General features: G+C 46.0%; 1 protein-coding gene and 1 pseudogene across 2 annotated transcripts; both read right to left on the minus strand.

Annotated features, from left to right (window-relative positions):
* Nucleotides 1-63,135: 63,135 nt before the first annotated feature.
* On the minus strand, nucleotides 63,136-115,266 carry LOC129386794 (sodium-coupled monocarboxylate transporter 1-like). 2 transcript variants are annotated; one of them, XM_055075002.2, is made up of 10 exons: nucleotides 115,152-115,262; nucleotides 109,746-109,875; nucleotides 107,968-108,056; nucleotides 98,270-98,379; nucleotides 87,917-87,984; nucleotides 77,329-77,415; nucleotides 76,295-76,476; nucleotides 71,276-71,379; nucleotides 63,417-63,517; nucleotides 63,136-63,319 (listed from the first exon to the last, which is right to left on the minus strand). In XM_055075002.2, the coding sequence occupies exons 1-10, from the start codon at nucleotides 115,259-115,261 to the stop codon at nucleotides 63,233-63,235; spliced, it is 1,068 nt and encodes a 355-aa protein (XP_054930977.1). In that variant the 5' UTR covers nucleotide 115,262; the 3' UTR covers nucleotides 63,136-63,232. The 2 variants fall into 2 exon arrangements, with proteins under 2 accessions (XP_054930977.1, XP_072140123.1); XM_072284022.1 differs by lacking the exons at nucleotides 63,136-63,319; nucleotides 63,417-63,517 and having other exon boundaries at nucleotides 71,042-71,379; nucleotides 115,152-115,266.
* A 27,590-nt stretch (nucleotides 115,267-142,856) lies between these two features.
* LOC126538802 (uncharacterized) lies at nucleotides 142,857-143,802 on the minus strand (annotated as a pseudogene).
* Nucleotides 143,803-144,179: the final 377 nt, after the last annotated feature.

A 144,179-nucleotide genomic window follows, 5' to 3' on the forward strand; every position in this document is an offset into this window, starting at 1 on the left:
GATCTTGACGCTGTTGACGCAAGGCTAAGATGGCTCCAATACCGGGACCACTGGCATCGCTATGCACCTTTGTAGGAGAGGACGGGTCAAACTGGGCCAGTATAGTTAGCGTGGTAAGAATGTTGGTGAGCTGGGCAAACGCGACAGTTTGAGTGGGGCCCCACGTAAACGACACGTCCTTCTTCAGAAGATCAGTAAGCGGTCGGACAATCGCTGCAAAGTTTAACGAAGCGTCGGAAGTAGGAGCAGATTCGTACATAGCTTCGGACGTCTTTGACACACTAAGGTACAGGAAAAGACGTGACAGCACGAATTTTCTCTGGGTATGGTTGAATACCGGAAGCATCGACGAGGAGGCCCAAAACTGTAACCCGCCGGCGACCGAAGCAGCACTTCGATGAATTTAGTTGGAGCCCAGTCTCGAAGAACAGCTGATAAGCGCTCAAGGTGTGTCTCAATGTAGGCGAAAATACGAGAACGTCGTGTAGGTAGCAGAGGCATGTTGACGATTTGAACCCTTGAAGCAAAGAGTCCGTCATACGTTCGAACGTTGTTGGGGCGTTGCATAGAGCAAATGGCATAACCTTGAATTGATATAGACCATCAGGGGTGACGAACGCGGTCTTCTCTTGGTCGGTTTCATCCACAGAAATTTGCCAATAACCAGACCGAAGGTTCATTGATGAAAAATATTTGGCACCGTGGAGAGAATTGAAGGCGTCGTCAGTGCGAGGCAAGGGGCAGACGTCTTTCTTCGTAATGCGGTTTAGATGACAATAATCTGCCCAGAAACGCCATGTGCCATCTTTCTCTTTAACAAGTACCGCGGGCGACGACCAAGGGCTCGACGAAGGTTCAACAATACCTTTGGCAAGCATCTTGCTCACTTTATCTTGAATAACCTTACGCTCTGAAGCAGAAACTAGATATGGCCGTCGATGACTAAGACTGGCATCACCAGTATTTATGCGAAGCTTAACAATTGAAATCTGACCCAGGTGGCGATTGAAGTCTGGCCTAGGTGTCAGGGCAAATGGCATCCTGTTGACATGGTGAAGAATCGGAGCAGACGTCAACTGAAAACGTCATGACGTGGCCATTTCCTAAAGCACGCAGCGCTGCAACCGATATACCTTGGGTTGGAGCTTCCTTTGTCAGACCAAAATTTACGACGTGGAGGCAGGTCCAGTTGTCGGCGCCGGTGATGACGGAGTGGGGCACAGTGATATTGCACCTCAAAACGACATTAGGAACAGGTGTGGCAGCGTAATTCCCATCGGGCACAAGCAAAGATAATAGCAAATTGACGAAAGTGATGGTGGGAGGCGGCGGGCGGACGAAGGCGGTCGCACTAAAGTTGTTCGGTAGTTCAGCACCAATATGCGCGAGTAGTGGAAGTTCGAGGCAAAAAAAGGATACCGGCAGAACATTCGATCAAAGCATAATGCGCCGTAAGAAAGTCAAGTCCGAGGTTTAGGTCATCGGACAATTCGTCAGCACTAAAAAGAACAGGAACGTGGCGGTCGGCGATACTAACACGGGAAGTACACATTCCAGTGACGTCAACAGTGCTACCATCGGACACGCGTACGGCTCGAGCCGTAGGAGGCGTAAGAACCTTCCTCAGTCGACGACGGAGGTTACAACTAATTATGGACACCTGGGGCACGATAACTCTATTCCAAACGAAATGTATTCCGAACTCCAGACGTCAAAATAACGCGACTCTTTATGCGTATGGGGGCGGGAACCTGCGACCTTTCTCAATCTGCCCAATCAGCAGCCTCCATCATTGCCGGAAGCATGTTTTCTTTGTCTTTTGCTTCCAAAGGGACCGTATAGCAACTAACATCTAGATATAAACGCCTAATAAAAGAACAATTGTATGTCGCTGGGAGTAAAATTGTTTATAACCTTTTCACACAAGAGAAGTTGAAGCGCGCTTGAAAGTAAACAAATATTTTCATTTTTCGAGTCATAGCCACACATGCGCCTATTTCGCATCCAATCCATTTCGCTGCTTGAAAACAGCTGATCGGTTCTGTGAGCATCACTTCATGTATTTTTGCCCATAGTGCTGCCCGATTAGATGAAATCTCGGCGTCCAAGATGTACTTTCGCCCGAGAAGAATTTTGAAAGCTGTGAACATCATAGAGACTGTGAAAGGCTACCGCTCGGTGAGTAAACAAATCGTTTTTTCTTGAGCTTAATGACTAAGCAGTAGCATCTGAACAACTGCAGTGATCGCATGGCGTTCACTTTTGCTTTTATTCACATACGATACGGAAGAATCGATGAAGGTTGGAAGGCAGTACATCTCAACAGATAGCTGGTAAGTAAACGTTTTGTATCAACAATCGGAACTATCTCCGAATGCAGGTCCTGATTTAAATCGAAGGTGGTCTGTAACAGAGGCTCATTTTTTTCTTTCCACACACTGCTGTGCAGTGATATATTCCCCCTTCGGCAGGTACAGGTACTTCGGCTGGATATAACTTTCACGAGAAAAGCTTTTTTATGGTTACTCAATTGTGTTAAAGTTAACGTAGCACTTATGTCATGATAAAATCTCAACACATTCAATAAATGTAACCATAATGTTTGAACGGCATAATGATATCTGAAACGGTACGATTTGCTGGTATTAATTCGCTGCGGTGTGGCGAAAATTGAGAGCAAGAAGAAAAAATGGCGGCTCCACCGAACAGCGCGCGAGTTTCGGCGGCGCAGGCCACTATGCTAATCGAATTCACTGAGCAGCATCCATACTTGGCGAGAGGCGCCACAAGCCTCTCGCCAAGTATGAGTGCTGCTCTGAAAAAAGCACTCTCGGAGTAAGTCGCTACGGCGCTCAACGCGATCGGTCGGGCGGTCAAAACAGCCCGGCGCTGGCGCCTGTATTGGGCGCGCCTCTGTTATGTATGACTGCCGGAGGATAGCGGCGCAGGTGGGCGCCCGAGAACCGGTGAGCCCGCGGCTAGCAATATCTTCGGAACGTATAAGCTCAAGGTGTTCATGCATTTCCAGGAAAACGGGAGGCGGAAAGCTGGGTGGCCTGGAGGGCCGCGTGCTTGAAGTGCTTGCGAGAACCGGCCTAGCTTCTGCTCCAATGCACTTTTTCGGCGACGACGCCGAGGTGCGTAGCAGACTATGTTGCTATGTGTGCCGATTTGGGGCAGCTACACCGTTCGGTGGTGGTGAATAATTTGCTGTTGTGTGCTTCTGTGTGTTTCCTTACAATTCAGCACACATGCCTGTACATGATATCCGTGCTTTGCAGAAATGGAAATGCTGCCCCACTGCTGTTAAAACAATGCTTTTAAGAAACACCTTGTGATGGATTGCTTGGCTCGTTAATCCGTGAAGCATTAGCAACGAGTTGTCAACGCTCTAAGTCACATGCTGCATTAAATGTCACATGCTGCATTAAGAATTTTCTGTAGAAATTGAGAAACTGTAAGGCAAATAGACATTGCAAACAGTTGATGGAACTCAATCACATTATGTCTACTGTGCATTACTGTTCCAGCAGGACAGCTCCAGTGACGAAAAGCGTCCTGCCGCTGTTACCGAGCCCCCTCCATCCCAGCAGTTGCCCACGTGTCGATTGGCACCCAGCCGGGCACAAGTGACCTTACACGTAATCCACTTCAGCAGCTATTTGAATACGAACACATCACTTAAAGAAACAAAGCAGTGTATGTTAAGACCTTTTAAATAGAAATTACATATTTCTATTATTTACGTGGCAAAGAAAATGTGCCTGCGTAAATTTCACTGCAAAATGGAACAATATTCTGTTCGACTGTTAATACCATTTGTAACGCAGCTTCTGCAGCGTACAAGCTGAAATTACTATCAGTGTAGCATTTTATAGTGTTGTAGTGCCTTTTTCTTCATGCAACTTTACTGTTGATATTGCGAAGGGTTTGTGGCTGGAATTACTTTTCTGGGTTTCCACCTGATAATGATCCAGTAAAATCTACGCAGGACGGAACAAAATTTTTTTATCCTGTTTACTGATTTTATTTTTAAGGACCATCAACTCGGCTGCAGCCCCGCAGGCCACCTCGGCAACAGCCACTGGAAGATGCGGCCTGCCGGTCAGCCGATGAGTATGCGCGGCAGGGGCAGCTGGCCGAGGCTCCTAACGTAGAGGCCGCCAACTTCCACCAGCTGCTGCTGCAGCAAAATAGGCCGGTACAGTCGCGGACAGATTAAAATGGATCACGGCGAATGCGGCCGGAGTGGCTGCCGAGCTGGCGCTGCTATCGCGCTTCGCCAGAACCACCCAGACTAGGAGAAGGCCTCGGCACTCCTCCCGTGACGTCACTACACTCCGCCCGTCCGTCTCCGCTTGAGGTGCCATTGAAAGATATAAAAAAGCACAATACTGCAGCATGTTCGAGGCTATACCTCCGGAATTTATTTACATCCAGTATAAATTTATCACTGGCGTGATTTACGGAACTAAGACAAGTTCTTTCCCCGTCAACTTCGGCATTTGGAGCAAAGCTAGCAATGCTCCCCGTAAAACAAAATGCACTAGAGAATGTGTGTCTAGAAAGACGATGCACCGGAAAAACGTCTTTCTTTTTTCAGTCTGTCACCGACAGCTGTACAATTCACATCACACATTTTATTTGGCTTGTTTTCCACTATCACAGTATGACATCGAACACGCAACACTCACATCAATAAACTATGACATACATCAACCTCACTAGCTTAATAAGAAAAAGTTGCTGAACTTCACAATGCTTAATGATTAAAAAAATTTCCAGAGAAGTGAAAACAACGTAACGTACAATTCATACATTGTATGTATTGTAGCATACACATTCGCGAAAACAGCACACATTCTTTTCACTTGAGGGTAATCAAATTTGTTTTTCCCATTATTCCTTTCTTTGATTATGTTGTCGTTTTTAAAGGCTGCGTGGTTCCTCAGCAGAGCGTTCACTGCTGGATTAAGGATGTTCTTTAACATTGACTCTTGACTTTGACCAGTTGCGCAAGGGTCAAAGTCTTCACTGTCACAGAGCAAGCACTTCATCACACTCAGAAGTGCAGCTCCCTGATTACTCTCTGCATGAAACATATTATCATATTCTTTGCCTGTAATATGTTCTAGAACAATCTTGGTGCACAACACCACATCAACGACACATTGCTGTGAAAATTTCAAGCCGCCTCTGCTCATATTCTCAATCAGCACATGCTCACTACGTTCACGCTCTCTCTCAGTAATTGTGAATAAATCGCAGCAGTCATTGCAAGGCTGGTGCTTCAATGCAGCATAGGCACAGTAGCCAGCGATGTACACCAATGCCGGCAAGTCTTCCCGGGGCTTCTTTGAGTCATAGCTTCTTTGCTTTATGTTATATTTGTCAATCAGCATTTCAGCACACGTCTCTTTGCAAGTGTCAGTTGAAGCTGGCATATCTGGCAAGATCAGTGTGTTCTGGAGGCGGATCTTTGCCTTGGCTTCAAATACCTGTGTTAACGACACATTGTAATGGGACCCACACAGCTTCCGGTACTTTCCAAACCGAGCTTCGAGGGGATTGGTTTAAAGTTTTCCAAGGAGAACGTACGTAAAACCAAACTCCTCCAAACAATATCTTGACACCTCGATCAAGGCGTATGCAGAAAGCCGGAGAGCCGAGTGGGTCTCCTTTGTCAACGCACCTGTATGCACACACCTACTTTACCAGTCGTCGAGCCAGGTAACAAATGTGTCGAGGAACTGCAGCTGCTCACCATTGATTTCACGTACTGGCTCTTGCCACAGGTCTCTCACCCTGTGTCCCTGTGATGTTGACGATGCTCAATCATCGCAAAATTAGGTCAATGAAATCTGCAGTACCATCTGCAAGCGTCAGATGCAGGGTTTCGCCTCTTATCCTCAAAGCAGAAGAAACAAAAGAGTTAAAAATTTGCAAAGCAAGTTTCACGTTCTGCCTCTCAATAACTGTGGGATTTAATGCTTCATACGTTAGCCCAAAAGCTACTTTCACAGTATTGGCTTGTTCAGCCTCATGAAGCTTTCTGAGTGATGTGAATGAAGCACCCTCTATTACTTTCTGTGGTTCCACAGGGAAAAGGTGGGTAATATACATTTGTCAGGATGGTTTTGGTTTAGCCAATTGTTTCTGACACATTTCAGCAAATGCACAGAGTCGACAATATGAAAGAGTGGCTGCTGCGGATTAGCTGGATGGCGGTAAACAATTTCGAGCTTCTGGGCCTCACGGAACATAGCCATTACTTCCTGGTAAATGACATTATTGTCTGTGATGAGGGTTCGTTTCTTCAAGTTTCATGATTACTTCTTTTACAGTTTCATGCAGTTCCTCCGCAGTAATTTTTGACACTGGAAAGATGTGTGCAACATCTTTGAACGGTGACAGGAGAGACTGCACCATGAATACATGCGCTGTCTTAGCAGGTTCAGAACAATTCGCAGCAGCCCCTGTTATGCTGCCACCCTTGAATTCAAAGAACTGTTGTAAGTCTATTTCATCTACCTTTAATCTACCTTTCATGAGCTTTCGGCAGACTTGCCCTCCTTTTGATATATCTTAGGAAGCCCTCTTCATTTCGCTCCTTTAAAGGACTAACATCATGTGCACCACAGATACGCTTGATTGTTTCACTATGAGGCAACACTAACTTTCCACTGCTCCTCAACAACTTGTAGCCATGCGGTGAAATAGTGTACAAAATGCTACGCAACACCAAAAGTTCCGCAGAGTACCGAACAGCATTATTCCTCTTCATGAGGAGATGACACTGCTCTTTGAGGAACATCACAGCGCCCAACTATTCGTCCTCCAGAAAGTCAACCCTTGAAATGTCATCAAGAAATGCGATCACCAATTTCAGTGCAGCCATTCCTTTGTCCACTTGTTGTGGTTCTCCTTTAGTGCAGCGGTCCTCGACATTAGCCAAGAGCTGAACAAACACACGGAAATCGTGGATATGATGCGGGATCTCAAAACACTTGTTATGTGTAAGACGAGCACCTCTCCAAAACACGCAACGACATATCCGACGACACAGTCACTGACACCAAAATCTCGCGAGCATCTGTTGTCACTTTGAAGTGAGCAACGATCATACAGCTGTCGCAAGGTACCTCTGTCCAAAACTATTCTCTCCTATTGCAGGCGTGAACTGATGTCTTGGAGGCTATTATCTTTGTTTTATTGTTCCTCGTTCTCGTGCGCTACAGCTGACTGCTTTAAGGCCCTTTGGAGCTGTTCGTTCTCCACACGTGTTCGCTTTGCATAAGGGTCTTCTCTCGACTGGCGAGAATCCGAAATATATTGCGGGCAGTCGGAAAAGATCGTTGGAATGGCATCAGGCGTAAGCCGGGTGAGTTTCATTTGAACCTCGATGGTCCGTCCGTCGCAGTCCGTGTATTCTGATGTTGTAAGTAGGTGCTCGGGCTTGAAATGCCGTTCACAAACCTGCGAAACAACCAGCGCCGTCATAATATGAACACACCTTGACGCCTACAAAACTGTGACACACGCTTAAAAATCTAAGCGCGAGATCTGTGAAAAGCGCATCTTACTGACCCATGAGCCATTCAACGAATGTATATACACACACCATCGCAAGCGCACGCGAGCCCACGTGGTTTACACGTGGAAATAAATGGTCACTTGAAAACGTATTTATACAACAATAAACTATCGTAGTATGCATTAATAAACTTTCATTTTACATTGTCTATATAAATCCTCACTGCACGAATTCAAAAGCGAGGCAACACTTACCAGCGGATCTTTCAGTTTTCCATCGTCGACATCGTCCAGTCGCACTGCTCGCTGCCATTTTTTCTTTCGTTCGGGATCACTTGGGAACCCAAACAGCCTGACCTATGGCCCATTGTCGTAGTTTCCTCTGCAGTTTAGCACACAACATCGGCCTATGACATCGAACAGACCGCACGTCTACACAGATGAATAAATGCATAAAAGCAAACCACGGGCTGCGACGTTCTCCTGGGGTGTCTCGATGGCGCAGGATATGGGCGCCACGTGCGTCGCGGAGCACCAAGCGTCATCTGGTGCTCAAGGCCGACACCACGCGCAGTGGGATGGCTAGGGTAGAATGGGATGACATCAGAGGATAGGTGCGGGCGAGTGCGGAGTAAAACCCCTTGATAATTTGAAAGTAGCGACACTCCTCCTCACGGCGTTTTCCTCCTCAATTCTCCTCGCCCGCCGGCTGCGCACGGCGCGCTTTTCCTCCTGGGCTACCGTGGACGGGCCACAGGATTCTATGGAGGCGTCTTATTTTGGGTCAGTTGCGCGCACGAGTGGGGTTGAAAATTTTGAGAAATGCTAATAACATCAATAATGCTGGAGGCAAAGTTTATGACGAGGTTGGTTTTTTTCTTAAAGCCGTATGAACGGGCTATACCGATGTAAAGGGAGCTTTAAGGCGAGTTCTGTACTCCAGAGAATTTTTCTGCCACATGATCAGGTGCTTTACTTCGTGCGTCTGATCTAGTATTGCTGGTGACACATCCCTTTGTGTGTGGCTTATTAAGCGAAAGCCTTAGACCTCTGCTTCAAGGTCCCGTTGTGAGCTGCAGAAAATATCACGTGACCGAAGGAAGGCGAGAAGCGAACCAAAGCGTGTGCAGCCGCGTATAAGAGATGATTATTGATTAGCAAAGTAATGATGGATTAGTGGTTGGATTAAGATGAAGTCGGGTGTATTAAGGAGCTTTAAGGTGGATTAAAGTCGATGAAGGTGCATTAGGGTGAATGAAGGTGAAATAAGGTGCATAAAGGAAGACTAGGTTGGATTAAGGTTGATGAAGGTGGATTAAGGTGGATGAAGGTGCATTAAGGACGATTGAAGTGGATTAGGGTGGATTAAAGTGCATGAAGAATAAGGGTGGATTAAGAAGGATTAAGGTGCATAAGGAGGAATATGGCGGCCTAGGGTGAATTAAAGTGAATGAAGGAGCATTAGGGTGAATTAAGGAGGATTAGGGTAGACTAAAATAGATGAATGTGGATTCGGGAGGATTAAGATGAATTAAGGGCGATTATAGTGAGTTAGGGTGGATTAAAGTGAATAAGGAAGCATTAGGGTTGATTAAGGAGGATTAAAGTGCATTAAGATGTTTAATGGCACAAGGGCCAGGTGTGGCCAAAGAGCGCCATGCTAATGTTAATGAGTTCGCAGTGGACAGATGGGTTGTGTGATCTTAATGTGTCGTGGCTGTAAAGGGGCCTAAAAGAGTTGATGCAAATTCTATAAAATGTACGAGTAATAAAATTATGGGAATGACTATGGACGTGTACTGTGAACATTAGAAGGCATTGAGAAAAAATGATGCAATATATAAAATACGTGAGATGCTAAAATGTCTGCAGCACTTCTGCCTCACCAGAGCCCTTGAAAGCCAAGGACCTAGAGGCATGTGCTATACAAAGAACACTATGGTAGAGGTATCCTCTGGAAAGAGGATGCGCTACGAAATTAATGGGCTTGTCAAGTGTAGCACAACATCTTTCAAGTAAGCGAGAACTGCTTTGGTCCTAAAAAGCGGTTCTACACCAAGAAACATGGCCGGATGCAGAGGGACGTGGTGCCTGTATGCAAAAGGAAAATGTTTCCTCCAGTCTCCTTCGGCTTCCCGGCACTCCAGGAAGACGTGGAGAACAGAAAGCCTGTCGCCGCATCTACCACAGGTTGGAGGCTCGTTACCAGTCAGGAGAAAGTTATGAGTGCCGAACGTGTGTCCTATTCTTAGTCTAGTGAACAGGACGTCTGTTCGTGTTTTCGTTGTTGGGTGCCAGAAACCTAACTTAGGCTTAATTACGTGAAGCTTATTACTCGTTTCTGCGTCCCACAAGCGTTTCCAGTGGCTTCGCAGTTTGTTTCTGAGGAAAGGCTTCATGTCTGTGACAGGGACTGCAGCAGAACGAGCGCCCTGCGATGCCATTGATTTGGCCATCTCGTCAGCAAGCACATTTCCCTCGATTCCTCTAGGGCCAGGAACCCAGCATAGTACTACATGTCTATGTGATGAGTAGATGTTACATAAGTGCGTGTAGAGTTTATTGAAGACAGGATTTGTATGCTTTTGTAACGAAATGAGTGCTTTTACAAGACTTAACGAGTCTGTGAATATTATTGCTCTGTCAAAGTTTCAGTGTCTTTATATGTTTTACTGCAGACAGTACTGCATAGCCTTCTGCAGTGAAGATACTTGCTTGGGGGTTCAACACGTGAGATTCAGAAAGAGAGGGACCAACAGCAGCGTAGGATACGCCAGCATGGGATTTGGACGCGTCTGTGTAAAATTCGCAGCAGGAGTACTTCGATTGAAGCTCTCGAAAATGCATAGTAATTTCAAGCGCAGGAGCGTGCTTTGATACTTCTACAAGGGATATGTCACATTCTATCACCTGCCACTCCCAGGGCGGTAATAGATTAGCAGAAGCCATTATGTTCGAGTATTGGGACATCCATTTCTTCACTTAGTTCTCTTACACGCAGCGATAAAGGAAGTCTCATAGAGGGTCTGTTACGGAAAAGTGTTTCACACGTTAAGTCGTTTACTGTCGTGAAACACGGATGTTCCTTATTAGAGCGCACTTTAAGAAAGTAGGTGAAGCTGATGTATGTTCTCTGAAAATGTAGTGACCACTCGTTTGACTCTGCATATAGACTTTCGACGGGGCTTCTTCTAAATGCGCCAGTGGCGAGGCGGATACCCAGATGATGAACGGGGTCTAACATCTTTAGCGCGCTCGGTGCAGCGGAGTGATAAACCACGGCACCATAGTCCAGTAGTGATCGAACTAGGCTCCTATAAAGATTCAATAAACACTTTCTATCGCTACCTCATGTTGTGTGGGATAGGATTTTAAGTAAGTTCATTGTTTTAAGACATTTTGCTTTAATATATTTAATGTGTGGGATGAATGTAAGCCTGGAGTCAAGTATAACACTTAGGAATTTGTGTTCCTTGTTTACGGGTATTCGTTGACCATATATTTCAACAGTGGGATCTGCAACAAGCCCTTTTTTCCTGGTAAAAAGAACGCAATAACTTTTGTTGGGGTTCACTTTAAACCCGTTTTCGTCTGCCCACTTGGAAACTTTGTTTAAGCACTGTTGTACCTGCCTCTCACAGATTGTTAGGTTGCAGGATTTGAAACCTACTTGTATGTCGTCTAAGTAGACGGAATAAAAAATTGATTGGGGTAATGTTTTACGAAACGTGTTTATTTTAACTACAAAGATCATGCAGCTCAGTACGCCTCCCTGGGGTACCCCAGTTTCCTGTATGAATACACGCGACAGCGCATTACCTATTTTCACTCAGAATGTACGGTTGTGGAGGTAGCTTTCTATAATGTTTAACATAGTGCCGCGGATCCCCAGCGTCGATAGGTCACGCAGGGTGCCGTGGCGCCAAGTTGTATCGTACGCCTTTTCCATGTCGAGAAACACGGAAAAGAAGGACTGTTTATGCACGGAGGCGTCGCGAATGTTTGCTTCCATGCGCACTAGATGGTCGGTTGTAGATGGTCCTACTTTAAAACCACACTGATACGGATCAAGAAATATATTTAATTCAAGGAAGTGTAAAAGTCGACGGTTTATCATTTTTTCAAAAAGTTTGCATCTACAACTTGTGAGGGCAATTGGGCGATAACTTTTTACTAATGTGGGGTCTTTGCCCTGTTTAAGAATTGGAACGACCAACGGTTCTTTCCATGCGGTAGGGAGGTATCCCGCAGCCCATACTGCGTTAAAAAGTGCTAGCAGAGTAATTTGAGTATCACAGGGAAGGTGTTTAATCATGTCGTACATGATCCTGTCTGGTCCAGGTGCGGAGCTCTGACATGCAGTCAAGGAGGCTCTTAACTCGACGATGTTAAAAGGCGCATTGAAGGGTTCGTTCTGTCTGCATTTGCGGTCGATAGCCTTGTGTTCTGCTAGTTGTTTGTGTTTTAGAAACGCCTTGGAGTAATGTTTAGAACTGGAAACATATAGGAAGTGTTCGCCAAGGGCGTCAGCTTGGTCAGCTGGAAATGGTTTGCTTCGCCGTTTACTAGGGGCAACGGATGAATTTCTTGCCCCTTAAGCCTTTTCAGCCCATCCCATACTTTAGATTCTTGAGTATATGAATTTATACCGGAGATAAACCTCTGCCAGCTTGTCCTCTTTGCCAGCCGTCGTGTCCTTCTTCCCTGTGATTTAACCTGTTTCATTTCTATAAGATTTTCCGCTGTAGGACATTCACGTAGTTTGCTCTAAGCTTTGTTTTGTCTCTTTCTCGCCTCTCTACAATCGTCATTCCACCAGGGGACCCGCCTTTTGGATGAAGTGCCTCTTGTTTGAGGAATGAACTTTTCAGCGGCGTCAATGATAAAAGCGGTGAAGTATGAAACAGCATGATCTATAGTAAAATTATCTACAAAATCCCGTGATATGTAGGTGGATTCTCTAAAACGTTCCTAGTCAGCTGAGGCCAGTTTCCAGCGAGGGAAGTGTGGATGCAAGTCATGTTTGTTTACGAAGTTCAGCGTTACTGGGAAGTGATCCCTTCCGAATGGGTTTTTAATTACATGCCATTCTAAATCAGGAAAGATGGAAGCGGATCCGATCGCCAGGTCTATTGATGAGTATGAGTTATGATGTGGATTATAATACGTTGCTTCTTTCTTATTAAAGAGACACGCACTGGTGGTTAAAAAAATTTTTTAATGAGTCGACCTCTCGCGTCGCATCGCGAGTCTCCCCACATTGTGTTATGAGCGTTAAAATCTCCCACTATTATTTAAGGCTCGGGAAACTGGTCAATGAGGTTATAAAAGTCTGTTTTTTCGAGGCGATGGTTCGGCGGTATATAAATGGAACACACAGTTACTATTTTATTAAAAAGAATGGCCTGAACAGACACTGCCTCAAGGGGCGTGTTAAGGGCGACGGGTCGGCAAGCTACCGCCCTGTCGGCTATTATTGCTACACCGCCGGAGGCATTAGCCTCCTCACGGTCTTTGCTGAAGATGGTGTAGTTTCGAAGAAAATTTGTATTGGTAGGTTTGAGGTGTGTCTCTTGAACACACAGCAGCTTCGGATTATGTTCGTGTACTATTTCTCTAATGTCGTCGAGGTTATGTAGAAGTCCTCGTGCATTCCAATGTAGTATTTGTGTTTCCATTTTGATAAATGTGTTTGGTGCTGTGTGTTCAAGAAACGGATTAGTTCACAGGCACTTTGAAGGCGCCGTGACGGGAGTTTTATCTCTTTTGGAGCGATCTAGAGGGCATCGCCGCTCCTTAGGCGCTGGTGGCGCCGTCTGGCTGGTGGTTGTGTCCATCGCCTCTTGCGAGGCGCTGGACACGCGCTCTTCCGAGCATTTTGTTTGGCGTGAAGGCCTCGGCACGTTACCTGAACATCGCCCCCGAGGGCTCCGCGGTCGCTACGCATGCGTGAGCTGAGAGAAGGCGAGAAAGGAGAACAGCTCTTTCTCACAGGATGTGACGTCACATTGTTGCTTGTTTTTACTTTTTCGAAAAAAGCTACTCTCGAACGTAGATTAGCCATTGCCGTCGTGTGTCGGCTGCATGACGTTCTGCGCGCGCTTTTGTGCGTGTCGAAAGCGTATAACGTGCGCGATATTCGTGCGAGTGCAGTTTCACTTGAGCAATCGTGGGCTTGGACTCCGTGAGATTTGCTTTCGTCATATGCGAGTTAGGGGTTGGCCGACAGGTAAATCGCCGCTGTACTTAAGTGAATACCTTGTTTTTCGTGGTCCTGAAATAAATGGCGCGTCGCTGCGATGGCGACTTCAATCGAGTGCGGTAATTGCTGCACATTACGGGCGATTTAATTGCACAATACGTTCTGTATTATCGGTGTAGGTAGAGAAAACTTATCCTGTGAGCCTTACTTCCGTCAGTCAGTCGGTTACATGTTTCGCTCTTTTCCAGTGCACATTCCTTGATATCCACTAACGAGCTGCTTCAAATATCGAAGTGTCTATTCATCGTGCAGATGTTTTTTTTTTAATTTATTATTATTAACACAACTGGCGACGAGCAACAGAGTTACGGCCGTGAGTTTTCCTTTCGAGCAAACCTTTTCAAATAGAAGTTTTCGCTCATGTTCGCAAGATAGCAAATTTAAGTGTTACACTCGCCACTGTATTTTTCGATTCCATGTGACCTAGATTTAAGCTGCCTCAGGTTGTATTTACGCGCACAGAGGCTTTCAGAAAAATAGTTGTCACCTGAGAAATCAATGCAGTGTGCCAGTTCTTTTGGAATGGTGCTATTTGTGAAATTGATTATATTTCCCCTGGTCATGCTAAACTACTTACTGGTCAGATGCTTGAGCTTCTGAAGAAGTACTTGCAAAGCTTCCCTTCCAACTCAGCATTGTAACCAACGCTTCTCGGAAGTATGAGTGTGGTATTTGCCCCTGCAGCACTGCCATGAGTTCAAATTCAAATTGTGCAAATTGTGCAAGTACGAATTAAGAATTCATTTCTCAATTGTCGCAACATCTCTTTTTCATTCCATCTTCAAGGAATTTGTTTACTTCTTTTCCTAGTCATTGTGGACTTGCACGCATTGAAGTTTTGGATAGTTTGGCACAAGCATTGCATAGTGGGCTTGTAGGTTTTTTTTTGCATTTAGCGCATTGCCCTTCCGACTGGCCAAATTGTTTAGACACCAACAGTAATTGCATTACAAATATTTCACTTCCTTGGAATGTCTGTTCCATGTGCCTCATAACAGTACACGGTTGAATTTGTCACATGCACCTTCATATGACCAAGTGTAGGTTTGTATTGCAATGTGAATCAGAACATGAGTACTTCTTCAATTGTCTTCATCACATTGCTGATGCCTTCTTCAATGTGTGAAAATGGCTTGTAACAATATTGCTGTGTTTCATGTGAGGGTATGGAATAGAATAACTTTCTTTATGCTGAAGGTATTCAGCCGAAAAAAAAATTGACAGCTACCCCTTCTGTCTGTTGGGCTTCAAATCTTGTAGAAAATGGTGTGAGCAACCTGGAGTGTGCCTGAAGAGTAATGCTAGTTTGTGCATGATCATGTTGTTGATGCTGGGAAGATGACATCTTAGGCACATATTTTTGATACTATTAACACAAATGTTTCCATCTTTCCCTTTGTGGCTCAATCGTAGTAGACCTGTTCGTTTTTCAGTTACTTTGTTGTTTATTTTTGTTACATATCAGTATTATGTACTATCAAGTTAGTGGGAATATAAAGCTATTTGATGTTGTATTCATGGGGAATCCTAGCTGATCCCTCGTCATGGGTATATGCCATATGTCACAGGCAACAGTCATTCTAGTCTCTCTGCTTGTGGTAAAAGTATCCCAAAGCCTATTTTGCACGCTTGCAGATGAGTTGACATTTAGGCATCAATGCCAGCTCACAAAGCATCTTATACGGCAATCAGCCAGCGACCTCCGCAGATGGAGAATTCTGCATTTTCCAATCGTACTGTTTCTGTTGTCCTTGGCAGAGATGTTGATTGTACACAGAGGGAATATATTGCAGGACAATAAAAATAACTTGTGATGACAAGGGCAATATATGGTGGAAATTATAGTAGACTATGACCAGCATCAGTGCAAGCCCTGCAGTATCTAAAAAATTAGTAATGTGCTGGTTTTCATATGCTATAGCTGCTATGTGCTCCCTTCTCTGCCTTCTTGGCAACTCCCTTCTTGGCAACATCACCCAGGAATGCCCACTCCAAACACTGTCACATGCACTTTGACAGCATCTGCTTTGATCTACTTAATTGCATATCAGTAAAGATGGGTCTAGTTCACTAAAGACTGACAATGCTGCATTCGAATGGAACCAAACCGTTCTCAAAAAGTTCTTGAAACCAGCCAAGCAGGTTTTCGAGAACTTTTAATCAGGCAAAATGGCAAAATGAAAGTTATTTGAAATAAGTGATGCAATGCTGATGAGGTTTCGGCAAGCATTTCAAGGTGATTGGCCTTCATTATCTCTAGTAATAGTGAACCTGCCAAATTGGCAAGGATCTTGAATGAATTCTTCACAAGGCCCAACTATATTGTTGCTACCCTATATTGTCTCTATAGGAAGACTGCATACCAAGAATCTTGTGGCTTCCTGTTATAACACCCTATAGCTTCCTTAGATGTAGGGCCATTTGATATTCACCAATAAATACTTACACAGGCTCTAGATGATGCCTTTAAAGATGTGTCCCTCATGCTTACATGTAAAGGAGCAATGACATTAAACTTTAGGACTGAATTTTTTAATATTAATCTGGTTCCACATGGCAGCTTTTATGACCACACCATGCCACTGAAAGCTGCGTGAGCTTTGAGCGATTCTTAATGTGTGCTAAGACTTGCTTCGCTAAATAAATTTTCTGATGACTCTTCTCAAACATCTAAATTAAAATTAATTTAATTCTAGTGTTCTATAAGTCACAACCATGATACGATTACGAGGCATGCCATAGTTGCGGACTCCGGCTTAACTTTAATTGCCTGAGGTTTTTAACATGCACCCACTCCACAGTGTGCACCAAGACAGAAAGGAAAGACCAATGTTGTGCTGCATAGTGGTCCTAAGATGCTCAGTTTTCAATGACCTAATAATGGCATGGCTTACTCATGAACAACTGCAGCATGCATCAATTGTTTGTGACCTACCATGCAATGTTGTCACCAGATTATGGGGCCACACTGCCTTTGGCACATTTTTAAATGTTTGCATTAGGAATATATTTGTTGCGTATGGAAGGAATTTGAAGTTTCGTAGTGTAATTAACTGAATGACAGCTACACACGCATAAGAAAAAAATTATGCCAGGACTACTTAAACTCTGCAGTGTTTGAGCTTGACCAATTCTTGCGATTTTACACATTTTGGATGACTGCAGATCATTCATTACAGTTATACCAGCTTTTGTACTTTTTAGACATGCTCTTTGCCCCGGTTTTATTCAGTGATCATAGATAGCCACACCCCACCATGTTGGTAGAATTCAAAATTTTAGTAAAATGGGGTTGCTGCATGTTGAGGTGTACCAGCATGTCATAGTAAATGGAAGCCAGAAGCAGTAGCATTTTAAGGTATTGCGCTGCACCATGTAAAGTCAGATTATTGTGCCCCACTCCACTCGCTGGCAAAACCAGCTGGTGAAGCATTGTGAGGAAGCTTTGGAGGTACGCTGCACTTTTTCCAAAACAGCGTCCGAGGCAGCCATCTATTTTGCCTACAGGAAAAAAAGTCCCTGGCCAGGAGTGCATCAAACATTGGAAATAGCTGTCAATTGCGCTGCTGAACTTCTAGATATTTATAGTTTGACCCTCAGGTTGCAGAACACAGCAATGCTATAGCAAGCAGCGTGGTGAAAGCTGTTTCAGGGCTCAACCACAGCATAGCCAGCACTGCATGTGCGTACTATACACAAACATGAGGTTTTACCAGCAATACTTAAGAGGAAACTTTAGCTCGGGTGCTCCTATCTAAATACATGTAAAAGGAGAATTTATTTTTCTCGGCAACCACTGCACCGAATTTGATGAGGTTTGCCGCATTTAAAAGAAAAGCTTAAAATCTAGTGACTGTTCGTTTCAAATTTTCGATTTAGGTCGTCAATGTTTTATTAAACATTGGCAAAAATAGAAGATTTTCAGAAAATGAAGCTATCAAGTTTACAACTCTAACAATGATGAAGGATAATACAATTCTGTGAATTGCATCTAATAGTACATCTAAAGCGGACAAAATTGATGTGCACATGAATATAAAAAATTTTAGTAATATGGAAATACAACTTTTGCAGAACCCTTGTAACCAACGTAACAAATTCACGTAAGATGTAAAATGACATATCGAATTTGTCCGCTTTGAATGATCTAATGTATGCCGTTTACAGAACCGCGATGTCTGTTCTTGATGCAGACCTATGAATTTGTAAACTTCGTGCTTCTATTTTTTTTTTCAAACGGTCGAATATTTGAAAATCTTTTTAACAACATTCAGGCCCTACACCGAAATTCCACTTGCAACAGTCACTAGAATTTAACTTTCTCTCTCAAATGCAACAAATTTCATTAAAATCAGTCCGGGGGTTGTCTCAGAAAAACGTTTTTGTGTTTTACATGTATTTGAATAGGCCGCGTCGGAGTTGGGCCTGAGCTAAAGCTTCCTCTTAACAGCAAATGGTATTTGTACTTCACTCTGTCTAACATTGCCAGGCTTTAAAATACATGAGGTCACTCTCTTTCATTTGATGTGTTTATACAAAAACGTGTGTATGCATGGGATGGGTCAAGGCTCCTTTGTCAAGCCAAAAAATCCTTCCTGTCATGATAAAGTGAAGCCTTGTGCATTTCAGTCTGCAGTCGCTCACTGCACTTTCAAAAGCGCAATCAGCACAGAGAGCACAGGAAAACACACAAGCAATAGTTCAGCAATTTATTTGAAAAAAATAAAGCTTTCTTTTACAGAATGACCACATTCCAAAAAAGCAACCACATACTATGCAGATAATACAGCCAACTTATGTTAAATGGACAGCTGTTAACGTGTCCTGCCTTTATATGTGCAATTGTTTCAAGTCTAAAAGTGGACCCCTACTATGCAACTTGTCCTTGGAACGATGGATAATTTCAACTGCTAAATTTAGCACCATTGCCGCACTGATAGAAGAAAACTACATATTAAAATGACAAGTCCTTGTAGAACAGAAAAGGGTGTACAGTAAACTTCCAATAATCCGATCTCGTTAATTTCATTTTTCAGTTAATTCGATCCTGGCTGAAGGTCCTGGCCGGTGCCCATGCATTTCTATGGGCATAAACATTCAGTATTTTGATCCTAAAACTGGCACTCGCCGTATAATGGGAACTTGACCAGACCCCAATAACGACCCCTTTTAGTGGCAACGTCTGCCTCAGCAGAGCTTAGGGGACAGTGAATGTGTTAAACAAACGCTATCTCCTGCCTTAAAGCTGAGATTTTTAAGCTGTAACGGTAGCTGACAATGTTTCATTTTAGTATGTATCTGATTCTAACGAACACTTTTTGTTTTCCAAGGAGATCGAGCCGAAAATTGCCTAGCTGTGCAATCAATTGTGAAACTAAAACCATGTTTGTAGCATTCATATGCTTTACCTTAGAAGAGTTAACTGCTGGGCTAGTTGGTGATCTTGCATACTGAAAAGATTTTACGCCAAAAAACAACACACACAAGAAAGACGACGACACCACGGGCGCCCGTGGTGTCGTCTTTCTTGTGCGTGTTGTTTTTTGGTGCAAGATCTTTTCAGTATATGCTCTACCGCATATCTTGGCTGTAATACAGCGAAGCTGACTTTAGAAAGTTGGCTGGCATACTAAAAAATCAGGTACGCGTAGTTTTCTACTTTGGTTTGGAGTTGTGATTTCTACTTTAGTTTTATACTTTGGACAAATAGAAAGTTGATGCATGTTCGTTTTAGAGGCAAATTACACAAGCACATACTGCCAAGTAAATGAACGGTGTTTCAGCAGGTTTTTGCATCTTAATTCGACCCGTCAGTCTCGCGAGGGTAGAATTAATGGAAGTTGACTGTAGAAATCGCGTGATGAAGCACAAAGAAAGTTATCTTGCTCAGGTATGAAAAAGCATGGAAAAAGTGCTTCACACAACATACACCGATGTTCTGTTGCAGATGCAAAAGCTGCCTCCCTTATCTGGAACAGAATAAATTCCTTTCGAAGACAAAATAAAAAAACAGAAAGAGAAGTCATCAAGGCATTCCACATCCATCTTATTCAGTCTTTACAGTGTTGCTGCATCACCATTTGCTGAGCCTCCTATGCCAAAAAAGGTTGTTGTCAAAAATAAAATTACCTGATTCCCATGTTTTTCACCATCCAAGCAGTGTTTACTGTCAATTATTACTGCTTTCTGTAACCTCACCTGTAATTACTGTGTGTTAGCACTGAGCTATATGATAAGCTTCGTAAAAGTTGAAAAGTATACAAGGATGTTTATTTGTTTTTTTAGACGTAAGAAGAGGTGCTTAAAAGGGAGCCGCATTTGCAAAATGCTTGCGTAAATCACAACTACCCCGGTCATGTCCTAATTGTGGCCATGTTGTCCCTGCAAACTTATTAATCTCATCCGCCCACCTAACGTGCTGCCGCCCCCTGCTACGCTACCCCTCTCTTGGAATCTAGTCCATAAACTTTAATGACCATTGGTTATCTTCCCTGCTCATTACATGCCCTGCCCATCTTTTTTTTTATTTCAACTAAGATATCATTAAATTGCGTTTGTTCCCTCACCCAATCTGCTCTCATTTTATCCCCTTAACGTTAAAACCATCATTCTTCTTTCCATAGCTCGCTGCGCTGTCTTCAATTTAAGTAGAACCCGTTTCGTAAGCCTCCAGGTTTCTGCCCCGTACGTGAGTACTGATAAGACACAGCTGTTACACACTTTCCTCTTGAGGGATAATGGCAACCTGTTGTTCATGATCTGAGAATGCCTGCCAAACACACCCCAGCCCATTTTTATTCTTCAAATTATTTCAGTCTCATGATCCGGATACGCGGCCACTACCTGCCCTAAGTAGATGTATTCCCCTTACCGCTTCCAGTGCCTCGCTACCTATCGTAAACAGCTGTTCTCTTCCGAGACTGTTAAAAATTATTTTAGTTTTCTGCAGACTAATTTTCAGACCCACCATTCTGCTTTGCCTCTCCAGGTCAGTGAGCATGCATTGCAGTTGGTCCTCTGAGTTACTAAGCAAGGCAATATCATCAGCGAATCGCAAGTTACTAAGGTATTCTCCATTAACTCTTATCCCCAATTCTTCCCAATCCAGGTCTCTGAATACTTCTTGTAGACACGCTGTCAATAGCATAGGAGAGTTCGTATCTTACTTTCTGACGCCCTTTTTTATTGGGATTTTGTTGCTTTCTTTATGGAGGACTACGGTGGCTGTGGAGCCGCTGTAGATATCTTGCAGTATTTTTACATATGGCTCGTCTACACCCCGATTCCATAATGACTGCTGAGGTTTTGACTAAATCAAACGCTTTCTCGTAATCAATGAAAGCTATGTATAAGGGTTGGTTTCTTAATTAGGTCTTTCGCCTCCTGCGATAACTTACCGGTATCCTGTCTAACGAAGTTACCATCGACTTCTATTGCACATTCCTTAATGATGTCCATAAGATTTTCGTCCATTGCTTCAACACTAAGGGTCTCTTCCTGAGCCTAGATCCTGATGCTACCACTGGTGCCACACTGCTATTTTCAAAGGCCACCACTAGGTGAAGTCCCAGGGCCCGCCCAGGCCAGTAAACTTCGAATTGACAGGACTACGAATTGGATTAGTAAATTTTTAACTAACCCGTACCAATTTGTAACTACTAATTAACTTTCTTCTCCGTGATCGCTAGAAAGATCCGGTGTACCACAAAGCTCTGTATTGGGACCAATTTTATTCCACCAAAAACATGGCTCCACACATTGTTTGAAAACATATGTGAGTGCATATGCTTGTATCGGACAGCGAGAATAAGTAGGAGTCAGTAAGGAATGTCAAATACATGCAATCTGGCTTACATAACAAAAGAAACTGGTCACTATTTAGTAATAGTTTTCTTTTGTGTGAAACAACTTCACCCTTGAAAAGTTCCTCATTCTACAAAGGTTTATATAGTGAAATATAGAAATATTTGGATGCATTTGAGTTATCACCTGGCCCAGGGAACTTCTAGTGGCAGCCTGTCTCGATCTCGCAATTCCTGGCACTCCGCAATATTGTCACGTGGGCAGCAAAACTGTGATTAACGAAACGAGCGTTTTATTGGGCGAACTTGTGCCCTCAAAAACAGGCTACACTCAAAGAAGGATGGTAGCGGCGAACACGACCGGCGGTCGTCGAAAATCTGATGAGTGGGTCAAGCGCATCGGCTTTTATACATCTGTCGTCGAATGTTCCAGAGCAATCGCTGGGACCCGCGTGCATTCCACAAAGTTCCACATTATTCGCGTCGCACACACATGCAATCAGATAACACAAGTTGCGGTGAAAGACAGTGGACGGAACCATCGATAACTTTCCAGAAACTTTTTACATGCAGGCGCGTCCTGCGCTGTGCGATAAGATATGTTAGGCGGCGAGAAGTGGTCGTCCGATAAAGAAGTACACGTGTCAATATACAGCATGCCTGACTGCTACAGTGGTCAAGTGCTCTGCTGCTGTAGGAAACCGAGGGATAAGGGTTGACTTCACAATTTATAGCATTTCCAGATTTTTATCTTAGTCCCATCTCCACACTATGTCGACACTATGCCACTAGACCATTGCTGTGCTGCAGTCATCATAATATTAATTACTCATTGTATACACAGCTGGTTAGGCAAAATTTTAAACTCCGCGAGGAAGACGGGACGTGAACTGAAACATAGGCGCACACAAAGCGCAGGCTTCCAACTGGTTTTATTTCGTGAAAGCAGAGAATATATAAGGTACTTCCAATTAGCAAAGCAAGGAGCAATTGCAAATAATTCGTGCATGAGGCAGTGATGGAAAATATCATGGCCATGTATGCATTAAGAGTGCAGGAGAGTCTTAATGTGCCCATCTAAGAGTAATTCTTTCCTTGAGAATCTCCTCTTGCAGTGCAGGAGCTGCGACAGCAACAGCTGCCTGCCTCATCTGGAACAGAATAAATTCCTTTCAAAGGCAAACTCAAAAACAGAAAGAGATGTCATCAAAGCATTCCACATCGCTAAAAGGTGTGACAACTAAGTTAGCTCACCTTCTTGATACCTATCAAGGAAAGAAATAGAATTCTTAGATGGGCACCTTGGGACTCTACTGCACTCTTAAGGCACAGGTGGCCTTGCTATTTTTCATCGCTGCCTCGTGCACAATTTCTTTGCGAATGTTCTTTGTTTTGCCATTTTGAAGAACCTTATAAACTCTCTGCCTTCACCAAACAAAGCCAGTCGGAAGTCTACACTTTGCGCATGTATCTATGCTTTTGTTCATGTCCTGTCTTCCTCGCACAGTTTAAAATTTTGCTGACGCTACGAGCTGACTAGCCTAATAACATGCCTTACTTCATTGTACAGCTGGGCTTGTTGGTAAAGCTACACAATGCTAGCTCAAGTGACCACCATGTGTGTCTGCTCTTTCGTGTTCGCATGTGGGTCAGCCTTGAGTGCATATGTAGTTTCAATACTGGCTACTATATTTTAACTACTAATATAACTTCTATCTTCAACTTCCAGCCAGACAGAGTACCTCATACTACATTCTGAACATTGCTGCAGTCTAGCAGGATTTCTGTCTAATGCACTGGCCTCTACCACCAAATGCCTGAGAAATTAAGAAAATTTATGTAGATTCCAAACACAGTCGGGATTTATGTTGCAGGTAAATGGCTACGTAGCGTTGGTTCGGGTTCTTCCGAACATTGCAGTGTTGACCAATGTGTTTGTGTATTGCGAATGATTGCATATATGACACAAGCTTTGTGAGGAGAGTATGAATGCAAAGGCATGGTTTCTTTGCCTCTTTCCTAACACTTTGTGCTGGCAGCTGTTTTGACGAGTGGAAAACTTGGCTTATGCAGTATGCGAAAATGGGCACGTGCCTATTCTAGGCCCATCTCGTAGAACGCGCATGTGTTGCTGCGACACAAGTATACAAGCCTTACATGTAGTATTAAGATAAGTGTCATATCTCTCTGCGCATACACCTCTTGTCAACATTCTCCACTAAACAAGCACATGTCACCTTCATCCTCACTGCACAGAGAACAGCTACAGGTGATAAAGTGGCTTCCCTGCATAACATGCCTGTGACATCTGCTACTGCTAGCTTGCCAAGGCAAATACACCTTCCTTCATTTGGATTGCAACAATGCATTAAATATGAATGTTTCATAGATTCTGATTAACCACTTTTAACATGTATGTTCGATCTACATGATTCTTTTTGTACTCCAGTGAAGAAACATTACAGCATAAAGGTACAGTGTCCATGTTGTGCTAGCTGCTACAGTGAGGGGGACTTAGAAATGTGAGCGAATCCCAAAGGTGGTGCATTCAAACAAAGCACCTCGAAGTCCAGCCACAAAAGAAGAATGGGAGAGACTGACATGCTCACAGTTTGATAAGCAACTTTTATATGCACACATGCTCTGAGACGTATTATGCACTGTCATACACGTGCCACTATCCCATACACACAGCAATGCATTGGCGAGCAAGAAGTATGTGCACGACAGTGGTCAAATGGTTAGAGCGTCAGGTTTTTATGCTGGGAGACAGGTTCGGGCTCACTGTAACATATTTTTGTTTCCAATGCAGAAGACCGAAACAAGTCGGGATGTAAAATTGCCTACTGCAAAGTGATTGGTGTGAATCTAGCACATGCAAGTGTGCATTCCGACATACCTGAAATGTTTTGAGGTGCAGCACATTGCAAGTGCAGTGGCTTTGCCACAAAGTTGACGTGTATAACAGTAAAGAGCGTAGCAACAATGATAGCTTGTCCACATAACCAAGGTGCATTGCGGTGCAGCACATTGCAACAGCTGTGGCTTCTACACAAAGCTAATGTTCATAATGCTGCAGCATGATGGAGCTGTTTTTAACAGACACAACATAGAGGCTGTTTACATGCACTTCAATGATTTTATGAGCAGCTAAAGTGGTTATGAATGTCGCAACGATAATGTTTTTCTTTTCACTTTTCAGACTGCAGAATGCCCATTTCTACCTTATACTAGGGCAAATAAGTAGCTTTTTTATTCTCAATGCCTTTTAAACAGTGTGGTGTTATCGTGACCACAGTATATTAGAGAAAATATGAAAATTTAGTATAATACAACTCAATAACTCAACTAAATAAGTGTTGCTTCTAGTATCACTGAAAATCATGTCAAGAAGCTTGGAGAACTGTCTCCTTCTGAGTGCACATAAAAAGCATTTCGAGATGGTGGGCTCAACACACTGAAACTTCAGTCACAGGCTGCATTCTTAGTCTTCCCCAAAATATAGGTCATGACCCTGAGACAGCATACATCAGATTCAGCTTGCAGTTGTGAAGTGGCTTGGGAGTTCACAAATAGATATGAAATTATTTTAAAGTTCAGGCTATAGCTTGTATGTGCAGTTGTGCCTGCTCATAGCACAACTGGTGCTGTATAGCAAACTTGTGATAAAAACAGTTCCCCAACAGAAAGTCACTCCTTCTTGTGCAACTTCCGTGACTGTCTATTAGGCAGTCACGAGAGCATGAAAAGGGTTTGAGACTAAGACCAATTTCCTTGAGGCAAAGTTTAGCATGGAGCCAGTTTGGTCACAAGTTATTCCTACTCACACATGTCTGTTTTCTTTTTTATTCATTTAGATTCAGGTCCACCTAAATTATTGCCGTCATGACAGCCGTCACATAATATGGTGGCATCAAACGTTGTATTGATCATTCGAGCATTGAAATCTAAAAGTTTGCAGCAGTGTAAAAGGACATTAGTGGGTTGCAGTGCAACAGAAATAGGCAAGCACTAATTGAGCAACAATGCCACTGGACACAGGAAAAGCAGATTTAGTTGAAACACAGCAGCCTGTGAGGAAGAGATGGAACATTAATTCTTTGTGAAGCTTAGTCTGCATCACTGTTTTATATACCATCGGTGATCATGAACATGCCAGAGGCGAAGCATACTGTTATGGAGATGTTGGGAGTATAGAACGACTGTATTTACAATATATATACAAGATGACTCACAGTAGTTAAGATGGCTGACCACCAACAACACGCAGCAGCCAGCGTCCTGCGGTCTTCTTTCTCTCTTTTTTCATCCTTCCGTAGCAGGACCCCCGTGTGGTTAAGCGCCGTCTCGGCTCGTGGTAGGCAAAGAATCGCGAGCGAAGTATGGCTTCAGCCGCGAAACGTGCACGACATCAACAGGCGTCGGACTTGATGATGCATCAAACTGAAGCGGCGAAATCTCGTAATTTACGTCGTTAACTTGACTTCGGACTTCATAAGGCCCTGTGTAGCGAGAGAGAAGCTTCTGGGAGAGGCCAACCCGACAACATGGTGACCAAAGGAGCATCCAAGCACCTGGCGCGAACTCAACATCACGATGGCACCGGTCATAACTCTTTTTGTATATGTTGCGGGGCTAATAAACAAGATTGGGCGACTTGACTTGCCATGTGAGCGCAATCGATGACTTCACGAGCATACTCAGTTGCAACACGTGGCACGGAAGGGAGGATGGTGTCAAAGGGCAAAGTGGGGTCGCAACCATACAAAGGATAAAAGGATGAATATCCTGTGGTGTCACGTCGGGACAAGTTATACACGAACGGCACGTAGGCCAGTGTGGCGTCCCAGTCGCCGTGATCGCTGTAGACCTACATCGACAGCATCTGTCTGATTGTTCGGCTGAGACATTCCATAAGACCGTTTGTTTGTGGGTGGTAGGCGGTGGACAGCTTATGCTCAGTGGCACAAGAGCGGACGAGGTCGTCGACAACTCGAGACAAGAATGAGCAGCTGCGGTCTGTAATAACTGTCGAGGTGCACCGTGGTGGAGAATGACGTCGTGGAGGAGAAAATCGACAACGTCTGTTGCACAACTATAGTCGGCAACACCTTTATTATCGCGTTGTGTGTCGTGTAATCAGTAGCGACGGCAATCGACTTGTTAACTCTAGTCGTCGGAAAAGTGCCAGGCAAGTCAAGGCCTAAGCGAGAGAATGACTCAGAGGGAACTTCAACTGGATGGAGTCATCCGACAGGTGGTCGGGGAGATTTCTTCCGGCGCTGACACAATTCGCAAGTTGCGACATAACAGTGCACAAAGCAGTAAAGACCGAGCCAGAAGAACCAGTGTCGTACGTGATCGTATGTACGCAAAACTCCAAGGTGTCCCGCCGTCGGTGCATCGTGAAGTTCAAGAGCAACAGATCGCAGATGACAAGGAGGGACAAGGAACAACTCAGGGCCATCAGCATTGATAGTGCTGTGGTAGAGGATGCCGTTGTGCGGCACGAACATGCGGCACGTGCCGTCAGTGCTGCTGGAGTGATTGCATTCCGGCGATGATGGACTGTAAGGACTCGTCGCGTTGTTGTTCGGCGCGCATGTCAGTCATGTCAGTGAACGCCATCCCGCAGGTCATCGGATCACGCGTAGAAGAATCAAGTGGATCCACGGGGTGACGAGAGGCAGTCAGTGTCCTTGTGGAGGCATCCAGTCTTGTAATTGACAATAAATGAAAATTCCTGGAGCCACAAAGCCCAGCGACCAAGCCGTCCTGTCGGGTCCCGGAGGGAAGACAACTGACAGAGTGCATGGTGGTCTGTAACGATAGAAAATGTACGGCCGCACAAATATGGCCGGAACTTGACGATAGCCCAAACTAAAGCGAAGCACTCCCACTTGGTGATGGGGTAATTTCTCTTGGCAGGTGACAGCAGGCAGCTGGCGTAAGCTATCACGCACTCGGTACCCTTGTGTTATTGATCAAGAACAGCGCCGATGCCATGACCGCTTGCACCAGTGTGGACTTCGGTCGGTGCAGATGGATCAAAGAAGGCAAGTATGGGAGGGGTGGTCAGAAACCCGATGAGAGCGGCAAAAGCGTGAGCCTGCTCCGGGCACCATGAGAATGGCGTGTTCTTTAGAAGATCTGTCAAAGGCCGAGCAATGTTGGCAAAGTTTTTGACGAAACGGCGAAAGTAAGAACACAGGCTGGGGGGGGGGGGGGACGAAGCAGCGCACGTCAGAAGCAGAATGTGGCACAGGGAAACTGCGTATGGCAGGAACTTTTTCCGAATCTGGTTGAACACCGGATGCGTCAATGAGGTGTGCCAACACTATAATCTGACGGCGCCCAGATTGACACTTTGTGGAATTCAGTTGGAAGTCTGCTTTTAAGAAGACCGGAATAATGGCAGCGAGTCGGGTAAGTCGGCTGCCGAACATGGGAGAAAAAAACAACAGCTTTGTCAAGGTAACAAAGACAGGTTGTCCATATGTAGCCTCGCAGAAGAGAGTCCATCACACGTTCAAATGTCGCAGGAGCATTGCATAGGCCAAAGGGCACGACTTTGAACTGATATAAGCCATTCGGCGTGATGAAGGCTGTCTTCTTCAACCATTTCATCAATTGAAATCTGCCAGTAGCTGGATCGAAGATCGATGGACGATAAGTATTTAGCGCTGTGCAAGCAGTCCAAAGCGTCATCGATGCATGGTAGTGGGTAGACGTGTTTTCGCGTGATCTCATTTTAGTGGCAATAATTGACGCAAAAATGCCAGGCACCATCTTTCTTTTTTCACACGGACGACAGGCGAAGCTCAAGGGCTGGCTGATGGCTCGATGACCCCTTTGGAGCGTTTTGACCACCTCTGGTTGGATGACTCGACGTTCAGCATGCGATGCACGATAGGGACGCCGACAAATAGGATTTGTCTCCAGTGTTTATACGGTAGTGAACAACATATGTTCGGCCTAAAGGCCTGTAGCCGAAATCAAAGATGCCACTGTACAATTCAAGCAGGAGACGTATGTCCCTGGCCTGTGTAGAGGTGAGGTTAAGTGCAGTCATTTTTGCAAAGTCATCCGTTAAGGAACCAGAGCTGGGAGCTGCAATTGGCACTAATAAACCCTTCTCAGAATTCAGACTCAGAAACGCTGTCCAAGAAACTGCTGGCTGGAATCACTTGAGGGCACAGGCTGAAATTCAGAAGCGGTAAAACGACGTCGTTATTAGTAACCGTGACTGGTTCAAAGTACATCGATGATGGGGCGAAGAACATATTCACCATCAGGAACTTGTGGCTGGGCGGTCAAAGTGACGTAAGTAACTGCCTCGGGTGACAGACGCACATCGTGAAGTGAGCACAAGTGCGGGGGGGGCGGTGCTCGGAGCATCGGCTAGTTGAGTCAGTTCTAACTGAAGAACGCCGGTCGTGCAGTCGATGAGAGAAGAAATCCAAGGGTAACGTCTTGAGGGCAGTTGTCGATCACAGCAAGGAGAAGAGAACTAGGGCGGCCAGCTATACTTGCAGTACACATTCCAAGAACAACCAACATGCCACCGTCAGCCATATGAAGCACTCGGGCAGCTGCTGGGGTGAGGAACTTCTTTAAACGTCTACGCAGGCTAGCACTCATCACAGATATGTGGGCTCCACTGTCGATGAGTGCCTGGACAGCTATGCTGTCTATTTTAACGCCAATTACACTTCTTCTTGTGGGCATAGACAGATAATTTGCTGCAGCATTGGGCAATGCAGCACCACCTCCGAGGGCTGCATTTCTTAGTTTTACGAACGGGTGTGGCCAAACGCCACAGGGGACGAAAGGCAACGTGGCTGCAGCGAACGGGAAGATGGGCGACATGTTTTCGGTGAACGAGATTGGTGTCTGTGCGGCGATGGTGAGCAACTGTACCACATGTTCCTAGCAGAGTTGGCGCTGTTAGATTCGGCGGTGGGCGAAACATTGCGGGCACTTTCATCAAAACGGCTCAGGTTGGTCGGCGTGCGAAGTGTTAGGGGCCACGAGTTGTGAGAGTATCAGGCGACATGACCAATGCGGCGGCAGATGAAACATATCGGCTGGTCGTCCGCAGTTCTCCACTAAGTCGGGTTGCGATAACGCGGAGAGAAGCGTCGGGGTGGAGCAAAAATAGTAGAAGGGTGTTTGTTAGCTCTGGTATTGGCAACAGCACAGACAGAATGTAAACCAATGTTTTCAAGTTCCTGGTGAATGATAGCTTGTAAGAAGGGGACTGAAAATGTCGTAGCATCAGGGATACGCGAACAGAAATGCAGGTGCCATCACATCCAGTTCACGTCAACGATTCACACCACGTCCTCCGATGGCGACGCATGCTGCTGTGTGGGTTGATCTTCACACGTCCGCATTGCAGCAGTATTGGGAAGTCTGGCAAATGGTTGCAAGACGCATCGGCTTTTGGCCTGCAGGAATTGTCAGCACTCTTTAAAGATAACATCAACTGTAGGGCAGCTTTTGCACATGAGCAGATTAAAGGCGTCGTCAGCAATGCCCATAAGCACATGCCCGATCTTCTCAGCTTCTGTCATGTCGTGATCGGATTTGCTTTACGACAAAGTGCCAGCGTGTCCTGGATGTACAAGAGATAGGACTCCATGGGGGATTGGGCACAGGAGGCCAGTTCCTGTTTTGCATCAATTTCACGGCCGGCTGGTTTGCCAAACAACTCTGTCAACTTCTCTTTGCATTGGTCCCAGCTGGTTAGCTCCTCTTTGTGGTTTTCATACCGCACCTTTGCCGTGCCTCTTAGGTAGAACAACAGGTTAACTAGCACACGCGTGGGGTCCCATCTGTTGATTCCACTCACACGTTCGTGCATAGCCACCCACTTTTCAACATCGGTGCCATTGGTCCCACAGAAAGTTCCAGGATCTTTATTTATCACCGCCGCTACTGCGTTGGGGTTGTAAATAAGGATCCTGGAAGTTTCTGCGGTACCGATGGCGCCGATGTTGAAGAGTGGGTGGCTATGTACGAATGCATAAACTCGGGCATGCGAGAAATCGTCAGCGTATCTCTACGGGACTGCACGGTAGCCGAGGCTGAAGAAGCGGCCGTCGCTCTAGCGGCAGCGGAGGGCTATCGGACTAGGTGGTCCTTAACAATACTAACCAACTCCCAAACAGCATGCCGAAACTACATGTTAGGCAGAATCGGTCACAGAGCGCTCCACGTACTCCGCTCTGAATATCACCAGACACACGATAGCGTGGACGCCGGGTCACACGGACGTGGAAGGCAATCGTGAGGTCGACAGGGTAGATCGAGGATACACTGCATACCGAGCACCCTCCACCAATGACCTCGAGGAAACTGAGCCAGTCCCCAGAGAATACTCGGCTATCCTAAACCACTATAAAGGCAGCAGGAAGCGGTACCCCCCACCGCATAGCTCTCTCACTAGACAGGACTCTGTAGCTTGGAGGCTGCTACAGACGGGTGCATATCCGAACTTAAACACACTCAGTAAAATACAACCCACACAGTACACTGCAAATGCCCATGGTGCCAGGAAACACCCACGCTCTACCATATAACGTGGGCCTGCCAGAAAACAAATGCGGCACCAATAATACCAAACCCGAGTGCGGAGCAATGGAAAGGAATGCTCTCTAGCGACCGTCAGGACATCCAACTAGGGCTGATCCGACGGGCCCAGCTGGCAGCGGCATCCAGCGGAGCCATGGACAAGGGGCAGACGGTCATTGCTAAAAAGATGGAAGACACCATCTGACTCAGCGAAATTCATTAAGTTTTTCTAGAGCTCAATAAACGTTTTTGCTCCTCCAGGATCCTTGGGTTGCACAACCACAACCACAACCGCCGACGCGTTCATTGGCCCAACCGTACCACGTGACTTTGGGGTGCCATATACCTTCCAAGCGCCGGGCGGGCCGGCTTAGTTAGAGCGCAGGCAGCGCAGGTTCCCTACGTTTTTTTTTTTTTTTTGTATTCTGATTGTCGCGCTCGTGTTCGACTGCAAGGAAATCATGCCTGGCTGCTGAGCCTTCGTATGCAGCCACCGAACCGAGTCTGGAAAGACTTTTTACTGCATTCCGACCGGGAAGAATGACCGAGAGCGTCGTTCTGCGTGGTTACACAGAATCGGCCGGGAGAACTTCAAGCCCACAAAAAACACCCGCGTGTGCGAGGTATAAGTACACCTTGCTTATGCTTTTCGGCACTATTTTAGAAGATATTTAAGCGAAGTGCACGCGGTGTTAGCGATGCTACGAAAATAGAAGTTCATTGCAGGGATCGTTCGCGTCTTGCACGCTTGACGCGGGTACATGTGTACGCGTTTGTTGCTCAACACACGCGGTTATTCCGTGCTCGTGGCACGCGAAGGCACACTTATCGCGCGAGAATTCCGCGTCCTCACGTGCACCAGGTACTCGCATGATTTCTCCGAGCACGTGAGCGTGCTCTCGCCTCAAGTCACTCGACCGATATGGCACTTGTTTTTCGCAGATCGTGACGATCGCAGTCAATAAAAACATGGTAAATACGAGGCCTATGATACTGCCTTTTTTCCACCTATCCTTTGCTCATTTATACATACGCATTTCGAGCTTGAAACTAATGGCCAGGCGATATTCACAACACAGGCTTCAAATTTTGAGCTTGTAAGCCGAGCACATGCAATGAACTGACGTCAGCATACATATTATGTTTTATGTTGAAATGCTACGATGCATACCCAAATAATGTTGTGCTTGATGCTTAACAAGAAATACAAAACAACAGAACACCAAGTAGCTTTAGTTTCACTCTGTCACTATGCATATTACATAAACCGCTCTAAACGCACAATAATTTTATACATCGCCTATGTAACTTAGAAAAAGAAGTGCTGCGTCGCCAGCGGGCGTTCCTTCTTTTTTTCTAAGTCTAAGTAAACAGTCTAAGTAAACAGTCATAAATAGGTTGAGAAGGGTAGCCGCTCATGAACGCACTAGACAGCCGTGTTCATAATTCGCAATGTAGAAAACGCGCTCATTGTCAGTGTACAGAAGTACATATCATCATCATCATCATCAGCCTAGTTACGCCCACTGCAGGGCAAAGGCCTCTCCCATACTTCTCCAACTACCCCGGTCATGTACTAATTGTGGCCATGTTGTCCCTGCAAATGTCTTAATGTCATCCGCCCACCTAACTTTCTGCCGCCCCCTACTACGCTTCCCTTCCCTTGGAATCCAGTCCGTAACCCTTAATGACTATCGGTTATCTTCCCTCCTCATTACATGTCCGGCCCATGCCCATTTCTTTTTCTTGATTTCAACTAAGATGTCATTTACCCGCGTTTGTTCCCTCACTCAATCTGCTCTTTTCTTATCCCTTAACGTTACACCTATCATTCTTCTTTCCATAGCTCGTTGCGTCGTCCTCAATTTCAGCAGAACCCTTTTCGTAAGCCTCCAGGTTTCTGCCCCATACGTGAGTACTGGTGACACACAGCTCTTATACACTTTCCTCTTGAGGGATAGTGGTAACCTGCAGTTCATGATTTGAGAATGCCTGCCAAACGCACCCCAGCCCATTCTTATTCTTCTGGTTATTTCAGTCTCATGATCCGGATCCGTGGTCACTACCTTCCCTAAGTAGATGTATTCCCTTACCACTTCCAGTGCCTCGCTACCTATCGTAAACTGCTGTTCTGAGACTGTTAAACATTACTTTAGTTTTCTGTAGATTAATTTTCAGACCTACCCTTCTGCTTTGCCTCTCCAGGTCAGTGAGCATGCATTGCAATTGGTCTCCTGAGTTACTAAGCAAGGCAATATCATCAGCGAATCGCAAGTTGCTAAGGTATTCTCCATCAACTTTTATCCCCAATTCTTCCCACTCCAGGTCTCTGAATACCTCCTGTAAACATGCTGTGAATATCATTGGAGAGATCGTATCACCCTGTCTGATGGCTTTCTTTATTGGGATTTTGTTGCTTTCTTTGTGGAGGACTACGGTGGCTGTGGAGCCGCTATAGATATCTTCCAGTACCTTTACATATGGCTCATCTACACCCTGATTCCATAATGCCTTCATGACTGCTGAGGTTTCGACTGAATCAAACGCTTTTTCGTAATCAATGAAGGCTATACATAAGGGTTGGTTATATTCCGTACATTTCTCTATCACCTGATTGATAGTTTGAATATGGTCTATTGTTGAGTAGCCTTTACGGAATCCTGCCTGGTCCTTTGGTTGACAGAAGTCTAAGGTATTCCTGATTCTATTTGCGATTACCTTAGTAAATACTTTGTAGGCAACGGACAGTAAGCTGATCGGTCTATAATTTTTCAAGTCTTTGGCGTCCCCTTTCTTATGGATTAGGATTATGTTAGCGTTCTGTTAGCGTTCTGCTGGCGTTAGCGTTCTGTAATCACGCAAATGTCTCATATTGGCCTTCCACAAGATTTAGTGCGCAAAATGGTCATCGAAGTTGGTTTCTACGCCTGCTGTGCACAGATCGTCTTACGATCACGGCCAAACACCGGTGCGCACACGGCAGTCGCAGTGTGTCGTGCGTATACGGCGGACGAAGTCGCCGGGCAGAGTCGAGAACGCGCGGTATCCGATTACAAACTAAATAAATGTATCCGATTTAGCTTGTTAAATTATACAATGAACGTACGTGCCGATGACACTGTCAGGTGTTAGTTTCGTCCTGCTTGGAAACATTCAATAGAAGCCGACGGCGGTCCACGATGTTCATGCCCAAAAGCACAAGCTTGCCTCATTCCGGCTCGAAGTGACGAAATGTTTCCTACGTAGCTCGCTCCGCGGAAGGGAAAAAAAAACGCGTGCATAAGCTCCCGATAGCAGCGCTAAGCTGCTGCCCACAATCGCAGCATAGTTCCAGCAGTAAACACGATCGGCGTGCAAAACAACCACCGGCTGCATTACTTCGCACAAAATAACATTTTATTTTCGCTCTTAGCAACCATTATCTCCAGGCACAAAGTATTTGTACTTCAGTAAACACTCAACCCGATGTGTCACCGAATATCAAGCTCTTCCAACACGGCGGCCTTCCCGCGACGCAGTTGGCTTGGAAGGTATATGGCGGTGGCCGCTCAGGGTTGCCAGTCAAATCCCAACGTTTGCGGTACTCTCAAATCTTTTCCAGTGACTCTAGGTGGTTCTGGCTTCGTGCGCTCACGACGAGTGTACCCCGAGTGACGTCAAACTTCTACTCCGCACCATCGCTCTCGCGTTGGTGCTTGTCATGCTTGATAAATGTCTAGTGCAGCGTTCAGCTGCTCTGCTGCTGGTGGTTGGGACGAAGGCGCGCGTGAATCGCCAGTAGTTCATCGCTTTTCAGCGCTTTTGGCTGTCGCGCAGTAGTGAACGGCCGCAGGTCATCAAACCGTCGCGCTTTCAAGGAACCAAAACTCGATGTATTTTTTGTCGGCGATTTGCAGTCGCGGACACAATAAAATGAAGCATGGCTTCGGTTAAATAACGCGTACCTGTGCCAACCAGTGAAAAAGGCGCCTGGTGTCGAGACGTCTGTTCTTGCACGCGTCCCTTTTAGCTCGCAGCCTCTGCAAACTTTTACCATTGGCTTGGCGCTATTTAATCGTAGGGAGCAGCGCGAATTTACGCCGCTATAGCAGCAACGTTTGATGCGCTGCCGGAATGGGTTGTCGCGGGTGCGATTGTTCTCTGGCGCAGTTCACGCTGCAGCTGACGGCTGCCACCTTAAAGCCGCAGGCCCTATACATTTTCATTATTATTTTTTTGTCGCGTGTGCCCGATACCGTGTACGCGAAGGGTCGTTGGGGCGTCTCGTCTCCTACACTCGGAATAATCCGTGTGAGATAGGTTCTTGGAATGACGGTGTGCGACCCACTCTTTATATTTGCCCAGGCATCCCGCAATGCTAGGTTTATTTGCAGTAGATGAAGCAGCTTCAGTAGGCTTTCTCCTATAATAACTGCCATCATCGAATCTTGGATTTTATTTCCTTGTGCTGGAACGTGGAGCACTTGACTCCGTGCAAACCGTGCGGCTTGATGCTCTACCACCCGCGGCTCGCTATTAGCAGACTGCTTGGCCGGTGTCGTGAGCTTGCTGGCGGGCAGTTTTTACTCCAGCATGTTCCTCGCGACAGTTGCACTGAAGGGGCCTTGTTAGGGTGGCGACCATGTTCAATGGAATTGCCTCAGTTTCTGGCGCATGGTATTAAAATCTATTCGTCCAAGATTCGACGGTAGCAGTTCTTATCAGAGAAAGCCTACCGAAGTCACTTCATCTCCTGCGAATAAATTCAGCAGTGCGAGATAGCATGGGCAAATATGAAAGAGTGGGTCGCGCAGCTCCATTCCAACAACCTATCGCGTACGAATAATTCCGAGGCTAGCAGACGAGACGCCGCAGAGATCCTTTGCGTATGCGGTATCGGGGTCACGCGACAAAAAACAATAAATAAAGTTGTATAGGGCCGGCGGCTTTAAGGTGGCAGCCGTCAGCTGCAGCGTGAACTGGGCGGAGAGAACAATCGCCCCCCCCCCCGACAACCCATTCCGGCAGCGCGTCAAACATTGCGGCTATAGCGGCGCCATCTCGCGCTGCTCCTAACGATTAAATAGCGCTAAGCTGATGCTAAAGGTTTGGAGAGGCTGCGAGCTAAGAGGGACTCGCGCAAGAACAGACATCTCGACACCAGGCGCCTTTTTCACTGGTTGGCCCTGGTCCGCGTTTTTTCCCGAAGCTATGCTTCACTTTATTGTGTCGGCGACTGCAAATCGCCAACAACAAAAAAAAAAGACCTCGAGTTCTGGTTGTTTCGCAGCGCGGCGGTTTGATGGTCTGCGGCAGTGCGCTACTGCGTGACAGCGCAAAGTGGTGAACTACTGGCGATTCACGCGGCCTTTCGTCACGACCATAGAGTTTCTCACTATAACACCTAGAGGGAAATCTGGCGCAACCGTCTATGGGAGTTCCTTAAGGAGCGCTGTGCTGTCATAGCAATGAGGGTATATGTGTCCGCAAGGCTTGTGTTGGGTGGTGTTGTAAGAGGCTTCGTCTAAAACTAGAATATGCCTACACAAATAACGAGTTCTTAAAATGAAATATTCATAAAATGTTTGTATTCACACAAATTGCATCTTTACACACCTACATTGCAAGACGAAGAGAACAAAAGCAAGATTAGACTACAAACTGTTTCAAAGCGAGCGCGAACCTTGCCGTCTGTCCTCCAACTTTAGGGGCCCGCTGATACTTCTTACGTATCATATAATTGTACATACAATGACAAGTTCTTATAATTAAACAAAACATGTTTTGGTGTAATAATAAAGGTGAAACAGCTTTTTACGTGCTTTTATAGTAGAAAACTAATAATTGTGACAGACGGAACGGTGCTTGCCTGGCTCTCCGAGAACGACGCCTATCCGAGGTCACAATATACCGGCATTTCCATGCATACCACAGCGCAGCAACGCCACATTTCCCTCCAGGTAATATCGTGAGAAACGCTATGGTCCCGACCGTGAGCATCAGAGCAGCCGAACGCCGCACTGACATTTATCAAGCATAACAAGCACCAGCGCGAGAGGAGGTACTGGAGGATAAGTTTGACGTCACTAGCGGTACTCTCGACGTGAGCGCGAGAAGCTCGATAGCAGCGCCGGCCCCGCTGCCGTTCCGGCCGCCTTCGCCGTGGTCCATTTTAATCTGTCCACGACTTTACGTACAACATTACTAGGTCATTTTTTAAGAGGGGTTAAGTGCGCATGATGATGTACGTTACAACCAGATTACACATGAGAGGCATCTGTAGTCGTTGGGCTCATTGGCTCATGAGCGTTTATACATCTCCTTTGAGGTGTTCTTTAACACATAGCAACTTACAAAACATTTCCATGGTTGCTTGTATCACCACAGAGTGATCATATTTTGTATGTCAAATCAACTACTCACCAATACTGGCAGATGCGGCTTGGTAGGATTTGCTACTTTTAACATGTTTTAACATAACAGACCATATCAGTTTGCACAGCCATTTTTCATGTCATATGTATATGATCCCACTGCCCTCAAGAGTAACCTTGCTTAAACCGTAAGACTTGAAAATAGCGCGAAAAAAGAACATTTACGTTATATTACCTGTAGCTGAAGTAAGTGAGTTTGTTTCGCAGCATCATCAGCAGCTAGTGAAAGAGCTGAGAGCGTCCCGGCTGGCCCAGCAGCAGCTGGCAGCAGAGATGCGTGATTTACGGGAGGCCACTGGCCTCATCGCGACCACGCTGCGCCAGCTCCTGGCTGCCTTGGCGAATGGCCTCCGCAGGTTGCCTCAGCCATGAGGGAGAGGGTTTTTTTTTTCTCCACCCCCCATATCATCTTTTAGTGCTTGCAGGTAGAAGTGTTGCCTTTCTTTCCGTTCACAGCACCGCGGAAGCATTTGGTGGTGGTGTCCACAATTTCTCACAAGCTGTTGTGACGAGTTGTAGCCAGCCTTTTGAAATGATGTGCAGATCACGCGTGACCATGGCAGCGAGAACTTATAGTGCTGTGATGTAACTTGAAACACGAATGCGCGTTTACTTTCTGGTATGTAGCACTAAAGGATGATATGAATTTTCCCGTACAAATCTGTCCCTGCGTCATATTTTTTTCGGAAGTTCATTTATTTTTTCATGTATATTTACTTGCAGTGGAAATTTGTCCAAGTGAAGCATTATTAATTATATGTCAAATTTTTGCAATATTTTTGTTAGGTGTTGTTTACTTTTGTTTTGCTGTTTCTGATATGTTCCAAGGAAGATACACGATTCAATCACTTTTATGTCAACTTCAACATTGTCTCGCGCACATATAGGAGCACCTAACTAGAATGTTGTGATAACTGGAATTGAATTTTCATGCCATATGTATGTCATGTTTGCAATGTCAAACCTTTCGTGCCTACGGAAGGCAGAGTGACCGAACTGGAATTTTTTAACACCAAGTGCCTGTTACATGCAACAATTATTGTCATATTTCAGATGTCCTTACCTATGATAGCGATACAATCTAGCCCCCATTGTAGTTGAGCACAGTTTGTGACATACGTAACGTAGCCATCAATGTGGCCACTATTTTGACATTCACTGCCAGGCTGCTCTTGCAGCCGTTGTTATATGAAAGACCGTTGAAGTACCAAGCATTTTCTCCCTTGTCGGTCTTTAAAAGCACGTGACAGCTGTTTTATACTGTGATCTTATTACGACACTAGTCATTGAAAACAAACTCTATTCCCTTCTACAAACATGTTGACTGCATAACAGACAAGACACATCTTTCTTGCTCTGAAGTTGCTGGATGAAGGTAAATGGCTGTGCACGAGCTTAAAAAACATCATTATGCTCTTGTCATATTTATGCGATTTAACATCTGCCAACGGCCAATTGGTTGTGTACTGGGTCCAATGTAGTGAATATCACACTGCTATTTTGTCGCTGTGAAGTCATGCTCTGTGTACTTACCTGTCATTTGCTTTTATGATAGATGGCATTGAACATGGATCACATTCTTTTATTTACACTGCAGATATAAATAAATGATTTTCAACAATGCAACTGGCCCTTGAAATGAATACTTACAATTCGTGTTCCTTCAATTTTCGAACTATTTACATATGTACACTCTCCTAAGGGAGAATAATGCGCTTGACATGCCAGGCGATCGTTTTCAGCACAACTTGGCCTTTTGCAAAGAACTGTGCGGTAGCTGTGTGACAAAACAGCGCAAGTGCAAGGTGCGTGAGAAGAGTACACATTGTGGAGCGAAAAGTGGTGCGCTTTGCTGCAGCCCAAATAGGAAGTGTGGAGACGAAGACCGATATCCTCTCACGCACAGCGCAGATGGTGGCGACAGTATCGGTGGTGCCAGCAGCGCCATTTACGTATCCGACGACGCCAGGAATGAAGCCGCGTCGAAGGAACCCTTCCTTCACCGCCGCCTTCTCCTCCAACGTCCTCGGGAAATGAACCCACTTGTTGCGGGCCCCGGCGTGGACGATTGCCTCCACCACGCGTCGTACACAGTTGCTGACCGCAGGCTGGGTCACGCCGATCTTTTCCTCGCTCCCTACCGAAGCTTGAAAGCTGCCCGTTGCGAAGAATCGCAATGCGCACAACAGTTGTCGCTCCACCGACAGCGCTGTTGTTCTCACGCCTCCCATTTCCTCCGCCACTTCGTCGCACCGCTGCAGCACAGTTTCTTTCTTCGGGCGAAAGTGCCGCTGAAACAGGTCGTCTGGCATGTAAAACGCATCCTCGCGCTCCCTCTTCCCGCGTCTGGGCTGATGAGCAGCCGCCGCCAACGAAATCAGGAAGGCCGCCATTTTCTATTCCAAATGGAACGGGGCAGCTGCCAGTTATGCCACGATTTTGCCGGGTTTGTTCGGCATAATTAAGCATAATGAGTGCGTAAACGTCACTTTGACGTGTCGGTTTCTGAGTTTTCTTGACGTCGCTTGACAGGCAGGGAAAATAGGCTCGGCCTGAAAAATTTGGGCCATTGAGCGAGTGGAGATGGCGGATTTGGAATAAAAACAGAACGGAATAGTTTTACGTTATACAGCCTTGGACTCCAGTGTCTAATAACGCCGTCAGAGGGACAGCGTCGACGTGAACATCAAGTAAATTCTGGTTCGTTGGGAGAGTCAATGGAGGATTTCGACACGACGAAGATAATCCAGCACTACCCTCAGGAGCTGCATGGTGAAGTTTTCCATCGGGAAGGGTCCATAATTGCTCGGCATTGAATAGCGGCGTGGCTGGGGTGACGGGAACCGACGGTGCTGAGGTGACGGTGAGCGAGCAGGACGACTGTCATCGGCGGATACGCCCGAGGTAGGAGGCATACGGCGAGGCGAGTAACGTCGTGGGTCGGCATATGGGCGAGGAGACGGGGAAAAAGAGCTCGAATGCGGCGATGTCCAGGAGGTGCGGCAGTGGCGAGTGACGTGGCAAATGTGGAGGCAACGGAAGCAAAGGGGCTTATCGTACGGAGTTCTCCACTCGGTAGGGTTGCGGTATCTGGGAAGGGAATACAGAGCGCTGTGAGGCGTAGCTGTCGGCAGCGGTCGAGCCTCAGGTCGGCAGACGGAGCAGGCAGCAGGAAAACTGAGGTTGGCAAATTCTTGTCGCACAACTGTCTGAATGAGAGCGATCGCTGGGGCTGGTTGGTCAATGGTGGGGTTAAATGGGCATGGATGAAACGGCGCCATACTTGTAGCCTCGAGCTCGCGGCGAACAATACGTGTGACGTGCTCACTTAAGAGTGGTGAAGCGGTAAGGTCGACGAAAGACGACGTCGCAGCCGTGTTAGGGAGCCGGGAGAACTCTGGAATGAGGCGGCGGCTTTTGGCGAGCTCAAAGCGGCGGCATTCCTTGACAATGACGTCGATGGCGGCAACGTCGTTGAAGATCAGCAAGTTGAACGCGTCGTGCGCTATCCCTTTGAGTACGTGGCAGGCTTTGTCAACCTCGGCCATATTGCCGTCGACTTTCCGGCAAAGAGCGAGCACGTCTTGTATGTACGAGACATGCGATTCAGTCGAAGACTGAACTCGGGTAGCAAGCTCTTTTCTAGCAGCCAGCTGCTGACCAGTGGGATTTCCAAAGAGGTCGGTGAGCTTCTCTTTGAAAGCATCCCAGCAAGTGATCTCGTAGTCGGGTGTCCGGAATCAGAGACGAAGAGTTCCACCCAAGTAGAATGGGACATTCCTTAGCATAATGGTAGGGTCCCAGCGGTTGTTTTGGCTAACACGCCCATACAGGTTGAGCCAGTCCTCAACATTGACATTATCTTGGCCGGAGAATATGCCAGGATTGCGGGGGTTGGTAATCGTTAACGTACGTTGTTCGCAGGGTCTCAGGAGTAGGAGCAGACGAGGTGACGTCCCCGGGAGCAATGGCGGAAAGCAGGACGATGCGGGGACGGGGAACGGCACCCTCCACCAATGTCTTACGCGAAGAAAAGATTAAGGACTCGATACTATTCACGATGTATATTTACAAAGGATAATGCAGAGCTGGGCAGTTCGGTCGACAGCTCCAGAGCCAGAGAGCGTTCCTCGTCTTCGTCGGGGCGCCCGCGTGCATCGTCCACAAGAAACACGCAATATGCAGGTATCAACTTCATTTAATATCATATGTCTTTTTTCGGTTGTTGTGTAAATACTACTAGATTTTTTTTCAATATATTCTATTGTTCCTGCGCAGTGAATCCCTAGAAATAATCCTGTGTTTTTCGCTATTACAATGTATTCTAGTGCCTCCCCGCTGCAATGCACAACTATGGGCCTTGAGTGCCTCACAAATAAAAACAAATCGGCATGTCATTCCGCGTTTTCCGGAGTGAGACACTCTGTAAATTTGGACCACCTGAGGTTATTTCACGTGCACGTAAATTTAGGTACACGGGACTTTTCGGATTTCACCCCCATCGAAATGCGGCCGCCGTGGCCGGGATTCAATCCCGCGACCTCATGCTTACCAGCCCAACACCATAGCCACTAACAACCATGGTGGGTAGACCGAAGAAAGTATGGACGCCCGAGGAAGAAGCGGCTTACCAGGAAGAGCGCCGTACTGGCAAGCGAGAAGCGATGCGTCGCCACCGAGCTGATCCGGAACACCGCGCCAAAACTGCGGCAGATAAGAGGCGACGCCGAGTCGAGGATCCCGAGTTTCAGTCCAGGGAACGCGAGAGTCGGCGCCTGGACGCTCGACGTCGCCGAAAAAGCGATTCCGGCCTGCGACTGCTCGAAAACTTCCAGCGTCGAGCCCGCCGAGACAATAACTTAGCAACACCTAGTAAAACCTCGGAAAACCCACAAACAACTCAGGCAAGCCACGTAAAAGCTGGTGATCACAAGCTCCGCTATTGACTCCAACCTTGCACGACGAGTGCAAGCTGCGCACGCTTTTTTGTTTTCATTTTCTTAAATTATGGTTGTGCTTAAGCTGCCTAGGCTGTTTCTACATAAAAACACGCACCTCATGACAAACTGACACGAATAACCTGATTAAAGTTTACAGCTGTTCGCCGACCATCTGCATCATGTGAGAGCCTATCTTTCATATAGGAAAGAATAACCAAAATAGAAAACACGCTCGTACGATACTCACAGCATCCTGTCATGGCTGAGAGAGGGAGCACGCCATGATGGCCCTGCCTAACTTTTGCGCACTTTGGTAATGTGTCGTACATAGTTTGAATGTTGAATTAGGTATGCCTAAGTAGCAAAGAGGCAACATATTGGCCACTCAGGCTGGCAAGAAAGAATGTAATTACTAGATATCACTCGAAATCACTGTCTTAGCAGTGTCAGTCAGTGTCTTGGCAGCAATATAAATTATTATTCGTTTTCATAAAACATTCTTCTTGAAACCGTCTGATTAGTACATATATGCATCAGATAAAATAACCATTATAGATAGATGTTGCTTTTATGTCAGTCATAACTAACTGTACACCCCCACTCCTTAACTTTAACTTCCTTGCTTCATCAAGTTAACTGCTTATTATGGATGCTATTTCCACATACGGTAAGAACTTCATCCATGGCTTAGCCCACTTCTATTTTTTTGGCTTCAATTAAGGATTTATTTTGTTTCGAAAGTTCGCAAGCAGCACGTATATACTTTTTAAAAGGCATATTTTATCCCACACTTCGTTTTTGGTGGTAATATATATGTACAAAAATGAGAAAAGGCATTTCGTGCATTAAAGTGTTTTAAACATGTTTTGGAAATTGGCAGAGTAAAAAAACGTCATCAACAAGCTAACAAATGCACCAAATCAGCAAGCTGCACTTGAAGCCTCACACGCGTACTCAGTCGTAAAAAGTGGTGACCTCTCCACATACGCAGCTGCATCCCGCGACAGTTGTGCGTGTGTTGCATGTTGTTTCAGGCTATCACTAACAAAACTGCAGAGACTGCGCCATTGCGCTGAACACAAAAAAGCGAGTATGGATAGCAAAAATTGCAGGGTCTCTTAAGATCTCCCTTAAAAGGTGAACGGTGAAAGTCTGTTCTTCCTTCTATTATCACTCGCCTCTTTCCATTTGCCTCTTCTCTTTCTCTTCTTTCTTTTAATGAATACGGCTCCCTACTAAGCAGTTTTAGTGATTTGTAATGAATTCAGGTCATTACAAGTCGTCGTTAAACATGTTGGTCATATCATAGTCATTATTAGTCACTACAAGACATTTCAGTCATTATTATTCAATACTGGTCATTAAAGTATTTTTAGTCATTTCTAATGAACTGTAGTGGCTACAAATTGTCGCTAGGCATATTGGTCATTTCGTAGTCATTACTAGTCGTTACAAGTAATTTCTCTCATTATTAGTCATTACTGCTCACTACTAAGCATTTTTAGTCATTTCTAATGAATTCTAGTGTGTACAAGTTGTCGCTAGGCATATTTGTCTTTTCATAGTCATTACTAGTCATTACAAGTCATTTCAGTCATTATTAGTCATTACTGCTCACTAGTGAGCATTTTTATCATCTGTAATCAATTGCGGTCATTACAAGTCGTCGTTAGACCTATTGGCATTTTGTAGTCGTTAGTAGTCATTACAAGTCATTAGTAGTCATTTTGGTCATTACTACTCATTACTAGACATTTCTAGTCTAGTCGAAGCGGGTTCTTTTTTTTCAGCGTGTTCAGTTGCAAGCTTGTGCTGGTATTCATTGCAACTTTGGCATTATGTTGTTTATTGTAATTTTACCCTTCCCGTTTTTTATCAATTCTGGTTTGCCACATACTTCGCGCTTGCAGATAAGGTCGAGCTAATACATTTTTTGTATATGCACCAACAAACCGAGCTAGAGATCATTCTTCAGCTGGTACAGTCAAAAACCTTTATAAGGCAGTGCTTGGGCCCTTGAAATCATTCATTATACAGGTCACTTTGCTGTGAAAGTCACGCACTGCTTACAATAGAAGTGGGGCAGAATAATTTCTTCGTTACACAGGTGGTTTTATTGGAGAGGCGCGAGAGTGTATATAATTCGCTGTGTGGGGTTCTTCCTGCTAGTTGAGTAAGCTTGACCAGCATGTGAAACAGAAGAGTATAAATGGTTTTATTGGCAGTTTGTCTTTGATTCAAATTATTTTCCTATCATACGCATCATGCTGGCATTCATCTCACTGCGTTCCGCTTGTAGGTGCACAAGCATTCGAATTATCTTGTGCCTTTACCCGTCCGACTTCCTGGCATGTAACATTTCTTCTTTGTGGCTGGCCAGGAGCGTCTGCACAATAGTGGATGGCCGCTAGCGGCCTGTTGCAAGATTGCTTGTGCCGGTACTAGCTTCCCCATTATTACCGTCAATGATTTTCCTAGTGTCCAGGTCCCCGCTGGGCCATCTATGCTGCAGAAAGGCGAGGATGCTTCGTCAGGGATGGCATCTCTGCTTGCAGTAGGAGTAGCTTCTGGCTCAGGGGCTGCCACGTCGACTTCGGCTTCGAAAGTTGAACTGTCCTCACACGATCCTATCACTTGTCCACCTTCAGGCAGCTGTCTAGCTTTTGCCACCTGTGCAAGGCAAAGCATTAAAAGGAAGGAAGGAAATCAACATTATTCACGGTGCTGCAGGCCACGAGAGCTTTGAGGCTCTCATGCAGTTGGCGTCTCCCACGACGGAACCGGGAGGTTGAGTTTCCTGGCGGTATCGTGGGCCTGCTGGACGGCCCAGAGTTGGCGAGCGACTTTTCCGCTCCGGATTGCTTCTTCAAACTTTCGCTTCTCGGTTCGGAGTTTATGTGAGCTTAGGTTCGGAGTTTACGTGAGCCACAGTAAATGATAGACGTTAAGAGATGTATTGCAATTGGTGCAATAAGACTTGTCGTAAAGCTCAGGGATGTAATGGTGTAGTCTGTTTTGCGTGGGGTATGTGTCTGTTTGCAGCATTCTGAATGTAAGCGCTTGAGCTCGAGTGAGCGTGCGGTGTGACGTGTTATACTCTCTACGTTGCAGGTAGAAGCGTTTACTGATTTCATTGTATGTAGTGGGGCGTCCTTGTTCCGCATGCTTGAAACGACCGTACTCCACGTCACATAGGCTTCATAATCATTTCAGCTATGCCCGCCTTTACGGTTCTACAAAAGCACTCCATTACTCTGCCCTTCCTCGTGCTATCAGAATATGGAATTCGCTCCCTGACAGCACTGCATGCCAGTCCAACTACGATTCATTCCGTGATGCCTTGACAGAACGCATGACTAAAGAAATGTGAAGTTTTACGTTTGTCGCACATTGCTTTCTATACTTGCACTATCTTTCACAGCTTATTGTCGCATTATTACCGTTACGCCGCTATGTTTACCGTTCCGTTGGAATGTCGCGTCCGTAACATTCCTGTCATTTTTTTTCCATTATTACTGTTTAACTCTCACGGTAATTACACGACTTCACTGAAAACAATCCGTTTGATTTATTCCTTGTTATTATATGATGTTTCCTTCTTTTCCCTAGTGAATCGTCCACTACATAATTCGTTTTCCATCTCGGTTGCACTTGCGGTTATAGGTTGTAAACACATACGGTTAATAGATGTCTTGTATTCTATGTATCTTCTATGTACTGCCCCCCCTTACTCAATACCTCACTTTGAGGCCTGTAAGGTATACTTAAATAGAAAATAAAATAAATAAATAATGAATGAATATTTGATGTTTAATGGCGCAAGGCACAGGTGTGGCCAAAGAGCGTCATGCTAGGGTTAATGAGTTCGCAGTGGAATGATGGGTTCTGTCATCTTAATGTGCCGTGGCTGTAAAGGGGCCTAAAAGAGTTTATGTAAATTCCATAAAATCTACGTGTAATAAAATTATAGGAATTACTATTGACGTGCACTATGAACATTAGAATGCATTGAGAAAGAATGATGCATTATATAAAATACACGAGATGCTAAAATTGTCTAGAGCGCTACTGCCTCACTAGAGCCCTTGAAACCCAAGGGCGAAGAGGCTTGTGCTACACAAGGGAAACTATCCTAGCGATATCCTCTGGAAAGAGGATGCGCTAGGATATGAATGGGCTTGCAACATGTAGCACAACATCTTTCAAGAAAGCGAGGAGTGCTTTGGTCTTCAAAAGCGGTTCTTCACCAAAGAGACAAGAGGAAAATATTTCCTCCTGTCTCTTTCGGCGTCCCGGAACTCCAGCAAGACATGAAGGACAGTCAGCATGTCACCACATCTACCACAGGTTGAGGGCTCGTTACCGGTCAAGAGAAAATTATGAGCGCCAAATGTGTGTCCTATTCTTAGCCTAGTGAATAGGACATCTGTTTCTCATGTTTTCGTTGTTGGATACCAAAAATCTAACTTCGGCTTAATTAAGTGATGCTTATTAGTTGGTTCTGCGTCCCACAAGCGTTGCCAGTGGCTTCGCGGTTTGTTTCTTAGGAAAGGCTTCACGTCTGTGGCAGGGACAGCAGAAGAACGAATACGGTGCGATGCCATTGATTTGGTGATTACGTCGGCAAGCAAATTACCCTCGATTCCTTTATCGCCAGGAACCCAGCATATTGCTACATGTCTATGCGATAAATAGATATTGAATAAGAGTGAGTAAAGTTCATTGAAGACAGCATTTGTGTACTTTTGTAGAGAAATGTGTGCTTTTACAAGGCTTAACGAGTCTGTGAATATGATTGTTCTGTCAAGTTCTTGTTTCTTATGTGTTTTACGGCAGACAGCACCGCATAGGCTTCTACAGTGAAGATATTTGTTAGGGGGTTTACCGTGTCAGATTCAGAAAAAGAGGGACCAAGAGCAGCGTAAGAAACGCCAACATGTGATTTTGACGCGTCTCTATAGAATTCGCAGCAGGAGTACTTCAATTGAAGTTCACGGAAGTGCATAGCGATTTCGAGGTCAGGAGCGTGCTTTGTGACCTCTACAAAGGATATGTCACAGTTTATCACCTGCCACTCCCAGGGCGGTAATAGATTAGCTTGAGCCATTAGGAGATGTTCGAGAAATGGGACATCCATTTCTTTACTAAGTTCTCTTACACGCAGCGAGAAAAGCAATCTCATAGAGGGTTTATTACGAAAAAGTGTATCGCACATCAAGTCATTAACTGTTGTGAAACACGGATGTTCCTTATTAAAGCGCACTTTCAGAAAATAGGTGCAGCTGAGGTATGTTCTCTGAAAATGGAGTGACCACCCATCTGACTCTACGTATAGACTTTTGACAGGGCATGTTCTAAAGGCGCCAGTGACCAGGCGGATACCCAGGTGGTGGACGGGGTCTAACATCTCTAGCGCGCTCTGGGCGGCCGAGTGATAAACCATGGCACCATAGTGAAGTCGTGATCGAACTAGGCTCCTGTAAAGATTCAATAAACACTGTCTGTCGCTACCCTATGTTGTGTGGGATAGGATTTTAAGTAAGTTCATTGTTTGAAGACATTTTGCTTTAAGATATTTTTAGTGAGAAATGAAAGTAAGCCTGGAGTGATGTATAACACCTAGAAATTTGTGCTCTTTGTTGACGGGAATTTGTTGCCCGCACAGTTCTACACAAGGATCTGGGACCAGGTCTCCCTTCCTTGTGAAGAGAACACAAGAACTTTTGTGGGGGTTGACTTTAAATCCATTTTGGTCTGCCCATTTGAACATTTGAAAGACAGCTCTGTTCGAGCTGTCTTTCGCACATGGTGAGGTTGCAGGATTTGAAACCTATTTGTATATCGTGTACGTAGACGGAATAAAGAATGGCTGGTGGCAGTGAAGCACGGAGTGTGTTCATCTTAACAATAAAGAGAGTTCAACTGAGTACGCCTCCCTGGGATGCCCCTGTTTCCTGTATGAATGCAGGTGACAGCGCATTACCTATTTTCACCCCAAATGTACGGTTGTGCAGGTAGCTTTCTATAATACTTAACATAGTGCCGCGGATGCCCAGCGTCGATAGGCCACGCAGGATTCCGTAGCGCCAAGTTGTATCGTAAGACTTTTCCATGTGGAGGAATACGGATAAGAATGCTTGTTTGTGTACGAAGGCATTGCGAATGCTTGCTTCGATGCGCACTAGATGGTCGGCTGTAGATCGTCTTGCTCTACAACCACACTGATATCGATGCAGAACTTTATTTAGTTCAAGGAAGTGTAGAAGTCGACGGTTTATCTCTTTTTTAAACGTTTGCATATACAACTCGTGAGGGCAATTCGGCAGTAACTTGTTACTAATGGGGGGGGGGGGGGGGGGGTCTTTGCCCTGCTTCAGAATCAGAACAAGGGCTTCTTTTCATGCGCTATCGAGGTACCCCGCAGCCCACACAGCGTTAAAAAGTGCTAGCAGGGTAATTTGACTATCACTGGGGAGTTGTTTAATCATGTCGTACATGATCTTCTCTGGTCCGGGTGCAGAGCTCTGACATGCAGTCAGGGAGGCTCTCAACTCGGCGATGTTAAAAGGCGCGTTAAAAGGTTCGTTCTGTTTGCATTTGCGGTCGATAATCTTGCGTTCTGCTACTTGTTTGTGTTTCAGGAAAGTCTTGGAATAGTGGTCATAACTGGGAACGCGCAGGAAGTGTTCGCCAAGGGCATCAGCTTGGTCTTCCAAGTGGTTTGCTTCCCCGGTTACTAGGGGCAACGGATGAATTTCTTCTCCATTTAGCCTTTTGAGCCCATCCCAAACTTTAGCTTCTTGAGTATAAGCCGGTAGCTAGGTCTGGTGTAGTGGTAAGTATTAAGTCTAGAATATTAGCGGAAGTGGAAGTTATGCGAGTGGGAAAGTGAACGAGCTGAGTTAAGTTGAAGTCGTGACAAAAAGTTAAAAATTCTTTGCTTTCAGCTGAGTTGTGTTTTAAGGAAACCAAGTCTCGTTCCCATCTGATGTCAGGAAAATTGAAGTCGCCAAGTAAGAAGAGGGGCGATTTTGGGTATCTGACGAACAGCTGATTGACAACATCGTGCAGTTCATTACAGAACAATAATGATGCAGTTGGCGGCCGATAACAGACAAAAAATTATTTCGCGAGAATCAATGAGCACGCGCGCACACACAAGCTCAAGCGAGGATACAATTGGAATAACATGGGAAGCAAGACTATCGGCAACCGCCAGCAGAACACCACCACTAGACCGGTAATCACGATCACACCGGTAAAATTTGTAGCACTTTTCACACTCCAAAATTTCTTCATTTTTAACTTTTGCACAAAGCCAAGTCTCCGTCAGACCAGCAATATCAGGAGAGCAGGAATCAATAGCGGAAGACAATTCCACGCGTTTATTCAGAATACTCCGTATATTGGAAAGAAAAATAGAGGCGTCTTTTGCGCAGGATCTGGGCGGGCATAGCTATGATGCACTTGAAGTGCCAGCACGTGCAGTTACAGTGCCGGCGCTATCATGCGTATCCACTGATCGTGCTGAAGCGATTTCGCGTACGCTGTCACTTACTGAGCAGTACACGTACGTTTTTTGTCCATGATCAGTTTATTCATGCGAAGAGAGTACGTCTTCCCGGCTACCTTTGCAAATTCTGTTAGTTTCCTCCTTGAGTTTCGCGTAGCTCTGCAATAATATTCGCTAGCTGATACACCAGTCCCCTTGAGCTTATATTTCTGCGCACAGACTGCATCCCTGACTTTAGACGACGAAAACTTTATGATAATTGGCCGAGTCCTTTTATCTGTGTAGGATCCTAATCTGTGTGCTCGGGAAACTTCCGAGTCGGAAATTTGTATTTTAAGGTGACGAGACAAAACGTCTTGAACAAGGCCTTCTGACTGAGCCCATGTCTCAGTCGGGCAGTCCGCTATTCCAAAGAACAATAAGTTATCTTGTCTCGACCTGTCTCGAAGATCGTCCAGTCGAGAATTGAGTGCCTGGCCTTCCATTCTGACAGCTTCGGTGATTAGACGTGGCGCATCATTAAGAGCTGCAGAACCGTCGAATGATTCGACAAAGGATTCAACCGCGCATAATCTTACTGATAGGTTAGCGACGGTCTGTACTAAGACCTTCTGCTTTGTCTTTTAAGTCGTCAAGAGCTGCCTTGAGCTCAACGTGACGGTGGTCAACGTTTTCAGAAAGTTCAGTGATAGCATCAAGTATTTCTTTGTTAGTAGGACCAGGGTTGAGTTCAACGTCACCGCAACACATTAAGAGCTTCGTAACAAATACGCATTCGCACAAGCACTGAAAGAGCACACCTGGGCACGGTAGGAGCAGCAGGCAGACGTTGCTAGTCCGCTTACAATAGAGAGAAGCGGGTTTACTAACTTGCACAAAAAGCAAGATCGGGATTTTGAGCGACAGCATGGCTGCCGCTCCACCGTGCCCACTGAAGGGGCGTAGGATTTCCAGTGCTGTTATATCCTCCTGCGTCGCTGCAGTTGCCAGCAGTATTGTCGACCCGCTGACCATGGAAGGGATGTGCCCGGTAAAGCAGAACTGATGACGTGAGGACGCATTATTGAAGATCGGGACCGTCAGCAACGCTGGTGATGGACAGCCGGCGATCGCTGGATCCGAAGGTTGTAGCCACGTGCCAGACCGAGCGATAAACTGCACAAAAAGCAAGATCGGTATTTTGAGCGACTGCATGGCTGCCGCTCCACCGTGCCCACTCTGCACTGTTCACTACACTTTGCTGAGTGCTGGTGGCCTCTGCTTTAAGGAAGTATGAGTGCTTTTAGGTATTCGGCGGCAGAACCACCGCCGGTAGTCGAGGAATGGACGGCCTGCACTGAGGTCAGGAAGACTAATTCCGTTTATGTGTTAAACACGCTTTTTTGTGCATTTCCCGACCAATCATATTGGCGCAAACAAACAAAATATTTTCGGCCGAGCCATTCACGAGGTGGCAGATTAACAGCGAAGCTGTCGATCATAGACCGAGCAACTATGGCTAAACTCCGCGTCCAGACACTTTCTCTTAAATTAGGAATTCGCCCCCATGAAACTCGAAAAGAGCTCACGCTTCTGCCGCTTGGCCGCAAACTCGAACGACCTAGCTTGAGGCTTCAGATCGGCCTCCAGTGCGCGAACTTAATCGGTATCTTGCGCTCGACGCCGATGATTAGATTCTCGCAGCTGGCCTCCCTGACGTTCTTCAGAGGCAAAGTCACTGGCCGCATTCACCGCTTTCGTACGGCACGTTGTCGTTGGTTATAGCCGTGTCTCTGCTGCCGACGACTCACCTCGTACTCGGCTTGTTCTTCGGCCGTGCGCACTATGAGTGATCTTCCCATTTTTCGACATTTCAGTTCTACTTGCAATTATTGCAATGGGCTGCCTCTGCAATGCGCAATGGAGTCATTACACACTGCGGCGGCTACCGCGACACACATCCGCGTGTTCCCCAGCGCGGGTGCACGCCCACATTACGCAAGTGCGGTGCGGTAAAATCACGTGCCCTTCTCTCTCTTCTGCGTCGTACTAGCATTCGTCATCTTTTTGTTCACTTGGCCGACGTTAGCCAGCCCAGATAACCCCCTCTCCTACGAGATCACGCATACGGCTCTTTCATACAAGTCCGTCAGGTAAACAGCTTCGTTGTAAAAAGAAAAGAGAGTGTCGGCGACCGTGGCAATCTTCTGCAGATGGAAGCATGAACAAAACGGAAGCACCGCAGACATAACAATTCGGCCACAGCTGCCCTATCGAAAGGCGTTCATGAGGTTGACGCTTCTTGATCAACTGGAAAGATCAAGCAGCCGTGAGAAAGTTCCGTAGCGCTGTGCCATTGCAGCACTTTTTCTTGTGTTGGAAGGACTGTCGTTAGTTTCGTGCGAGTGCAGTCCATGAGCGTTTCGAAGTGGCGGGGCAAAGTCGCAAGCTACAAGAGTGTCGCAGGAGAAACGCTTGTCGCAAACAGCGTTGACGAAGCCCTGTCGTTGAGGTACAGGCGCTCTCAGAATAATTCGGAACGCAACACACGCGGCCGCTCGCCGACGGAGCTCGCCCGTGGAAAAAGTAGTGCCAAGGTCGGCGCGTGCGCGGTCTCCCTAGCGAAAAGGGTTGGCTCCCTAGTGCATTTAGTTTGGGTTGCGTTGCTCCAAACGGTAGCCCTAGGTGCCCCTTAACGTTTTGCCAAGAGGGCTGGGCCGGTGGTGTCTGTGACAAGCTGTGTCTGCGCATGCACTCGGGTTGGAGCATAAGCGCTCGTGTCTGCGCGGTCGGGTGCTTGGGCGCCTTTGTTTTTCATTTTTCATGTGGGCCGTATTTATCATTTGCTCAAAATATTTATGGTAGGTGACCGTGACTAGCGCTGGCAAAGGGCGGCGTTTGCGTCTGATGCAACCGTGATGATATCGGCGGCTCAATTGATAAAGAGATACGAACATATCTAAACAATGACAGATGCGCGAATTCCGCCCTATTACAATCGAGGCAACATGCCGAAAAAAGTGCCGATGAATGTGCGGAGAAATATAATTAACCTCAGTTCACAAGGTATACCTCAACGTGAGATATGCCGCCTCACAGGAAAGTCTATAAGTGCGGTCAACCGAATAATCCAAGCATACGGGGATGAAGATGGCCAACTCAAAGATGCAGCACGATCGGGACGACACCGATGCACGTTGCAAGAGTCCGACCACCTGATTGTTGCTGCAGCCGTTGCTGATCCTTTTTAGAGCGCCCGCCAGATCAAGACAGCCCTCAACCTGCAAGCCAGTGAGGAAACAATTAGAAGGCACATGCGAGAGGCTGGTCTTCGTGGATTTGTCGCGGCACAAAAGCTACACATTACGGAGTGCCAAAAACGCCGGCGCCTTGAGTTTGGCAGGGCATATGAGCGCTGGACGACTGTGAAGAATGGAAGGAAATCATATTCTCAGATGAATCGACATTTTCATCTAGATGGGATTAAGAGCGCCGGGTATGGAGACCATACAACTGCAGCTATTTTCCTTTTCATTGTGATCTGTTAAGCACAAATTCTTCGGACGCGCAAAAGGTCTTTCATCTGAAAAGACCATTATCTATTGCCTCCTTTTCGTGTAGATATGAGCCTGGGTATGTTTCCGAGATCTACAACAGCGGCCACTATGCTCTCAACGTGTCGGGAGCAATTAGAAAAGAGGGCCTCGGTCCGATAATCCGACTGTCCCCATTGTTCACAGCTGAAGTTTACAGCGAAATTCACGACTTCCACCTATTGCCATACGCTCTTGACGGGCCATTTAAAAATGGCTGCTACTTGTTCCAACAAGACCTGAGCCGGTGCACATGGCCAGAGCTGTGGAAAAACTTCCTAAAAATGTGGTGTTCGCATTCTTGACTTGCCTCCGAAAGGTGCAGACTTCAATGTTATGGAGAACGTGTGGGGCACGATGAAGGAAAGTTTATCCAAGCTGAATCTTGGAGGGGCAAGTGCCGACGAGCTCTGGCTCGCCATAACGCGCGAGTGCAAGGGCCTTGGTGAGAGGAGGGACTTCGTAGATGCGCTCTGCGAGTCAATTCCACGCTGCCTACAAGCTGCGCTTCGCGTGGACATCGCGAGATGTTGATAGCGAAACATGCCAACCGCTTAGGACGAAACAAAGTTACGTTTCAATTCTTTTTGTTTTCTGTGGAAAAAATGAACCCAGTGTTCTTCCTCTTATTTATATTTACTATGTTCTCCTTACTATGTTTTTTTTTTCATTCAGCTCACACAGCCTACCCTTGGTTATCATTGTGTATTCCCTCTGAGCAAATGAAAATGAGTATGAAAATGAATATCTACACCAATAAACGCCGACACGCCATCAATACGTAAGAATAATCGCTTCCGATGATCCAGATTCCGTGATTGATTGGCGCACAATATATGCGAACCACGTAATGTGGTGCGCCAATAAATGACTGGAGTCGTGAAGAGTTCATTCAAGCGCCCTTTGAATGGATGGATGGATGGATGGATGGATGGATGGATAGATAAAACTTTATTGGATCTATTTAAATGTGATTGGGCCCCTAGACGTCCGGGAGCCCCCTGGCGGACATCTCTAGGCAAGCACAGTCCATCAGTCAGAGCTGGTCATGTGAGCAAGTGGCCCGAAGAGCGGCCTCCCACGAGGAAAAGGAATGAGGTGACCTCCTGTGCATGAAACTGGCCTTGAGGAACGTGCCACGTTATTTCATTTTGTAAACTCTTTTATTGCCACTATATCAGACACACCCGTCAAGAGGGGTCATATATAAGTGGAAATAGTCCTCGTTTTACGAAGCTATTACTACCACGGATTGGGAGATAATTTAATAAGAACTAATACTTCGCAGGACAGGCTAACACGGTTGAAAAAATAGGGCAGCGAGGTCGTTGTAGTCAAACCACCTCACTAGCACGTAATCACGCAAAGCATTGCTATTATCTCCCACACGGGATGCAGACCATGGCGACAATACGCTGCACGGCATCCACAAGCCTTTATTTATCGATTATGGTGCATGCTGCGCTACAGACATTCATTCGCCCAGCCCCCCCTGAACAATGCTAAAGGGCACCTAGCGCTACCTTTTTGGAGCAAGACAACGCCAATCTAGATGCACTAGGGAGCGAAACTTGCTCGCTAGGGAGACCGCGCATGCGCAGATCTTGCCTGTATTTATCCGCCGGCACGCTCCGCCGACCAGCAGCTGCGTGTCCGGCGTTCCGAATTATTCTGGGGGCACCTGTACATGCTCCATAGAGGTGGCGCGGCACTAGCGACAAGGCACATGAGATGCTCCATAGGGACCACGGGGGGCTTGAGAAGGGCGACCAAGGAGCGCACATAGAGTTTTTATGAGCCAAGTAGCTGCAGCCTTTCACACGAAGAGTGGGCCCTGTGTGACGGGGCATATGCGCCAAGGCAACGTCTGTGCTCCGCTGGAACAACGAGGGGCCAGCATTTCGGCTGCACGTATACGAAGTTGGCCAGGTGAGCACGGGGAACTGGGCCAGGGAAACCTGGCTGAACGAGCCGGAGCAACAATGCCGCAGCTTAGGACAGCCAAGCCGTTGACCCGACTGAGAGCAATTACATGCCAAAACTGCAATTAACAGTTTTTGAACTGCAGGTTGTCACGATTCTCTACAGACGCACAGTAAAGAGAATCAGAATTCGCAGAGAAAAAAAAAAGGTCCTGCTACGGCGACTTTTATGCTATAAGCAGAGAAACTCTTTGGAATGCGGCTCAAACAGTCAGCATTTTTGTGATTTTTTCCTTTCTTGTGCCGTACTGTGAAAGTGAATTGCTGGAGTGCTAAACTCCACCTCACCAAGCCGCCATTTTTGTTCGACATTTGACTCAACGAAACTAGAGGTGAATGATCTGTTTCCAAAATGAATGCCACCCTTTGAGATAACAGGGAAGCTTTTCGACGGCCATACCATGCAAGCATATTCTTTTTCTGTTGTGATGTATGCCTTCCTGCGTGACTTCCGTTTTCCACTGGCGTACATAACAGGATGCTCCTCGATATTTCGGTTCACCTGACTTAGTACTACACCCAAGCCGCAGTCGCCTGAATCACGTTAAGCTATGAAAGGAAGGGTGTAGCTTGCCGTTGCAAGAACCGGTTCGCCTGCCACAAGGCATTTTAGTTTGTGAAAACTATTTTCCCGCTCGGCGTTCCTTGTACCATGTTTGGCTCGGTTTTGTGAAGGGCTTCGGTTAGAGGGCGGGCGACATTTGCGAACTTGCGAATATACTTTCTGTAGTAATCGACTAGACCTAAAAGGAAGCGAAAGTCTATCTGTGTTTTCGCTAAAGGCAAGTTCGGGATAGTTTCAATTTCATTTCTGATGGGCGCCACTTCCCTAGGCCAACAACAAGACCTAAGTATTGAACCTCTGTGCTAGCGAGACATTTGCTTATATTCAGGGCGAGGCCTGCGACGCGCAATCTTAGAAACACCTACTTCAAGTGCGTCATGTGCTGCTCCCAGTTGCTAGAAAAGACGGCAGTGTAATCGAGATAAGGGGCAGAAAAAGATTTGGCGCCTGATATTGTAATTCCGATAGTTCTTAGGGCTGCCTCCTGATTAGCCTATCGTTAGAAAATATTCCGGCATATTCAAAGTTGTGCAAGTACTGATGTCGCTCGACACCCTTGACTTCAGTGTTTTGATTAATATGACAAAGGTGGGACGGGAGTAGGGGAAGGTTCCTTTCAGCAAATCCACGAATAATCTTAATAAGCAAAGAAAGCATGCTGTGCCAGAAACGACTCTTCTAGAAAAGTGCAAATGCTTTCGGCTCCTTCTCGTGTCGACACCGAAATTCCCATGTCGAAGACCTCTAGCCGATGATAAAGCTCGTAACACAGGTCTGATACATTTGTTATGCTTCCAAGAAGTCGCACGACACAGACATATGGGCTTTGTGAAAGAAAGTGCATAATGTACATTGGACGTATTAGAAGGACGTATAGAAATACATTAAAAAAAGAGAATTGTTCTGAGCAGGTTGCCCTGGTCCATTGAATGCAGCCGACTTCCCTTACACTTAGCAATAATTCCCCGTGTCCCAAAGCTAATCATTCAATAGTATATTTGTGCATCACTTTGCCCTCGCCTAACCACCAATCGGCACATGCTTCTCCAGCATTTGCTGTTTCTCAACAACAACAACAACAAAAAACTTGGCATTATTTTCTGTTATTGTCTTGGAACTGTGCCATTTATGCCTAGAGGACGATAGAACAAACGAAGTGCACTTCAAATTTTAAGAAATATCTGCAAAATGCTTGCGAGGATTTCGTATTGATACCTTGTTCGCAGTGTTACAAATCTGAAGGAAGCTCTAGTGCTCTCACACGTTGTATAGAACGAACTACAAGGGCGCTGCGAGCGCCGCTTGCGTGACGTCAGGGCACGGACTCGCGCCTGTCGTCTGCTACAGTCCGGGCGCTTTCTGCGGTGTTTTCGTTTGTTCGCCCTCGTTCTCTCTGCTTGTATACTTATGGCGGTAATATCAAATATATTTTTACGACGTCTTCATTCGCGAAAACTTATTCAAAGGGCTTATTTCTTAGATGACAATGCAGCTCTCAAAAGCAATGCTCCAGTGCCAGCGGAAGGAGCGCAGACCAGCCCATTGTGGATTTTTCATGAGTGGATCGACAACCGCAAAGACATAGCATTCAATAATAACCCAGTTATGATACCATATATGCCGCGATGCAACTAGTGTGTCACAAATGCTGGCTATATATGACCTTTACCACAGTTACCTTGATTTTAATCTGCTAAAAGATGTTTGCTCATGACGAGTCGTTCGGGGTATAATATCGAATTTGTGCATTTTTTCACAGAAACGCTCGGCAGTAACACGAGGACTTCATTAACACTGCAGTTTAGATTCTACAAGCACCACTTGCTTCTTTACCTGCTTCTCAAAATTAGGCGGTTCTTCACCCGTTTAAGTGGCGGTAATTTGAAGTAAAGCTAATGAAGGCTTACGGCTATTTGCAGAATACGAAAAGGAATGTACCATACATATTCCCTTTTCCGTGCTACACGTTCAACTCACTTGAGAAATTTACTGGTGCTTGTTGCTTGAGAAATATACATGACGGCGAATATACGGGTTTGGCGAACTGACACAGGCTGCTCGGCCCAAATGTTTAGTGAAGTATGCCTTTTCGACCGTATGGCTACAGCCAGAAAGAAGTCGAAGCGCAGTCATTAGTTGTATGGGACATATTGAAATATCATAATTTCCCGGTGGAGGGTAAAAATAAAGTGAAGTATGTAAGGCTTGTGGTGTTTTCTTTATGAAGGTTTGCGAGGTTCTCTTTTATGTATGACGAATCGAAGTTCTCCATTTGTATAACTAAACAACGCTGCATCGAGACATGGCGAGGCAGAAGGTGCTTGAATTTTACTTTTCTAGGCACCCTAAGCCACCGTGTATATTACATCGTGAATACTTCAGGTATTCCAATTGGCGCTGTAAAAAAATGTTTTATAGCTTCCATTCGAAGTTATAGTGAACAGATGGGTTTCGTGAAGAACGCGTGTCTCACCGTACCGACAGTCGGTTCCTACCGTTGCGTGAGGGGTGTGCCATATTGTCGATAAAGGCTACTAAGGGCCACCATAAAACATTTCATCGCTTGCAATTGATTGGATCTCGATCTTAACCACGAAACTTTTCTCTCAGGTGATTGCTACTATGGTATTTGTGAATCAACTATGTAAATATTCTACATGACGCGCCGTAGTGTTAGCAGCCATGAGCAATTCGTTTTTTGGAGGCCTGTTTCAGAGAGGGGTGAAAATAGCAGCAAACTTTTTCATAAGAAATGCGCGCCTAACTCTTTCTTTTACGCATTAATAAATGGCCATGTTTGACTAGAACTCACCAGAGTAATAAGAATCATAATGACAGTTTCGCTGGGCAGTGTCTTTCTAACACATAACATACTGACGCCAATTACCAAGATTTTTCTTCCATGTAAAATGCAATGCCTCTCACAGCTAAATGCTAACGGCATGTTAAATGTTTAGCGAAGCATCACACACAACTTCGTGTGTTGAATTTGCAGAAATTCTTTTTACGCAAAATCTATGGACAGACACAGCGCACATATGCATTGTAAAACCGGTAGACCCCTTTACCGCTACATAGCTTGCAATATCCAAGCCGCAAATTTTATCAGCTCTCGCGCTTTAGGAGACAGAACTGTGGTTCAGGCATGGCAGCAGAAAGAAGCCGACATACCCTTCAATAAGTACGGCTACAGCCACCCATACCCCAAGCATACACGAAGGGAACGAGCACACGTGGCAGCCGAGCGAGCAGCAGCGAGCGGCGTCCTGGCCGTGACGTCACTCGCAAGAGGGCGCCACTCCCAAGTCTCGCCGCTAATAGCGAAACAAAACTACCTATGAAAAAAAAACTATACACATATTCAATATAATTTGCTGCATCTATATCGGCACATTAGCAAAAGGAGGGCTATGCAAAAAGAAATCGGCTAGGTGTAACATGTTTTCTGGGCTAGCAAGTATAATCTTTCTATAGCATAAAAAGGGAAGGTGTTTTAACTGGTATGCGAAAAATCGGGATCTGCTGCTCTTGATAACCTTTTCATTATTCACAAATAACGGTTGCGACAAAAATTACTTTGGTAGGTTTGAGTTGTGCACAGCAAACGATAATGGCCTCTGAGGCAATTTTTTGTCTGAGGAATTGTAGGCAGCTGTCTTACTTATGCATGGTCGAAGTGCATCATGCGCCCATTTCTACTCACTAATGAGATACTCAGCTGTGCATTATTGTGTTGTATATTAATTACGTTACTGCGCAATAGGTTCCTAATAAAAACAGTGAATAAACTGCATTTATAAGCCTGTTTATGTTGTGCCGAAGCAAAATTGTCACGCGGCCTGACAGGGTGGCTCGCGCATCTTGAATCGAAAATATGTTTTCACCCAAATGCGTTGCATATATGTTGTTAGGAAATAAAATTAGAAGCCGAAGGCTGTTGAAAACAAGATCTGAACGCGGGAAACAGTCTCAATAAAATAAATGCGAGTAGTGCTGCCGTTGCAACACCACTTGCAACGGCAACACCGCTGCTGGCCTAGCTAGCTACTAGCCTAGCTAGTAGCTAGTTGCCTACTATAGAAGGATCGACATTTGGGCCAGTTGGTGCTGGTTGAACATCTTGAAGGGGCAGCGCAAAAAGACGATGACAGAAGGCAGATCCTGTGTGTCTGTCCTGTGTGTTCCTGCCTTCTGTCATCGTCTTTTTGCGTTGCCCCTTCAAGATGTTCAGTTGCCTACTAGCCTAGCTACTAGCTGACTAGCCGTGGTACCAGCATGTGGGACGTGGTCACTGCTGCTGCAAGGGGCGATGGAGAGTGGCCACAAGTAGAGCTCGATGTGACGCACCCTTGGGTGTTGCCGCCGTTGACAGTGACGGTACGACTTCCCCGTGAAGTAGGGCCTCTCTCGTTGTTGGTGGAACGAAAACGCGAGAAGGAAAGCGCAGTGCCGTGCAAGACGGGCTGTGCGGCGACGATGGCTACGATATGGCGACAGAGTAGCGTGTGTCGCCTGCATAGAAACGAAGTGCTCAATGCGCGGAGGCCTATCTGCGACAGGTTGCTGTGAATTGCACCCACTCGTCACCCACGCACTGCCTCTCGCGATCTCCCGATTAGCGAATCAGGCGCGTCAGAGTCGCCTCCGTTTGGAACGTGAGCACGAGACAGATTGTGCGCGCCAGCCAATATATTGTGAAATGAAAACACGTATTGAGCTGCGCTTATGTTTATCATTACGGAGTATCGCAATCGCCTATAAATATTTTACAGCCAAGCTCTATATAGCTAGGGTTCCGCGCATTCTTGTTCTCCGGGAACGAAAACTAGCATTATCAATGTCTCATACCCCGTAAGCAAGCAAAACATGCAATGGCTCATAGCCCCGTAAGGCAGAGGCTACAAGCAGTCAGTTAAGTGAAGCAAACAGTCCTTAGATTCGTTCCAATCACGCATACAGCATACAAAACAGCATGTCGAAAACTGTCATGATCGATGGCTCATAGCCCCCTAAGCGAGCAAAAGCAATGGCTCGCAGCCGCGTAGGGTTCATGGATAGTCACTTTTCGTGGGTTAGTTGCGATAACACTACCCCCGTGATCGTTGTTGGTGATTTGAATGTGGATGAGTCAGGACCGTAAAGGGAGTAGTTTATGGGTTTCGTGCTGCAGACACATCGCTGGCGATGCCGCACCGATGCGGTCCACCAACCACCCAGCGGCGTACGTGCATCGATTTGACATTCTTCGAGAATGTGTTTGCAGTTGCGAATCAAATAATGACCACTGATCGAGAAAATAAATTTGCGTGCATACCTTACGTCGCGATGACCACCCATCAAGACAATAAATCAGTTCGTACCTCTGCTCAATATTCTGTGTCACCTCTGTCGTGTGCTTCTCCTCCGTTCACATCATTCACCCTTCCTTCACCTTCCTTCACCACTATATTCGCCTCCCTCCTTCAATCCACCCACACACAGTCGGACAGCTCATGATTTTTTACTGTGTCCAACTTCTAACTCGACCGCCGTAAAAGAAAAGAAAGGAAGCTCGTTGTCGAAATCGAACGTGTGCCGCCGAGTTCACAGTTACAAAAGCACTGTAAGCTGATGGATGTGTTAATAAAGATCTGATCAATAATTTTCCCCCGCGTGAATTCTTAATCGGTAGGGGAGCTTAGGATTATGCGGTGGGATTGTGATCTATCTGATACTGGTGTAAGTGAAAAAAGTGAACATCGAAATCATGTTGTGTTCGTTGGAGCTAGAAAGAGTAAAATTTTTATCTACGCCCAGCGAGCCGGCCGAACATCTGTGAAGCAGCGAGTCATGCCTCCCCTCCCTCTGGGACGGCCTCATGGGACGTGACTCCCCCATGTTATACCACAGTCACCGGCTGGCTTTTGCTGAAAATTTAAAGCAAATATATTACAGCGCTTGTGTCCTGTCCCTTATACTTTGTGGTTGCATGTGTTTGCGCTGTAAACAGTTTTCATGTCACATATTAAGTAGGCGCGCCTAATTGGTTCCTTTCCGAGAGCTTGGGGAAAGGAGGAGCCAATTGCGCTCACAGATGTCATTGTTCTTTTATTTCCATGGTCATTGAAAGCGAGCAAGTGACTGTGGTGTAAACGCGAGCGCGTTTTCGGAAGGAGCAGGTTTCTTATTGTGAGGGATGGACAAGGCCTTGAGAGCAGAGAGTGCTATACGGAGGTGGGCCCTCACTACAGCCATAACACTATATTGACGTGTAACAGCAGCCGATGCAGAACCTGTGTTTCTTGCTCATGGTTCTCGCAAGTAATTGTAAGGTCCTGGGTTCGAATGTAGCTGCGGAAATTTTTTCTTTTGTTTTATTGAGGTTACCGCATTATTTCGCTTGTTCTTTTGTGTTGTGCATCACCACAACGCCTAACATGGAGGGCTCCTTCCAAAAGGAGCGAAATGACCCGTTCCGTAGTCCAGAAGAAGGTGGGTGGGGGCCTTAGGTAGACGCCGATTCAGCGGATGCAGACCAATGAATAATGGTAAGGTTGTTATGTTGTTACTGTGCACACTGCTGAGACCCCCCCCCCCCCCCCCGCATTCAGTGGCTAGCAAAACTCGGCGCACGTACCATGCCATGTATAAAGAGGGGCACCTTCCATTTACCAAAGAGGCGCCCGCTAAAATAGTCTATGGACTATTATGATGGGCCCCCTCACAATAGTGAGTGCCTATATGCGAGAACGTGGCGCGCATGCCGTGTGACTAGCATGCTTTTCTGCATCTCTTCTTCGTTCAGATCCATGCACCGCCCCATGTAGAAGACGGCACTGCTTTACTACTTAAAGAAAGCGTTTCGACAAGCGCTGTTACTGTGGTCTTGTAGCCTTAAAAAACACGAACTTACTCCGCCGCATCTCGTCTTCTCCATCGTCTCCAGAAACGACCCGGAGCCATTTTTGCAAATGAATATGAACAACAATTTTGTTTAAAAGCGCGTCATTCCTAGGGCACGTCATTTTATTGACAAACGAAAATTTGTATCGTTGTTCCTCTTCCTCAGCGGTTTTTTTATGTAAATTAATTTTCCTACGCGTAGCTCTCTTCTGTAGGCATTAGCAGGTCTTCAACTTCTGTGCTACACTTGCGTTTGTCTAAATTTGATGTCTTCATTTCCTGTAAGAGTAAAGCCAAGTCATTATGAGGCGAATTATTTTAACTGATGTAAATATTGTTAATTTAATCAAGGACTACATGCTACTACAATTCTTACCTCAAGTGGCGATTCGTCTTTGAGGTGCGTCCGTTTCCGCCATATTCTCACGAGTAAATCACTGCATAACTGCGGTTGCTCGTTTTTACTCCACATTTCTCCTAGAATAGTCAAGCGTTCCTACGAGAATTATTTCGCTCAATGTTTCTATTGTACACATAAACTACAGGCGAAATGTGCCACGATCACGGTCTTTAAATCAGCCAGTTATAGAACATACAAAAGTAAGGCACCCTTATCAACAACCACAGGTAAAACAAAGATGTCTGGGTTGGCGTCCACGTTTACGTCTAACTGTCAAACGCATAAATAACATACTATATAAAGCAAGGCAAGCATTTGTCTCTTGCGTTCTCTTGGATTTCAGTTGCTTTTCGTCTCACAATAGCTTGAACATCAATAGTGGGCCCCTTTGTCCTTGTAGGCTATCGTTTCTCTTAACACTACACGGAAATGAGAGCTTAGAATCGCAACCCCTAAACGTGACCTGAAAGAGTTCGATACCCTGCGACAAACGCGCAAATGACGGCACAAGGGCAGTGCACCAGCACTCAGATTACTGATAAAATAAAGGAACAAAGGGTCATATCAGTACACATCACACAAATGACGTCCCGTGTCTGCATGTTAGAATTGCAAAGACGTCAATAAATGAACGTAATTTTACAGATCCCAAAACTTGTCGGAATCGATGTGCGCGCAGCTTTCTGCGCAGTTTGCGTTTATTGCTAATATTTGACAGTGATGTGGATGACATACGACAATCGTAAGGTCATGGTAAGTGCTACCATGTACACGTGCGTGTGTCTACGGAGTGCACAGAATACACAGCGAGACTCGTTTGTTGTGGCGTTGTTTTCCTCTTTGCTTCGTAGCCTGCGAGAAGGTTATCACTGGCATTGCTTCACACGGCACATCGCATTGTGGCTAAGTGCTCCTTTGCTTGTGCATTATCGTCTTGACGCAGCGGAGCTTTAATGCTGCTGCGAGTGTGCGCGTCCTGGGCTAGTTACCACAAATGCACAGTGTTTTTTTTTTTTCAGAAAAAGCAGAAACGTATCATGAATTACCCTATCATGAATTGAATTTTGTTTCAATTTATCCGCAACTTTAGCAATGCATAGCAGCGTCTGTTTGTTTTATTAAAGGACCCCAAAGTGGCCACGCTTCCTGACAGCGCTGACGACGCTTCCTGACGATCCTTCCATGCATACAAGCTGCCGCAAGCGAAGTGCGGCAGCCTTATTGTTCACCCGTCTAGTGACGGCGTTGGCTGTATCCATTTTCCGTCTCTGGTCTCAATTTCTTCCTTAGCATCCTACCTGTCCATTCTCTGGGCTGTTGCGCGTGAATATAACGGGAAGCGCTGCTGCTTCTGCAATACTTTTGCGGGATGCTCTAACAGCCGTTAGAGGGCATTGTTGCAACGGTCAGGGCGTCCCATAGACACTGTGGCGACGCCTAGGGAGCTGTCGTTGGACAGGTATAGTTGGCTCCTCTCCTGTAGTCCTGCCGTGTACATTAAAAATGCGGTCAATCCTCGCCCCCCCCCCCCCCCCCCCACGACGTGCCGTGCCACACATCAACAGCACCAGCAGTGGTAGAGTCGAAGGAAGTGGGCAAAGAAAGCTTCGCTCTTAAACAATGCAGGTAATCCGCACGTACTGAGACTTACGTAAAGCGAGTATTCAAATTATGTGCCACTGTTCATCTTCCGCATAGCGTTTTCCAGCGCAATTACCTGCCTTCCATACAAGACTGACAAGAAACGGAGACAACCAGCACGCGACCCGCGTGACTGCTAACTACACAGTCTCCGAGACGGGCCTACATTTCCAACAGCCAACATTTCCTCCAGGGCCAGCTCACTTTGGTGTTGCCATATATCAAAGGTCGGCCACCTTTACGAGATAGTGATCGAGATAACACCCCAAACATTGTTAAAAACGCAGAGAAAGGTTTTCGTTGTTATAGGGCTTGTCAGTTTGACTATCTATATTTCTTACAATACGGAAACATCTGTTCTGTTTGTTGTTTCACAGCCTAATTACCTATAGGCAGAGCCGGCAAATCTGTACGAATAGTAAATGGATGGTGCTAAGGTGATCTCATGCGTCTGAGGTATCGCGGGGACGATTCGCACAGAACGCTTCGCTATAATAGCCAAAGAAATTATACCGCCAAAGACGATACTTATCTACTTCGACGTTAGTTGATAATATATATTTTAGTCAAAACTAAAAAAATGAACCTAACTACAGTGTCACATTGCTACTGTGTCTGCACATCCTGCGTCAGTTGTCCACGAAGAGAAATTTCCACGGTGTTTATTTTTCAGAAATGGCATAAACCTATCCTTATGTACCTTTGATTTACATTTCTCCAGTTCCTCCGAAACTGTTGCCATAGTTGTAGTAACCTTTTTTTTTTTTATTGAAGAGAACAGCAACCAGGTATGCTTCCTGACGTCGCCTTTTCCCTCTTCCGCCCTCCTGCCATATGTGCGAGCTGCGACGGGCGTAGAGTGGTAAAGTTCTTATTCGCTCGTTTCACAATGGCGTAGGTGCCTGAACGTGTACAGCGTCCGGCCCTGCCAATTCTCTGCCTCCTCTTTCTACCTCGTCTCTGCCATTCTCTCCACTTCCTCTCTGGACTGTTTTGCATGAGTACTCAACCACGTTTACACGGATATGTGTCTCTTCTGGAGGTGTGTCTCTTCTGTGTGTCTCGTCAAAATGTTGCGCAATCCAACCTCTAATTACACGGATAGTTCGGTCACCTCTAAAACTTCAGCTGGAGCAGTGGTAATTCCCCGAGAATCAGTTACCATCAATGTCAAGACGTCTGACATTACATCATCGACGGCTGCGGAAGTCGCAGCTATCCATGCTGCTCTGGAGTTTATTGGTGCAATTATTCGCATACATCGGACTACTCCACCATCAGGCAATCGACAAGGGGTGCAACATCATCTACCAGTGGTACCGTGTCACAGCGCAATTTCGGGAAATCCCAGTGCGGATGAGGCTACCCGAATTCACGAACGCACGTCTCCACAGATCGCATTCACGTCCGCAACTCCTTCTTCCATCAGGGTTACCACAAACGGAAGCAACCCTTCTGTGTCGCGTGTGGCACGGCGTGGCATTCACGAACTCCTATTCCTTGCGTATTGGAATGACCGACAGCCCTACTTGCCACATCTGGGGCTGCGAGGAGACGATTGAGCACCTCCTCTGTGACTGTCCCCGTTACAATGTGCCGAGAAAAGTACTCGTGACCACGCTCGAAAACTGGACAATCGCCCCTTCACAGAAGAAAAAGTTCTAGGACACTGGTCTAGACGGGTTTCGGCACTGAAGGCCTCAATGGCTTTGCTGAAGTTTTGAAGGGCATGCGAATTTTGTGACCGCCTTTGAATGTTGTAGCGCGCAGCATAGAATTACTGTGCAAATTTTTCTGTTTTCTTGTTCTTGTTCTTTCTCATTTTATTCCCTTTACCGCTTTCCACAGCACAGGGTAGCCAGCCGGTACTTACACTGGCTAACATCCTTGTCTTTCCTCCCTTTTTTTATTCTCTGTCTCTGTCTCCTCAAAGGCATTGTAGAAGCGCTGCGGCTTCTACAATGCCTTTGAGGAGCACCGACGCGAAATTACAGCAGTCCAGGTGGCGTTGGTCATACGCCCAGGGTGCTCTTGCCAGAAAGGTAAACGGGTCATGCTTATTAATGTCTCTTTTCCTCTCTCCTACACTCCTGCTCTCAACCACCTCCGATGCCGTGTGCAAGACTGCAGCAGAAGCTGGAGCAGAAGCGACAAAGTCGAAGCAAGGGTGAAAAAAACAGGGCTTTAAAAGAGGGAAAGCGTGAAGCTCCGTGTGTGCTCGTGCAGTTCACGAAATGTACTAGTGCACGAGATGCTTTCTTGCCACGGTGCGAGTACGAGAAATGGTGTGTTCGGAGAAATGCATTGCACACAGCTGATCAGCGCACGATGACACGTCATGCATTGTAGCGTTACCTCTGGTTACGAAATGCATCACTCAGGGCGAAGCGAATTGTCAACAACTACACAAGATGTGTTGATGATGCCCATTCCAAAGCCCGATCGTCACTAGTGCGAAGTTTGCTATAAGCACTCGACGCCTTCAGCAACCACAATGCCAAAATCACGTGATTTGCAATGAACGTGTTGAACAGTGCGAAACCTCCTCGCTTAGTTACTTATACTTGGTGTTCCAGTTGAAGCTACCGGTTTCTTTTGAGTTCCTTCTTTATAGAAAGGACTAGTTTTCATTCACGACATGTTTGTTTACATGGTTTACACACTGGACACAGCAGGTTCACACTAGCTGCTTCTAGGGCATGCGCACGGTAAGAAAGGGAATGAGTGCTATCGGCATTTCCAATAGGAAGCTTGACATCTTGAAGGTCTGGCTATCTGAAACACAATTCTCTCGACGTAAGTCGCGTCTGCATCAATGCGACCGCAGCGTACGTATCGTATTTCATGGCGCATCACGGTAATAAGAAGTTTATGTGGTTTTCGGTGCCAGAACCACCGTGTGATTATGAGGCACGCCATAGTGGAGGACTCCAGGAAATTTAGACCACCTGGGTTTCTTTAACGTGCGCCTCAATCTAGGTACAGGGCGGTTTCCGCATTTCGCTCACTGCGAAGCGCGGCCACCGCGGCCGGGATTCGATCCCGCGACCTCATGCTTAGCAGCCCGACACCATAGCCCCCAAGCGACCACGACCGGTACCAAGGTAACACTGCGCGACAGCGTTTCCGTGTAGCGACTCCCCTCCTTCCGCAACAAACCGGCGATTGTATCCGGCCACTGCGCTCCGCCGGCGAGTGCGGCACACCACACTCCGGCAGGCATGTCGTTTTACAGCCCCTCTCGATCGATAAACCAACCTTTAAATGTACAGCGCGAGCCAACCCACCTCCTTGACCTACCCTATCCCCACGCATTATTGCAATTCGCCTTACTAGCGCATTACCGTCGTATAAATGGATGCGATGCTCCAGAAATGCGTCAATTGTCACGTTCGCATTAACGTGGGTATGGCCTTCCACGGAAAATCGCCCACTTGGAAATGGCACCTGCAGGTGCAAACTGTCATTTTAAGTTAATGGCGTTATTTGCTAGTACGTCTGCCTTTTTGACGAAGGCTGTTTGCTCGGTGCATAAACAACCTTTTCTTTTTTTGCTTCAATGCCTAAAGTTTGTGAGATGTGCGTTACCTAACACCCAACTTTCTTGGAAGAACCTGCGAGACAGCCTCAGAGGAGGCGATGAGGGGTACCGGCCAGCAAATACGTATGATAATAAAACAGTGCGCATATAAAACCTTACGCACACTTTTCTTTTTCGTTTATAAAAACTATATTTACCGTATCAACTTCCAGGCCACGCCACGCCTCAACCGTTCAGTTTTTTTGTTTTTTTTGCTGCTAGAAATCCGCAGTTGTATATACATATAATTCAGCTGGATTCTTTATTATATCAGAACGATTTCAGTATCTGCGATGCACTTCTTAACATATTTAGAAATCCAGCTGGATGGCGTAACCATGAAGCCACGAAAACGACGTCTTCTTTGAATATACACTTCCGTAAATCCGACTTGCGCACGTTGTATCTCATTCATTCAATAAAATATTACAGTGAGTGTCACTCTGTTTGATTGATGTAGTCATTGTCAGAATTAATATATTATCAGCGTGTTGGTGGAAACAATCACAACGATGATTTTGAATGCAGTCAACGTGTTTTAGCGCTGCGATTTTCGCACTAAGGCCCACAAGGACATGTGAACATTTCTCCTGAGCTAACTAGCTAACTATGCATGCCTCAAGACAAGCGACACCATTTCGTAAAACAGGCAATATTTTATGATAATTTTATGATAAGCCGCCGAGAGGCAAGAACTCTTGGCCGTAACCTCGGCGGGTGCCGCAGCCCACTAACCCGCCAGACGTGAGTCGTTCTGATTCGAAATAAAGTTTTCTCCCTCCCTCACTCACTCACTCACTCACTCACTCACTCACTCACTCACTCACTCAAACACTCACTCAAACACTCACTCACCACTCACTCACTCACTCGCTCACTCACTCCCGTGATCGAGAGTAGGTGCAAGCATGTTCGCAACGGCACACTCCACCACATCACACCGCACCACGCCATACTGTGCACAGGTCCCTATGGACGCTGCCCAGCTAGAAGAAAACCGGCTGAAAGCCGCACGACAGGCAGTGAAATACTCCAAGAAGACAGAGCACAGTGCCCAGCTTTAAAAAGAACGAATTGAATCCTAATGTCGCTATTGAGCATGACAAGTAAAACGTCAGCGTACTTGAAGTTACAGCTTGAGTGATACTGTGAACAAACATTAGGAATAACTCGAAAGCAATATTTTTTGTAACTAGTTTAGGCGGTAACTAGCGTGTGTAATGTGGTCCTGTAGAAACGGCTGGGGGCCAGAGACCGGATTTACTTAAGTTTTGACTGGTTGCCCGGATGATCTCGTTTTGTTCTCGCAACTTGCCCGGATGCTCTCGTTTGAGTGCCCGGATAACGGCTTTGGCGTTTGGCTCAAGGTCACTCGACGGTTGCCTACAACAGGAGCTAAAATCATTTCAGGCTTAAGATTAATCTGTTTACGCATCTGTGAAAGATAGTTATGTGACTTCGGTCCAAAGGCGGTAAACGATCGCGGGCATTGAGCTTCGCAGAAATGGAACACTCTGCTTGTTTTATTTAACTTCAGATTGTAGTGCATCATCCTTTTGTTGAGAATTTTCTTTAGGAATTTAGCACGCGTCATAGATACCTAAAAAATAAGCATCCCATTTGTTTTTTGAGCACTATCCGATGGTCTTCCCACGATGCTAGCGATATATCTTCATTAGAATGGCCGACATGCGCTTGCATCTGAAACGCTTCAGAATTGAATAGAACTTAATTAACGGAATGAGGGAATTTGAAATATTCGTAAGTTGCTCATATTATGAAAATGGTATCAAACACATTGTACTTGTCTTGTTGAAAAATAATACTACCTGGATTGAAATGATGAAAATCCAAATTTTCAAAGCGTTCTTCCTCTACCGCTTACTTTGGCATATGCATTCAGGTCGACGTATACCCGCTGCAGATAAGTCTTCTTTCGTCCACAGAGAGATAAGATTGAACGAATAGGAACAACAATGCTTAGTCAAAAAGACTGAGGCTTTACGAACAACGGTCGGAGAGTCTTTTACCTCGACCTCAATAATTTGAGCCGTCAGGTGAATTATGCCTAAATCGCCGCTAATGCCTGGAGGTGGGCTGCTTTCTGTTTATGTTTTTTTCTTTGTTGAAGCACAAAAAATTTTTTTTCAGCAACAACTGAACTGCCGGCTGGCAGGTTTTCTTTAGATATGCCGCATATTAGTTAAAATGTTGTTCATACTTTACCTTCACTTTCATATTTCTCAGTTGAAAACCACAATTATGCGTACAACTAGTACAAACATCGCAACCGCTAAGTCATTCATAGACACTATGGGTGGTCATTTCTCTCCCTTCGAGATGCTACTGATGGAAAGGAACGTCAGCATAGCGCTTACAATTCTTTATTTTTTTTGATACAGTACACTGCAATAAGCAGAGCCTGAAGGGTCATTTCCTAGATTAACTTCCTTGGGCCTAAAGTGATTGCTCAAGTTCACTAAGGATCACGTGAGCGACAACGTAACACTTCTTTCACTCGAACGAAAAGCGCACCGATCCAAACGAAGCAGTTTGTGTTCGTAAGAAAATTAAACCTATTGAATCATTGAGAGCAAACGATTACGAGCTTTACCTGTCAAGGCGCTTACCAATACAGCAATGGCAACTGTTGCAAAAATACCAAGGAAACTGGTCCACAAGTATGACATCCGGAAGAAGTAGAATGACTCGTCGGATCTGAAAAATAAGCAGCAGATCTGACAATAATCTTGCCTTCTACAGGCAAAAAAGAACCACGCAATATGTATCTTTTACTTTGCCAAAAATGACTTATTCTTTGCAATGTGGCGGGGCTTTATTTAACTCAGAAAGCCCGAACTCCAATCCGTATCAGGAAAAGTTAGAAGGAGCGAGTGAGTGTATTGTTTGGATGAAATCAGAAATGTTGGCTTCTCTGCAACTTCTCTGCAACTCTGCAACAGCTTCTCTGCAAACAATAAATTGTCCAATGATCAAAAAGAATGATAAACAAACGAGATACGAAAAAATTACAGCCATTCCATTCTGTGAAGGTGGAATGGCAGCGATTGCTGACGACAGTCAAAACTCTCAAACGAAAAGCAAAGTGTTTTCGCTGCCATTTTGTCTTCACAGAGCGAACTGGTTGTCTTTTCTTACGTCGCGAGTCTGGCTTCGTTGCTCGTTTGGAGGTGCCCGGGCTCATTATTGTCGTTTTCTTTCACCATCGCGGGAACGTTCTTCATCGGCTGTCGTTTCGCGCCAGCGCCGTTTACATTATCGTTGCTGTTCCCTCAGGCGCTTCTCGTATGCATGTTGCTTTTCTGCGCGAAATACACGCGTCCGCCCCATCCATAACGGAGCTATTTTCACCGCCTATACCTCTCCTGCTTATATACTGCGATAACCTTGAAGTCACGGTATGGTTCAAGGCGAGCGTTTGAATCTGTTCCACATTTTGGCTTCTGCACCACCGCAGTGCGCACGTATGGGTTTGTGAAAAATTGCTAAGTTCGTTACTGCGAAAACGTGCCGGCGATACGGTTCTAATCATTCCCCGTAAAGCCTCATCAGCGGGAGCAGCGGGAGTAAAAATGGATCGTCGCTTTGGCGGGAAATTTCTTGCTCTCATCCTTTCATTTGTCTCGTCGGTGTTTTTTTTTTTTTTTTCACTCGATCATAGTTAGACGCGTAAGTGACGAAGTTCGTCTGCAGTGCAGCATGCGGTTTAAAGGCATTTCGCTAAAGTTCGGAACGCCGTTTGCTCCTTATATTTTTTCCGCTTCTCTACCTCGAAGCGCTAGCTATGCAGCACGACTGTACGAGCGCATTGTGTTGTATGTTAAAGCTACTGAAGTTTGGAAGAACTGAAATTGTTGGTTTTATGTGGCCCGGTAAATCCTCGCACCAGCTGTCGCGCACTGCATGTTTTTTACATCTATTTTATGCGTGGCTTCGCACATGTTTAGCTGTTGCTTGTTGCTCCATGCATAACTCTTGTTGATCCTTTTGAGCGGCGATGTTTCCACCTGGCCTCATTTGTAAAGGGTATAAATCATGCTATGAGTTATGGGAATGATACCAAGGAAGTGCTTCTTTAACAGGTTTATTCTTTTCGCCCGAGGGCATCTTAGATATTGTGTTTTTTTGGAAAATGTGTTTAGAGAATAGGTAGTTCAGGGCGAGAATTGGCTAATAGAAGCAGAAGGAGTACAGAAGCATATGGCATGTTTGTTCCATATTTCGCTGAAAATTTAGCATCGCGTTTGGGATGTCATAATACCTCGATGCTGCCTGAGCAGACTTAACACGCCGAGCGATTTGTTGTTTCACAACGTTGTCCCTTCTTGTATGTGAATTTGCACTCAACTGAATTTTTTCTTATTATGCTTACGCTGCAGAGAACTAAACCCGGCCTTGCCGCCAGCTCTCATCTACTTTGAGTGGCGCTGCTCTGCCTTTAAACATATCATGTGGCACCTCTCTCTAGTAATATAAACAAGTACTGAAACGTTAGTCAGACTTTAGCTTTGTACGTGTCCAAGCAGCTCCCTTGGGGAATTTAAAACTGGAAAAACTGCAGCGGGAACGGCTGTTCATCGGCGTATGCAGCAGAATTGCATCGGCGGTACAGCACTAACACGCCCTTTTATTAATCAGTGCGTTTGGTGACTTCGTTGACTAGTGTACGCGTTTCCATCAATAAATTCGCAATTACTCTTCTTGACGCGACTTCAACTGCACTTATTCGACGATGTCACATGTAATCATCGTCAGAAAAATCACAACGGCATATGCATACATCGCATCGTGCGGATTTTTTTGCACTGACGATGGGTGCTTATTATTTAGGTACAGAAGCAGTATTACTGCAAGGGTAGAATTAAAGAAAGTGATCGAGAGATTGCATTAGTCAACAGAATTTATCGGCTAGTTAGCATGAGCTCCACTTCATGTAAATGGGGTTCATGGTGTTTGTCTGCGGGACGTAGCTGGCACGTATATGGGCCATGTTTTTCCAAACACCGGTAACATCGTGTTCATACCCACTCCCACAGTGGTCAGCGTCTTCCCTACAGCTGGCACCACAGAAGAAGCAGTCTGGCACCCGAACAAAGGAGAAAACACAGCCATGAACTTCAGCCATCCTTGCTGCAAAGCGTTGTCGTCTGCTACTGCTGCCGCGCGTACTGTTCGAAGCCCCCGCTAGGTGGCTATCAGTGGCACATCTATAGGCGGTGCATGATTCGTATAGTAATTGCGGCTTTCACTGTAAAAAAACTTACCGACCTGTTGACCTTTAATTCTGGCTATGGTAAGAAAATCAGTAAATGAGATTGTGAGATGTTGCTAAAGTAACAATAATTACTACAGCAAATAATTATTATGTACATGAGCTTACTCAGCTGCTCATGAAATAATACTCGCTCAAAATGTCGAAAACGCTAGCTTGGTTTGGTGTTATGTTTTCCACGTATAAAGTGCCAATGAAGGTATCAGATTAGCCTGTCAGAAATGATGCGTCGGCCTTTGTGGGGTTAATGCTACAGAGCCCAGCGTTAGAACTGGTCAAACGAGAAGAATGCTTGTAGTTGCTTGAGAACCTTCCACAGCAGCGTTAGCCAGAATGAGTTTTAGTGTGGACTCACCTGTCCAGCGTTCATATGAAAAATACAATTGTACGCACCTGCTGCCCGCGCTCCGACTACTCACCTTGAATAACGAGCTGCTACGTAAGCTACTAGTTCACCAAGCATAATCACGTTTTTCTGATCCGTCGGATGCAATAGAATCCTGCGAAGCACCTCGATGGTAACCGAAACGCACTTCTCCACTTAAGAAACTCAACTTAGAAGATTAGGTGAGCAAATAGGTTGCATCCCTTCTCACATTATATTGGCAGGTGTACATTCTTTACGTTTTGACGGTGACTGTTTACCACCGACTAACAACGGCTCGGCGCAAGATGCGCATGCTTGCATTCGAACTTTCTCGAATATTCTCGCTGGTTCTCTCTCTTTACGAGGTTGACTGAACCTTGTGTAATCAGATTGCATTCGTGATGCTAATAGGGCTGTACATTCTAGAATACACGCGAGCAAGGGTGATTGTGCAGGAACTTAAGCCGGGTCATGTATAAATAGCCGACGTGTCTAATCCAAGGATCAGATTTTCGGCTATCGCCAACTGCGCTCGCCGCCAACGTTTTTCTTTCAGTGTAACAGATTTTGCAGAGCGCAAGTTCGCGCGAAAAAGAGTTAGCTTCGTGTTCCGCAGTTTTTTACAATGTCAGGTTCTTCATGGTCACTATACTGTGACAATATACAAGCTCACTGTATATCTAATCATCACCCAGCGCCTGGAGTAGCATGCCAGGCGAAGAGCCAGGCTAACGCCTCCAGCATATCCTTAAAGCTTGTTTCTCTCTTCTCTATACAAGCGCTTTGCGATCGTCTTCTTCAAGGCCTCTCCCGAACAAACATGAAGATCTTAGAAGGGAGGGAAGCATAAACATGAAGGATATTGCCTATTTTCGGTAGAATTCATTAACAACAGGTACATAACAGAAAGCAGATGCCTCGCGCTACCAGTTTTACGAACGCAGCAGTTAAACCGCTCTCTAGTTTGATATGTTCGCATAGTCACCAAACACTCTCTGTCTGGTGCATATTCCTGGAGGCACCTTTGTTTTAGAACTTGTAGTGGTCATTCCTGATATTTTCATCGCTTTGGCTACACTGTCTGCGGAATCATTCCCACCTTACTGTGAAATTCGCTCCCCTGGGTCACATGACCTTGATGGCGTGACGACCATTTAATCTAGATTAAGAAGAAAGGACGTCGACCTCGGAAGAACGATGGCGGTATGATAAAACTCGGTTGGTAATTCTGAAACGCTGACAATGGTATAAAGACGACAGTGTGACTACCCCGGTATGAGAAAAATGGGGCGACGAATCTGGAACGACGAAGACGGCATCACGGCAACGTTATGACAACAAATGCATGATGATAACGACTGTACGATGACGACACAATGACGACAAGGGGAGGAAAACGGTGGTATAATCACGATTGAAAACAGCATGATTGTGTTGGAATCACGTAGAAGGAACGACGTCGATGTAGCCACTCAAGGTGCGTATGACGACGAAGGCATGACTATAATGGGATGACGAGGACTGTCTGAAACCTAAGGAGCAACCACCACGGCTTGAAGAGAATGGCATGAGGACGATGCTGGGATGACGATGGTATGACTAAAGTCAGATGACGAGGCTTGAATGACTACGATGGAACGAACAGGTAGCCATCGCGACCACGAGGACATCCCACATGCCTAGTGGTACAAGCTAGCAGAAAACCTTGGTACCTTAATTGGTGTATGAAAATAGATAGATAGATAGATAGATAGATAGATAGATAGATAGATAGATAGATAGATAGATAGATAGATAGATAGATAGATAGATAGATAGATAGATAGATAGATAGATAGATAGATAGATAGATAGATAGATAGATAGATAGATAGATAGATAGATAGATAGATAGATAGATAGATAGATAGATCCAATGTCCAGAAATCGCCAAAGAATGCTAATCGCATTACGACTAATATTTACGTCCATACCTCGGAATATCCAACGAGCTGCTTATGTTCAATATCGTTGACTTTGAAGTATGGAACGTGACGTTTCCAGGGCAGCACTCTAAGGAAATTGGCATCCTGGGTGGTAGTGTGCTTCTCTGTATTGATTTTGCCCCATGCCATATTTGCATGATAACTACGACTATGGTCGCTACGCCTGCACCCTGCAAAGAAAAAGGCAGTATAATTCGTCGGATAGTACAGGACCGCTATATTCTGTAACCTGAAGATCATTCTATTATAAAATTTTGTAGTGTCAGTCCCTCAAGAAGCACTCGAAGCCTATCAAGCACTGCCACGGACAACTACCGCTATATCAAGGAGGTGCATTAAATATCTAAATGCATTCATATTAACTATATTCCAATATACCATAGAAATCATATTATATTGGACAAGAAATCATAAAAATAAAGTTATGATTTGACAGTCAGTGAATTAGTGCAATTTTAAGAACTGCTGTAGCCCTTCTGTCGATTATATAATGTAACAAAATCTACACAGCTTCATTATTAGAGGACTTCCAAGAAACTGACTCAGCACAAGCAGAAACGTGCTTCTTCAAGTGATGTCGTTAGAGTTTGGTTATGCGCGATTTTATCTGCCCTGGAAAAAAGCAGTGAACCTCACTTCCTCCCATTTTTGTTCACCTTTCGCAAACAAAATACTGCCACCGTGATTTCCACATTCGTACGGCAGCGGGAGTCATTGTCTACATTGTTGAAAGAACGATTGAAGGCATTTGTAAGGAAATAGCTGCAATATTTCATACCTTTGGTGTTACGAGGAAGCAAATTCAAGGCATACTGGATATAAGTTTTCGACTTTATGTGAAATTTTCTATTATTCTTCACTAGGACGCCTGCGTTTATTTAGTGTAGCAAATGTTTCCGAGCGACAGTGCGTAATTTCTAAGGGGCAGTTTTTGTTTGAAATTTCAGTACCTACAAAAAATGTAATTTTTTGTACATGCTGATGCGGTCCTTGCCTAGTACGTGCCTACAGCAGCTACTTACCTTGGAGTGTACAAACGGAAATAGTATAGCCAGTAGACACAATCCTACATAAGGCGAAGTCAGGGCTCCGTTTACCGTCAGAAACACCTGTTAAGAAAAAAAAGTAAGCACCCTTAATAGTTCCTCTAACAGCAGAGTAGCTCATAAAAACTTGTAAAAACATGCAAAGTCACGCGCAGTTGTGACGCATCATCGTCCTCGATGATGAAAATTGGTCGAACAAGTACTGCTACAACCACTGCAAAGAGAAGCAGTGGCCATCAGGACAGTTTCCTTTAATGGCGCTTATGCACGCGTAGTTGTTCCCCTGTCATTGAAGGTAGAGGAGAGTTAGCAATGCGTTAGGGAGAGTGAGTTTACGAGTATGCGCCGCGTGGACAAACGGTTGCAAAGAGAAGCAGCTGCTACATTGATGAAGGAAAGTCTCCTTATCAAAATGTTGGCTCCAGCAACATTCGCTGAGCCGCTGCTGTTAATCACTTCAAGCTTCCATCTCCCAGTTTCTATCAAGAGTTTTTGAGCAAAATTTGATTTGGAAGCAATCATCAAATCCGCGCTAAGAACCTATAATTTCACATGCTAGCTTCATTTCTCAGTTCTTCCGTTGTTTCTTCCCACCAGCCTTGGTTGCTTAGTCACTATGGCATTACGCTGCTAAGCACGAGGTTGCATGATCAGATCCTGGGCGCGGCGAGCGCATTTCAATGAGGATGAAATGCAAAAACAAAGCCCGTGTGCCATGCATTTCGGTGCACGTTAAAGACGACCAGGTGGTCAAAGTTAATCTGGAGTCCTCCACTAGGGCGTGGCTGATGATGAGATCGTGGTTTTGGACGATAAGACCTCATAATTTAATTTGTTGCTTGCTCAGATTTTGCAATTTCTCGGTTAGAGTAAGAGTGCTGGCTAATCCTGGCATTGAATATTGATGTAATGCTGTCCAGCCGCAATCTCGCAAATCAAGTTCAGAACCGCAACCGCATTATCTTTCGATGCCTTGCATGACAAATATTTCACCTAATCGGTAGATTACGTTCATGGCTTAAAGAGCTTCGTAATGTATTTTTTTTTTTGTGGGAAAGTAAGATTTTATTGTAAAACTAACGTCATGTAGTTGTCCTGCTGTGTTAGTCCGGAAAAACGTTAATCCAACAAATCTAGGGGTGCTCGCATATATACCAAGCCCCGATTACCACTTGTAAGCTCTACCGCTTAATTTGTAAACTCAAAGCGCAAAACCGCCTACACTGACTTAAACAGCTTGCTAAAAAGCTGTGGTGCAAAATATCGTCCTGTAGACATTGAGTGCCCGTAGACGTAGGCGATGCATAGAAAGGCAGGAAGGACCATAGGCAGGTCTGGTTGGCTACCCTGCTAGAGGGGAAGAGATTGGGGGTCGGGGTAAGAAAGATAGCGCGAAAGTGGAGCGAGAGAGCGAAATGGAGACGAGTATGAACAGACCGCGTGCACTATAGAGCGGTAGCGGGCGGGGTTCCTAAGAGAAACCTTTAGCTTGCGCCCAACTCCGATACTGCCAATTCAAATACATAAAACGCAAAAATGCTTTTCAGGGATAACCCTTCCGCCAAATTTAATTAAATTTGTTGCATTTGAAAGAAACCGATAAATTGTATTAGCCGTTGGAAGCGAATTGATGTCTTCTGATTGCTTCAACACTGCAGCAGCAGAGCTCTTGAGCTTTACTGAGCCATGTTGTCAGATTCAGTGCACAGCCTGAAACGGCGCTCCCGCTTTCCTTTTCTGACGCCCGCAGTTGTCAGTTGTACTTGCGGTACGGTACAGACACCACAATGGTGCTGAAGTGCATTTAGCAGGCCTGAATTTTGTTCGCGAGTAGTACCGGTGTCTCACGACTGTTTTCGCGAATGTTGGATCTGGCTGCTTTGCTCACAGGCACGCAAGATGGTCGCAGGAAAGCCGCATCAGCTATCGTTGTGTTTTGAAAGTCACTTGCTTTTAGGGGCACAAGTTCACCACATAGAGTTACTTTTGTGATACAGAGCTTTTGCTACTGTCTTCTTCATCGTCACTACTACGTGACATCTAGTGGAGGCGCGTGTGCGTTCATGTACCGAACGCCGCGCAAGGTTGTCACCTAAGCCCAAGCCACGAAGACAACACCAGCGTCATATCGGATAGTCGAGCTAGCTGCAGTCTATAAAACATGTCCCTGAAGCGAAAACTTCTAGCCGAGACTACCACGAAAACTCAGTCCGCCGCCACGATGACGGGTGCAGCATTCCCCGCAGCTACCGTCCTGGTATAGCCAAGGGACACCTACATTCCACGAGTCCTCGTCTGACTGCTCAGAAACCTGGCCTGAGGCTTTCAAAAGGATCTCGACATAGAACAACTGCAACGCTGAGAACTTGCGCCATGTATACTTCTACTTGAAAGACATCATCGTGATTTGAAAATCGAGAATGCATCCGAACAACACTGGGCCGTCCAGCGAGTCGACGAAGCCGTTTCAAGACATGGTCTCGGAACCGCGCCCGCGGCGGGTGCCCAGACCCACTAAAAAGACGCCGGACTCGAATCTTACTGATCTCATATTAAAGTTTACGCTCTCTTTCCTGACAGTATGGGTCTTGTTTCGTATAGGATTCCTGCAGACAGACCTTCACATGTGTCATGCACAAAGAGCAAACTCAAGCTCGGCTGGAATCCCGTGTGCAGCTACTGAATTAGAACGTCGTTATTTTCACCCAAGAAAACTACTCGCCTATTCTGCCGCGCTAAGCCCGACATGTGCAAACAAGGTTTTTTTCGTTATGCACAGTGTAAAGGAAGAGCCCTTCGGCGGTCTCATGCGCAACTTGCCGGTGACCGAAGCCGCGTTTCTAACAGAGGCGAACGTTCGTCGATGGCAGTGAGGTTTCTGACGGCGTCGTCAATTGAGAAGGCACTGGAAATTCAACCGCCGCTTGGAGCCACACAGCTCAGAAGGCAATGCTCTCTGCTGCAGCAACCTGCGGGAAACCATGAAGTTCATTGTGCGCGGAAAATTACTGAAGAAGCTATCATCACTCCAACCTCAAGCGGGATCCATCGCCGACATCGTCCGCGAAGATATCTAGCAGTAACTAAGAGTTCCTGAACCACTACAGCCTCAGCCAGAAACAATGACCTATGCCGCCGTTGTGCCCCATCACATTCCTCCACTACGCCACAGCTACCTCACCCGCCCACTGGCCCGCGCAACGCTCAGAGGACTACAGACATGTGGCATTTCCCCGACCATCACCCACTGTGCTACCACTGCGGAGAAGCGGGTCTTGTCTGCCGCTGATGCACATACCATCAGGTGATACCACAAGGATCCATAATGAACGCGTCATACCTGCGACAAGCGGAACGGCCACGGAATAGTGCCGACTACTTGGCCGCAAATGAGTGTCGCGACGATCCTCCCGTTCGCCGTCGCCCGGCCACTACCTGCCACCGCAGTGACGACCATGCACTGGCCCAAAACATGACCGATCAGTTACCCCTTATCTGGAAAACTAAAAGCAGCAAGCGATGGCGGTGAGGTTGCTGTTCGTCGAAATGCCGACGGAGCTGCGCCGCCGAGGAATACGCTTCAAGACTTAACTCGACGACGAAGCAGCGACTTGCCGCCAATCGAAACGAAGCATCGAATCCAAGGCTATGCTACCTAACGAAGACTTGGATACGAGACGTAACAACAGCAGGATAATGCGACACAGCCGTGACCCGGCACCGCGACTAACTGCAACGCGAGTCAAAGAACCACCAAGCTGGACGTACTTATCGACGGCCACACATTCTCAGCTTTATTGGACACAAGAACCGACTACTTCATCATAGGTGTACCTTTCACCACCCAGTTGAATAAAGTTAAGACAGCATGGGATAGCCCTCAAATTCGGAACGCTGGAAGACACCTGCTAACACCGACCGCAATCTGCACAACGAAAATTGCCGTTCATGACCGGACTTACCCTGCGACCGCCGGTATTCTCCTACGGTAGTTGCGAGACGTCATTCTCGATATGGATTTCCTGACGCAACACGGCACGATCATTCACCTTAGGTACAAGACGATAACGCTAGCCGAGGACCAAGCCATACCGTAGGAGAATTCTCTGCGTAACCATGTCTTTAAGGTCCTGGAAGATTAAGTCAGTCTCTCGCCTGGCATTGTCATTTTTTGCGCTAGCGCCAATGTACGCGCACAGACACAGAAGGCGCCGTTCAGGTTAATCAACATGAATTCTTCAAACATGAAACTTCCGTCTCAAGAGGAATCACTTGATTGAGCTAAGGAAAAGCTAAAGTAAGGCTTAGAAACTTCAGCGAAGAATTTAGGCGCCTGAGGGAACGAAGAGTGCCTCTATAGAAGAAGTTACAGCCGTCAGCGATACGTTCGATACGTTCTCGAATTCAGCTGAACCTGCAACAATAGGCGGTGTCACTGAACCCGCTTTCCATATCAATGCGAGCCTTCCCAGGTATAAGCAATAACAGCTTACAGGTCTCATCGTCATTATCGAGTGCTTCACTTCATTATCAAGGATTCTAGAAAGACCACTTGCATCGCGTAACAAACGAAGAATGCGCTCGACAACCCCACCAGATTCCATAACCAGTTGCGAAGCGAAAACTTGAAGGTATGAGGCAACAAGCCGACAGAATGCTGTGCGATGACATGATCCAGCCGTAGAGATGCCTGTGATCATCGCATATCCTTCCGTGAAGAGAAAGAATGCAACTCTGTGTTTCTGCGTCGATTACTGTCGCCTGAATAAAATAATGAAGAAGGACGTGTACACGCTCCCATGGATAGATGACGCGTCGGATAGGCTCTTCAATAGAAAGTATTTTTCATCCATGGACATCAACACTGGCTATTGGTAAATCAAAGTCGGCGAGAGGGATAGAAAGAAGACCGCCTTTGTAACGCCAGATGGCCTCTATGATTGGAAATTCGTGCCATTTGGCCTGCGCTCCGCACCCGAGACTCTACAGGCTAGCTTGAAATGGCAGACCTTTTTGATCTCCTATGAAGACACTGTTGTCTTCGGGTCAAACTTTCACGATCACACCAATCGCCTTGCGACAGTACTAGAGGCCATCAAGTCCTCTGGGCTGACCCTGCACCGGAGAAACGCCTCTTCGCTTCGAAGTTCTTCCTGATCCGCAGGAAACAGGTGCCAATGCAAACTTTCCGCAACCCGTCTACTAGGGAGTGCGCAAGTTTCTCGGTATGTGAGCCTAGTGTAGGCACTTTGTCAAGACCTTATCTCGCATCGCCGTGCCTGTGACTCTTCCGACGAAATCTGACGTAGAATTTCAGTGGGAAACGTGGAAAGTCGAGGCATTTGAGGAATTAAAACGATGACTGCAGTTGCTGCCAGTACTCGCTCACTTGGACGAAGACGGCGATACCGTCCTGCAGACCGACGCAAGCAGCGTAGGCCTCGGCGTTGTCCTAGTCCAGAGCAAACGCGGACATGAAATGGACATATCTTACGCTAGCCCGTTGCTGTTGAAAGCGCGATCCAATTATTCATCGACAGAAAAGATATGTTTTGCGGTAGTTTGGGCTACAATGAAATTTCGCCCTTACATATATGGCAGGCCGTTCAAAGTAGAAAGCGAGCATCACGCACCTGCGACTGAAGAAGTCGACGGCACCGTGATATACAAGCCTGGACAAAAACACACTGATACCGACTGCCCCTCCCACGCTCCTATTGATCAGCCGCCGCAAAACAGCCAGGACGACCACTCTCGCCAAGGGACAATAAGTGCCGACAACTTTGCCGAACAATAGAGAGCAGACCCGGATCTAAAAAGCCTTGTCGAGTTCTTGGATGGGAACCGCAACTTTGTCATAAGCGTATTTCAAACGCTTTGTTGGTCACTGGTACATACATGTCCCACCTACAACCACAAGCAATATCTGCCTCAAATACACAGGGGGGCATACGCAGCACCACAGAAACAGGTAGCACTATCTCTTAGGAGATAAAGCAACTATAACTTTATGTTCTTGTTTGAATTGACGGGTGGCACCTGTGTGAAGAGCCTGCCAAATCTGCCTTTGCATTGCGTGCTTTCAAACCTCTCCTAAGAAGCCGTAATCACCTCAGAGCCTGAAAGAATAAAGCCCAAGGTGCGCAGACGGTCAACGTGTATCCCGCTCAGTTTTCAGATAATATTTTTGTACAGGAAAATACATTTTTTCTGTCGTGCTTTCATGGGGTACATTTCATATGGGAAAAGGTATTGCAGAAACGATAGTACATTTCTCGCACCTGAAAAAGGGTTGCGCGCGGATTGTGTTCGTTTTCATTGCAAGATGACGTCCTCGTAAGAACAAACTTCTCAGCAGTCCGCGCCAACTACCTCCTGGCTGTGCCTTCAGCACTGTGGCCAGTAGTTTTCCACGCCCTTCATGATGACTCAATGGCGGGACATTTAGGGTTTTTCCGTACGCTCGTGAGGATTCAGGACCAGTATTATTGGCCACGCTTGAACACCCATATCGCCCATTACGTCAAGACGTACCGAGACCGCCCGAGACGCAAGACCCCGTCAACAAGACCAGTAGCATTGCTACAGCCTATAGAGCCTTCTTACTCACTATTTCAGCAGATCAGTATGAACCTGTTAGGGCCCTTTCCGACGTCAACATCCGGAAGCAAGTGGATCGTCGTCGCCACCGACTACTTTACCTGCTATGCCGTAACCAAAGCCCTCCCCTACGGTATCGCGGCAGAAGTAGCGAAACTCTTCGTCGAGTACATTTTACTGCGACATGGTACGCCAGACGTGCTCATTAAATTAAATTATGGGGTTTTACGTGACAAAACCACTTTCTGATTATGAGGCACGCAATAGTGGAGGACTCCGAAAATTTCGACCACCTGGGCTTCTCAATCACCTGGGGTTCTCGACCACCTGGGGTTCTTTAACGTCCACCTAAATCTAAGTACGCGGGTGTTTTCGCGTTTCACCCCTATCGAAATGTGGTCACCGTTGCTGGGATTCGATTCCGCGACCTCGTGCTCAGCAGCCCAGCACCATAGCCACTGAACAACCACGGCGAGTTAGACGTGCTCATCACCGACCGAGGAGCAGTTTTTACAGTGGAGCTCACCCAAGCGATCTTTCAACACAGGCAGACGAGCCACAGGTGGACAACTGCGTATAACCTGCATATGAATGGTCTTATGGAGAGGCTAAACAAGACCCTCGCCGACATGTTGGCAATGCACGTCGACCTCGAACACAAGACGTGGAATCGCCTCCTTCCATACGTAACCTTCGCTTACAGCACTGCGCTGCAAGAAATATTTCCCCTGACGTCGCCCAAGCTGGTTTATGGAAGGAACCCGGTGACGACGCTCGATGCTACGCTACCGCACGTCACTATAGAAGACAACCTCGATGTCGCGTCCTATCTCCAGCGCGCCAAAGAAACCCCACAACACGCACGCCTGCGCATCAAGAACCGGCAGATGACCGACAGTCGGCATTACAATCTTTGGCGACGCTACGTGGAATACCAGCCCGGCGGCTGTGTTTGCGTTTGGACACTGATACGCCGAAGAGGACTTAGTGTGAAACTTTTCTAACGCTATCTCGGACCCTACTAGATGATCTGACATTTTAACTTGCTCGATTATGAGGTCATGCCAGACGACATTTCGCAATATAGCGGCGCCGCGCACTACCTCAAGTCGTCCACGTTGTGCGCGCTTGTACTTGTACGCCTGCCGACGAACTTTGGGACTGTTTCTTTCTTGCTTTGTTTTTTTTTTATTACGCGTACATTAGATTTACGATGCTTTCTAAAAGGCGAGGGCATTGGCACGTGTGCTTATTTACGCTTTTCTCGAGGACTGTATTTCACCACACAAAATCTGGAGACCAGTAAGCACATCCTTATAGAATGCGAACGCATACATCCCTTGAGACCCGTAGGTACCATATACCTTCCAGAAACGCTTGGATTTAAAGAGGACTGAAGCACTAACCGGTCAGCAGTCGAGATAAGCAACAGGCATTTAGAGTATTGGTGAAAAAAAAAGCTAGGAAGAGATTGATACGACCGCATTCGTTACAGGCATAACTGGTGATACACTGTACGTAGAAAAGTTTGGAGGAAAACAAAAAAGAATAATGAAATGTATACAGAAATACAACGATGAAGAGCATCTATAGTATACCTGAGTAACCCAATCAGGCTAGGTGACGATTTGTCACCGCCCCTTTTCAAAGGGGATGCCAATATATGAGCAGCATCGTCAAGTTTAAACAGCAAGTGTAGTGACCGCTGTGGCATCGAGCCCTGTCGAGAACGAAAGCGCCTGCACGCCTGCTTGTGCTTTCTTCGTCGTCCGTCAAAGGCACTGCAGTTGCAGGGATCACCGGTAGACGTTGGAGATGGAAGATTGTGGTGTCATGGTCACCGCCTGCAGAGTAAGTAGGAAACGGCAGCCAGGTGATTACTCTGATGCTAGTCCAACGGAAAAGTGGAACGGAAGAGTCACACGCCGGATACCGGCTTCAAGTCGAGAGGCAGGAAGACGAGCTGGAATCAGAAGACCTGTTATGTGCGGAAGAACGTGCGGATGTAGCGGACTACACGGTAACAGCTGCAGACATAAAGGGACGCTTCAAGGGAGTGGTATTTGCGTCTGCGTTGCCAATAGTGTCGGTGTACGTCGTTCGTGGCAGTCTGTCTTGCCACGAACGACAGAGGGCGAAGACGGCTGTCCACCTACCTGCTCTCATATGTCGAAAGAAGTAGGTGGGGGCGGGTCTGGCGATGGTCGGGGGACGGGAGCCCCGGAGCAGAAACCGGGACCTCATCTCCGGCCTCCGTGAGCGCGAAGTACCATGGTCCATAGCATGACAGCACCGTATAGCGCAGATCGTCGTAAGGCCACCGGCCGGTGAATGAGACGACAAAAAGTGGACGGGATTTCGGCCGAGAGAGTGTGAAGAAGAATGACAGGCTTTAGTCAGTGAGCAATGACGCCGTTGAACTCCAGTACAGCTTCGAGTTCAGCGAACCTTTCTCCTTTGCCGCGTCGTAATGGCATTAGCAGTGCGTAAAGGCCCGAAAGATGCACGTCAGCGGGTCACTCGTCGGACGTCGCAATCCACCGTGGCATGGACTACGCTACTGCGACCGACGTGGCGTGCCGTCGTATTCCAAGTCCAAAGTGTGAGCAGGGTGGTAACTGCGGCGTCTGGCCTGCTCCTGCTTTCTTTGTTGTCCTTCAGAGGCACTGCAGCTGAAGGAGGTGAAGCTAAAGGGGGCAGCAATGCGGGCGCGACGCTATATGCGGTTAAACGAGTAATGTAAGGTTCCAGCCAATGAGGGGAACTCTCTTGGCTCGAGCATAGAGATCGGGTCAAGATTTCTGTCGTTCCTAATGGAATATGTTGCAGTTGTGCAGATAAGCTGCTACTCGAGATAATGACGCTGATTGAAACTTATTTCTCTTGCAAAGGCACGATCACTGTCTCATTCTATGTAATGACCTGTGATGTGAGAGTGTTAAAAATAGTATATTCCGGGGCTTTACCTGCTAAAACCACAATCTGAGTGTGAGACAAGCAAGAGTGCAAAACTCGGGGATAATTGCAACAACCTTGGATTTTTTATCGCGCACCCAGACCTAAGTACTACCGCGTTTTCTTATTTCTTGGCCATTTAAATAAAGCCAATGTGGTGAGAATCAAACACGTCATCTGGAGCTCAAAAACGCAATGCCATACCCAGTAATAACGCGGCGGATTTGTCTGCATGTTTTAAAAGGGTACTAGTGCCCATACAGTGCTTTTTGACATCGTTCTGGTTTTCCTTGTGTTGTTCTTCTTTTTCCTTTTTTGAAATGTGGCGCTTTCTGGGATGTAGGACTTGCTGTCGCGTTGCGCACAGTGAATACCATACACATGCAACAGACCGGCCTTCATGTTCCCAATGTTGGCCCTGAACTTCCGGGAGTGCACGTAGGTTACCTCCACACTACACTGACGATGTGCAACGGTATCATTAAACCTGAGAGCATAAGCAATGGCAGCCCATTTCAGGCTCGCTGCTCAGGAAACCACCGCTCGTCAGGAGGCAAGTTTGACATTTTTAGAGAGAACTGGCGCACGCTTAAATAAACATTTAAACAAGCAAACAAACGCTTAAATAAATGCGTGACCCCTCCCACGCTAAGACGCCTGTATAGGACATGTTTCTGCAGCAACTATAGCAAGCGCCGGCGTGGCGCAGTGCCGGAGTAAACTCCCGCGTAGAGGAATCGGGTTCGATTCCGGAGGGAACTAGATATTTATTTGTAATTCCTAGTGATAGCTGCGACAGACACCGCCGGCAGCGACGATGGCGGCGGCGGCCACAGGCAATTTCGCCAACCGAAAAGGCTATTAGAATGAGTACATAACAGCTTACGCTGTAAAAAAAATGATGGCAGCATCTTTAGTTTCAAATTTCACTCGGTCAGTGGAAGATATTTCATGCAGCATGTTCACAGCAGACAGTGATATTCTCACGAGGCATTCTGAGCATACTCACCCTATTCAAGGGTCCCATATATATGCACAGCGTACTGTATGCTGTCATGGTTACACCTAAAGCTAGCGCTGTAACAATAAAGGAGAAACTATTTGAATTCATTACACCGTATGCATATATACTTCCATAAATAATTATTGTCTCCATGTTCTTATAATATCTGAGATCAAGTACATCTTAACACGTTAACTACCGGTTACAAGTGTAAATACTTAGGAGTAACAATATCTAAAGACCTCAACTGGACTCAACAAATCACTAATATTTGCCCTACCGCTGAAAAAAGTTATGGTTCTTACGTGGCAAATTAAAACTCGCTCCAGCCCCTGTAAAGTTAACAGCGTGTTTAAGGCCTACGCTAGAATATGCAAGCATCATATGGGGCCCCTACCAAAAAGGATTAATTTATAAAATTGAGCGAGTGCAAAGAAGGGCGGCTAGATTTATTCTTTCAATGTACTCGCGTAATGATTCTGTGACAGAGATGTTGCAAGAACGCCGTCGCATAGCCAGACTAAAATTCTTGTTTCTGCTTTCTCAAAATTTATTTAACTTTGATGCAGCGCAGTACCTAATTCGGCGACAAGTCCGGAGCCTGCGAAGTGACCACCGCAGCAACTTTCTAGTATTGCAATCTCATGTGAACACATACGCATACTCTTTTTTCCCTAGAACCATAAGAGACTGGCATGATTTACCGAGCGCCCTATGTGATTCTCAAACTGTAGAACATTTTAAAACCGAGGTTACAAAATATTTTCTGAATGAATCCTCATGTTCTAACATTTCTCGTTTAAGCTGTAGAATGCCATACCCGCCATTATACATTGCTATGTATAATGTTTCGATGTGTGGTGTAATATGTATCATGCAAGTTGTAGTATGTAGTATGATTATGCCTTTTTCGGCTACACATTGCTGCTTTATGTTTCACACGACGGTTGTTAAGTCTGATTTTGTATTATATTTATGTATAATGCCACGCTGTGACTTTCGAATCTATGTATTAGCTATATAGTGCTGCTTTATGTAAGCCGTGATGCGTTTTCTGCCATATTTGTACCCCACGGCTGTATTGGTACGCCCACACTAGCGACAAAAACGCGCGCGACACGCCGCACGCGGCAAGCGCCCGCGCGGCAGACGCGTGCGGGCAAGTCCACAGTCGCGTTGTGCGGCACGCGGCAGCGGCCCGTGGAGTCCCGCGTTGTCTCGTTCCATTCGATACTTCTCGTGACAACGCGCTCTCCGTTCTGCCCATTTCGTCTTCCATCGGAAGTGTCTGTGTTCTTTTGCGCCACTGCCGGCCACGCTCAGGCATGTCGGATACGGACGCGGAGCTACTGGTGACTGTGAACACTATAATACTTGTTTGTTCTTTACTTGTGTGACGCCGACGTGCCAGAAAGCGGGCGAGAAAGTTTTGGGTGCGGTACAGGGACACTGAGGGCCAGGCGCACACTCTGCTTCCCCGCCTTCACCAATTACTCACCTGTCATGCCAAACTGCTGTCCATAATGTGCCAGTGGTTGGCGCGCAGCTCCTTGTCCGACGCTCGATCTATCATAGAGGCACGCATATCCGCGAACGGTTTCCAAAAACGCCTCCATTGCGAGGCGAATTCTTCGTCGACGCCTCAGTGGCGGTGTGGTAAGGCTTAACAAAAACAGCCCCCTTGACTGGAAATGACCTGTGAGATTTTACGGCGCGCGTGTCACTGTTCTGTCTCAGAGCCCATAGATTATGATTCTTTGCTTGTGCGACAGGTGGCGCCACAGGAGCGCGGCTCGTAAAGCGGCTCGCTTCTGATTGGTGGTCGTTTTGCGTCTGCCGCGAAAAATGGGTCTCGCACCCATTCGCGCGTTTGCCGCGCGTTGCTGCCGCTTTTCGTGAATTTTGCCGCGCGCGACAGCACCGCTCGCCGCGCGCGGTGTGTCGCGCGCGTTTTTGTCGCTAGTGTGGACGTACCATAACGGCCCAATCGGCCAACAGTACCTGCAAATAATACAATAGAATAATAAAATATGACAGTTTCTTATTCTTAAAGTCGTACTAGTCGTTCCTAAAGTTACAAGAAGAAGTATGGGAATGCATTACCGTTTATTTACAGCAAAGCTGTTAATGTGAATAGAAGCGCACAAAAACGTTATGTGCCAGTTCTTACAGCTTTCAGAAAAAAAGATATTACTAACAAAGCCAATATTTCAAGTAAATTTGGATAATAGTAGGGTTGATATGGAGGCAAATTTTGAAAGTTTTTCTCAATTAGGGGTTATATTAAAGCTGTTAAGTGCTAGTTCTGGCTCCATTTAGAACCGTTATATAAAACTCTCAAGAACTTTACCAGCAGGACGAAACAAGGAAGACATTTCATGTTTACATCAAATGGAAGCCACGTAATAAGTGATGCGTATCGAAAGTGTGAAGTGTGTACGTTGAACATGGGCTTTCAAGATAATTCCTTAAGACTTGCATGCTTCGAATTTTCGTCTTACACGAAGCATGAAGTAGAATTTCCATGATCTCCTGGGTGGACTTGCGAGGCACGATGTTTATATTTCTTTGACGCAACAATCATGGCTGTAGTGACGAACGATAGATGTTTGAGCTGTGTAGGGTAATTACAGCCTTTCTAGAAATTTATCTATTCAAACGTTCCAGGGTATCAGACTGCCTTAACTCGCAATGTGTCACAATGTCTTAAAATAACTGTGCAACACGTCAACTCCAAATTCGCTCAAAACAGAGGAAAGGTTAGATGTAATATGCGACAGAACTTTCACGTTTCCTGATTAAATATATGCTTTGCAAATTATTACTGAACCCTTGTTTTTCTCGTATTTTCATGCTTCATTCGACGTTAATAGTTGGTTTCTTTTGTGTATTTCGTGAAAGTAAGCCAGGAACCTCGTTTTATTTAGTAGAAAAAAGGAGAAAGTTATGGGCAGTATGGGAGTACGCAAAGTGCGAATTGTGTGGGCTAATTACGGCACTTGTAATTAATTATGGGTGCAACTGCTGTTGGGTGTTACATATACGTATTACAATTGGTGCGAAATTCAGCGTCGCAAGTAATTACTGAACACTCGTTTTCTTCTAATTTTATGCGTTCAACGAGACTTACAATGGTTCTCGGTGGACTAAACAATGTACCTTGTTAATATAATATGTTTAAAATGAGGCGAACGTTATGGGTAATGGGTCAATCAAAAGAAAGGCGTGCATACTAATTACAGTATGCCGTGAATTACGTATGCAAGCGATGTGAAGTATTATAGGTTTGTTTTACGAACAAGGTAAAATTTATCCCGCTTCCCTGGCAGAACTGTGAATGCAATCGATATCAAATTTAGGGGGGAAAAGTAATAGTGGGACCATGGCCGCTACCTTCAACACGTTCGAAAAGCCGACGTTCGATTTCGCCTCGCGAGATTGTCCAGGCTGCGCCGATATCGCGGCTTAGGCCAATCTAGTCCAGTCGCGTGAGGCGAAATCGAACGTCGGCTTTTCGGACCTGTACAAGAGAGCGGCCCATGTGGGCAATGTTGCAGACAAGACATTGTTAATTATTGCCCTCACAAAATTATTTAAGAAGCGCTCCTAAAGGTTTTAAGCGCCCAAGGTTTAAAACGGACAAGTGGTGTAGGAGCAACATAATAATATATGTAATTTACCTACGTACACCTTAAATTCTTGTTGCAACTCAGTTCAGTGCACTTCTCCTTCAGAATTCTTTATTTCTATGCTATGTGCTAGATTTTGGCCCTAACGCATTTTATTTATTTTGCATTACTGCTTACTCCAGTAGGAGTGGTTGGAGAATGGGTACCAAACGATCACTACATCAAGAAAAGTCGCTCAAACAGAAAGCAGTAGCGAAAAGGAAATAGAAAGAAAGCACATCATAATTACATGCATAAGCATATGCATGCATAAAAAGAAGAAAAAGAACACGTACAATGACCGATCAGCTGATAATGAATAATTCAATATTTTCAATGTCGTCCGTTTCAACTGTGCGCGAGTCTAAGTCATTTCACTCTATTATCGTTCGCTGCAAGAAAGAAATCTCAAACACGTAATTTTTTTGTTCAAATTTAACTACTCAAAAGATATCGCACCTTCTAGTAGCATAATATTGTTGCGAGGTAGAGACAAGCAGGAATGTTGTTTATGCAAGGCGAATGCTGAAGGCAGCAGCTGACACTAGAACATGACGGCCGAAGCACCCCACCAACAACACTTCTTCGTCACCACTTCTTGCATCGCGCCACTACGCTGGCTTGGTTCGAGCGCCGACCAGGCGCAAGCGATTATGACCCGCAAAGGTACGCACGCACGTAGGGTTTTAAACGGGAGACATGTTCTTGGCAGTAGGGACGACGCGCTTGGCTCTTTGGGAGCAATCTCGTACGTCACAGCCGAAAACGTTCGCAGGATTTGGTAGAGACCTGAATACCGCGACAAAAGTTTTTCCAACAGGCCCACACTACAAGATGGTGACCACAGGAGCACGAGGGAGCCAGGTAAATATTGCACGTCCCTATGGTGTGTATCGTAATGGGACTTCTGAGAAGCCTGGGAATCAGTGAGAAGAGCGCGCGTGATCTGACGAGCCTGTTCGGCCATAGAAATTGCATCCCGGGCACAAGCCGGGTGCGACAGTGTGACTTGTGGAAGTGCAGTGTCCGGTGGCAAAACTGGATTGCGACCAAGCAGCACATAAAATGGTGAGTCACCTATAGTGTCCGCGGACGCATTGTACGTGGAGGTGACATACGGCAGAGCGACGTCCCAGTCCTGGTGGTCCGTAGAAACGTACATAGCTAGCATGTCGGCAAGCGCCCTGTTCAGTCGCTGTGTGAGACGGTTTTTCTGTGGATGGAAGCAATGGCTATAATATGCTCAGTAGAGCGAAGGCGGAAGATATCATCAATGACCTTTTACAAGAAGTAGCGTACGCAATCCGTGAGGAGCTGACGTGGAGCACCACGGTGCAGGATTGCGTTGTGTAGGAGCAAATCTGCGATTTCAGTGGCACGACTTGTCGGCAGAGGTGCCCTAATGGCTAAGCGCGTAGCGTAATCCGTTGCAACGGCAATTCCTTTCTTACCCTTAGTTGGAAAAGGGAAATGGCCAAGTAGGTGGAGTCCCACGTGAATGAAAGGCCCTGTGGGAATATCGACGGGTTGTAAAAGCCCAGCTGGAGCTATGGGAGTGGGCTTCCGGTGGTGGCACAGGCCGTAAGCAGCCACATGCCTGTGCACAGAGCGGTAGAGGTCGGGCCAGAACAAACGGTTCCGCACTCGGTCAAAGGTGCGAGTACCACCTAGATGCCCAGCGGTGGGCGCTTCGTGGAGTTGTTAAAGCACGGTGCGTTGAAGGTGCCCCGGTACGGCCAACTGTAGGTCAGTACCAGGAAGGCGCAAGCTGCGTTTGTATAGGACTCCGTCGGACATACAGAAGGGACGCAAGGTCAGGAGTTGGCTAGCTTAACCGATCTACGATGGTTCGCAGAAAGGGATCATGGCGCTGTTCTTCGCCAATGTTGAGGAAGCCTGAGGTGGACATAACACTGGTGTCGAATTCAAGGTCTGTGGCTTCCGATAGGTCAACAGGGTGGCGGGACATGCAGTCGGCGTCCTGATGTAAACGACCTGATTTGTACAGTACAGACAATGTGTACTCTTGCAAGCACAATGCCCAACGCCCAAGAAGCCCTGTAGGGTCCTTCAACGAGGAGAGCCCGCAGAATGCGTGGTGACCAATAATTACGCGGAAGTGGCGGCCAAATAGGTATGGGCGAAACTTCGCTGTCGCCCAAACCAGCGCTAGTCACTCTCGCTCAGTGGTAGAATAATTGCGATCGGCCACGGACAGGAGACGGTTTGCGTAAGCGATAACGCACTCTTGGCCACGCCCAATCTGGGCAGGAACCACGCCAATGTCGGGACCACTAGCATCTGTACAGATTTCAATGGGTGCTGAAGGGTCAAATTGGGCTAAAATTGGAGACTTCATGAAGAGTTTGATGAGTGCTGTGAAGGATTCGACCTGCCGCTGTCCATACGTGAAAACGCCATCGTTCTTTAAAAGCTAAGTGAGAGGGCACCCAATGTCAGCAAAATTTTGAACAAAGCAATGAAAGTACGAGCATATGCCTATGAAGTTGCGAGCCTCCTTAAGTGAGCATAGCACAGGAAAGTCTTGCACGGATCGAACTTTGGCCGGGTCAGGTTTAATTCTATTGACGTTTAAAAGGTGCCCGAGAACGGTTATTTCACTGCAACCAAAGTGACACTTCAACGAGCTGAGCTGAAGTTTCACAGCGCAAAACACAGCAATGACAGTCGCGAGGCGCTCAATGTGGGTTTCAAAGGTTGAAGAAAAACGATTACGTCATAGACATAATACAGACAGATGGTCCACTTCAAGCCTGGGAGAAAGGCTTCCATCATTCTCTCGAACGTCTCCGGGGCACTGTAAAGGCCGAAGTGCATGACTCTGAATTGAAAAAGTCCAACAGGTGCAATAAAGGCTGTCTTTCCGCTATCTTTCTTTTTAACAGCAATCTGCCAGTAGCCCGAGCGGAGATCAATCGATGAAAAATATTTCGCGCTATGTAGACAGTCAAGTGCACCATCGATACGAGGCAATGGATGCATTTACTTCTTGGTGATCTTGTTCAGATGGCGATAATAAACTACGAAATCTCCACTTGTTGTCCCTTTTGTTGACCATGACTACTGGTGAGAACCACGGGCTAGTGGGAGGCTCGATTATGTTCTTCAGCATCTTCGCGACTTCGCTTTGAATGATCCTGCGGTCTGCCGCAGACACGCGATAGGGGCGGTGATAAACAGAACTCGCCTTGCCGGTGTGAGTCCGATGGGGGACTATGGCTTCTGACGGAGCGGGTGCTCATCGAAATCAAAAATATCGCGGTAACTAAACAAACAGCGCCTAAGGTCTTCAGTTCGAGCTGGAGAGAGGCCAGTAGCGATCACTTTATCAACGTCGCGGTAGCGTCGCGACGCCGAACGCGAACACGCGAGCATAAGGCTGACACAGGCAGAAATAGTGGACGCGAGCGGAGATACCTGGTACTCGTGCACAGGTGTCACACGGACCACTGTCATGTTACCGGGAAGAACATGTGCAACACATGCAAAGTTGAGAACGCGAAGCCAAGTAGAATTATCGACCATGATGACAACGGTACTTGGGAGCGCGACGCCATTTAGTAGATAACGTCGGCAAGCGGAGAGACGATGTAGTCGCCATCAGGAACATGTGGTCGCGCGGTAAAAGGCACAGTAGTAGTGACTTGAGGCGGCAACCGGGCGAATCCTATTGAACACAGGGACGGATAATGGGCATCAGAAAGTAGCTGTCAGAACGAAGGCCCAGGTGCATGACACCTGTAGTACAGCCTATTAGAGTGGAATTGGTCGAAAGAAAGTCGAGTCCCAAAATCAGGCCATGCGGACGGTGCTCTAACACAATAAATAAGACGGTGGTTTGATCGCCGGCAATCGTTACTGTTGCTGTACACATGCCGACAACCGGAGGCGTCCTGTCCTCGGCAACGCGTACTGTGCACGGACACGGAAGGCGTGAAGACCTTTCTGATTTTTTCACCAAGGACGGCATTCATTACAGACATCTGCACACCGGTGACGACAAGGAACTTGACTGGTACTCCATCTACCTCAACGTGTAGTATGCTTCGAAGGGTAGGCAATGTGATCGGAGTATTTACAGGCCGGGTCGTTGACGCAGCGTCACCTCCGGGAGCTGCACCAACTAGTTTTCTTGTGGCACCAACGCGGGACAAATAGAGTGGCGGGCCTACGGCGAATGAGACCGACGACCTAGGGGCGATGGTGACCGGCTGGTTCAGAAGGCTGTAGTTGCGTTGTGGGTATTCGTAGATGAAGGACACACAGAGAAACGGGAAGCACCTTGATCTGGACGGTCAGACGGGAAGCAACACCTAGGGAGCCATGACCAACGACGGCGGCAATGACGAGCGATATGTGCAACACATGAGCAAGTGAAACTAATCGGCCTATCATCTGGTGTTCTCTAGTCGGATGGGTTACGACGGCGATGTTGAAACCGCTGAAACCGGGGAAGCTGTGGTTTGGTGGCACCAGCCTTGGCTGAGAGCGGCATCAGGAATGGTGCAGAGAGACGGTAGGCCTAAATTTGCTATCTCTTCTTTGACAATGACCTGCATAAGCGACACAGAACATGCGTTGTCTGAGCAATGCTGAGGAGGAACGACTGCAGACGTGGCATCGAGCTCGCGAACAATTAACCGCGTCAAATTTTCTTGTCAACACAAATGAGGGCCACGTGGCTGTTCTTCACACGAAGACGTCGAAGCTGTATTTTGTAGCCTGTTGAACTGCTTCCGAATGCGGCGAATCTTTATCAGTTCGAAATTTAGCCACTGTTTGATGATCGCGTCCACCGAGTCATAGTTCTTGCAGATAAGCAGGCTGAATGGGTCATCTGCTATGTCCTTCAGGATGCGGCCAATCTTGTTGGTCTCGTCCATTTCCTTACCAGCTGTACGACAGAGCGATAGGACATCTTGTATATATGCCACTTAAGATTCTGTCGATGTTTGAGCATGGGTCGATAGCTCCTTCTTCGCTGTCAGGTGACGGCCAGAAGGCTTTCCAAACATATCTAGAAGATTATGCTTGCAGAAGTCCCAACTCGTTATTTCATGTTCGTGAGTCTCGTACCATGCTAACGCTGTGTCTCGGAGGTAGAATATCACATTCGCTAGCATTAGTGTTGGGTCTTACCGATTATTTTCACTTACACGCTCATACCGGGAAATCCAGTCTTCAACGTCAGTACCATCGAAACCATTAAAGGTCCATGGGTCTCGCAGCAGAGACAACACAGCCGAGGTCCGAGTCTGCGGCACCGGAGGTGGGCGGTCGGTCATTGTGGTGCTTTGGCTGTCGATCATCGTGTCAGGGCTCACGCAACGACCTCTGCCCTGCTCCGTGTTGGTACTCCGCACGTCTACCAAAATGATGCGAGGCGGAGACAAGCAAGTATCTTTTTTATGCAACGCGAATGCTTAAGGCACCCGCTGACACTAGAACATGGCTGCTGAAGCGCCCCAGCAACACTCCTTCGTCATCGTCTCTTGCTTGCACGTCCTGTCCTGCATCGCGACAATATGTAGAAAAATAGTTGTGTCACTTTTAAGTGTCCTTTAATGATTTGAAACATAAAGTGTAATATCGTAATTTTATTCCCCTACGAGGAGTATTTCAGACCAGTTTTTGCCACCAGTAGCGAAACCGATGCTCTGCAATAGCGATTAAAAATAAATCTCGCCACTTTATATTGTATTATTCCTAACCTGCTGATATTAACTTAAGTAAAACGGTCTCAAATAATAATATTATAATCAAGAATGGGTAAAATAAGAGTCTCGTACGCTGTAAGGTTTATTTCCCATGAATTATTGCGAAGGGAACGTTTCATGCAATCATGCAATGAAGCTTCGACATTGCCTGGTTAGTGATTTGGGTTATGTGATCATTCTAATGCAAATTACTGCAAATACGAACGCATAGATATTTGTCATGCTCGAAGCGTGATAGCATGTTTCCACCCAGTATGTAATCAAATAATAGGACATGCTCCTTATTTGCTACAGACATGACAACACTTTTCTCAGAGTTTGCTGACATTTGCCATGTGTGGCACCACTGAAACACTTGATGAAGTTCTTTGGTTTGTTGAAGCTCGTCCTAAGTTGAGTTAAGAACATAATATAACCCACAGCCATCCGCGCAACGTCTAATTTTAACATAATGTCTCTGTCATCCATTTTCAAGTATAACTACCACTTCACTTCACTAACGCACACACCGGCTGAAACGTTGTGTAGCTTCTTGCTTAGCTACATTCATCGCAGTAAAGTTTGAGTCACGCTGTCGCACGGATTTCCCCCCTGTAGCGTAAAAAAATTATCTGCAACCGAAGTATGCTAACCTGGCAAACGTTCCCGGTGGCTTGTGGGCAAAACGTCGTTACCTGTTGCAGTGGATTAAACGAAACAAAAGACAAACCGCCATGCGAAAACACCGCTCATGCACTTTGCGCCGTCACACCCTTTCACCGGACACGCCCATTGTGCGCCGGCGAGGAGGAGGGCGAAGTTGGAGGAAACTACTCGGACGGCAGTCGCCCAGCAACAGCGCTCACCCAATGGTACAATCGAGCAGATTTGCAATTCACCGAGCGGAGTCACTTAAGCAAGCATAAAGCCCAGGTAATTATCAGTTCAATCCTAGCTGCTGCGTTTCATCTTACCTGTGCAACGTGTAATCCACAGAACGTGACGCGTGGCATATTTCCACCGAGGGGAAATGATATCAACGTATACAATAGCTGCTTGCGAATTAATTGTGGACGATGTCGTACTGAAAAAGAAGAAAGAAACATTAGCACTCTTTATGTGAAGCAGTCAAGGTCTAGCCACTCGCAAATTTAGTGCTGATCTTTGTCAACGCGTACGCATAATTGCAATTATTTTGCAATTTCATACACAGGAATAGACGGAGGCGTAAAAAAAGTGAGACACTGGGACAACTTTTTTTCGTTCAACGTGCGGCTTGCGCTAGAAACGTAGCGGCTTAAAGCTGTCTCTGTGTCGTACGCTTATATCTTCGAAATCCATAACGCCCGGGATTGAGAATGAGGTGATTCATACCGCTGCAAATATAACGTCAGTCGTGGCTTTCAAGTTTCTGTTCATGTGGAATGCTCCAAATCCCGTATCCAAAATGTTCACAGGTTCGCTGAGTTTCTCTGCTCTAGGTTCACCCCTACGCGAATAGTAGGAATGACTTTCTACATTCGTTTAGTGCGTGAGTACCATCAAGGCCCATAAGCGTTACATGAAGATGTGGCACAAATAAGAACCTTAACTGGAGCAAACGTTCTATAGTTACCTGACCTGTCCCTTTAGCATCAATGATAATGATTCTAACTTGGTAAAGCAGGATCAATTAAGAAATGTGCTCTAGTGCACAGTCAAACTGGGCTAGATAGCATACAATTGGGAATCTGACGTAGAACATATTGGCATGTCCTGAAAGCTCTCTATAAATATGTGAAACGCCCTACGAGGCCTGCAGGGATTGCAGCATACACGTTAGATGACAGTCCGTAGTTTCATGTTAGCTAGTTGCTTTTTTGGCACTTGAATAGACTGTGCTCATAGGACTCTTTTTTCAAGTGAAAAGCTCTAATCAATTGATCAGATAGCCCTTGTTTTTTTGTTTCCCCCTTTTTTGTTTCGCTGTTTATTCGCGCTAGTTTTCATCACAAGTACCCAATTTCAGCTATGCATGCAGAAATACGTCATGCGTTTACCTTATCTTAGGGGTGACCTTCAGGATGAAAAATACACAACGAAAAATGCGTATGGTGAAGGGGTTGATTCAAAGCAGTCAATGTTAAATAATGGTCCCGAATGATTTCGGTCGTGATCACAAACACGTCTGTAACAACGTAGCAGAGCGATAAGTTGAGTTAAACTATCAGCAATAGAATTCGATCAAACGCCTGTATAACTAATCGCTCTGGTAGGCGACGTTTAATCGTCTTATGAAATTGTGAGATGGCACAAAAAGAAAAAAAAACAGGAACAAGAAATTTCTAATACTATAAAGCAACATTGCAACGCTACAGCCTTTCCGGGCCCTAGAAACGCCAGCTGCCGCTCGACTGCCAGAAAGAAATAGCGAAGCTCGGAAAGAATAAATGGCGATAACAGGACGACTGGTTTTTACACAAAAATTGCCTTACTTATTAATATATGGAAAACGAGGATTTGCAACGACGAATGACGGAAAGTTAGCATTATTGTAAAGGCGTGGGCGTGTAGCCATGGCACTTGGCAGGTGTTTTAAGAAGTTCGTAAATCAGTTGTGCTAAAGCTCGCAAGGTTGATAAAGTTTCATGAAAGAAAAAAACATTTGATTCTCCTTAAGGTAGCACGAAGCTACAAAGCAATCCCGTTACAGCTTTCTCATAAAAAACTTTGCTCCTGAAAGAAGATTTATATATATATATATATATATATATAAGGAAGAAAGATATATATTGTGAGAGGAGGTTTAGGCAGCCAGTCTCTTCTTTATTCTCCCGAGTGAGAGCCCCACCACCAGGCCCCAAAACGGTGATGCGGAGTATGTACAGGTGAGAATATGAAGCGTATGAATAATGCTCACACTAATTTCCCGGCACGCGCAAGCGGCCAGCCAGGCCGCGACTTAGCCAGGAGGGGAACGCTGAACGAAGCGTTCTAGGCGCGAAACGTGAACGACCTCCGAACCACGACAACGATGGTCGGAAGAAACGTCTACGGGAGTAACGCGATAGTTCACGGGGGATGTTTGCTCGTTAATAATATAGGGTGCAAGAAAGCGGGATTCAAACTTCTCGCACAAACCGGGTGTACGAATGGGCGTCCAAAAGAGCACTTCCTCTCCAGAACGAAAGGAGACGTCGCGACGAGAGATGTCGTAACGTTGCTTGCGATCTAGCTGACTGACTTCTGTGTTGAAGCGAGCACGTTGACGGCATTCCTCAAGTCTCGAGACGTACTGTTCGGGTATACTGGCCGAGGTGTTAGTTGGGGCATTGAAGAAAGCGGCGTCGATGGTGAATGTCGGTGAACGGCCGTAAACTAGGTAGAAAGGTGAGTATCCCGTAGTTCGTTGGATAGCGGTGTTGTGAGCAAAAGTCACGAAAGGTAAAAGTTTGTCCCAATTGTCGTGGTTTGGCCCGATATACATTGATATCATATCTATTAGTGTGCGATGAAATCGCTCGGTTAAGCCATTTGTTTGTGGGTGGTATGCGGATGTTGTCTTATGAACTGTGCCACAAGCTCCGAGTACTACTGCTAGCATTTTTGACATGAAAGTCTTGCCGCGGTCGCTTAACAGTACACGAGGTGCACCATGGCGCAGCACAATGGCATCTAGAAAGAAGGTGGCAACGTCGGAGGCCGAACTAGAGCGTAGAGGAGCGGTCTCTGCGTAACGTGTGAGCTGGTCAACAGCTGTCACGACCCATCGATGACCCGCTGGCGTTATGGGCAGAGGGCCGACTAGGTCTATACCAACGATGGCGAACGGTGTCTCGGGACATGGAATGGGCTGTAAAAGCCCAGCAGGAGGCGAAGTCGGTCGTTTCCGCCGTTGACACTGAACGCAAGAAGCGACGTACTTGGCCACAAAGGTAGACATGCCTGGCCAAAAGAAACGGCTCCTAACGCGGTGGTATGTTTTGTGGAATCCCAGATGGCCAGCAGATGGGTCGTCGTGCAAGGCTTCAAGGACTTGTGTGCGCATCGAACGTGGAAGAATAGGTACCCAGCGGTGTCCGTCGGAGTTGTATATGTAGCGGTACAGCACATCGTTGTCAAGCTTAAATAGTCGCAGTTGTCGACGTAATCTGGCATTTGGTGCAGATGTAGTTCCGCACAGGCGTTGGATGATGCTGTTGCAGTAGGGGTCAGAACGTTGACACGAGGCGAGGTGAGTGACGCGATTGGAAGATAACGTGTGAGTAACCAATAGAGGTAATAACGGTAATAACGGGAGTGACGACTTAGTCTCATCATCAAGTGGCGAGCAATGGGGAGGTGTACTCGAAGCTAATAGTGGTAGCGGGCAGCGAGAGAGAGCGTCGGCATCTTGATGTTTTTTTTCCCAGACTTGTAGACAACGTCAAAATCGTACTCTTGTAAGCGTACCACCCAGCGACCAAGTCGTCCGGACAAATTTTTGATTGACGACAACCAGCATAAGGCGTGGTGGTCGGTTATGACCGTGAAATGGCGTCCGTAAAGATATGGTCGAAATTTTTGGATCGCCCAAACTACTGCGAGACATTCCTGTTCTCTGATCGAGTAATTCTTTTCGGCAGGTGTTAGTGCGCGACTGGCATAGGCAACAACTCTCTCTCGTGACGTGGTATCACGCTGTAAAAGTACAGCACCGATCCCATGGCCACTAGCGTCGGTGTGCAAGCAAGTTGGTGCGTTCTCATCGAAGTGACAGAGGACAGGGTCGGTGGTTAATGCCTGCTTGAGGGCTTGAAAAGAAAGTTCGCATTCATCTGTCCAAGGGAAAGCAGTGCCCGACGTGAGCAACTTGTGGAGCGGTGACGCCACGGCCGCAAAATGACTGATGAAGCGGCGGAAGTAGGATGCCAGGCCCAAGAAACTTCTTAATTGCTTTTGATTTTCAGGGCGAGGGAAGCGAAGCACGGCAGCAACCTTTTCGGGATCTGGTCGAACGCCATCTTTGCTGATAAGATGGCCCAACACTTTGATGTTCTTTCTGGCAAAATGGCATTTCTTTGTGTTGAGTTGGAGTCCAGCGTTGGAAATGCATGTGAAAACTTCGTCCAAGCGCTGAAGGTGCTGACGAAAAGTTGTAGAAAAATAACGATGTCATCTAAATAGCACAGACAGGTCTTCCACTTAAGGCCACGTAAAACTGTGTCGATCATGCGTTCAAATGTTGCAGGGGCATTACATAAACCAAATAGCATGACGTTGAACTCATAAAGTCCGTCTGGTGTGGCAAAGGCTGTCTTGTCCTTGTCCGCTTCGTGCATGGGGATTTGCCAGTATCCGGATCGGAGGTCTAGACTAGAGAAATATTCTGCACCCTGGAGGGAGTCAATGGCATCGTCAATTCTTGGCATCGGATATACGTCTTTGCGCGTGATCTTATTAAGGGCTTGATAATCGACGCAGAATCGTACAGAGCCGTCTTTCTTGCGAACCAGCACGACAGGAGACGATCAAGAACTGGAGGATGGCCGAATGATGTCTCTTTTTAGCATGTCATCAACGTTATCCGCAATGATTTTCCGTTCTGCGGAAGACACGCGATACGGGCGGCGGCGTACAACCGAACTGCCTTCGGTTTCGATGCGATGTACTGCGACGGAAGTGCGCCCCAGAAGCTTGGAGTGGACGTCAAATAAGGCTCTGTGTTTGTGCAGGAGTGCCAGAAGGTCTTCTTTCTGCGCAGCGGTCAAATCGGGATTTATCGCGGCCGTTAAAGCAGCGGCAGCAGTGTGATAATCAGTTGTGGTAGACAAAGGTGGTGATTCGGTGTGAAGCGGTACCAGCGAAAGAGGTTTGATGTCAGTAAAGCATGTCACAGTAGAGCCCTGGGAGAGCACAACTGGCGAAGAAGTAGGGTTATGAACAGCGACTAACGCTCTACCGCCCTGAAACCGAACTAGGCTAGGAGTAAGGCTAAGCCCACCAGAAATGCAGTAACCGCTCGGTGCAAGGAACACATCACCATTAATAATAGTCTCGGAAGTCAGCGTCAGAATATGCTCATTGCGCGCGGGAATGAAACAGTCGGTAGACGTGACAAAACGCAGGCTATGATCATTGACAGTGGATGAAGATTCAGTGTCTGTCATACGAATAGTTCGCTGACGGCAAGAGATGAAAGCTGAGGCGGAGGACAGGAAGTCCCATCCCAAAATCATCGCGTAAGTGCACGAAGATAGCACGACGAACTGAATGTGGTGGAGGATGCCATCAATGAAAACGCCCGCAGTGCAAACACTGGAGGGCTGAACAAGAACGGCATTAGCACAACGAAGGGGAGGGCCATTATACGGTGTCTTCACTTTTCGCAATCGAGAACACAAGTCAGCACTAATAACGGAAAGCGATGCACCTGTGTCAACCAAGGCTTCGATTCGGACACCTTCAACACACACCAGAAGTACATTTGACGGGCGCTCCGGAGGAGTTTCACGTTGTCCAAAAGATGCAGCTTTCCCTCCTGAAGCTGCACCATTTAGTTTTCCGGGCGGTGATCGGGGGACGAAGTAGCCGGTCGTAGAGGGGAAGAAGAGCGCCGCACCGGTGATGGAGAGCGACGACGCGGGAAACGCAATGAACCGGCAGTGTTGAAGTCCTGTGGAGATGGGGAACGTCGTGGATAATAATCGTAGGCAGAACGCCGACGTCGTGGTACAGGGCCAGAAAACTGATCCCTTTCAAAGCCGTCATAGCCACGTCTTTCATCTTGCTGACGGCGTCGGCAAAACCTGGAAATGTGGCCACGGATGCCGCAGTAGTAACAAACCGGTCGAGGTGGGCTCCATGCGTTATAAGACGAAACAGGCGATGGTCTTGCAGTGATAGGATTCAGGGACATGTGCGGTGCAGGTGCCTGTTGTGGTGGCTGCTGGGAGGCTGGCGCTATAGAGGCAACCTGAGCGTACGTTGGCGTATGGATAGGGTGCGGGCTCGTGATTTGCGGGCAGGTCACGGCAGCTATCTCTTCCCTCACGATATGGCGTAGGCCGCCACCAGGGGGCGTCAGATGGACCTCAGGACGGTTTGACGAAGCTTGGGCGTGCAGTTCCTCACGGATGATGGAGCGAATCAAAGCACGTAGCTCGCTGTCGTTGGACGCCTGGAAATCAGATGTGTCAGGGCGTAAGCGGAGCATATGAAGGTCATCGAGACGCTGACACGTAGTGATGATGTCGGCGACGGTAGTGGGATTCAGCACTACAAGAGCATTGAATGCCGCAGTCCCAATACCCTTGAGCAGGTGGCGTACACGGTCACTCTCTGCCATCGAGGTGTTCACGCGGCGGCAGAGGGCGAGGACGTCCTCTATGTACGAAGTGTAGGACTCGCCTGAGTGCTGTACACGCTCAGCAAGCTGCTTCTTAGCGATATCGGTGCGGACAGACGAGTTCGCGAAAATCTGGCGTAGATGGTGTTTAAAGATGCTCCAGTTGACCAAATCGAGCTCATGATTAGAAAACCAAGTTTTCGCAACTCCGGTTAGGTAGAAGGCGACGTGAGCAAGTTTTGCTGATTCGTTCCAGTGGTTAAAGTCACTCACGCGCTCGTATAGCTCCAACCAGTCTTCAACGTCGTCGCCTAGAAGCCCAGCAAATACCGGTGGATCCTTCTAAGGGGTGGTGACTGTCCAAGAAGGAGTTCCCGCAGGAGTAGGCAAGGTGGATGTCGTGGTACTGGTCTGCTGGTCTTGCGACATGGTTGAGTGCAGTTGGTAGAGGCGGCGACCCGAGCGGAGCTCCAGGGATGTAGCGTAGGTGAGGCTGGAGAGAGACCTGGAGCGAGAGGGCGAAGGAACCGGACAGCACACTCCACCACTCGTGAGACGAGGTTTAGGCAGCCAGTCTCTTCTTTATTCTCCCGAGTGAGAGCCCCACCACCAGGCCCCAAAACGGTGATGATGAGTATGTACAGGTGAGAATATGAAGCGTATGAATAATGCTCACAATATATATATATATATATATATATATATATATATATATATATATATATATATATATATATATATATATATATATATATATATATATATATATATATATATATATCAAGGGTGATCAGCATTTCCCAGGTTATTTCTGTCGGTAACGAACAGAAAAGTTGTGTACAGCTCCATTTTCCGCCACCATATTTTCTGTCATTTCACAGCTTTTTTTCTTCTTTTCATGAATAACAGACATTTTCAGCGAAGTACATTTTCTGTCATGTCATGCACTTTATTTCTTCCACACCACCTTTTAATGACTGACATAATATACAGAACATTACAAGTGCTGCCATGTTTCAATGCAGTGAAATATTTCACTGCTTTTATGCGAGTACTAGAAATGCCAAGTTTGCATCATAGAATAGTGGTAAATGCATGTGCAATGCTAAACAATGTCATCATGAATAGTATTTTAATTTCTATTAACATGGGACAGGTGCTAAATGAAGTATACAGTAAAAGCACGCACAATATGCAGTAATCGCTAGTATGTATGAGCACCTATGATCCACTTTAAAACAGCTATACAATACAATGAATGCAACACCGAAAGTAGTATTCGCTGTACAATGAAGACAACCAGTCACTAGAGTGTGATGACGAGTATACACAACAGGAGAATGTTTAGGGCAAATTGCGCCTTGCTCGAGACTAGTACAGAATGAAACAGCTAGTGAGATATTAGACACAAAACACAAGGCATGCCACAGACTTTTTGCATTATTTCAGTGTAACCAAAACATTGGACCTGCTAAGTATGGTGAATCAATCTTGCGAAATAAAATGACTGTAAAATGAAAATAGTTGTACGATACAGTAAATGTACGACTGGTGACGACAAAATAATGGCAAGTATATGCATTAGAAAAATTGTGCAAATCTGCAAATTGTGCCTTGCTGGACACTAGTAGTCCATGAAGCAGTCAGATACGAGCAACAATTCACAGGGGCATCAAAGAGGCTCTTTGCATTATCACAGTGTAAGCATAAAGCAGCCAACTGGGTCATTCTGATTAGTATGTCCAATCTTGTGACGTCAATAAATATAAAAATCACAATAGTAATACAACGAATACCAATCATGAAACTGTAACGGCAAGTATATGCTTAAGAAAGCTTGTGTATATTTTCAATATGTGCCATGCCTCACACTAATTGCTAAAACAGCGTGAAACAAGACGGAGAAAGAAATAACACACGATGATATGGGTGCCGACTTTCATCTGTTTATTTCTTGATGTTGCCACGTATAAATACACACATGAACCACCAGTATGAAACTAAAAAAAAAAGCTTCAAGGTGAGTGACACAGACCTGTACGACTCAGCTCTTGATAGTGAGAGCGATTACACGATCACACGTGCAATATTCATTGCCTCGATAATCTGCCTAACCCGCTTGTCTTTGTGACAGCTAATAATATGACTGTTCAAAGGCACACATGGGTTAGAACAGCTCCGTCACCTAGATTTCGTGCCGCATTGATGACAGCGCTGGCTGAGGTGGCCCTGGCTACTCTCATTAACATAGTAGTCATTATGGCCTGCACTGCCGTCCAGGCAGGGCTCAATCTATGCGATGGCGCCATTCTACGCCATGCGTGCCTTTGTTTGAACAGTCGGATTACCAGCCGTCAGACAAGCGGATTAGGGAGCTTATCGAGGCAATGAATATTGCATGTGCAAGTAAAAGGTGTGAGAACATGGCACCACTCGAACTATTATAAAGGAGGTCATGTTTTTTAGATCGTGGGCAATAAGTAAAGTGATCGGTTGTATGGATTGTGCTTTTCAGTTTCATGCCATTGGTTGTATATATAAATGATAATAGCAAGAAATAAACAGTTGAATGTGAGCGCTCGTGTCGTGGGCTCTTCCTCCTCGTGTCTTGTTTAGCAGTTTTAGCACTTACGAACCACCAACTCGCCCCACAAGCAACTACTCTGCCCGACACTAGTACTGCACAAAGCGGTGAGATACAAGCAACAAGACATAAGGCATGAAAGTGTGTTTGCATTTTCGCAGTGTAACCATAAAACATCGATTGACTCCACTTAGTACGTCCAACCTTGCAAGTACAATAAATGTAAAATAAAATATTATACTACAATAGAAAATTAGTATTACGGTCTATACAAGAAGTCACTATACTGTAATGGCAAGCTTATGCATAAGGAAGGTGTCTTGGGCATACTGTGCCTTGCTTGAGACTAGTACTGCATTAAACAGCGAGATACAAGCGAGACATAAGACATGCCACAAGCTGTTGCATTATTTCAGTGTAACCATAAAACATTGATTCACTCTAGTACGTAGTACTCAAAACGACCTCTTTTAGGACTCCAAATTTAGGTGCCACTGAACTTAATGCGTCTAAACAGTGTGTCTCAAGCCAGCTGCGGTGACCTTTTAGAAGTTCAGATGTGAGAAAAGTGTAAGTTTTGTAAACAGCCTAACACGCTCGCGTTGTGTTACGGGAGACAGTAGCATTATTCATCAAAAATAAGTCTTATCAATCATATCATCATTAGGAAATTATCCTCTAAGCAAGCATATTAACGTGGAAATGCAATAAAAGTGCCTCATTTTTAACTAGGGTGTGTGAATTAATACAGTATGAGTAGATGAATAGTTGTTGGTAGATACCTTGTTGCAGCACAGACAACACCCGCGAGAAAAAGACCTACGCATCCGGGAAATTGCACTAGACGTGTTTTGATGTAGTACGGCACAATCTGCAAACAGGTTTCAAAAAAGGAAAGACAAGCAGTACCGTGTTTAACAAATTTCTTGAAATAACGTCAATGTTTCGGCACGCTTACTGTTGTCTTTTGCTGATCGCTGCCAATATCAAGATGCTGCCTTCGGAGAATAAGAATGGCAACAGCTCTGTTTATTATGTTTCACTATATTTCTTTATTAGGTATAACGTGTGCAAACACATAGCGGGCATTTAAATTCAAAACAAGTTTTCCTGTTCACCTTCACGTCTAAACGAACTAATGAGTGTCAGCCATCGCAGGAACCATTTCTAGTATAACAGGCCAAATTGGGATGGGCACAGACATGAAGAACGTGCTTGCGTTGAGGCTTAGGTGCATAAAGACTACTCACAGGTAGATAAACTTTATCTAGAGTCCACTAGTGGAACTATATCTGCCCAAGTGTTGCTTTAGGGTGATAAACATAACGGATCAATAGCACCCGTAAGTTACCTGGAGATGTCGGGGAGAGCCAGACATTCATCCAGCACTAATCCCATATCAACTGCAGCTATGACCGTTGGCCTTGTCTATGCTCCTCTAGAGCTGTTCTTTTGATCTAGGAAGCATCAGAACCACAGGACGACCTACATGTATATACCCTCATATTATTTTTTATCTTTGTTATGTAGGAGAAAACGGCTTCACATAGTGAAAGCAGCTACACTGACAACGCTGTGCCCATGATGCTCTGTTACTTTTTTAGTAAAAAAACGTGAGCAATCATCCGGGCAGCATTTTTTAATCATGTCCCTCCTAAAACTCTTCTTCAAAGCCAGGCATACTCCAGGTAGCAATATGCGTGAGCTAGTTGACTGACGTGCCGTCTGGGTGGTACAACATAGAACTTTGCTTCAATGCTTCCTCGCTATTGGTTGCTAAAAACTGCCCGAAATCTCAATTGTGGCTTAAAAAGTGGTGGTGTTGAGTTTTATTATTGAATATTTTGTTTTCTATAGCCCCGCTCAAAGGTCTGGATGTTTTAGTGTCTGCTTGGAAAAAAAAAATGCGCTTAATCTGAAGACGCATTGTTTATAAATTGTTATAGATTGTTTATAGATTGTTTATAGATTGTCATGGCACCAACTACCAGACTACGATGCTTTTGCAGAATTCTAGAACATGGGGATTAATAATGTTTCAGAAACATTGTGACGCAACCGCGATCATTAAAGCGTGTTCTTAAGCTTCAGCGTCGTGCAGTGCTCTTCCTTCTACAGTTCAGTCGTCTACCAAGCTGACCGTACCGATGCGAACGTGCGGATTAATTAGCAATTTTCCATCGAATAAGTAAGGAAAACCTAATTAAAAAGCAATGGTATTTCGATATCTGAAGACTGGAAGCCATCCATTTCGTGAAATCTCCGCTGGCATGTGGCAAATGGCTGTGAAGTTAACGTTCACTGACGTTTGCAAAACATAGGCACGGTAATTTTATAGCATTTCTTAGAGTAATAAAAACACAATTGTCATTTTCATAAGTATATGCCGGAGGAAAAAATTGCCTTTACATATCGAACCTACAGGCATCTAGCGGCCTCAAGACGTCGATGCACATTGATACATGGTTAGTACAGACAATTCTGGAGGTGACAAACTAGCCTAGCCGCGTATCCTACAATAGACAATGACTGTTTTACAGACAATGCGGCAAATACTCACTTGATCAATGCGATCGACAGCACCCGACAGCAGTGGATCGCAACCTCGAAACCATAGGGTCAGTGCCACGCCCATTGAGAAGAGTGTGACATAAGTGGAAAAGAAAAGCACAGAACTGACAATCGCGGTCCTGCAAAGCATGAATAAAAAGTGCATTAGAGTTTTGTCTTCTATTCGAACGACTTGAAAGACCGAATGTATAATGCAATATATTCTACAGCTCGCAGCTACAGGTTTCCTATTCAAGGGTATTGAACTCATTTTCTATATTCTTTGGGCTATAATAATTGAACAACCACCATTTCGCTCGATTCTAATGAAGAAGGTACCAAAAATCTTTCACATTCGTTTTTTGATGACATGGTGTTTTTTTCTCTAACTGTTTCGATTTATTTGCTTCTTTTCAATCTTCCCTGGGTCTACTACTTGGGCGAATATGCACGGCCACTTCCAACTGAAAGATCTATTCTCAGATTCGAGGAATATTAAAATTTAAATTATGCGGTTTTACGTGCCAAAACCACGATCTTACTATGAGGCACGCCGTAGTGGGGACTCCGGAAATTTGGACCACCGGGAGTTCTTTAACGTGCACCTAAATCAAAGTAAACGGGTGTTTTCGCATTTCGCCCCCATCGAAATGCGCTCGCCGTGGACGGGGACCAACAATCAAAATAACTCTGTTTGACCGTAACCATTTTCAGACTTTGTTTACATTGTTGTTTAATTGACATCCTCGTTACACAATGTGAATGGGGAAAATACTTTGGCACAACCCAGAATACAGTAACCAAGCTTAACAGTGCTTCTTCGTGAATCTTGAAATAATGACTTTTGTCAATTTTAGTTGCCCTATTTCTGATCACTTCCAAGTTTACTTAATTAAACGCACCTGAAGCACCCTGTAGAGTATTCAACTAGTCAAAATGACGCCATCCTTCGGAGCCCTTTACTCACGTAAATTGTTTGATGCGACAGCGTCAAATGGTCAGTTGAGCGCAAATGTCAGCGGCATCTGAGCAGCGAAACTTCCCATTGGCTCTGTCGCCGCCTCACGAGCGCTCGAGGCAAGATCGTAACGCTAACTCACGCTTGCTGGCGCATTGTTGGCTCGCGTATTGCTGGCTCGGGCCTCGATGGAGCAGAGCGGGCGAAAGGGCGCTCTGCTCCATCGCGAGGGAGAGCGCGAGGGAGATCGCATCGTCACGATGCCTCGTCACCTTCGCTCTCGGAAGCATGTGCTATCCCCGCATTCCTTGGCCGCGCAAGCTGTCACGTGCGTTCTAACTGCGCGTCGGTAAGGCCAAATCAAAACGCGCTCGCGGGCAAGGGTCATTTCGCGGCGTTCACCATCATCATCATTACCCTGGTTACGCCCACTGCAGGGCAAAGGCCTCTCCCATACTTCTCCAACAACCTCGGTCATGTACTAATCGTGGCCATGCCGTCCCTGCAAACTTCTTAATCTCATCCGCCCACCTAACTTTCCGACGCCCCCGGCTACGCTTCCCTTCCCTTGGAATCCAGTCCGTAACCCTTAATGACCATCGGTTATCTTCCCTCCTCATTACGTGTCCTGCCCATGCCAATTTCTTTTTCTTGATTTCAACTAAGATGTCATTACCTCGCGTTTCTTCCCTCACCCAATCTGCTCTTTTCTTATCCCCTAAGTTACACCTATCATTCTTCTTTCCATAGCTCGTTGCGTCGTCCTCAATTTAAGTAGAAACCTTTTTGTAAGCCTCCAGGTTTCTGCCCCGTAAGTGAGTACTGGTAAGACACAGCTATTATACACTTTTCTCTTGAGGGATAATGGCAACCTGCTGTTCATGATCTGAGAATGCCTGCCAAACGCACCGCAGCCCATTCTTATTCTTCTGATTATTTCCGTCTCATGATCCGGATCCGCCGTCACTACCTGCCCTAAGTAGATGTATTCCCTTACCACTTCCAGTGCCTCGCTACCTACTGTAAATTGCTGTTCTCTTCCAAAACTGTTAAACATTACTTTAGTTTTCTGCAGATTAATCTTTAGACCCACCCTTCTGCTTTGCCTCTCCACGTCAGTGAGCATGCATTGCAATTGGTCCCCTGAGTTACTAAGCAAGGCAATATCATCAGCGAAACGCAAGTTACTAAGGTATTCTCCATTAACTTTTATCCCCAATTCCTCCCAATGCAGGTCTCTGAATACCTCCTGTAAACACGCTGTGAATAGCATTGGAGAGATCGTATCTCCCTGCCTGACGCCTTTCTCTATTGGGATTTTGTTGCTTTCTTTATGGAGGACTACGGTGGCTGTGGAGCCGCTATAGATATCTTTCAGCATTTTTACATACGGCTCGTCTACACCCTGATTCCGTAATGCCTCCATGACTGCTGAGGTTTCGACTGAATCAAACGCTTTCTCGTAATCAATGAAAGCTATATATAACGGTTGCTTATATTCCGCACATTTCTCTATCACCTGATTGATAGTGTAAATATGGTCGATTGTTGAGCAGCCTTTACGGAATCCTGCCTACTCCTTTGGTTGACAGAAGTCTAACGTGTTCCTGATTTTATTTGCGATTACCTTAATAAATAGTTTGTAGGCAACTGACAGTAAGCTGATTGGTCTATAATTTTTCAAGTCTTTGGCGTCCCCTTTCTTATGGATTAGGATTATGTTAGCGTTCTTCCAAGATTCCGCTACACTCGAGGTCATGAGTCATTGCGTATACAGGGTGGCCAGTTTCTCTTGAACAATCTGCCCACCACCCTTCAAAAAATCTGCTGTTACCTGATCCTCCCCAGCTGCCTTCCCCCTTTGCATAGCTCCCAAGGTTTTCTTTACTTCTTCCAGCGTTACCTGTGGGATTTCGAATTCCTCTAGACTATTCTCTCTTCCATTACCGTCATGGGTGCCACTTTTACTGTATAAATCTCTATAGAACTCCTCAGCCACTTGAACGATCTTCTCCATATGAGTAATGACATCACCGGCTTTGTCTCTTAACGCATACATCTGATTCTTGCTAATTCCTAGTTTCTTCTTCACTGCTTTTAGGCTTCCTCCGTTCCTGAGAGCATGTTCAATTCTCTCCCTATTGTACTTCCTCATGTCAGCTGTCTTACGCTTGTTGATTAACTTCGAAAGTTCTGCCAGTTCTATTCTAGCTGTAGAGTTAGAGGCTTTCATACATTGGCGTTACTTGATCAGATCTTTCGTCTCCTGCGATAGCTTACTGGTATCCTGTCTAACGGAGTTACCACCAACTTCTATTGTACACTTCTTAATGATGCCCACAAGATTGTCGTTCATTGCTTCAACACCAAGGTCCTCTTCCTGAGTTAAAGCCGAATACCTGTTGTGTAGCTTGATCTGGAATTCCTCTATTTTCCCTCCAGTTTTCAGTTTTCCCTCCTATTTCCAGTTTCTTCCGTTCCCTCCTCAGGTCAAGGCTAATTCGAGTTCTTACCATCCTATGGTCACTGCAGCGCACCTTGATGAGCACGTCCACATCTTGTATGATGCCAGGGTTAGCGCAGAGTATGAGGTCTATTTCATTTTTAGTCTCGCCGTTCGGGCTCCTCCACGTCCATATTCGGCTATCCCGCTTGCGGAAAAAGGTATTCATTATCCGCATATTATTCTGTTCTGCAAACTCTACTAATAACTCTCCCCTGCTATTCCTAGAGCCTATGCCATATTCCCCCACTGCTTTGTCTACAGCCTGCTTTTGCCTACCTTGGCATTGAAGTCTCCCATCAGTATAGTGTATTTTGTTTTCACTCTTCCCATCACCGATTCCACGTCTTCATAGAAGCTTTCGTCTTCCTGGTCATCATGACTGGATATTGGGGCGTAGACCTGTACAACCTTCATTTTGTACCTCTTATTAAGTTTCACAACAAGACCTGCCACCCTCTCGTTAATACTATAGAATTCCTGTATGTTACCAGCTATATTTTTATTAATCAGGAATCCGACTCCTAGTTCTTGTCTCTCCGCTAAGCCCCGGTAGCACAGGACTTGCCCGCTTTTAAGCACTGTATATGCTTCTTTTGGCCTCCTAACTTCACTGAGCCCTATTACATCCTATTTACTGCCCTCTAATTCCTCCAATAGCACTGCTAGACTCGCCTCACTAGATAACGTTCTAGCGTTAAACGTTGCGAGGTTCATATTCCAATGGCGGCCTGTCCGGAGCCAGGGATTCTTAGCACCTCTGCTGCGTCGCAGGTCTGACCGCCGCCATGGTCAGTTGCTTCGCAGGTGCTGGGGACTGAGGGACGGGGTTTGATTGTTGTGTTCATATAGGAGGTTGTGGCCAAGTACTGCACCAGGGTGGCCAATCCTGCTCTGGTGAGGGAGCGCGTTACCGGTTCTGGTCACCGGGATCAGGCCACACTCCAGGCCTGTTTGTGCAATTTTATCAGCACGCGGATTTTTGTTCTTTTTTTTAATCCGGTGGAAAATTGCGCGGCACCGGGATTCGAACCACGGACCTCTTGCACGCGAGGCGGGCGTTCAAGTCGGCAGTAATCCTTCCTCATTAAGAACTCCTAAACTGTGTTTGGGTGTCCTGAGATTTTTTCCTCGTGTGTAATCGTTCAAGATTCTACTTTGGAAGCACATGATCCGTATTAGAGGTACGCGTTCAAAGTGTCATTTCGTCCACCACTGCCAATGAGTTATTTGCATGTTGCATTATTTTGCTGTAGAGAACTTGCAGCCAGGACGTCTCTTTAGTTGTTCTGGTACAGACAGTAGCACCTATAAATTTTTCTTGTATCACAACTATACTTCAAGCTTGCTGCGTAAATACCGCAGTTTCCGGATTATATGTCGTAGTTTTTTTTGGGTCTTACGCAGCGGTGAGACTTCATATATTCCTCAAAACAATGTACGCTGGCGCGTCCTATGTGGGCGTCGTATTAACGATTTCAAGAAACCCGGGGCCAAGCAGCAAGCTTTGCCTCCCCGATATGGGGCTTCCGTGATTGGAGGTCACGTGCACTACTTCGCTTTTGTAGTTTAGTTTTCTTTTAAAAAATTTAAGCCCATAAACTGACGCAATAAATAAAAAAATCGTTCGACAATATTTATGGCAGCGTTGTGGCACCCGATATGCGCCCATAACACAAGCGCAAATTGTTTATCAGCGTTTGCAGTCGCCCACCCATGACGTCGCAGTTATGCCAGCTTCCGGTTGCCACTTCGGGTTAGTACACGTGTGTTGAGGTTCAGGCAGGCCCGTTCTGGTCGTTCTGAACGCCGCAGAAGCAGTGCAAGCAACATGCCTGCAACGACTACTAAAAGTTATTCAGAGGTACAGAGAGGTATGCTTTTGATATGTAAGATCAATACTGCACAAACACCTATTGTATTCAATTACAGACACAACGGGTACCTAAGCTCACCTTTGGGCGTCTTTGAGTGTTCTGGATGCTAGCAACCTCTGTGCCACCATTTGGTCGAAACACAAGCGGCACATTGCTGGAGCGACTGCACCGAAAAAAACACTCCACATATTTTCATCGCTGGTAAAGTCCAGGCTGTAGCTGTAAAGACAAGCACATTTTTGAGTTCAACGTTTTTATTTCCTAGCATCAAAGCTTATTGCATCATAAAATACACGACTTATAAGACTGCAGTGTTAACTAAAAAGGACGCTATCACACCGAACATTTTCTATTTTCTGCGTTTCTGCGACCAGCCTTCGAAATAGTGACGCTGTATTGCATGTTCGCCTAGATTTAGAACTGTGTTCAGCCGCGAGAGAAGTCTCCAGAGGAACTGAATACGCTTATAAAATTAGTTTGTTTCACAAGTTTCAGATGACATAAGTCTGGCACAGTGGTACCTGCAAGCACTGTAAATTTCTTTCATGTAACATGTTTAATTAGATCCGTCCACAGTGGCACAACAGTCATTCGCAATCAAGTATAATTCAAAAAGCGATATTTCAACTCCACATAAAAAAGGTGTGATTTACAATTATGTACAATACTTAAGTGAGATATTATAGAAGATGCGTAGATTTCTTCTGCACTCACTTTGCGACATATTTACTGATGTCCAGGTCTTTCAGCGGGAGAACTGCGGAGCCTGGTGACATGAAATCGATTACAACCTTCGCAATAATGGCTGCTGGTGCGCAAATGATTATCAGTAACTGCACACAGTCCGTCCAAACGACACCTCGAAGTCCGCCCTTAAAAGAAAGAGATCACGCAGTACAAATATAGCATTTATTATCTTGTTTCCTGGTGGCAATATTGTCGGCCACTTTGACAGCGAGCTCATGGTATTGGCGGCATGACGTTTAATTATTCATAGCAAAATATCTATGCTTTATTCTGCATAGCAAATGCAAGCTAGGAAAAGGTCCGCAGAGCTGTAAATTCATGCGCAGAGAAATAACTAGCTGCTAGAAAAAATTACCACTTTCATCACGCAGCAACACTGCAATATTTACGTACGATGGCAACATTTAACGAAGAGACAAAAAAGAATCAACACATATAAGTCGGCTGAAGGTAATAATTACGCCTATCTCTGCTTCAACGAAAGCCAATAATAAAAGCGGCAATGTTAACATTAGAAAAATATTGCACTTACACTTAATAAGCCGTGTCATAGCTTGATCAACTACTGCTTTGAGTCGTTAGGAAACCATTCAGCTTGTGATAGTGTCGTCGATAAAGTTTTCATGGCAAGTAAGTTCTGCGGACTCCTTCAAGGTGGAGGAAGACCGATGAAAGAGAAAAATCGACACCAACACGTCTTCTAGGACGAAGTGAATTTTTCTTCCAACGCGATATTTGTTTATCAGAAAGCTGTGCAGGTTTCCTTTGAAACCTCGTGCTAAAAGACGGGTGAATGTCAATTTTTTCTCTTTCATAAAAAGCGTATAAAATAGCTCTGTATGCGTCCGCAAATTCTCGTATGATGAAGGAGATATGTTTACTACGGGTAAGAAAAGAATCAATTATTCCTTTCCACTGAAGCAAATCTGCAAGGTTGATTCCGAGCTTCAGTATTTTATTGCATAGTGTCTTGCCAATACACATGCAAGCTGAGTACGGATCCTGAACCCTTATAAGTCTTCTCTGGTGCCTGAACTCATCACTCAAAAGCTATTTATTATGTATTTATCTATTTATTTCAGAAGTATGATGCCAGCCCCGATAGGGAAATAGCAATGGAGCCATGAAATCGCCCGCAACCTATGCTCGACGTGCATACAATAGGCGCGTCACAGCTAACATGGGCGAAGCTTTTTAAATGAAGGCCTACGAGTTACGACAATGGGACCAGCGGTGCTTTCTTAGCAGACACCTTGCGGACGCTGGTAAGCATCTCAGCTGTCACTGACTGGCTAGTCAGTCGAAATTATTTTCCTGAACTTGAAATGACTTGAATAACTGCATAACCTCGTACGTTAAATGGTGCATCGCATTATACAACGTCATGTTGAACCATGTTTCAATTCCCTACATCTTCCCCTATTGTTTTACCGTGTTTCGAAGTTGCGCCGAAAACCCGAAGCAAAACGCGAAGTGAAGCCGGGCCCGTCAGTATCGCGCGCGCGACTATAGCACTACTACTCAACGACTTATTTAGTGATAGCGAAAAAATGACAAGACGAGTACGTAGCCGTTGGCTGCCGCTACAGTCAAGCAGCCGTGTCACGCTGCTTGCTAGGTTATTGCACCTCGGCTTTCGGAGGCGATAAGAAATACTACTAAAGCGAATCCAAAGAGAATTGTCTGTAATTGTACGCACGCACGTGTATCTTAAGCCGACGCGAGCTACTCTGGCGCCATCTCGTAGCCATCATCCGCCCAGCGCGTTTTTCTGCTCACGCTTTTGCCATACCTTCCTCCTCCACTTTCCTCCTCGCGTATTTAAACCCCGCTGCCTTCCGCGCTTCCTCTTTCATCATTCGCTATGTTCGCTCGCTTAGTCACGTCGACACCGACGTTCGCCGCAGGAACGGGCGCCTAAGGGCTGCGCTCTAAAGCTTATTCCGGTAGGAAAAGCCCACGTAGCTCTTACCAGTGCTGTGTAAATAGTTCCTGACAGTCCAATGGCAACGTTGCACCAGAGGAGAGGTGCATGGAACACTGAAAAACAAACAATTGGAATGCAAGGCAGCAGGAGAAACTATCGTTATGTAGGGAAATGAATATACAAAACAGTACTTACTGTTTCCCCGTCGTAACGTAAAAGAGTTCGCTTGACTTAAGGTTGGGATTATTGGTCCAACATGAAGCTTGCAGCACATATGCACCTTTAATGCCGCCATCTAAGCATAACCTTAACGTGATACTGCAATATTATTACGTGGTATTCTAAAAATTCAGTAGAATGGACAAAAATCACGCGAATAAACACATCAGTCGATTTTTTAACATGCCCATGGGGGGGTACACTTCACAGCACCGTGTATTGAGCTACTTCCTGTCAGTTTTATCTTTTACTTAACAGGGTGGCTCATTGGGTTACTCTATGATCTATTATCATGAGTGCACAGGGCCAAGGTTGAAGGTAGACGTAGACCAAACAAGCACAAGCACTCGTATTTGTCTTGCGTACGTCCACGTTCAGACTTCACGCTGTGCACTCCAAATTATATTTGACATATATCTATTCTGGCTTTTCTACACTAGAAATAGCGCAGGCTAAGTGTACCTGCAACGTGCTTTCATTCATCCGCGATATCATAAAGGTTGAACAGACAGGTTACATTATCAATAGCCGTGTGCCCAACCTGTTGTTCATGTCCTCCCAAGACCCAACTGCAAAATGTTCGATTACTAATCAGTGGTTCATACGTGCTATGGTTACCCTTCTTTGCCATATATAAATATTTATTGTATCTGTGTGTCTAGTCATTTTTTCTCTTCAAGAGACTAACATGTTCGTCAGAGACTCTCACACGTCAATACTATTTAATGCACTTGAAGAAAATAGACATTTGTTGTATTGACTTCGCTGGAATGGTTCCCGATTCGAGAACTAAAGGCGCACTGATACAAAATTTCGATGTCGAGATAACTTGTGAGGTCAATTTCTTTCGACGCGCACACAGCATCTGCGAAATATTGCTACGGAACAGTATTTGCGATGACGAAGAGGCGAGTAGCTTGAAGACGACGACGATTAGAGGCTAGCGCGGGCTGTTGCCTCTTGACCAAGTTTGGCGTATTTCATTGTAAATATACTTGTATATAGCTATTCGTCTGCGTATTCCTACGTAACATATCTGGTGGAGGTGGACGTTCCCTGTACCTCGTCAGGGAGCTTCGCAGTGGACAGTACGTCGAGCCTTTCTTCATGGCTCCCGGCGACGACAACTCGGCTCCGCCGGCTCCGACATCTACTGCCACTTTGACTACCTATATCACTCTCCCCTTTCCCCGTGATCCTCGCGTATTCTCTGGCGAAGATGGGGAAGACGTCGAGGGCTGGATCAGCCTGTACGAACACGTCAGCCGCGATAACCGATGGGACCCTACTATCATGCTCGCCAACGTAGTCTTTTACCTCGGTGGCACACCTCGAGTGGTTTTGGACGCACGAAGATGAGCTCACCAGTTGGGATTCGCTTAAGGAAAAGCTCCGAGACTTGTTCGGCAACCCAGAGTCCTACGTCACGTGCATTCAGGACGTATTCGCTCTGTGCCGCAAAGTTGACGCACACATGACCGAGTCAGACAAGGTTTCCCACATCCTCAAAGGCATTGCCGATGACGCCTTCAGCTTGCTCGTTTTGAACAACGTGGCGATGGTAAATGCAGTTGTAAAAGAGTGCCGCCGCCTGGAACTCGCTCAAAGCCCACGTATCGACCAGCAGTTTGCCCGTCTGCCCAACATCCCAGCGACAGCTTCCTCTGCCGACGCTCCTATGGCTATGTTACCAAGATCGTCAGGCATGAGATCGAGGCCGCCTATCTGGCTGCCTTCGACTCCAGCCGCTCCAAGGCACCTGCAGTCATGGTTTCCCTGATCCAGGCAGTGGTCCGCCTGGAGTTCGCAAACATGCGACTTCACACCATCTGCTCAGCCCATCACCCTGATACCCACCCGGCTTCTTCGATTCAGCCCCGTCCCGCATCTTCTTACCCACCACGTTTCCGCAACCCATCTGAATGGCGCACTGCTGACGACAAGCCCATTTGTTTTCACTGCCATCGAATCGGGCACATTTCTCGACACTGTCGCAGTCGCTGGAGTTCCCCGACCCGGTCTACTTACACTGCCTACTCTCGCCCCCCAGGTGGCTTTTCTCGTCCTTATGCCGCACTCTCCGATAATGCAGCCACTGATTCTCCTGCGCCTAACCGTCCCTATTCTCGTTCGCCCTTCGCCCCAACGACGACAATCTAGCTCTCCCCAGCCCCATCGCTCACATTCGCCAACTGCCTTAGGACGTCGCTCCCAGCCGGAAAACTACACGATGCAGCGCCTTGAGGTGACGCTGCATTGATCAACGCAACTCAACGCATCGAAGTGTCAATTCTGCCGTCTCCAGATTACCGTCCTTGTACATCTCGTTAACGCGAACGGAGTAAAACCGGACCCAGGCAAGATCCATGCTGTTACGCTGTTCCCTGTTCCGAAGTGTGTCAAGAATTTCCGCAGCTTCATCGGCCTTTGTTCGTACTTCCGCTGTTTCCTGAATGATTTCGCGGCCATAGCACGACCACTAACCGAGCTTTTCAAGAAAGACGCCCCTTTTCAGCGGGGCCATAACGAGGCCTCTGCATTCTCGCATCTAATCGACCTTCTCACAACGCCTCCCGTCCTCGCCCATTTCGGTCCTACTGAGCCTACCGAAGTCCGTACTGATGCCAGCGGTCACGGAATTGGCGCAGTACTGACACAACGCCAGCGCAGCCACGACCATGTTATCGCTTACGCCGGCAGGCTCCTCTCACCCGCGGAGCGCAACTATTCCATCACTGAACGTGAGTGTCTGGCCCTAGTTTGGGCGGGTGCTAAGTTCCGCCCATACTTATATGACCGACCCTTTTCCGTTATCACAGACCATCACGCGCTTTGCTGGTTGTGCTCACTGATAGATCCTACAGGAAGACTTGGTCGCTAGGCCTTACGCCTCCAAGAATATTCGTATTCTGTCACCTATAAATCTGGCCTACTACACAAGGACACTGACTGCCTGTCTCCCAACCCGGTAGACGAACCTGACGACGCCGACAGTAGTACCGCCAACGGCATTTTCTCTGTGTCTGCCTTCGCTAACATCGCCGTTGAGCAGTACCGAGACCTATCGCTCCGAGCACTCATCGAGCGTCTGCGCTCTACACCTACCGACGCATCCGTACGCAGATATGTCCTCCAGGGCGGCATTCTGTTCCGAAGGAACTTCCTCTCTGATGGATCTGATCTTCTTTTTGTCGTGCCAAAACATCTACGACAGACTGTGCTCTTTCAGATGCATGACGCACCTACTGCAGGACATCTTGGGGTAACCCGCACGTACGACCACGTCCGCCGCAGCTTCTATTGGCCTGGTCTCACTCGCTTCTTCCCACGCTATGTTGCTGCCTGTGATTCCTGCCAGCGTCGGAAAACACCTCAGGTGCTACGTGCCAGCCATCTCCAGCCGATCACCGTCCCTGTGGAATCGTTCTTTCGTGCTGGATTAGACCTCCTCGGTCCCCTTCCCACGTCATCCTCTGGGAACAAACGGGTAGCCGTCGCAACTGTTTACGCCACCCGATAAGCTATCACGTGGGCTCTCCCTACTGGTTGCGCCACTGAAGTCGCGGACTTTCTCTTGCGTGATATTATCTTGCTTCATGGCACCCCGCGACAGCTGCTTACTGACCGTGGTCGTAACTTCCTCTCGAAAGTTATCGCCGACATTGTGCGTTTCTGCTCCATTCAACACAAGCTGGCTGCCTCATACCACCCTCAAACAAATGGCCTGACAGAGCAGTTAAACCGTACTGTTACCGATATGCTGTCCAAGTACGTTTCCAAGGACCATCACGACTGAGACTTTGCCCTTCCTTACGTCACATTTGCGTATGATTCTTCCCGGCACGACACCGCCGGATTTTCTCCATTTTATCTACTGTACGGTGGAGAACCGACCTTGTCCCGAGACACGGCACTTCATCCTGCTGCGATGTCAACAAGCGAGTATGCGTGCGACGCCATCGCCCTCGCCGACCATGCACACCAGCTTCCCCGTACTCGACTGACGGCGTCGCAAACCACTCAGCAGCGTCAGTACAACGCCCGCCACCGTGACGTACAGTTTTCGCCTGGTGCGCTCGTGCTCCTGTGGTCACCCTCTCGTCACGTCGAACTTTCAGAGATGCTTCTTTCGCGATACACAGGGCCGTACCGCGTGCTGCGCCAGGTGACGCCTGTGACGTACGAAATTGCTCCTGTGAGTTCAACCTCGTCCTCTACTCTGGCATCTAGTGATGTCTCAAGGCCTGCTACACTGCTTCCGAGTCCGGTCTTTAGTCGCTCCGGGACGGCGCTTTTGCCGCCGGGGTAGTGCTACGGAACAGTATTTGCGATGACGAAGAGGTGAGAAGTGTGAAGACGACGACGATTAGAGGCTTGCGCGGGCTGTTGCGTCTTGTCCAAGTGCGGCGTATTTCATTGTAAATATACTTGTATATAGCTTTTCGTCTGCGTCTTCCTACATGGCAATATAATAGTATAGCGTCAGCTTCACTCTGCATAAGATTGTCGCCGCTGGATTTAGAAATAAGGATGAAAACGAGGATGGTAAAGACATCGCAGGACACGTGTGTACGCCGGTGGAGAAAAACAACTACCAAAAACGAATATATCGCGCCGGCTTTCGCGTCACAGTTTTGTGCGATCAGGAAACCAGCTGTAATTACAAACGTATCGTCTGCTCTCGTTCTGTCATTGCACTCTGAAATCGAAACTTGTACTGATCTCTATTACGAAGGCTCTAAATAATTAACCGTCGCGCCCTGAAGCAAAGCGGTTTCGTTTCATACGTGCACAAAGCTGTTTTATATATCGACTGTCTGCAACTATGCTTTATACACTTCCCGAAGCTTCGCTGCAGTTGGCCTTTAGAGAAAGTCACTACGAAGTGCAGGTGTGCTGGAACGCGTATTAGTGAAAGCAGTGTCTTGCCGCGAGCAAGAAAAAAAATAGATGTTTCCTGCCGGAAACTTCGCACCTTTCGCACTGTTTTTGTTTGTCTTACAAGAAAAGTAAACAGAAAAGTACGTATATGAAAACATAAATTTACACCCAGCCGTATGTAGCACGAAGCTGCAAAGAAAACCCACGCGAGCTACTCAAAAATAAAGCCTCCGAGTTCAGGAAAAAATAATCGCGATGGGGGACCAGGACGAATTTTTATTCGGGAGCGGGATGAATTTGTTTTTCAACTAAAAGGCATTGTTACTCATTAGCTCGCGTGGGTTTTCTTTGTAGCTTTGTGCTACATACGGGTGGATGTCAATTTTTCCTTTCTTGAACCTTTCTCAACCTTGCGGAATTCCGCAGAACTAATTTTTCAAAAAGAAAGTAGCAAGGAAATGTTTCTCCCCACAATAATCTTTAAAACATCTTACTTGGTAACTATCACTAACTTAAAGCTTCAAGTTCTTCAGAGTATTTGGTTCGACACTTGATGGATTCGACTATCCAAGTAAATTACAGAATCATACTGCACCTCTTTCAAGGGCCAATGACGCTGCGAAAATAGAGATAGCACCGATACTTTGCTGGAAGAGAAAGCACAATGCAGAGAGCTGACATATTTTATGTTCCGCACTCACTGGCAGAATTTACATACCAGTCGCGTTCTCAAATCATTGATACCTATAGTGCGTGGCACTACGCCTTGCTATTTTTATTCTTTCCTTTTGAGAGAAGTATGGTTCTAGGGATTTCTTTACAGACACCAGACGCAGGTATCATTTTAACCGCTGGACAGGTCACACGATTAACCATCAAAGAAATGTTAGAACACAGGGTCGTGTAAATCGGCAACAGCTACCATGAGTGGGAGTGCCAATCTAGTAACTATATTAGCCAACGCCATCACCTTCACATGCTTCAACTTCTATAACTCTTCCTCGTGTACTTATTTATTCGCTGCAAACCCCCCCCCCCCCCCCCCCGGCCAGAATGTGACTTATTTTGCAGCACCTGCACATTGAAGGAAGACGGTGTTGTGTGTAACCCTCCTCTGTTGCATGTTTTGGGAGGCAGCTTGTTACGAACCTGCCAAAACATAACACGCGTGCGTACCCTTCTTCTATCGCCTCCGCGCCTCCCCGCCCCCCCAAATGAAGAAAAACTGGAGAAGCCTAAAACAAGTGCCCCTCATATTTATGCATGGCCTAGATTCAACTTAATTGGAGGTGCATAACAGAACCACAAACATTCGGACTGTGAATTCATAGCTTGATTTTAAACAGCTACGTGCAAAATAGCAATGTAAGTGAAGCGAGAAAGTAATTCTTAGACTCCACTTTTAGAGCCTTCCAAATATTTACACGAAGTAAATAGGAGGGTGGCCTTAGTATAATTGCACTTGTACAAAGTACGTATACTTGTGACCTATATTGCTAAATAGCGATCCTGATCTAAAAAAGCATGAAAACCCGATTCCACCCTCCCATAAATTGGCACAAAACAAAGCGGACAAATACAAAGAAGTTTCACTGCAATGATGGGGACTAGTTCTCCACAACATTAAGTGAGCAGTAATTTGAATTAAGAAATGTATACCAGATAAATCAGCTTAATCCACAACTTCAAGAAAGACTACGGTTTTGAGGATATGTCATACACAAGATTTCGACGGGCACATAGCGAGATGCCTAAATTAAAGGCGTTCAAATAGAATTCTCCATTTGTAGTTTTTTGAGCTATTTTTCATAAACAGTTTCTTAACCAACGTCAACTGCGACTTTGATTTAGGAAATCTAATTGTTGACCCGGAACTTGTAAAAATATTTAAGATTTAATGGTCAAAATAAGAATAGCAATACTTTCAGAATGCCAAGCAAAGAGAAGGTACTACAGCAGCAGAAAATAAAGCAGGTCACGACACTGCTATTACTTGTGATTTTTCACCACCTAGCTACCTTAATATATGTATGTCTACAGCTTACGAAAAGCACGCACCATGACGCCTCGACGTTATGATGACATAAAGATTTGACATTGCCTGCGGCTTCATTAGGTGCCCAAATGTACAGCTCGTTTTGAGCTTAATATCTGCAAGTTGTGTGTTTACAGCAGTCTCTCGAGCGGGCACTGTAAGCATGCCCACTATGCTTTCATATTCTGAGCTCTTTGAATGGTCTCCTTACATTCACCAGGCAAACACAGTTCCATCATTGAGTCTTTCTCCTGTCCCATACCGTCAATATTTCACAAGAAGCAGCATACATTCCCGCACAGCAGCGGTCATAATGTGATGACAGGCCACAAAGTAGGGTGTCCCTTTCAGATTGAAATCATCTGTGTTTGTTTCTTCTCTACGAGTCCTCTGTGATTACCTTCGCTTGAATGGCTTTTTTGTATCTCTGAGGCTGCACCAGATGGATTGCACTGGCATTAACGAATGAGACTAGGCCTTCATTATTCCCCTGCACCAGACGAAATAAGGCTTCGCCTTATAGCCCATCTCATACTGTGTATTGAGTGGCGAATAAAGGCACTACACTAAAAAGTGGTGCTCGCACGGTGACTGCATCTGCACTTGAAGACAGCGCGCAAATAAAGAAAAATTGAGGAAAAATTGCGGCAACCAGCAACCACAAATGGCATGGCTCATTCTTAATAGAAGTGGTTTCTTATTCGGTTCTTGGTCAATTGACTTTTATCTCCACGCTGGAAAACTATCTTTGCCGAGCTTAGAAACAGACATTAGAGGTCACATCATATTCAGAAGTATCTTCGTCGTACTTACCGTTAAAGAATGTAAATCACACACGCAGTGAAAGATATGGTGCTGTTGAAGCGCAGACGTATGTACTGTGGGGAAAGAATGATATACTATCGTAAACAATGCTGTTATTACGAACTCAATAACGGTCACACTGTGGGCTAGTTAAATTAGGTTATAGAATGCATTCACTTGTGTTACAAATTTGTTTGAAGGGACTGAATGAGAGCAGGAATCCGGTAAAGTTGGCAATTCATTACTCAAGTGATATTACTTGTGTTTGAATGGGTTTCCGCAGAACTATCACGTCAAAGTCTCGCCTGTGTTTCGAGTTCTTTGCAAATTTCAATTTGGCCCTGCCATCTGCAAGCCGCCTGGTTATCTGAGATTCAAGAGCGGCTGCCTCGAAAAGGTGGTGGTCCCGGGCTGGAGACCCGAACCAGGAAGAATTTTTCTTCAACTGCGATGCTTTTCTTTCGCGGAACCCGTATGGGTTTCCTTTGTAGCAGTTGCTGCGATTGGGTGGATGCCTCATTTTCTCTTAATTAATTACCTCTCCACCTTGCGGGTTCCCGCAAACTATTACGTCGCAGTCTTGCCATATATTGCCTTGTATTTATTCACTTTCTTCATTTTCTGGATGTACCGCCCACTTGGCCGATACTCCATTGTGGGTGTGTGCCATGGCATGAAATACATAACCATCATCAGAACCGGCGATCATAAAAAAGGACTAGTTGGCGTTGGCACGATATGTACCTCCTAATTCTTGTCCAACCTCCCATTATGGGTATGCGTCACTGTAGGAAAATCACCATAATCAAAATCGACACGCGGACACGTTTCTTGGCCAATAACCCATTTTAGAAGCACGTCATAGTATAGAAATCATTGTTGCGATCGTCTGCCACCTCGTCGTCCACGCCGAGCGGGGTCACTGCCCCCTGTTCAAGCCGAAGTGGCTGTCCGACAGGGCCACGACCATTACCACTCGCTAAACAATGTTTTACCTTCGAATAAAGCCAGTCGACGCTCCGTTCTCAACCTGTCAAAACGTCTATTACTTGCCTCCGCTTAACCAAGCTCCCAAAATCATCATTATAATCACGAGGCGACCACATGTCTCGGCATATTACAGTATATTTCACACACTCTAGTTGAATTTCTTCAAAAACTGAAAATCCATTGTTCATATCACTCCTTCTTTCAAAAGGAACTGTCTGAAACTATTAATCTTCTCTCCACCTTTCACGTGTTTGCCTCAATTCTTGATAACGCCAGCCAGATTGATGTTATATTCCTGAATTTTAATAATGCCTTCGACCGGACCTTTCATTTTGATTTGATAAGGAAACTTAGCAAATACCACTTTCCACCGAGTATGGTAAATTGAATATCTACTTATTGAGCATATTGCCGGAGTACCGCAAAGCAGCATGCTCAGAGCTTTCCTTTTCTTGTGTCTATTGATGACTTAACATCATGCATCGATGCAGTGTTAGTAATGCATTGTTTGCAGATGAGTGCTTATTCTACAAAGTGATTACCACTGCTTATTAACAAGTATCTCTCAATACTAACCTCAGCGCAATTTCTGACTGCTACGTACGATGCTTGGGAAATGAAACTTGGTGAAAAAGAAACTGTGCTTATGCGCATCAACAACAAGAAACACCCTCTATCGAATCCTTACAATATTATGGATGCGAAATTACCGAGATAGGCGCTTTTAAATATCTAGCTGTCACAATAAACGACCAGTTGAACTGCTCACAACATGTCAACAATGTCTGTGCGTCTGCCAAGCGTAAACTACGCCTGCTAAGGTGCAGGCCTAAACACTCGCTTTCATCCGTGAAACTATTGGTGCGTAACGCGTTGGCAAGGTCGAGATTGGAATATGTCGGTGTCGTGTGGGATTATTTCAAGAAAAATGGCGTTAGCAACTGGTGCACATCAACACACTAGCTATCTGGTTCATATTTCATTGTTATGAACGTCATGATTCCCCACCTCACTTAATGAATAAACATAATATTGCCAGTCATGAAACTCGAAGAAAGGGACAACTGAAAAATTTATTTTCTTCTTCTGAAAACATGACTCACAGTTTGGTCCTGCACCCTAACTCCAACTGTTATCAGACCAACTCGGCACCATCACTCCGACAAAATAACTGTATTTCACGCACACGAATTCCTAAGTTTGATTTTTTTCGCCCGAACAATTACTGAATGAAACACCCTGCATGTTCATGTGTTCACCTCTAACAATGTACCACTTGCAATGGAATAATTGTGCTTGTAGCAAATCCTATTTTTGCATGTGGGGCTATCTATAAATCAATGTATTGTGCCCATGCTCTCACTGTATTGAACTTGATAAGGCTCATAGGGTTCGGGTATTGTTCATATTTTCTTCTTTTCGAGAAAAAAGCTCTCCTTGGTTATAACGCAACGTTCGAAGTCCCATGCTTGTACACTCTGCTTCTTAGCTGCACGGTACACTGCATTCCTTTCTTTCTGTTACTTCTTTGCTTTGGAAAGCATATATTCGTACCACACCATTATCAAAAATAATGCACTCCTGCCTGGGCCAAGCTTTTGACTCCAGTATACTGAAAATGTGTGAAACAATCTGTGGCCCACTGTTTATGGAAGGCTCAAATAGCGGGATTTTACTGCAACCTTGACAGGTGTCCGAAACATCTGCTGTTTCGCGAGAGAATTTCCCGGGACAACTAAGTGCTCAAAACGCGAGATGTTCCCTGCTGGGATGCCCAGGGTGGATCTCCTGGTAGATCCGAAGAAATATTAAAGGGATAAGGCCAGGCCATGGGGTAGCTGACTGACTTTCCTCGGTTTTCTGTTTGTATTGTAGGTTGACAGGTGTATGTCAGTGATATTTTTAAGTTACAAGGAAACTCGTAATAACGAAAAAAAGAAATAACTTGATTGGGGCTCAATGGCGAGAGCATCGGGGCTGCTTTATTGGGGGATCAAGGTTGTTATCTTGTCACTAAACGCCCTTCATGTGTTTTCTTTTTATTTCTTGAGTGAGGGGGAATCCACTCCCCGAGGACCTGACCAGCGGCCGATAGACGGACAAACCCAGGTGAAACCATGGGATGTTAGGCAAAGAAAACTTCGCTTTAAATTATGGGCAGAACCCATCTATAGACTATGACGGCTGATGGTATAGCACTTAGCATTCAGTCGGGGTAACGATGCGCACCAATCGTGGCGAACACACCTTTATTTAGAATTAGTAGGGGCCATTCTGAGGTTTTTCATTGTTTCGGCTACATGCGACATTACCTCTCTGAGGTAAGCCCATTGTGCAATGACATTCGCTCCCAGGATCGGCCGAAACCATGAAGGCATGACGACGACTGTATGACGAAGATGCAACGATGACGAGGAAATGTCTAAGAAGGAATGACTTCGATAGAGCGGCGAGGCCCCTATGACAGTGACGGCATGACGACAATGACATGAGGAGAAGGTAATGGTGATGATGGCCTGACGGCCTCGGTATTGTCAATGTTGCAGGGACCGTGAAGATTCACAGCACAACGCAAGCCCAGAAAATAACTGGTTTTTGGGTGCCCAGCAAAACAAATAACGCTCAGAAGAATAATATTGGCGAGCACTCGTCGATCGTCGAAATTTCCTATGCGGATGAGACGCTTCGGATATTTATCCGTGCCTCATTCGAATTTCCCGTGTAATTGCTCGTGCCTGCTTAAGTTATAGAATGTACACCGCTATTCTCATCGCGCACGCAATCTGATCAGTCAAGGCAAGGTGACAACGTAAACAGCAGGTAGAACCAGCGATAACATTCGAACTAATCCTAATAAACGGAACCCTTGTTTAACGTTTCCACAATAATAAGACTTTCTTTCACTACACTGACGCAGGAGTCATGCATTCCTTTCCATATACGTGTGCTCAGGACATCTTCTGCCCCACTTTCAAATACAAACTCATGTTTTTAGGTGTCTATTCAATTGCACTGACACATTTACCGTGCTATAGACGCTGAGTAACTAGGTGAGTAGTCATCAAGTTCTTAACAACCATTTCAGTTTGAAAACGGTGTCCGCCATTGGCTAAGGAACTTCGTGGATTTTCATGTCCAGGATTTAGATCCACTTTATCCCTGCGTGCAAAAGGGACCACGCTCAAAGAGGCTGCTAGTTTCCGGAGCATTTCTAGTACTCAATAAAAGTATGATTATTAGGCTTAACGTGTCCCAACTGCACAGTAGCTTATGGGGTACACCATCGCGGAGGGCCTTGGATTATTTCTGCCAGCGTAGCGTTCCATAACATCCACGCAAAGCACGGAACAAAAGCGGCAGTGCGCTCCGCCTCCGTCAGCATGCGGCTGCTACGGCCAGTATTCCAGCCTCCAAAGTTCTGCTGAGCGGCGGCACGTTAAATTCGCTGAGCAATAACTGCGGGTCTAGGACTTTTCGCACACTTCATATGCCGTATACCATACAATCGTAAGACCCGCTCAAGACGTGCTGACTATGTCAGTGAAAAAAGAAATAAAGTTTCCCAAATACGGCCCACGTCTGTGTTATATGAAAATAAGGACGCAATTGACATTCAAAAAGCCCCGTGTGAGATTGTGTTTATTGGTATAAGAAAATAGAGGGTATCTAACCATATTGAGCCCATTGGGCAACCCTTCACTGTGAAGTGGAGAAAACAGGCTAAACCGTGATTATAAATAGCGGGAAAAAATATTTCAGACTAGGCACACATATAGACGCTGAAACTTTCCTCGTCCCGTTGGTCCCTGGCTATATAATATGATGTATCTCAACAAACACAGCAGTGCATTGATGGCTTTTCACATCCCAACCCCAGGATCTCTTATTCTATAAGCTACCAGTTATCTCATTTCTCTCAAGTTATCATAAATTCGAACCTTCAATCGTGATTTGCTGGGATGCTACGCAACAGGTGCAACCCGTTATCCTGTGAGATGGCATGGTATAGCAAAACTTTATTCTGGTCGGAAGTGCTTCTCTTGCGGAACACATCTCGCCCGTCTCTGTGTTTTTCTGGACTTCTTACTGCACCTGTGGGGTCTACCGCCCCCTCCATCGCGGTGATGGATGTACAACACCCCGAGGATCCTCCCGGTTCCCGTTCACCCGCGGACATCGGTTCGAGGAAGCGAGGAAATACGTCGAGTGGTAGCGAGGACACAGAGCTGTACTGCGCATCAGGTGACGAGTCCTCGGAAGACAGCTTTCGACTTGTCCAGTACCGCAAGGCCAAACGAAGAATTATCAACTCATCTTCGGCGTCCAGCTCGAACACTGTGAAAACAGCTCCTCAGCGATGGCCTCACTGCATCCTGTTTGTGCCACAGAACGCTACCGACAACCTGCGCGTCCTCAACAGGCAAGCTCTCTCCGTGTATCTAGAAAACACCGTGCCAAATGAGATCAAGGATGTTAGGATAAACACTAGGCGAAACATCCTGGCAATCGATGTGATGAACCCGAGTGCACTGACCATACTACAACATGTAACGCAGCTCGGAAACATCAAGGTCCGATCCATCGTGCCAACGAATGGTTCCACAATAACAGGAGTCATCTATGACATTGACAATGAAATATCTAATGCAGACCTCCCAATTCTCATAAAACCAGCAAGCAAACACAACGTGATTGTGCATGTTGGTCGCCTCGGCAACACACGTTGTGTGAGGATAACCTTCAAAGGCGACTGCCTTCCACCCTACGTGAAGGTCGGCCACTTTCGCCACCAGGTTCGACCATTTATTCCAAGACCAATGCAATGCTTCAATTGTCAGAAGATTGGACATGTGAAGGGTGTTTGCAGAAATTCGGCCGTGTGCCCTCGATGTGCCGAACCCCACTCAGAAGACAACTGCAGCGCAACCACGTTGAAGTGTCCTAACTGTCAAGGTGATCACTGCGCCTCTTCCAAAGACTGTCCCCAGATCAAGAAAGAGATCACCATTCTTAAACAAATGGTGAGAGACAACTCTACCCACAAAGAGGCCGCTGTGAAAGTACGGCGAAGACGACGTCACCGACGAAGGTCTTCACGGCGGAAAACATCAAGCTATCAGGAAAAGTCACCTCGTCAAGCATCATCATCAGCGGACGTTTCCAGCACTCCGAACACCGCTATTGGAAAGGAGAAAACTGCCAGATCTCTCTCCACAAAGGAATGGCCGCCACTTCCGCGTACACGACCGCCAGAAGAGCCGCAGAAGAAGCCGCCTCCAGTACAGCAAGGTGCTGTATCCGACGAGTCGCGGAAAACGGATGAGCAAGTGATAGCACTTATCAGGCCTTTAATGAATGCCATTCGCGTGCTGCTAAGCAACATGCACACACCGTCTGCCAGAAGTGCGCTTCAAGTACTGGACGCTCTCAGTCCGGTGCTTGCAACCCTTGAGTAGATCATGGTTCCACAGCCACGGTCTTTTAGGGAAGAGGTCCGACAAGCAGCTATTTTTCAGTGGAATGCCCGCGGACTCAGAGCGCGCCTTTCGGATTTCCGTCGCTTCGTGTACGCCAATATGTTTCCCATTATCGTCATTTGCGAGCCGAACTTATCGAACAAAATCAGGCTTTCTGGGTATGAATCATTTATGTCGTCAACTGTTTATGAAAACAGTAAGGTTTTGGTGTTTATTCGCCGTGACCTCACCTACACTCATCAGCCTGTACCACCTAATGACAGTAATCATTATATATGCCTAAACGTAAGGAAAAAGAATCTGGCCTTTACTTTTGTTGGCGCCTACATATCTCCGTCAAGTCGATTTGATTACAAAAGACTACGAGACATCCTTTCCTCAACTTCCAATCCCTGGGTCATCATTGGAGATTTCAACGCCCATCATACCCTCTGGGGAAGTCCGATCATCAACGCAAGAGGCAGAGCTCTGGTATCTTTCGCCTCCAGTAATGAACTTTGGCTGCTGAATGATGGAAGTCCTACGTTCTTACGTGGATCCACGTACAGCAGCTGTCTTGACTTGGCTTTCGTCTCACGAAGCCTAGTCAGACGTGCAGGGTGGTTTGCGGACATAGAGACGCACGGAAGCGACCATATCCCCACGTACATCAAGATTAGAGGATTGACCGCCTCCAAAATACGGGATACGATCCAAAGAGTGGACTGGCCTAAATTTCAGTCTATTATGGAAGAACGCTGCGACGCCAATCCATCTTTCGACTTGGAAGAGGCAATCAAGAGCGTGGTGCAAGACACTATGCGTACTCTAACATGCTCCTCGAAACTTAATGATTTTGATGTGGAACTAGAACGACTTCGAGCAATCCGACGACGTGCTGAACGAAGATACCGACGTACGAAAACAATGGACGATCTACGGACCGCCAGGCGAACGCAAAAGAAGATACAGCGCCGGTTAGACAAGCTCGAATCGCAACGTTGGGCTGCTTTCTGTGAGTCGCTAGATCCACGCAAGCCTTTATCGCAACTATGGAGAACGGTGCGCGGACTGCGGACACTTCCGGTACAGCGATTCCCATTCAAGGCGCTTGCCCTCTCTCAAAAGAGATCGGAGATTGACGTGGCAGAGGATTTCTGCGCCAGATTATCCGGCCAACTCACAGCTACCAACATTCGATCGCCTTCGAACAGCTGTCCGCCACCACGTGATCACCGGTTGGATCTACCATTCTCGATCCACGAACTTAAGGCAGCATTAGCTTTGTGTAGCCACACATCAGCGCCAGGACCTGACGGAATTTCCTACCGAGCTCTGTGTCACCTGGGGGAGCGAGCGAGAGGAGTTCTCCTTGAGGTGTACAATGAATCTTGGAGAAATGGCACGCTACCAACAACCTGGAAGACAAGTCGCCTTGTACCACTACTGAAGCCTGGCAAGTCGCCGTTGGAGCTCTCATCATATCGCCCGATCGCCTTGGCGAGCTGTGTGGGCAAAGTAATGGAGAGGATGGTCCTAGGACGCCTGGAGTGGTACTTGGAGTACCACAACACCTACCCAAATGCCATGGCGGGCTTCCGACGTGGTCGGTCATCGATCGATAACGTCGTCGACCTGGTGACCTACATTCAACATGAGAAATGCCGTAAGCGTCTCTGCGCATCCTTATTCCTCGACGTTAAAGGGGCGTATGACAACGTTACGCATGAAGCCATCCTCTCTGCTCTCGCAGAGGTAGGAGTGGGTGGTCGGATGTTTCAATGGATACGGAGCTATCTGTCCATGCGATCCTTCTTTGTAAGCACCGAGGAAGGCCATACTTCTCTACATTATAGCTACCGTGGCGTCCCCCAGGGCGGTGTACTTAGCCCCGTGTTATTTAATCTAACGCTAATTGCTCTCCTTGAGCACGTGCCAACCACAGTCAGGCTATCAATGTACGCGGATGACATCTGCATATGGACATCTGCAGTAACACGCCTACAGTTGCGAGCGAGAATTCAGAGAGCCGCCACACAAACTGCTATCTACCTCCGTAATCGAGGCCTGGAAATTTCTTCCGAGAAATGCGCACTAGTGCCATTTACGCGCAAACCTATGGCAAACTACAGTGTAATGATAAATGGCCAAATAATACGACGGGTCCGATCGTACAAGTTTCTAGGTGTCATAATCGACAGGGACTTGTCATGGAGCCCACACATATCATACGTGAAAAAACGGTTGACAGGCATCTGCCACCTGTTCAAGTTTTTCGCTGGCAAGACCTGGGGAATGTCGCCTAGTGCCATGTTACAACTGTACAGGGTGCTCTTTCTAGGATTTCTGCGATACAGCTTGCCAGCAATAAACAACACAGGCAAAACGAATCTACGCACAATACAAAGTCTTCAGGGTCAAGTGCTCCGGATCTGTCTAGGCCTGCCTCAGAGTGCTTCAACATTGGCTACGATAGCAATCGCTAGAGACCACCTTGTCAAGACCCACATTGAAATTGAAGTACTCAGGACCCATATAAGGCATCTAGCCAGGACTCCTCGTCACCATTTAGCCTCTCTACCAACGGACAGGCCACACACATCTTTCAGCCAAAAGATAACTGCATATGTTGAATCATTGCCAGCATGTTTCACTCCGGCTGCGAGACCTTCGATCCCTCCATGGTGCCTCGCTCAGCCAAAAATCAACCTCGCAATACCTGGCATCTCGAAAAAAGCTGATCTGTCATCACCAGCCCTTAGACAGCTCACGCTACTATATTTGTACGAGAACTACCGTGACTCTACGCATATTTACACTGATGGATCTGTCCTTCCAAGCAGCTCCGCGGCGGCAATCGTCATACCAGCGAAAGCTACAACAATTAAATTTAAGACGACCCACGCGACAACATCGACGGCAGCAGAGCTCGCAGCGCTCTTTACTGCCCTTCATCACATCGGTGATGAACCGCCACACAAGTGGACAATATTCTGCGATTCGAAGGCGGCCCTGCAGTCTCTACTGTCACCTTTACGACGCGGACCGCACGAACAGCTAATATTCCATATTACAGAGACGTTACACCATATAAGTGACGCAGGCCATGAAGTAACCTTCCAGTGGCTTCCAAGTCACTGCGGGATTATCGGCAATGAACGGGCGGATCACGCTGCCCGCTCAGCCCATACTGAGGAGCGCCACGTCCCAATTCCTGTTTCTAGAACTGACGCGGCACGGAAGCTCCACCTACTTGCTCGGCAGTGCACCGCATCGCAATGGAATGAGCCACATTTAAGAAATACGCGACTGTACTCACTTGATCCAACATTAAGTCTTCGAGCGCCATCACAGCTTCGCCGTAGAGACGCCGCGCTTTTATATCGACTTTGGTTGGGCGTTGCCTTTACTAAAGCCTATGCCTTCCGCATAGGGATGACCGACACACCAACCTGTGACCACTGCGGCCAGGAAGAATCAATTGGCCATATTTTGTGCGCCTGCCCGCAGTACAGTCCACAGAGGGCATGCCTTAGCCACGAACTTGACCGACTGGACGACCAACCGCTATCCGAAAAAAGAATTCTAAAACATCGAAAGGACCTACCTTCACAGAAGAAGGCCGTGCAAGCGCTTTTGCGCTTCTTGCGATCTACCGGCCTGTGTGAACGACTTTAATTGGAACGCCTTTTGTGTGTGTGTCTCCATGTGTGCGCGTTCCCCTCCCTTTTTTTTTTTTTTTTTTTTTTTTTTATTATTTTTTTTTTCGTTTTCCTCTCTGTCATCTTTCTAACCCCTATCCCCCATCCCCAGTGTAGGGTAGCAAACCGGAGACTCATATCTGGTTAACCTCCCTGCCTTTCCTCTTCATTCTCTCTCTCTCTCTTATTCTGGTCCTTCGGAACGCGCACCAGCACGTAGCGGGCCGCGCCCACGTAGGTACAGAAAGGTCGAACCTCTCCGCCGCGTGGCCGGCCCGATTGACAGACCATAGCTGTGCTTCAACATCGGGGCTGCTGAGGGCAGCCTCCCATTTGGACGACATGCCACCGTCGCTGTCGCGCAACGCGGGGCACCACCAGAACACATGTTCTGTGTTAGCTACGTCTAAGCATAGCTCGTACATTTTGGTCGATTGTATCTCTGCATAGACTCTGTGTAACAGTGCGGGGTAAGGGTACACCTCAACCTGGAGTAACATGAGTGTTAAAGCCCGTGGTCAGCCTAGTTTCCTATGTGGCGGAGGATATCGTCTCCGTCCCACGTAAAAATATTTGGTAAGTTCGTTATATGAGGAGGGCGAGCCCTGATTGTCCATAACCTCAGCGCCGCGCCACCCGGTAGCTACGCAATCGACGACTCCTCGCGCAGCTCTATGGGCCGACTCGTTGAGGCTTGATGCAATTTTTTAACTGTACAGAAAACGGGCCATGTGAACAAGCATGCGCACAACGTGCGAGAAGCGTTCATACATGGTTCTATTGCGAGGCTTACAATAGCAGAAAATTGTAGGCCTCAAAGAGGGCAGTGTGCAGTATGTGTGATATATGATACATCATCTCGGATGTTTCACCACATTTCGGTTTTTCAATTTTTTTTCAAATGTGAACCAAGTCAACGCAAGCGGTGCAGGAGACCTCTTTTGTAAAGCACAGCGTATCACTCACCTCAAACATCGACGTCACACCGAGACCATAGAGTACAGGTACAAACACGTGCGTAGCCAATGGGAAAAGAAGTAGCGGCAATGTCGTCCCCCAAATCAGGTGCCAGCCATACGCGTAATAGTGAGCAGGTAAGGCGACAAGCCCCGTTGACGAGATGATTGATGCCACAGTCGAAGCTGCCAGAGGAAGCATCCTAAGTGTCCGGCTTCCGAGAAAAACTTCCACCACTGCGGACGTCGAACCAGCGTATCGCCCATGTTTCCGTAAGGAGAACCAAAGACCCACAGAAAAATTTGCCAGGACCAGAACTCCGAACAGGACATATTCCAGGACGTCCATCATGGATTATCTTTTTCTGCGTGGGAGAATTCAAGCCGCTTGAAATGCTACCGCTTGAATCGCGCTTTGCAACGAGTAAAAACTTCTAGTTTTCAGTTCACATTGCACAGATTTGGAATTTGCATGACGCCTCGCACGTTCGCACATGCACCCTGACACCCTATCGCTTATATGCGCAAATAGCTACTATGGAATTGTGCTTTGTTGGCTAAAATGAGCACGAAGTATTAAGCAAGACTCGAAGCAGCGCGAAGAAGACGAGGAGAACAATCGAAACCACAAACAGGTGGAGCTCTGTACTACCAAGTGAAAATGTTATTGAAAGATCAACCAGCTTTTATAACATGTAAAAAAAACCATAATCACAAGGTTGAAAAGCATGCGCACTGCCTACAAGTAGAGGTGCTTATCTCGAAAATTTATCTGAAGTTTTGTTAGCCTGAGGCGACGCTGTGCTAACGCATTTATCTCCTGCTTTGGTAATATAGTAAGCTTCAATAATTTATCTTTCTTTTTCCCTCTTTCCGTGCTTCAGCAACCTGGTGTCATTAAACACTGGGGTACATCAGAACTCGTTCATATGCGTAGCTAAATTGCTACCGTACCTGTTTTTTACATTGTTTTTATGCTTACTAGCTCTATCATTAAAACATTGCCGGTTTGTCCGATGTACATTTGTACGAAATTTATAAATCTCGTAAACGGCATCAGAGGTGGACTTGAATTATTTCTTGTGATTGGTGGTGCATTCCTGGCGTTTACGATTTTCCATAGCATTGCATAATATCGCAAGCTTACAGGGACCGGAAAACACTAAGCTGATTTGGTGCCTATTAGCCACTTTATTTACATTATGGGATAACTTGTAAACATATAGTATTACATCAGAAGGTGGCTTCTTTTTCGTGCTTTTCGATTTTTCTTCCTGGGTGTTTTGTGTTCTTTCTGTTGTAGGACTATTTTACGCACGGCTGTGATGAAAGATCATGGGTACCCGGCTGTGTTAAAACGTTCTGTCTGCTGTAGGAGACTATTTTTCATTTGGTTCTCACAGAATTTGTTCATTGTAGCTTGAATACAGGAGATGACTATTCCCCTTTTCGCGATTTTTGAGTGATCACTGTCATAGGGAAGCATGCCTTTCTTAGACCTAGGTTGATAAACCCAGCAAACGTGGTGATTTCAAGCAAATGAAAGATTAATAACCCAGAATCGAATGCTAGTTTAATTCGGCAGTTCAAAGGTGAACTTCAATCCCCCGCCGTGTATATTAAAATTCTAAGAAGAATTTTCAATTCTTCGTCAAAGCAATAACCAGGTCGCTGATTTACAAAAACCAGCTAGGCGTCTACGCAGCGATAAAAGCGCGTACATGGGAAGTCAACTAAATCAGAGCAAATGTGTTTGTTAATGCTAGATAAAAAATATATCACAAAGCAAGCGTGCCATGAATGAACTGATAGAACAACAGGTTTCGAAATTCTTGTTCACCTGATTCATTGACAATTTCTCCTAAAGCAACCAACACACCGTCTCAAGAAGGTGAATTAAACCGATCTTCCCGATCGACAGAAAACCCGCTGACGCAATGAAAATTTGTAGCCCAAGTTCGCCTTAGTTCATTCACAAATTCTTCTCACTCAGTAGGAATCATTTACCTGCAGATTCTTTAGATGGCCTTGCTAAACGTCCGACAAGCCACTACCACAAAGTTTTTTTTTTGATACAATAACCCTGAACGGGTGGTTCGGATTATATGTTTTGCACATAAAGAACACTTGCAGAAACCAAGATTCTGCTTTGCTAGCGAGCTTCTTTAACAGTTCAAGATTATGTTTTGTAAGTAGCTTGAGAGCAGCTGTCGTTTCATTTTTGGATCTAAACTGACTGGTTTCCACTTCTACGTAATAGCTCAGGTGACTTTTTCTTTCAGGAAGGATTCTGGTAGTACGACGAACCTTCCTCTTTGTCGGACTGCAGACATTCATGCTGTTGTCCTTCATCCAGGACCCAACTTGTTTGAACGGTAATTTAGGTGCCTTCCTATGTTGCACGTTCTTTATAACGCAATCAACGCTTTCTCTGCTTGCGTAGTCCCCGTTCATGTTCGTCGGCCTTGTCTGACATATCTCTGGCCATGGCCCCAAACTGCCAAGCGAGGTTTCTGAAGCAGGCAAAGATAAAAAACAAATAGATAACTTCTAGAAGCTTACTACATCACCAAAGCAGGAGATGAATGCGTTATCACAGCGTCACTCAGCCTAAGAAAACTTGAGATAAATTTTCTAAATAAGCACCTCTATTGGTAGGCAGTACGCATGTCTTTGAACCTTTTGGTTATTGTTGGTCTTTTATGTCAGTTATAAAAGGTGATTGGTCTTTCAATAAAATTTCCAATTAGCAGTACAGCGCTGGTCCTGTTCTGCCTGTTTTCGATTGTTCTCGTCTTATTCGCTCTGCTCCATATTTCACTTAAGACGAACCAACTCACCCAAAATCAAGTTGTTGCTACTAAAGATTTCTTAAGCTTTCGAATTTCTTTATAGACGGCAGTTCAAATCAAGAACCATAATACGAAATGTCTTTGCACTCAGATATAACACCCTGCTTGACCGAATCAAAATTCAAGGTACAGCTTGAGCCGTCAGCCACCCATCATCAGGCGCAGGCGTGCACATTCGGTTTACCCGCAGGGTGCGAGGATGCTTGCCTTACTGAGATAACTCAGCTCGTTTCCTTTGATTTACTTTGCTTGCTTTCTAATCAAAGGAAGCAAATGCAAAAGTATCACAGTATGGCGAGCATTCTCGCAACTCCCACCCGCTTCGGTAAAACGCGCTCGCGTTTCTGTTAACTAACATATCTGAGCTGTTTATCCCATGTACATCTAGCAGAATATATGACAATGATATGTATTTTCCCAACAGTACAGTATAATGACAGGAAGGGTCATGCGGAAAAAGCTGTCATTTCGACAGCTTGACGAAGCCGAAGGCCCCCGCATTAGCGATTACTGGAATAACAAACACAATCGACTTATAACTTTTGAGAAATTTAGAGAAAAATTACGCAAACAACAGAAGAAAGTTGTGTACAACAATGCGAACTTACACACCCTTACAGCAATATATAAAATATAAGCATATATACCTACAAACAAAATTTCAATCTGCTACAGGCATTGCATACTAAACGAAAGCTTTAAGTGTGCATTATTATGCAAATATTTTTCTGCCAGATGCAGAGCAAGAACGAGCAAAGCAAACATACTGCTCTTGTCCGAGAAAAGCAGCACAGAAAAACCATTTTTTTTCCTAAAGACATCACAGAGAAAAAAGAAATCAAACAAATTCGTCTAGTTTTAAGCTGAAATAACTACGAATAGCTTTAAAGGTAGTGTTCTCCAGTTGAATCGCTTCGCTGTGTAATCTATTCACTAATCTTCGTAGGTAACTACCAAGCATCTTTTGTCCATACGTTTTTCTTATTGTTGATGTTTTGCAGCATTCCTTTTTGCATGTTGAATATACAGTGCTACTCTTTTCTGATTTAGCAAGTTGCCTAAAAAACTCGATACAGTGTTTAACTCTTCCTTATAAGTTCTACACAGTCCATAATCGTACATTTATGCGATTGGCATCATTCTATATTTTACAAAAAATTCTGGTGTAGGAAAGTAACCAGGGACCTTTTCAATTATTCATAGTAAGTTTGTTACAGCGCAACACAAGACAAGGACAAAACAAGGTATAAAACGACGACACGGCGCTGACTCTCAACGTGTCGTCGTTTTATACCTTCTTTTGTCCTTGTCTTCTGTTGCGCTGTAACAACCTTACTATTAATCCCAACCAACTGGCCCAACTTGCCGTTTTGACCTTTTCAATTACCCGTAGGAGCTTTTTTTTTTTTTTTCGCAGGACATGAACGTTTTGTATACTTCCTTGAGTGGCAGTAGCCCAAACAAAATGACAAAAATTAGGCCGAGATTGAAACAAACAGTTAAAAATCATCATCATAACATTTTGTCGTAGTATATCGCGACTACGATAAAGAATACCAATTACCCGGGATGGTTTTACTGCTACACAATCGACATCTGTATCCCAGGATGAGGTTTCTTGAAAGACGACACCCACTGTTTTAAAGCTGCGTAATATAACGGTAGACCAAAAACGTAGTAGCATCGGTTTATTATTTACAATATTTTTAGAAGAAAACCCGCTGCAATTTACTGCAAATTATCATAGCCTTCGGTTTTTTTTCTATTTAGTCCAACTATTTTGGCATGTCCATTCGTCCAATTTTTTTAAGGTTAAATTAGCTCCATCAATTAATTCATCAACTGAATTTACTATTAAAAGATACGGTTGTCATCAGCGTAAATTATATATTTTGCCTCAGACTTTATATTTTTATGTCATTAATGTAAAGACTAAAGAGAAAGGGGCCCAAGATGCTACCTTGTGGCCCAACACAATATGCAGCAAGCAGACTGGAGACATCTTTATTTGTGTCCACTGTCTGGACACGGTTCTGTCGATAGGATTCAATCGAGTGTGCAGCTTGGCCGTGGTAGCCATAGCGTAAAAGTTTCTCAATTAGAAGAGAATGGTTTATATGGTAAAAGGCTTTGGTAAAGTCTACGAAACTTTCTAGGACCAATTTTCCCTCGTCAACAGCGGTTAAGAACAATTCTTTCTGAGGAAGTAAGGCAAGCTCACTTCTGAGACCCTTACGCAAACCAAACTGGAACGGAGTTATCAGATCGTATTTTTGTTCGATTTCCATAAAGTTATTTAAAATAACTTTTTCTAGAATTTTTCAAAATGCAGGAAGGATCTATATTATGCAATAATTACCCATGTCATTTTTAGTACCTTATTTGTGCAACAATATTAAATGAGCTGCTTGCATTTGACGAGGGAAAAGAGCCTGGTTAGCACCGAGGTTAAATATAGTAGAAACACAAGGGGCTAAAAGATCAGCAACATACTTAATAAGTTTTATTTGGAATACATCGATGTCTTTTGGGTTAATTCTATTGCGGTTATTAATTATCTCATTTACTTCAATTTCATTTACGGGTTTTAAAAGAAATTGGGCTTTTTACATAGGGAAGGTTATTTAGGTTATTTTTCACGACAGGCATGTTAACGACACTAGTAAAGTGCTTGTTAATTGCGTCTGCAAGCAATATACCTTAAAGTTCCTCACCATTCTTTTTCAAACTTCGTAATTGTATCAGGAGTCGCTTTATGCTTTAAGACGGAGTTACGCCTCTTCCACATAAACTCTGAATATCCAACTGCAGCACCGAATTTGCAGAGTAGCCACGCCTTACTTTTTTTTATATCCTTATGCAAACGATTATGGCATGTTTTAAACTTAAAAAAAGCTCAGCAACTTTAGTTTCAATAAACTTCTAATATAGCTTATTCTCCTCGATTCTAAAAGGAGGTCTGAGCTTATTCAGTGTGTCCGATTTTTTTCCTTTGCTTAACGCGAATAACAGGAAAGCTAGCTGCATATGCTGGTTTAGAATAAGAAAAAATAACCTGCCTCTTCAGTAGACCATGGTTATGGTAATAAAATTGCATCGAATGAAAGCCGTAGTTGTTATAAGAACAAAGTTCAGATTTTTTATTTAGAACATGACGGCTGTTCACATGAAAACAATGAAATGATTTTAGCAAAGCTTTTCCTATATACTGGTCACATACTTGGAATAATACATAGGTTTGGCTGTTTGCGTCTGTCACATAGTTTTCAACAAATGCCATGTGTCTTATCCGAGCTTGTCAAGATCACCCACGCTGAGAATCGACGCCGCCTGTCTACCGTCGGCTTTGCGCACAAGAACTTGGCCGTTATTGTTCCACACATATTTGTATTTTGCCTTTTTAGCCCAGGTTCTTGTTTCGTGCAATAAAGCACTTGTCCTTTTCGTCACATTTTCTTTTACGAAGGCAACGTGACTCATATCACGTAGCTCTTTCCTGATTTACCACCAACGGTCCCTATCAGACTGTTTGGCGAAACGACAGATAATACTTGGGATTTCTTCCTTCTTTGACGGCAGACGGTGAACCGAAACACGTCATCAGCTGTTAGCTCTGGAAGCTTAAGCTGCGTGGCTAGCGCATTTAGCTTATCAAGCAGGTTTTCTTTTTCCGCGTGCCTCATGCCGTGGAATTCAAGATTGAGGCGGCGGCTCCTCCATTCAAGGGCATCAATTTCGGATTCAAGCAAACTGACATCACTCTCGTTTTCCTGAAGTTTTCCGGTTCGGCGGTTTATATCCATAATTTCCTTTTCCATTCTGCCGCAGTTCATCATACTGCTCTGACCAGAATTGCAAAGAGTCCTAAATGCCTTCAACTACTTCCTTCAGCGGCAATAACTGGTGAAGCTTAGAACGTATATTCTTTAAAATAATTCGAATGTCTTTTATGTCAGAATCGTGACTTGCACTCTGTGGCTGCACTCGAGTTTTCTGTCGCTGGCAAGTCGTGCAGCTCCAAGATAGACGGTACGCCTCTTCCTTAATCTTTAGCGTTGTATCAAAAATTCCTGAACATTTTCCGGTGTGAAAAGAAAGAGTACAGTCACTGCCACAATAAAAGAACCCGACTCGGGTAGCCGTACCTCGAAAGTCGAACATAACACATTGGAATTCATGTTCACTTTTTCGCAGCAGCAGCAGCGGTGGCAACATCAAGTACAAAGAAATATAACTAGGGGAATTAAGTGTTCAGAAAAACTAGCCTGCGAAAAAGCAGGTGTTGATTTCGGAGACGTTCTCTCGACGCTGCCGCTGCTGCCAATGTGACTTGATTTTGGTTGCTTTATAAGTCGTTGATCGACAGTGGCGCTTGATGGCAGATGCGGCTGGTTGCGGTGAGGTGTGATTGGTTTTGACGCGAACTTCCGCAGCCCCTCGTCAGCAGCAGCCAAGGTGCGATGTATGCCGTTTCAAGAGAGCCGATACGTACCTGCGAAAAAAGCATGTAATGCTTTAGGCGACGTTCCCTCGATGCT

This window comes from Dermacentor andersoni, chromosome 8 (assembly GCF_023375885.2).
Source record: "Dermacentor andersoni chromosome 8, qqDerAnde1_hic_scaffold, whole genome shotgun sequence".
Lineage (NCBI taxonomy): Eukaryota > Metazoa > Arthropoda > Arachnida > Ixodida > Ixodidae > Dermacentor > Dermacentor andersoni.

Coding starts and splice junctions, on each gene's coding strand:
- LOC129386794 (XM_055075002.2), bottom strand. CDS start 115,261: ATGTGGAGTGTTTTTTTCGGTGCAGTCGCTCCAGCAATGTGCCGCTTG. Junction 108,057..109,745: donor CTGTCGATCGCATTGATCAA/GTGAGTATTTGC, acceptor ACCTGTTTGCAG/ATTGTGCCGTACTACATCAA. Junction 63,320..63,416: donor AAGACGAATCGCCACTTGAG/GTAAGAATTGTA, acceptor TTACTCTTACAG/GAAATGAAGACATCAAATTT.